This window comes from Mytilus galloprovincialis, chromosome 3, assembly GCF_965363235.1.
Source record: "Mytilus galloprovincialis chromosome 3, xbMytGall1.hap1.1, whole genome shotgun sequence".
Taxonomy (NCBI): domain Eukaryota; kingdom Metazoa; phylum Mollusca; class Bivalvia; order Mytilida; family Mytilidae; genus Mytilus; species Mytilus galloprovincialis.
In genome coordinates, this window is record NC_134840.1 from 6,608,108 (window position 1) to 6,746,390 (window position 138,283).

General features: G+C 33.5%; 2 protein-coding genes across 4 annotated transcripts; both read left to right on the forward strand.

Annotated features, from left to right (window-relative positions):
- Positions 1–43,377: 43,377 nt before the first annotated feature.
- LOC143067057 (uncharacterized) lies at positions 43,378–45,997 on the forward strand. Its single transcript, XM_076240060.1, has one exon. It carries the CDS (start codon positions 43,397–43,399, stop codon positions 45,203–45,205), a length of 1,809 nt encoding a protein of 602 aa, XP_076096175.1. The 5' UTR covers positions 43,378–43,396; the 3' UTR covers positions 45,206–45,997.
- An 11,092-nt stretch (positions 45,998–57,089) lies between these two features.
- On the forward strand, positions 57,090–98,540 carry LOC143067059 (receptor for retinol uptake stra6-like). 3 transcript variants are annotated; one of them, XR_012975837.1, is made up of 19 exons: positions 57,090–57,303; positions 62,188–62,275; positions 62,803–62,863; positions 65,958–66,043; positions 67,280–67,413; positions 69,089–69,255; positions 71,318–71,544; positions 74,706–74,785; positions 77,785–77,846; positions 78,536–78,674; positions 79,586–79,661; positions 80,915–80,993; positions 83,099–83,147; positions 83,827–83,941; positions 84,275–84,376; positions 87,563–87,726; positions 88,673–88,816; positions 90,392–93,565; positions 93,604–98,540. XR_012975837.1 is itself a non-coding variant. In XM_076240061.1 (18 exons), exons 2-18 carry the CDS (start codon positions 62,202–62,204, stop codon positions 90,589–90,591), a joined length of 1,959 nt encoding a protein of 652 aa, XP_076096176.1. In that variant the 5' UTR covers positions 57,090–57,303; positions 62,188–62,201; the 3' UTR covers positions 90,592–98,540. The 3 variants fall into 3 exon arrangements, 2 of the variants coding, with proteins under 2 accessions (XP_076096176.1, XP_076096177.1); XM_076240061.1 differs by having other exon boundaries at positions 90,392–98,540; XM_076240062.1 differs by having other exon boundaries at positions 57,101–57,209; positions 90,392–98,540.
- The last annotated feature ends 39,743 nt before the right edge of the window (positions 98,541–138,283 follow it).

The following is a 138,283-nucleotide window of genomic DNA, read 5'->3' on the forward strand; positions in this document are numbered from 1 at the left end:
AAGTTTCCAATGTTTGGTTTTCTATCAATTTCAATAACCAGGCAGAAGCTAGCGAACAATAGCTAGCGAACAATAAGCCAGCGAACAATAAGGCGATATATCGAGAAACCAAAAAACAGAATAAGACAACAACGGCCGTTAAATAAAAAAATATTCAAAAAGGCAGAAAATCAGTTAAAATATAGCAATTTTAACTCAATTTTGAAATGATTTTTATCCAATCCATTGATTTAACAAGTCGCATAACTTTTTCGGCTAATATTCAGTACCACAATAACTCTGCATCTATCAACGGATTTTTTGTAGGTGTAGGGCCACCTATGCACCTTCTTTAATTTGGAACGTATGTAAAAGTAGTCCTACCCTGTAAAATATAGCACCTTTTATGTCATTGTTTAATCTACAGCTCAAAATTTGAAAAAAAATGTCAAAAAATTAGGGGGGTCGGCCTATTCCAGGGCTTCTAGAGAAAAATAATGAGGGGTGTCACGGGGAATGACTATATAGGTCTTGTAGAAGAGAAACAGGCGCTTCTTTTGCGCTAGGTATCGAAGGGCGCTATGTTCAAAAATCTGAAACTAGAGCTCAAAATTTGAAAAAAATGTCAAAAAATTAGGGGGGTCGGCCTATTCTAGGACTTCTAGAGAAAAATAATGAGGGGTGTCACGGGGTATGACTATATAGGTCTTGTAGAGGAGAAACAGTCGCTTCTTTTGCGCTAGGTATCAAAGGGCGCTATGTTCAAAAATCTGAAACTAGAGCTCAAAATTTGAAAAAAATGTCACAAAAATGGGGGTAGGGTCGGCCTATTCCAGGAGTTCTAGAGAAAAATAATGGGGGGTGTCACGGGATATGGCTATATAGGTCTTGTAGAAGAGAAACAGGCACTTTTTCTGCACTAGGTATCGAAGGGCGCTATGTTCAAAAATCTGAAACTAGAGCTCAAAAATCGAAAAAAAAGTCAAAAAATTAGGAGGGTCGGCTTATTCCAGGGCTTCTAGCGAAAAATAATGAGGGGTGTCACGGGGAATGACTATATAGGTCTTGTAGAGGAGAAACAGGCGCTTCTTTTACGCTAGATATCGAAGGGCGCTATGTTCAAAAATCTGAAACTCAAGCTCAAAATTTGAAAAAAATGTCCAAAAAATGGGGGTAGGGTCGGCCTATTCCAGGAGTTCTAGAGAAAAATAATGGGGGGTGTAAAGGGGTATGACTATATATGTCTTGTAGAGGAGAAACAGGCGCTTCTTTTGCGCTAGGTATCGAAGGGCGCTATGTTCAAAAATCTGAAACTAGAGCTCAAAATTTGAAAAAAATGTCAAAAAATTAGGGGGGTCGGCCTATTCTAGGACTTCTAGAGAAAAATAATGAGGGGTGTCACGGGGTATGACTATATAGGTCTCTTAGAGGAGAAACAGGCGCTTCTTTTGCGCTAGGTATCGAAGGGCGCTATGTTCAAAAATCTGAAACTAGAGCTAAAAATTCGAAAAAAATGTCAAAAAATGGGGGTAGGGTCGGCCTATTCCAGGAGTTCTAGAGAAAAATAATGGGGGGTGTCACGTTATATGACTATATAGGTCTTGTAGAAGAGAAACAGGCGCTTCTTTTGCGCTAGGTATCGAAGGGCGCTCTGTTCAAAAATCTGAAACTAGAGCTCAAAATTCGAAAAAAATGTCAAAAAATGGGGGTAGGGTCGGCCTATTCCAGGAGTTCTAGAGAAAAATAATGAGGGGTGTCACGGGGTATGACTATATAGGTCTTGTAGAGGAGAAACAGGTGCTTCTTTTGCACTAGGTATCAAAGGGCGCTATGTTCAAAAATCTGAAACTAGAGCTCAAAATTTGAAAAAAATGTCAAAAAAATGGGGGTAGGGTCGGCCTATTCCAGGAGTTCTAGAGAAAAATAATGGGGGGTGTCACGGGGTATGACTATATAGGTCTTGTAGAAGAGAAACAGGCGCTTCTTTTGCGCTAGGTATGAAAGGGCGCTATGTTCAAAAATCTGAAACTAGAGCTCAAAATTTGAAAAAAATGTCAAAAAAATGGGGGTAGGGTCGGCCTATTCCAGGAGTTCTAGAGAAAAATAATGGGGGGTGTCACGGGATATGACTATATAGGTCTCGTAGAAGAGAAACATGCACTTCTTCTGCACTAGGTATCGAAGGGCGCTATGTTCAAAAATCTGAAACTAGAGCTCAAAATTCGAAAAAAATGTAAAAAAATGGGGGTAGGGTCGGCCTATTCCAGGAGTTCTAGAGAAAAATAATGAGGGGTGTCACGGAGTTTGACTATATAGGTCTTGTAGAGGAGAAACAGGCGCTTTTTTTGCGCTAGGTATCAAAGGCGCTATGTTCAAAAATCTGAAACTAGAGCTCACAATTTGAAAAAAATGTCAAAAAAATGGGGGTAGGGTCGGCCTATTCCAGGAGTTCTAGAGAAAAATAATGGGGGGTGTCACGGGATATGGCTATATAGGTCTTGTAGAAGAGAAACAGGCGCTTCTTGTGCACTAGGTATCGAAGGGCGCTATGTTCAAAAATCTGAAACTAGAGCTCAAAATTTGAAAAAAATGTCAAAAATTAGGGGGGTCGGCCTATTCTAGGACTTCTAGAGAAAAATAATGAGGGGTGTCACGGGATATGACTATATAGGTCTTGTAGAGGAGAAACAGGCGCTCTTTTTACGCCAGGTATCGAAGGGCGCTATGTTCAAAAATCTGAAACTAGAGCTCAAAATTTGAAAAAAATGTCCAAAAAATGGGGGTAGGGTCGGCCTATTCCAGGAGTTCTAGAGAAAAATAATGAGGGGTGTCACGGGGGATGACTATATAGGTCTTGTAGAAGAGAAACAGGCGCTTCTTCTGCACTAGGTATCGAAGGGCGTTATGTTCAAAAATCTGAAACTAGAGCTCAAAAATCGAAAAAAAAGTCAAAAAATTAGGAGGGTCGGCTTATTCCAGGGCTTCTAGCGAAAAATAATGAGGGGTGTCACGGGGAATGACTATATAGGTCTTGTAGAGGAGAAACAGGCGCTTCTTTTACGCTAGATATCGAAGGGCGCTATGTTCAAAAATCTGAAACTCAAGCTCAAAATTTGAAAAAAATGTCCAAAAAATGGGGGTAGGGTCGGCCTATTCCAGGAGTTCTAGAGAAAAATAATGGGGGGTGTAAAGGGGTATGACTATATATGTCTTGTAGAAGAGAAACAGGCGCTTCTTTTGCGCTAGGTATCGAAGGGCGCTATGTTCAAAAATCTGAAACTAGAGCTCAAAATTTGAAAAAAATTTCAAAAAATTAGGGGGGTCGGCCTATTCTAGGACTTCTAGAGAAAAATAATGAGGGGTGTCACGGGGTATGACTATATAGGTCTCTTAGAGGAGAAACAGGCGCTTCTTTTGCGCTAGGTATCGAAGGGCGCTATGTTCAAAAATCTGAAACTAGAGCTAAAAATTCGAAAAAAATGTCAAAAAATGGGGGTAGGGTCGGCCTATTCCAGGAGTTCTAGAGAAAAATAATGGGGGGTGTCACGTTATATGACTATATAGGTCTTGTAGAAGAGAAACAGGCGCTTCTTTTGCGCTAGGTATCGAAGGGCGCTATGTTCAAAAATCTGAAACTAGAGCTCAAAATTCGAAAAAAATGTCAAAAAATGGGGGTAGGGTCGGCCTATTCCAGGAGTTCTAGAGAAAAATAATGAGGGGTGTCACGGGGTATGACTATATAGGTCTTGTAGAGGAGAAACAGGTGCTTCTTTTGCACTAGGTATCAAAGGGCGCTATGTTCAAAAATCTGAAACTAGAGCTCAAAATTTGAAAAAAATGTCAAAAAAATGGGGGTAGGGTCGGCCTATTCCAGGAGTTCTAGAGAAAAATAATGGGGGGTGTCACGGGGTATGACTATATAGGTCTTGTAGAAGAGAAACAGGCGCTTCTTTTGCGCTAGGTATGAAAGGGCGCTATGTTCAAAAATCTGAAACTAGAGCTCAAAATTTGAAAAAAATGTCAAAAAAATGGGGGTAGGGTCGGCCTATTCCAGGAGTTCTAGAGAAAAATAATGGGGGGTGTCACGGGATATGACTATATAGGTCTCGTAGAAGAGAAACATGCACTTCTTCTGCACTAGGTATCGAAGGGCGCTATGTTCAAAAATCTGAAACTAGAGCTCAAAATTCGAAAAAAATGTAAAAAAATGGGGGTAGGGTCGGCCTATTCCAGGAGTTCTAGAGAAAAATAATGAGGGGTGTCACGGAGTTTGACTATATAGGTCTTGTAGAGGAGAAACAGGCGCTTCTTTTGCGCTAGGTATCAAAGGCGCTATGTTCAAAAATCTGAAACTAGAGCTCACAATTTGAAAAAAATGTCAAAAAAATGGGGGTAGGGTCGGCCTATTCCAGGAGTTCTAGAGAAAAATAATGGGGGGTGTCACGGGATATGGCTATATAGGTCTTGTAGAAGAGAAACAGGCGCTTCTTGTGCACTAGGTATCGAAGGGCGCTATGTTCAAAAATCTGAAACTAGAGCTCAAAATTTGAAAAAAATGTCAAAAATTAGGGGGGTCGGCCTATTCTAGGACTTCTAGAGAAAAATAATGAGGGGTGTCACGGGATATGACTATATAGGTCTTGTAGAGGAGAAACAGGCGCTCTTTTTACGCCAGGTATCGAAGGGCGCTATGTTCAAAAATCTGAAACTAGAGCTCAAAATTTGAAAAAAATGTCAAAAAAATGGGGGTAGGGTCGGCCTATTCCAGGAGTTCTAGAGAAAAATAATGAGGGGTGTCACGGGGTATGACTATATAGGTCTTGTAGAAGAGAAACAGGCGCTTCTTCTGCACTAGGTATCGAAGGGCGTTATGTTCAAAAATCTGAAACTAGAGCTCAAAATTTGAAAAAAATGTCAAAAAAAATGGGGGTAGGGTCGGCCTATTCTAGGACTTCTAGAGAAAAATAATGAGGGGTGTCACGGGATATGACTATATAGGTCTTGTAGAGGAGAAACAAGCGCTCTTTTTACGTTAGGTATCGAAGGGCGCTATGTTCAAAAATCTGAAACTAGAGCTCAAAATTTGAAAAAAATGTCAAAAAATTAGGGGGGTCGGCCTATTCTAGGACTTCTAGAGAAAAATAATGAGGGGTGTCACGGGGTATGACCATATAGGTCTCGTAGAGGAGAAACAGGCGCTTCTTTTGCGCTAGGTATCGAAGGGCGCTATGTTCAAAAATCTGAAACTAGAGCTCAAAATTTGAAAAAAATGTCAAAAAATGGGGGTAGGGTCGGCCTATTCCAGGAGTTCTAGAGAAAATTAATGTGGAGTGTCACGGGATATGACTATATAGTTCTTGTAGAAGAGAAACAGGCGCTTCTTTTGCACTAGGTATCGAAGGGCGCTATGTTCAAAAATCTGAAACTAGAGCTCAAAATTTGAAAAAAATGTCAAAAAATGGGGGTAGGGTCGGCCTATTCCAGGAGTTCTAGAGAAAAATAATGAGGAGTGTCACGGGGTATGACTATATAGGTCTTGTAGAGGAGAAACAGGCGCTTCTTTTGCGCTAGGTATCAGAGGGCGCTATGTTCAAAAATCTGAAACTAGAGCTCAAAATTTGAAAAAAATGTCAAAAAAATGGGGGTAGGGTCGGCCTATTCCAGGAGTTCTAGAGAAAAATAATGGGGAGTGTCAGGGGATATGGCTATATAGGTCTTGTAGAAGAGAAACAGGCGCTTCTTCTGCACTAGGTATCGAAGGGCGCTATGTTCAAAAATCTGAAACTAGAGCTCAAAAATCGAAAAAAAAGTCAAAAAATTAGGGGGTTCGGCCTATTCCAGGGCTTCTAGAGAAAAATAATGAGGGGTGTCACGGGGTATGACTATATAGGTCTTGTAGAAGAGAAACAAGCGCTTCTTTGGCGCTAGGTATCGAAGGGCGCTATGTTCAAAAATCTGAAACTAGAGCTAAAAATTTGAAAAAAAGGTCAAAAAATTAGGGGGGTCGGTCTATTCTAGGACTTCTAGAGAAAAATAATGAGGGGTGTCACGGGGTATGACTATATAGGTCTTGTAGAAGAGAAACAGGCGCTTCTTTTGCACTAGGTATCGAAGGGCGCTATGTTCAAAAATCTGAAACTAGAGCTCAAAATTCGAAAAAAATGTCAAAAAATGGGGGTAGGGTGGGCCTATTCCAGGAGTTCTAGAGAAAAATAATGAGGGGTGTCACGGGGTATGATTATATAGGTCTTGTAGAGGAGAAACAGGCGCTTCTTTTGCGCTAGGTATCAGAGGGCGCTATGTTCAAAAATCTGAAACTAGAGCTCAAAATTTGAAAAAAATGTCAAAAAAATGGGGGTAGGGTCGGCCTATTCCAGGAGTTCTAGAGAAAAATAATGGGGGATGTCACGGGATATGGTTATATAGGTCTTGTAAAAGAGAAACAGGCGCTTCTTGTGCACTAGGTATCGAAGGGCGCTATGTTCAAAAATCTGAAACTAGAGCTCAAAATTCGAAAAAAATGTCAAAAAATGGGGGTAGGGTGGGCCTATTCCAGGAGTTCTAGAGAAAAATAATGAGGGGTGTCACGGGGTATGATTATATAGGTCTTGTAGAGGAGAAACAGGCGCTTCTTTTGCGCTAGGTATCAGAGGGCGCTATGTCCAAAAATCTGAAACTAGAGCTCAAAATTTGAAAAAAATGTCAAAAAAATGGGGGTAGGGTCGGCCTATTCCAGGAGTTCTAGAGAAAAATAATGGGGGTGTCACGGGATATGGTTATATAGGTCTTGTAGAAGAGAAACAGGCGCTTCTTGTGCACTAGGTATCGAAGGGCGCTATGTTCAAAAATCTGAAACTAGAGCTCAAAAATCGAAAAAAAAGTAAAAAAATAAGGGGGGTCGGCCTATTCCAGGGCTTCTAGAGAAAAATAATGAGTTTATAGCAACTACACTATCTTTAAAATATAAGTTTATAGCAAATACACTATCTTTATCATATAAGTTTATAGCAAATACACTATCTTTATAATATAAGTTTATGGCAAATATACTATCCTTTTTATATAAGTTTATAGCAAACACACTATCTTTATAATATAAGTTTATAGCAAATACACTATCTTTATAATATAAGTTTATAGCAAATATACTATCCTTTTTATATAAGTTTATAGCAAATACACTATCTTTAAAATATAAGTTTATAGCAAATACACTATCTTTATCATATACGTTTATAGCAAATACACTATCTTTATAATATAAGTTTATAGCAAATATACTATCCTTTTTATATAAGTTTATAGCAAATACACTATCTTTATCATATACGTTTATAGCAAATACACTATCTTTATAATATAAGTTTATAGCAAATATACTATCCTTTTTATATAAGTTTATAGCAAATACACTATCTTTATATTATAAGTTTATAGCAAATACACTATCTTTATAATATAGGTATGTTGTTAGTTCACAGAAAAGCGAAAATCACGGAATTTACAAAAAAAAAAGAGAACGGACTTTGGAAATAGTGTCACTTCGGCTAAAAATGATTCCATTTTTGATACCTTTTCTGAAAATTCTCTAGACATAAAATCTTGTACAAAAATTCATCCTACAAAAGTTTACATACTGTCTGACAAGCTCCAAGTTGCCGCGTTTCGCTGGTTGGTTCTAGTAATTGACCAGTATACAGCATAATAACTTAGATAAAGAAATAAAACGATAATTCACTTCCTGTTTTCCCTCTTTCTGTATACATTTTTTATTTCATTTAAATATACACATATTAACACTGGTCTTTCTCGATGTTTGCAGTATAATGTATTCATAAAATATCAACCAAATAACAAACAATCTCTTCAATACATAGTTTCTGCAGATACACACTTGGTGGCGTAGATTTTACTATATTTTTCCATGTAAAATAGAAATCATGAAATCCAGATCATTCCACTGATCAATGTGTCGTTGCGACATTATCTTCACTTCTCTACCTAATGGCTATAAAATGAACAAAAACATGAAACTATAAAACGTCATTCGATAAAGATTGAACTTTACCCGCATTATATATTATTTTAAAGCAGATGCAAATTTTAAGTATGAAATGTTGTTCAGCATAAAAGTCTGATCTCCAATACTGTTATTCACATCTGTCTGATTTAACGTCATATTTTGATCTTTACATATATATTTAAGCTTCCATCACCTTACCTTCAGAAGCTAGAAATAAGTGTGATATTTGGATAAATGATCTTGTTAATAAGATTGATATCTCATTGTGGTACTTTACTTTCTATGGAAAATCCATGTTCCAAGTAAGGAATTATATAACAGATATTTTCCCTCGTTCCATTGATTATTAAAGTGCGATTTCGTCAGTTTTAACTTGGACTTTTCCTTTTTGTATTTCCCTTTCAGTTTCTTAGGTTTTGTTAATTATATACAATGATCACCTGAAATAAAAAAAAGACTACACCTGTTGGTGACCTGCTGTTTTCTTGTTTCTATTGTCGGTTTGTTGTCTCTTTGCCATATTCCCCATTTCCATTCTCAATTTCACATTTACGAAATACACATAGTTTAATGTGTTCAGTCTGTACAATGTGTAACGTCAGTTTTCAGTGTAGAATTTTCGGCACGTTTTACTTTTTTTTTCTTCTCTTTTATGTACTTTTTATTAGCTCACATGGCTCGAAGGACCAAGTGAGCTTTTCTCACCACTTGGCGTCCGTCGTCCGTCGTCGTCGTTAACTTTTTACATTTTGAACTTCTTTTAGAGAACCACTGAATGGAATGAAGCCAAACATGGCATTAATGTTCCTTATGAGGTGCTAATTAAGTGTTGTTACTTTGTAGCCGATCCATCATCCAAAATGGCTGCCAGCGGGGGACTTAGTTTATCATAGGACCCTATGGGAAATATATACAAATGTCTTCTTTTAGAGAACCACTGAATAGAATGAAACCTAAAATTGGCATGAATGTTCCTTATGAGGTGCGGATCAAGTGTTGTTACTTTGTAGCCAAGCCATCATCCAAGATGGCTGCCAGCGGGGGACTTAGTTTAACATTGGACCCCATGGAAAATATTTACAAATGTCTTCTTTCAGAAAATCACTGAATGAATGAAACCAAAAATAGCAATAATGTTCCTTATGAGGTGTTGATCAAGTGTTGTTACTTTGTAGCCGATCCATCATCCAAGATGGCTGCCAGCGGGGGACTTAGTTTAACATAGGACCCTATGGGAATATATACAAATGTCTTCTTTAAAGAGAACCACTAAATGGAATGAAACCAAACATGGCATGAATGTTCCTTATGAGGTGCTGACCAAGTGTTGTTACTTTGTAGCCGATCCATCATCCAAGATGGCCGCCAGTGGGGGACTTTTGAATGAAATCAAACATTGCCTGAATGTTCCTTTCCTTATGAGGTTGTGTATTTACTTTAAGCCAAATCTTATATTTGTTTATATGACTTCAAAAACCCAAGTAAAATCAGGTGAGCGATACAGGCTCTTGAAAGCCTCTAGTTAACTTTTTGGTATGTGAAAATATAGAAGGTTGTTAATGTCAATTTAGGTACAAACCGAATGAGTTCACATTCAAAATAGAAAATAAAAAGTAAACGTGATCATCATGGCTTTTAAAAGTGGTGTGGGAGAGGCACTTACTGGCCTAAATAAAGGGGACGCTCCAGCGATTTCATATAAAAACAACCAAATTTTCCCCTGAAAGGTAAAGGGTTGACCTTTTATTAGCAGTGGTCATGTCTCCGATTAAAATGGTAATTTAGCAAGATAAGTTTCTCACTCTCATGTGTTACGCGAATCTTCTTCTTTGCATAGTTAGTTCGAATACATCAGAGAAAAGTTCAACTATCTAAAAAGAACTATCAATAAAAAAAAAACCTGACAATGCAGTTTTGGGTTAAACTTTGAAATAGACCAGTATCGACTATGTCCTTGACCAGCAACGTTTCTTAATAGACAACTTTCGAGTTCGTTGAAAATCCGTCAAAAAACTTTGGTTTCAGTGAACATCATTCGTGCGTTTACGTGCGTCGTCCCCTACGTTCCTTTATTTGGCGATTGGTAGACAAAAAGATAATGCTATATTGCACGTAAACACTACTAGATTGGGTACCCACGAAACAAATATTTTTTTCTAGTCTAACCTGCACAATGGCGATCATTAAGACGCTTGATGAACTCTAAACATGCAGGGATACAGGCGTTTCATGCTATCTGGTAAATGACGCCTTTAAGGGGGCATTTATGACGATTTTCACCGTTGACGAATAAACTCGAGTGGTCTTGTATGCACTCTGTATGATGTCATTTACCAATGAGAGGGGATCACCTGCCTCGTTCATCGCAGGTCTTCGTTATTGTGCCATAGTATGGCACGCCGTTTTTATATTTATTTAAATTTAAGATATCTTATTTATTTAACAAGATATCTTATTAAGTATTAAGATATCTTTAATTTTTATAAGATATCTTATTTAATTTGAAAGTAAATAAGATATCTCTATAAGTTTATAAGATATCTGTATTAGTTTATAAGATATCTCTATAAGTTAGTAAGATATCTCTATAAATTAATAAGATACATACTTTATAAGATATCTTATTAATTAATAGAGATATCTCATAAACTAACAGATATATCTTATTAACTTATGGAGATATCTTATATATTAAATAAGATATCTTTATAACCAATTAAATAAGATATCTTTATAACCAATTAAATAAGATATCTCTATAAGTTAATAAAATATCTCTAAAAATTGATAAGATATCTATTAGTTTATAAGATATCTATATAAGTTTATAAGATATCTCTATAAGTTTATAAGATATCTCTATTAATTAACAAGATCTCTTCTTAAGTATTAAGATATCTTTAATTTTTATAAGATATCTTATTTAATTTGAAAGTAAATAAGATATCTCTATTAGTTTATAAGATATATCTATTATTTTTTAAGATATCTTATTAAGTAAATAAGATATCTCTATTAGTTTTTAAGATATCTCTATTTCTTAAAGATATCTTATTAAGTAAATAAGATATATCTATTATTAACTATATAAAAGATAGTTTATATAGTTAATAAGATATCTTATATAGTTAATAAGATATCTTATATAGTTTATATGATATCTTAAAAATTAATAGAGATATCTTATATTTTAAATAAGATATCTTATATATTTAATTAGATATCTTTATAAACATTTTAATAAGATATCTTATTTAATATATAAGATATCTTATTTAATAACATTGTATCCCTATGTTCTATTTTTAGCCATGACGGTCATCTTCGTTGGTTTCCTTGTTCACCGGACACATTTTTAAACTAGATACCCCAATGATGATTGTGGCCAAGTTTGGTTAAATTTGGCCGAGTTGTTTCAGAGTAGACGATTTATGTAAAAGTTAACGACAGACGATGGACGCCAAGTGATGTGAAAATCTCAGTTGGCACTTTGGGTCAGGTGAGCTAAAAATGGGAAAAGTATCCAAATCATAAATTTAAAAAATGTTAATACAATCTCCTTACTACATGTTTATTGTATACATCGTGAACGGTATCTAAGAGATTTAACAATATCAACGATGTTGACACACTATGGTGCAAACATAGTTAAAATCGTGATGGTACCATGATATCGTTATTTCATTGTAAAGATCGCGATTGTACCAAGATATCTTAAATTTCGCGGATGTTATTTAAATTTTAATTTTACACATTTTCGAAGCTTTATTGCATTTTTTTTTTTTTTGGAGGGGTATATATGCATTACAATAAACACAACTGTTATGCATTAGTTTTTTATCTGAATTTGCTGAAAATCCCGGGATCCCCTCAAACTTGTGTACATCGCATAAATAAATTACGAAAGTAGTTTCGGAAACACGTTCTATCAAAGTGTAAAGTAAGAGAAAAATTCTTATTGACCATAGATTTGCCAAATCATATAAGAATTATAACAGTGTATATGTTGTGTACACGTTGTAATGTTGTACAAATTATAATTTGTACAGATTTTTTGTACAAGTTATCAGTGTTTATGACCTGCTGAACAAAAATGGATGATGCAAACACAGATTCTTTTGCTTCGCATATTTCTGTCATATTTTCACATCTTCATGATATAGTCTAATACTGAGCATTGATACAAAAACATTATAAGACCACACAAAGATTTTGTATGGATATGAATAAAGTATAAGGAAAATAATAAAATTAGAATTTAAACCATTCATGTATCCTCATTTACAGTTTGGAAACAAGGAGAATACAACTTAATGTTTGGTTGAAGTATATTTATTTGAATTTAAAACATTACACAAGAATAACCTGTATCACCTGTTGCAAGAAGGTAGGTGTAAAAAAACTTATAACTTGTACAAAAACCCTGTACAAATTATATTTTGTACAAACTTACATCTTGTACACAACATATACATTGTGATGTTAACGATGTAGACAATATATGACATACGTCTTACAATGTATACGATGTTGACACAATATCGTGATAACATCGAAAATATTGCAAGGTCGACATTTTTACATTGTGCACTGGACATGAATGAGTTTTACAGTCGGGCATTAGCGTGTTAAACGATTTTTGAACAACAAAAATCAGCGTTCGGACTTATGAGAACTGTCCTATAGTATCTATAAATACAGGGAAATAAGAAAAATTTAAAACGTATAGCATAGAATTTATTAGGATCTTGGTACAAATATAACATTTTTTAATATATATATTCAGTGTGTATAACACCGACTTTTCTTTAACTTAAACATATAAAAATGAAGGTTAATTTGACATAAAACATTCTGAACTTCTCAACTTGTTATTATGTTGGCTGGATGCGGCCATTTCGCTCTTTCGTGTTTTCTCTTTCACTTTGCAAATGCGAAATCGGGAAATCGGGAAATCGAGAAAGCGAAATCGAGTAATTGAGAAATCGGGAAATAGGGAAATCGAGAAATCGGGAAATGGAGAAATCGAGAAAGCATAAACGCAAAATGACTTTTTTTTATATCTCGTTTTTGCTTTCTCGATTTCCCTATTTCCCGATTTCTCGATTTCGAGTGAAAGTGAAAGGAGAAAACGCGAAAACGCGAAAAAGGAGAAATGGCCGCATCCGGCCACCATATGTTATAGATGCAAATGGTAGAAATTTGTATTTAAAATCCCTAAAACCATCCATGTTATTATGTAAGGTAAACTGATGTCGTCTTTATTTTTAATCAATTGGTTTTAAGACTTTCCAAATTGAACAAAACACCGGGAGAAATATGAACATTGCATAACAGCCGTAACTACTGCCAGTTTATTTAAGTGTCATTGAACTGCATGAACCGTTTTCCTTTATGGATCGTCAGCAGTTATGGAGGTTCGTCATAAACAATTAAACTTGTATATCCCGGAGAACTTTTGAATAAATAAATTTATGAATATCATTTTTTGGATTTTTACCTGCAGTGGACCAGGATTAGTCTCCACATCTCCACAAACCAGCAGAAAACCCAAAGCACCATCATGGTCTTTTTCACCTGGACAAAGAAATTGAAAACATATTTAAAATAAACACATGTTTATATTCGTCATTCATATTGTAATTTGTTACATGTAAACACATTTTTTGGTCTGTTCAGTCAAACCCCAAGTATATTTAAAACGTAAAGCCTTTATATCATAACACTAGGAATGCATGCATTTATTTAACTCATTAATCTCATTCAAAACAAAATAATAATTCACATTTAGAAAATCATAATAATAACCACTAATTCAGTGCTTGTCGTTCAAGTGTTACATTTTTGTTTTTAGTTCTTTTTCTTTATATAAATAAGACCGTGAGTTTTCTCGTTTGAATTGCTAAATACATGGTCATTTCGGGGACTTATATAGCTGAATATGCGGTATGGGCTTTATTCATTGTTTAAGGCCGTACGGTGACCTTGTTTAAGTCTGTGTCAATTTGGTCTCTTTTTGTCTTATTGGCAATCATACCACATCTCCTTTTTATATACTTTTATTTCATAATCATAAACTACTGAGTATATACTTACAATGTCCATACACCTGTGTCGTCATGCAGTATCCGTATCTGAAACAAATAATGATCTACATGAATACATTTGTAAAACAACATTCTGGAAAAGTCATCTCATATCCATCAGTGTGTGCGTTTGTATCTTACCTGCGTGACAACAACATTATAATATCTTACCGTACAAAGTTATATCGAGAAACAGGCAGAAGATGTTACTAATACAACTGGATGCAGAACTTTATTATACTGCTTGAGATAAATGTGTCGGCGAGTCAACTTTATTATCTAAGCAACTCGACTTCACTAGGGCAGGCATAACTACATATCATTTAGATTGGAGCCTTTTCCGTGGGCCACCATGTGAATAGCGTGTGGTAAAACATGTGTAGCATTACCATATAGGACATTGAAATTGAAACCAGTTTGGGAACTTGACCTTTGACCTGGGAAGTTGAAAATACATTACGACACACCCTCTGGGGTTCGTTGATATACATGGCAAGTATGAACTTTGAAGTCATAATGGTTCCTAAAATATAGAGCTGACACGATCTTTACCATAGGACATGGGGTTGTCAACTAAGACAATTTTTTTACCTTGACCTTTGACCTATAAAGTTGTACAAACATGGCACAAGGTCTGGCATTGGTTGTACACACATGATACACCTTCTGGTATTGTCAAGTATAAAGTTTTAAATCATAGCGGTTCTCAAGTTAAAGAGTGGACACGATCTTTACCAAAGGCCATTGGTTTGTCAACTGAAACCATTTTGACCTTGACTTCTCACTTAGGAAGTTGAATCTAAACTTTGACACCAACTTTGGGTTTGGTTAATATACATGTCAAGTACAAACTTTGAAATTATACTGGTTTTTAAGATATAGAGCGGACACGATCTCCTCCATATGACATGGAGTTGTCAACTGAAACCAAAGTTCATGACCTCTACCTTTGAACAAGTTGTACAAACATTATGACAAGCTGTGATATTGGTTAATATATATTTCAAGTATAAACTTTGAAATGATAACGGTTCAACTGAACCAAAGTTTTTGTATTTTTGACCTTAGAAATAGTACATACATTATGAAACCCTCTTGTAAACTGAGCCATACAAATTTAGCAACACATTTTTTTTCAAATTTGTTTTTGTCGTTTCTCAAATTAAGTAATTAAACGGTAAAAAAGGATAATGGGGTGTCAACCAGGCCTAAAAAGGAATGAGTGTTGCCGACGTCGTTACGTGTCCGTATTACTATCTGCAACGGACTCCTAACACTGCAGTGTAATTGATTCACATTTGGTCGACGGAAAACTTCGTTTTCATCCGTTCGGCGTTTGTTCGAAATATCCAGTAAGGTATGACCCCAGCTTTACATATCCGTCTAATGTCCGTTTTATCCGTCATTGTCCATTCTCTTCGGTCGAAAATTTAGAGCATGTTCAAAACTTTGAGCGTACGTTCAAAGTGTGAACTGTCCGTTGTCCATCCGGTTGGCGTTCGTTTTTTTAACGATTAAATGGATGTAAAACGGAAAAAATACTGGACGTATAACGGATAAAATGGACGACGAACAGATGTGAAACAGATAACTGCAAATTGAAAATTTCCAGTTAAAGGTTAATTATTGGTTTGCCAGATTTCTTGAGTGCTTATTATTCATTATTGATACTAGAGTAAGAACACGTCTTCACTACCAAACAGTTGTTATTCAGGCTTGACCCTGACATCTGGTGGCATTTTGAAGAACAAACCTAAACCAGTTACACTGATTTTGTTTTAATATTTATGAAATCTACTAGTGCATGTATTATTTTTGTCGCCTTTAATTTTTCTCCATACTAGAACACACCCGTGATATCCCGGGTCCGTGACTGAATAAAAGTATATAACTATGCGTATGCCTTATTTTAGTATTGGTATTGTCATCTGATAAAGTCAGGCCGATTATAAGATGCACAGTTTTCTCTGCTTTCAAAATCTTTCTGTTTGAACCCGTCGACCTTGAACCTATCAATTATTGGTATTATTAATAATTTGGAAAACAAAAGGGCCTGGAATGGAGTATTATTTACTCAACAGTATACAGCAAAATTACAAATACACCGTTTGGTGGTGCGCCTGTCAGATGCGGAACGAACAGATAAGGTAATAGGTAACAGGTGAATATACTATTGATATCGGTGTCGGATTAGATTCGAAGCTTTATAATTATTGGCAAAATTAATTACGTGGGAAACAAATGGGCCTGGAGTGGTGTTACTTTCGATCAACACTATTGTACTATATTAGTTATATATAAAGTTGAATTCTTTGATTCATCGTTTTTACGTGATGACGGCTGACAAATTGGACCTCGTAATTTTAGTATTATAGATATTGTTCATCCATTTTATCCGGTACGCTCCCGTTAGAAATCCGTTTTATGTTGTGCTCGTCCGTTGGATGTACGGGTGTGATCCAACTATATGTCCCCATTCAAATGCATTGATCGGCCAAAAAGGGGGGTTCAACCCCCGGTCCCCCCCCCCTTTGGATCCGCCATTGGGGTCTCGATATTTTCAAACTGAAAACAGAACTTTAATCATTTCTATGAACTTTTCAAACCTCAGCCCAGGAACTCTATTAAACAGAGAAAAGCTTTCTTAGTATACAAGACGTCTCAATACACAAATAGTAAAAGTTTTTGCTTAAATATTCAACGCAAATTCCGGCCAAAAATAAGCAAGTTTTAGTCAAACAAAATATAAAGAAAATTGTAGGAGGGTTTCTTTATTGCAAAATGTCGAAACACAATTTTTGTTTCTCAATATACTAGGGAAAACACTAAATATCACGAGATTTTACCGCGACTTCTTAAATAAAATAAATAAACTCGCACATGGCGGAATTATCCCTCTTAACATACACATCTACTTACCTGAGACTCTGAACTTGTAATGATGTCCCAGAGACAATCGCTGCACGAGCTCACTTTCTGCGGGAACACAATTGAGGTCTCTGATTGGTTTAGAGTGGAAAACATATTTTGAATACAAATGCGAGGTTTGTTTCGTCACTAAAATGTATGAAAATTAAAGTCAGGAAATAATAGAATAATAAGTTTAAGCTTTTTAAAAAGCTGAGGACTGCTTCCGAATTTAAGGTACATTGTAATATGTGTGCATGTGGTTTTTGATTTAGTACTGGAAATGTGGTATTTTTAGATAGATTGATATAAATTGGATTTACCTTAAGAGTGTCCGGTATACATCCATACTTAAAAAAACGTTCGCTTTACTTGTTGAAAACATTCACAAATTGATACTTTTCTGGAGGTATGCTTCTCTGGAGGTGAGTCTTGATTGGCGGAAGTTATGAAATACAGATAGTGCATTTTTTTTAAACTGTGCATAGGAAAATTGCTCAGCAGAACGAATGGTGCATATTGTAGATGAACAAAGCAAGTAAACACGCATTAATAATTGATATTTCAATAATTGAATATTTTAATTCAGTGTGTAATATATGTGTTGTGTACAAGTTGTAATGTTGTACAAATTATAACTTTTTAACATTGGTATATGAAATTAACGTCCAGAAAATATATCAAGTTAATAAATGATCAACCTGAAATGATAACCACCAAATGGTTATAATTCTGACTTTCATCCTAGCAAATCATCTACATGTCAAGTGATATCAGCCCTTAGGTGAAATCGAGCAGGTATAGCCAAAAATTATAAAAAAACACCCCTCATTATTTTTTTCTAGAAGTCCTGGAATAAGCCGACCCCCTACCCCCATTTTTTAGACATTTTTTTCGAATTTTGAGCTCTAGTTTCAGATTTTTGAACATAGTGCCCTTCAATACCTAATGCAAAGAAGCGCCTGTTTCTCCTCTGCAAGACCCATATAGTCATATCCCGTGACACCCCCCATTATTTTTCTCTAGAACTCCTGGAATAGGCCGACCCTACCCCCATTTTTTTGACATTTTTTTCGAATTTTGAGCTCTAGTTTCAGATTTTTGAACATAGCGCCCTTCGGTACCTAACGCAAAAGAAGCGCCTGTTTCTCCTCTACAAGACCTATATAGTCATACCCCGTGACACCCCTCATTATTTTTCTCTAGAACTCCTGGAATAGGCCGACCCTACCCCCATTTTTTGACATTTTTTTCGAATTTTGAGCTCTAGTTTCAGATTTTTGAACATAGCACCCTTCGGTACCTAACGCAAAAGAAGCGCCTGTTTCTCCTCTACAAGACCTATATAGTCATACCCCGTGACACCCCTCATTATTTTTCTCTAGAAGTCCTAGAATAGGCCGACCCCCCTAATTTTTTGACATTTTTTTCAAATTTTGAGCTCTAGTTTCAGATTTTTGAACATAGCGCCCTTCGATACCTAGCGCAAAAGAAGCACCTGTTTCTCCTCTACAAGACCTATATAGTCATTCCCCGTGACACCCCTCATTATTTTCTATAGAAGCCCTGGAATAGGCCGACCCCCCTAATTTTTTGACTTTTTTTTCGATTTTTGAGCTCTAGTTTCAGATTTTTGAACATAGCGCCCTTCGATACCTAGTGCAGAAGAAGCGCCTGTTTCTCTTCTACAAGACCTATATAGCCATATCCCGTGACACCCCCTATTATTTTTCTCTAGAACTCCTGGAATAGGCCGACCCTACCCCCATTTTTTGATATTTTTTTCAAATTTTGAGCTCTAGTTTCAGATTTTTGAACATAGCGCCCTCTGATACCTAGCGCAAAAGAAGCGCCTGTTTCTCCTCTACAAGACCTATATAGTCATTTCCCGTGACACCCCTCATTATTTTTCTCTAGAAGTCCTAGAAAAGGCCGACCCCCCTAATTTTTTGACATTTTTTTCAAATTTTGAGCTCTAGTTTCAGATTTTTGAACATAGCGCCCTTCGATACCTAGCGCAAAAGAAGCGCCTGTTTCTCCTCTACAAGACCTATATAGTCATACTCCGTGACACCCACCATTATTTTTCTCTAGAACTCCTGGAATAGGCCGACCCTACCCCCATTTTTTGGACATTTTTTTCAAATTTTGAGCTCTAGTTTCAGATTTTTGAACATAGCGCCCTTCGATACCTAGCGTAAAAAGAGCGCCTGTTTCTTCTCTACAAGACCTATATAGTCATATCCCGTGACACCCCTCATTATTTTTCTCTAGAAGTCCTAGAATAGGCCGACCCCCCTAATTTTTGGACATTTTTTTCAAATTTTGAGCTCTAGTTTCAGATTTTTGAACATAGCGCCCTTCGATACCTAGCGCAAAAGAAGCGTCTGTTTCTCCTCTACGAGACCTATATAGTCATACTCCGTGACACCCCTCATTATTTTTCTCTAGAAGTCCTAGAATAGGCCGACCCCCCCCTAATTTTTTGACTTTTTTTTTCGATTTTTGAGCTCTAGTTTCAGATTTTTGAACATAGCGCCCTTCGATACCTAGTGAAGAAGAAGCGCCTGTTTCTCTATTACAAGACCTATATAGCCATATCCCGTGACACCCCCCATTATTTTTCTCTAGAAGTCCCAGAATAGGCTGACCCCCCTAATTTTTTGACATTTTTTTCAAATTTTGAGCTCTAGTTTCAGATTTTTGAACATAGCGCCCTTCGATACCTAGCGCAAAAGAAGCGCCGGTTTCTCCTCTACAAGACCTATATAGTCATTTCCCGTGACACCCCTCATTATTTTTCTCTAGAAGCCCTGGAATAGGCCGACCCCCCTAATTTTTGGACATTTTTTTCAAATTTTGAGCTCTAGTTTCAGATTTTTGAACATAGCGCCCTTTGATACCTAGTGCAAAAGAAGCGCCTGTTTCTCCTCTACGAGACCTGTATAGTCATACCCCGTGACACCCCTCATTATTTTTCTCTAGAACTCCTGGAATAGGCCGATCCTACCCCTATTTTTTGACATTTTTTTCGAATTTTGAGCTCTAGTTTCAGATTTTTGAACATAGCACCCTTCGATACCTAGCGCAAAAGAAGCGCCTGTTTCTCTTCTACAAGACCTATATAGTCATATCCCGTGACACCCCCCCATTATTTTTCTCTAGAACTCCTGGAATAGGCCGACCCTACCCCCATTTGTTTGATATTTTTTTCGAATTTTGAGCTCTAGTTACAGATTTTTGAACATAGCGCCCTTCGATACCTAGCGGAAAAGAAGCGCCTGTTTCTGCTCTACGAGACCTATATATTCATACGCCGTGACACCCCTCATTATTTTTCTCTAGAAGTCCTAGAATAGGCCGACCCCCTAATTTTTTGACATTTTTTTCAAATTTTGAGCTCTAGTTTCAGATTTTTGAACATAGCGCCCTTCGATACCTAGCGCAAAAGAAGCGCCTGTTTCTCCTCTACAAGACCTATATAGTCATACCCCGTGACACCCCCATTATTTTTCTCTAGAACTCCTGGAATAGGCCGACCCTACCCCCATTTTTTGGACATTTTTTTCAAATTTTGAGCTTTAGTTTCAGATTTTTGAACATAGCGCCCTTCGATATCTAGCGTAAAAAGAGCGCCTGTTTCTCCTCTACAAGACCTATATAGTCATATCCCGTGACACTCCTCATTATTTTTCTCTAGAAGTCCTAGAATAGGCCGACCCCCCTAATTTTTGGACATTTTTTTCAAATTTTGAGCTCTAGTTTCAGATTTTTGAACATAGCGCCCTTCGATACCTAGCGCAAAAGAAGCGCCTGTTTCTCCTCTACAAGACCTATATAGTCATTCCCCGTGACACCCCCCATTATTTTTCTCTAGAAGCCCTGGAATAGGCCGACCCCCCCTAATTGTTTGACTTTTTTTTTCGATTTTTGAGCTCTAGTTTCAGATTTTTGAACATAGCGCCCTTCGATACCTAGTGCAGAAGAAGCGCCAGTTTCTCTATTACAAGACCTATATAGCCATATCCCGTGACACCCCCCATTATTTTTCTCTAGAAGTCCTAGAATAGGCCGACCCCCCTAATTTTTGGACTTTTTTTTCAAATTCTGAGCTCTAGTTTCAGATTTTTGAACATAGCGCCCTTCGATACCTAGCGCAAAAGAAGCGCCTGTTTCTCCTCTACAAGACCTATATAGTCATTTTCCGTGACACCCCTTATTACTTTTCTCTAGAAGCCCTGGAATAGGCCGACCCCCCTAATTTTTGGACATTTTTTTCAAATTTTGAGCTCTAGTTTCAGATTTTTGAACATAGCGCCCTTCGATACCTAGCGCAAAAGAAGCGCCTGTTTCTCCTCTACAAGACCTATATAGTCATTCCCCGTGACACCCCCCATTATTTTTCTCTAGAAGCCCTGGAATAGGCCGACCCCCCCCTAATTGTTTGACTTTTTTTTTCGATTTTTGAGCTCTAGTTTCAGATTTTTGAACATAGCGCCCTTCGATACCTAGTGCAGAAGAAGCGCCAGTTTCTCTATTACAAGACCTATATAGCCATATCCCGTGACACCCCCCATTATTTTTCTCTAGAAGTCCTAGAATAGGCCGACCCCCCTAATTTTTTGACATTTTTTTCAAATTCTGAGCTCTAGTTTCAGATTTTTGAACATAGCGCCCTTCGATACCTAGTGCACAAGAAGCGCCTGTTTCTCTTCTACAAGACCTATATAGCCATATCCCGTAACACCCCCCATTATTTTTCTCTAGAACTCCTGGAATAGGCCAACCCTACCCCCATTTTTTGGACATTTTTTTCAAATTTTGAGCTCTAGTTTCAGGTTTTTGAACATAGCGCCCTTTGATACCTAGCGCAAAAGAAGCGCCTGTTTCTCCTCTACGAGACCTGTATAGTCATACCCCGTGACACCCCTCATTATTTTTCTCTAGAACTCCTGGAATAGGCCGACCCTACCCCTATTTTTTGACATTTTTTTCGAATTTTGAGCTCTAGTTTCAGATTGAACATAGCGCCCTTCGATACCTAGCGCAAAAGAAGCGCCTGTTTCTCTTCTACAAGACCTATATAGTCATATCCCGTGACACCCCCCATTATTTTTCTCTAGAACTCCTGGAATAGGCCGACCCTACCCCCATTTTTTGACATTTTTTTCGAATTTTGAGCTCTAGTTTCAGATTTTTGAACATAGCGCCCTTCGATACCTAGCGCAAAAGAAGAGCCTGTTTCTCCTCTACGAGACCTATATAGTCATACCCCGTGACACCCTTCATTATTTTTCTCTAGAAGTCCTAGAATAGGCCGACCCCCTAATTTTTGGACATTTTTTTCAAATTTTGAGCTCTAGTTTCAGATTTTTGAACATAGCGCTCTTCGATACCTAGCGCAAAAGAAGCGCCTGTTTCTCCTCTACAAGACCTATATAGTCATACCCCGTGACACCCCTCATTATTTTTCTCTAGAAGCCCTGGAATAGGCCGACCCTACCCCCATTTTTTGGACATTTTTTTCAAATTTTGAGCTTTAGTTTCAGATTTTTGAACATATCGCCCTTCGATATCTAGCGTAAAAAGAGCGCCTGTTTCTCCTCTACAAGACCTATATAGTCATATTCCGTGACACCCCTCATTATTTTTCTCTAGAAGTCTTAGAATAGGCCGACCCCCCTAATTTTTTGACATTTTTTTCAAATTTTGAGCTCTAGTTTCAGATTTTTGAACATAGCGCCCTTCGATACCTAGCGCAAAAGAAGCGCCTGTTTCTCCTCTACAAGACCTATATAGTCATTCCCCGTGACACCCCTCATTATTTTTCTCTAGAAGCCCTGGAATAGGCCGACCCCCCTAATTTTTTGACTTTTTTTTCGATTTTTGAGCTCTAGTTTCAGATTTTTGAACATAGCGCCCTTCGATACCTAGTGCAGAAGAAGGGCCTGTTTCTCTTCTACAAGACCTATATAGCCATATCCCGTGACACCCTCCATTATTTTTCTCTAGAACTCCTGGAATAGGCCGACCCTACCCCCATTTTTTTGACATTTTTTTCAAACTTTGAGCTCTAGTTTCAGATTTTTGAACATAGCGCCCTTTGATACCTAGCGCAAAAGAAGCGCCTGTTTCTCCTCTACAAGACCTATATAGTCATACCCCGTGACACCCCTCATTATCTTTCTCTAGAAGTCCTAGAATAGGCCGACCCCCCTAATTTTATGACATTTTTTTCAAATTTTGAGCTCTAGTTTCAGATTTTTGAACATAGCGCCCTTCGATACCTAGCGCAAAAGAAGCGCCTGTTTCTCCTCTACAAGACCTATATAGTCATTCCCCGTGACACCCCTCATTATTTTTCTCTAGAAGCCCTGGAATAGGCCGACCCCCCTAATTTTTTGACTTTTTTTTCGATTTTTGAGCTCTAGTTTCAGATTTTTGAACATAGCGCCCTTCGATACCTAGTGCACAAGAAGCGCCTGTTTCTCTTCTACAAGACCTATATAGCCATATCCCGTGACACCCCCCATTATTTTTCTCTAGAACTCCTGGAATAGGCCGACCCTACCCCCATTTTTTTGACATTTTTTTCAAATTTTGAGCTCTAGTTTCAGATTTTTTAACATAGCGCCCTTTGATACCTAGCGCAAAAGAAGCGCCTGTTTCTCTTCTACAAGACCTATATAGTCATACCCCGTGACACCCCTGTTTATTTTTCTCTAGAAGTCCTAGAATAGGCCGACCCCCCTAATTTTTTGACATTTTTTTCAAATTTTGAGCTCTAGTTTCAGATTTTTGAACATAGCGCCCTTTGATACCTAGCGCAAAAGAAGCGCCTGTTTCTCTTCTACAAGACCTATATAGTCATTCCCCGTGACACCCCTCATTATTTTTCTCTAGAAGCCCTGGAATAGGCCGACCCCCCTAATTTTTTGACATTTTTTTCAAATTTTGAGCTGTAGATTAAACAATGACATAAAAGGTGCTATATTTTACAGGGTAGGACTACTTTTACATACGTTCCAAATTAAAGAAGGTGCATAGGTGGCCCTACACCTACAAAAAATCCGTTGATAGATGCAGAGTTATTGTGGTACTGAATATTAGCCGAAAAAGTTATGCGACTTGTTAAATCAATGGATTGGATAAAAATCATTTCAAAATTGAGTTAAAATTGCTATATTTTAACTGATTTTCTGCCTTTTTGAATATTTTTTTATTTAACGGCCGTTGTTGTCTTATTCTGTTTTTTGGTTTCTCGATATATCGCCTTATTGTTCGCTGGCTTATTGTTCGCTAGCTATTGTTCGCTAGCTTCTGCCTTGTATTTCAATATGAACATACATTTAGTAGGTTATGAACATTTATTTAAGTAAGGAGCCTGTAATTCAGTGGTTGTCGTTTGTTTAGGCAGCAACCATTTGATTTTCTGGGGGGGCTATGGTTTTTTTTTCTGTGCAAACTTTTTTTTTCGCCTTCGGCGAAGAACAATCTATTTTTTTAGCGACAAACCGAAGACAATTTTTTTCTTTCAATTTTAGCATTACATATAGTGGCAGCTGAGGGTGAAACAAACAATTTTTTTTACTCAGGGTCCAAAACAAATTATTTTTTTCACCAAAACCTGGAAACAAACTTTTTTTTCCAAAAAAAACCATAGCCCCCCCAGAAAATCAAATGGTTGCTGCCTTATGTGTTATATATTTGTTTTTCGTTCATTTTTTGTACATAAATAAGGCCGCTAGTTTTCTCGTTTGCATTGTTTTACGTTGTCATTTCGGGCCTTTTGAAGCTGAGTATGCGGTATGGGCTTTGCTCTTTGTTGAAGGCCGTACGGTGACCTATAGTTGTTAATTTCTGTGTCATTTTGGTCTCTTGTGGAGAGTTGTCTCAACATGGCAATCATACTACATCTTCTTTTTTTTTTATGTAATCAATGAATTTTGTAAAAGATTTAATGACTGGAGAATTTCAAAAAAAGTATCAAAAGTTCACATGAATAATTTTAGCGCTTATCTGTATAGTATGAACATCCATTACTATATAAATAAAGCGTATTTACTTTCAATTCTAAGTTTACTAATCGATCAATGGTGATCATTGATATAGTATACAGACCCTCTCTATTTAATAAACTCTGTGTTCGCCGCGGATAGTAAACTTGAAAATGATAGCAGATAAAATTCCGAAAATACACTTTATTCGTAGTATATGTATGTTCAAAGTATACAGAAAAACGCAAACCGGAAGTCTAATCTGACTTAAAATTTCGTACAATGACGGGACAATATCCGGATGCCTTTTTTCTCGTTTTTCTCCTAAAACAACTCAATCTGAATAATCATATGAATGGATGACAAATGCGACTATGCACTGTACCTATAGGACACAGAGGCGTGTTGATTAATTTATTCTGGAAAGAAGAGAAGCGACACCAAAAATGAGGTCTTCTCGTTTAATAGTATAGATAGATACGATAAATTCCAATAAGGTGTATTACTCTGAATTGATTGATAGTTATTCAAAATTTTATATACGCCGTTCTCTCACCAAATTTCTGGTATGGCTTGCTAAAAGTTCAATTTACTGAACGTTTATTGTTCTTTAAAACGACATACAGTTATACAGGGAGGTAATAACATTTCTAACGAAAAATATTTGCGACGAAAAAAAAAAAAAAAACCGAAAAAAACAATAATACCTAACTCCGAGGAAAACCCAACAAGAAAAATCCATAATCAAATGACAAAATCATATGTGCAAGTACATTTACAGCTTTTACATTAATGCTAGCAAGACAAATCTTTGTTTGGCTTGCTTGCTTTGTTTGTATCAATGTTTGCTCAAGCATGGCAATTAAGATAGGCGGGGCTTCAGCTTGAATACATCATACTTAGATTCTATTGGACGTTATGTCTGAGGTTAAGGACACTTAATTTTAAAACATCACATGACAAATATTCTCACATGTTTTCTCACCTGTAAAAATACAATAATTTGTCAATGAAAGAAAAATATAAACTTTTTTCTTGTATGAGGCTGAGAAACTGGCCTTCAACATTAATTGACCTATAGTGCCTAACAAGATTGTGTGAGTTTGACGAAATCGACCTTAAAACGATCGTATTGTCTTTTGATGTCCAAAAATAGGCAGATCGTACATATAAAGACTTTATCCAATGACTACATAAATTTGGGATTTATTATTATTATAATATTCGAATGAAACTGAAAAATGTATTTTTTTGTTAAGATAAACAATAATTTTACCTGGCGTAGCCGTGCGTAAAATGTTTTTCTGTATTTATCTCCGAAAAATGGCGTTTTTAATGGAATAGAACGTAGAAACAGTAAACTTTCCCTTTTTTCTCCGTAATAGGCTATCAAAAATATTTTATCTAATGTGAATTCGGAAAATTATGTGAAAATATAAAAAAGTGGCAATTGTTACCTTTCACACCTTAAGTTTCATTGATAAAACGTAATATGGACTGGTCCAGTGTCCAGTATGCGGGTCATTTAATTTACTTTACACATTCACGCACGGTCTGATTTAATCAATATACTCGTACGAAAAGCATGAACAGTTTGAAGGTAATCAAAAAAACTTAATCCAATCAAATTGCATAAGATTCAATAACAATGTCTAGTCCAAATTATTATAAGTAATAGGGGTAAACTGGGTAGGGAGAAAATGACAGATATTTCAAGTTGATATTTATGCAATAACGAATTAAAATTTGTCGACCAAAAGTTTTGCTACAATTTCAAAAATATATCGATCTGTATTGGTATAGTTTTTGGACATTTCATTGGCGTATTCAAAGCTATAAAAAGTTTGAGCTTCAAAAGTTCACACAATTATTGACTTTATACAGAAAATTCGTCCTTGTAAAACATTTAATAGTTCACAATTGGTACGTGATTTTAAAGTAAAATTATTTCTTAAAACACTGCAAAAATTTCATTCATATTGATAAAGTGGTATCGTCATAAAGTGCGTTGAAATGAACAGTGGTATAGCAAACATCGAATTCCCTCACAAAATGTTATCACACACTATAATATTGTTTTTATAACATATTAATCTATTAGTTCAGTCAGTTATTTCCATGTCTGTCCTTCGATTATGTAACTCAAGAAAATATTCCAAAAAATGGGAAACAATTGTATCGAAAAGAGAAAATCGAGTGCACCTTTTTTTTTATGTTAGGGTGTGTTTGAGATGAATATTTTGTCTTGAAAATGTACAAAGCAAGAGTATTTGATACATCATCTCGCTTCAAACTCATTTTATATAGCAAAGCTACAGGTTGACTTTATAACATAAAAAAACACAATACTAAAAGATGAAATATAGGGGTCAAGTGAAATACCTATCCAATGGATCACAAAATCAGAGTAGGTGTGTTCGAATAGCTATTTTACTAAGAGTGCTTGACGACAGTCTTTAAGTTGGATCTTTGAAAAAAAATTGTCTTCCGTTTCTACGATTGTGAATATGAACTGGCGTGATAGGAAGATAATTTCGACGAAGTAGAATCCTGTCTGTATTGTATATTTACAGGTAAGGAAACATGTGAGAATATGTGTCCGATGTGATGTTTTAAAATTTAGTGTTCTTAACCTCCAACATAACGTCCAATAAAATTTAAGTATGATGTATACAAGCTGAAGCCCCGCCTATCTTAATTACCATGCTTGAGCAAACACTGATACAAACAAAGCAAGCAAGCCAAACAAAGATTTGTCTTGCTAGCATTAATGGAAAAGCTGTAACGAATGGATATGAACTGTCATATTTCTGACTTGGTACAGGTATTTTCTTAGGTAGAAATTGGTGGATTAAACCTAGTCTTATAGCTAGCTAAACCTCTCACTTATATGACAGTCGCATCGCATCTAATACCATTATATTGACAAAGATGTGTGAACAAAACAAACAGACAAAAAATGTAAAAAAGTTAAAAATCGGGGTACAGCAGTCAATATTGTGACATATAGGGGATAGTCAGACAGACATAATGTTTTATTATAGTGTCACATACTAATACAGAACAATATCATACATCATAATACAAGTATAAAAAAAATATCGGTATCCAGCCATAACTGACTTATGAGATACTTTTGCTTTAAACATTCATTTACAAATGAACTAATAAAACTTTTACAATAAAAGAACACTATAGACAATATTGTTTGCGATTTAACATAAAATATAAAGATTTTGCTAAAAAGGGTTGTATACAGTCATGTGACATCAGAAAAATAAATTTGTCATCATGGTTAAAATCGTAAAATTTGGGTTAATTGCACATGCTTTCAAAAATAGACCATATCGCAGATCTGAATAAAATTCACAGTGCATTAAAAATGTTTTTCGTTTTCTACACAATCAATTATACAATATTTACATTTTCGGTCGTAAGATGAGTTTTTGGCTTTGTGTAACGACCTATCTCTATAGATAAAGGTATAGACATCTATCATTTACATTTTTTAGATATAAACTTGTTTCTTATTCATTTTTTTAAAGTCTATAGGTACGTAACTTATTTCCATTTGGTTTATTTCTATCTTGATACAATTTTTCAACCCATTCTTGTTTTTTTCAATTTCACACAATTTTGTTTTAATATCATAAATTTTATATCTGTTGGATCATTGGCTATCAATAATATCCTGTATACCAAGTTTATGTGCTATTTCATAACATTTCTTGTCCTTTGATCGAGAAATATTCATACCCTACATATGGGCCTTGTGTGTAATTCTATAGTCATACGTATATCGCAATCTCAAAAAATAGACGATTTTGTTGTTTTAAAACCCATATCACCTAAAACCGCTATATTCGCAGCATTTGACGAACTTCCCATAAAAATTCTACTGTACATGCCTTGTTCTGAATTGTTTGAACTTGTCTCCAGTTGTTGTTAAGAAACCAACATTTTGAATAGATATCGTAGCATTCAATATTATAAATTGTATATAACACTTGATTTAAAGGGGTATGTAGCAGATTGTTAACCTCGAACATTGTCAGTCTTGTCTATGCCTCGTATGACAATGTTTCTCCGGGTAAAACTCTAGTGATTCCTCTTGCAACAAAAAATAATAATCAGTTTTTGTATAAAATAAACAATTACTGTACATTTATACAACTACAGGGTATGATTATGCTCATCTAAAAGAAAACCTCAGTTGGAAAAAGTGTGACGAAATTTCATCTTTCAAATTGACAATGTTTGGCACGTTCACCATAAGAGCGGCATTGATTCTGTGTTCATTAGAAAACGTTCTGGTAAATAGGAAATGAAACAAATAATAAATAATCAAATGACGAATACAGAATCAAGTATAGTTTGCTGTATTCCAACAATGAGAAAGTCGGCTATAAAAGACCACAATATGAAAAATGTGAAACAATTCAAAACGAGAAGACTGACAGCCTTTTTGATAATTCCTTAAACTTTCTTCCTTTGTAAAAATACAATTTACTGAAAACAGAATGTACCAACGACAAATTATTTTTTAATGGATTTACATGTCACAAAAAAAAAACACAAGTACTCGTACGTGTACGTACCCGAGGTACAAAGAAATACCTGCATAGTTAAAATCTATACTATTAAACGAGAAGACCTCATTTTGTGTGTCGCTTCTCTTCCTTCCACAATAAATCAATCATCATGCCTCTGTGTCCTATAGGTAACATGCATAGTCGCATTTGTCATCCATTCTTATGATTATTCAGATTGAGTTATTTTGGGAGAAAAACGACAAAAAAGGAGTCCGGATATGATTCCGTCATCAGACTGAATTGTAGTCATAGATAAGACTTCCGGTTTGAAACATGCACAAATACAACCAATCGTATGATAGATAAAAAAAAATGAAAAAATAAATAAGCCATTCAGAGCGTTCTCCATATCATGGTGTTTAAATCGCAAGAATCACAACTATATTATACCGCCTTAGCGAGGACAATTATTTTTCGCGTTTCATATCATGTTGTTTAGATCGCAAGAACCACAATTGTTATACCTCCTTCGAGAGGAGAATTTTTTCGGCGTTTATCTAAATGTAAACTACGATTATACTATTTTAAAATATAGAGACTCTATGTATTCTGGAGGGACTTTCTATGTTAGTATAAAAAGTCCCTGATTCTGTCTACTGTTTTCTTTGAAATGTTTACTATTTAAGGGGTCATACCACTTGCATATATATTAATAAGTAAAACATGCTCAACTTCATCTAAAACTACCTCGACCAAAAACTTTAACCTAAAGCGGGGGCAAACGGACGGACGGACGCACGCACGGATGCACAGACTAGAAAAACATAATGTCCATAAATGGGGCATAAAAATTTATGGTTGAAAGGGAAAATAGTGATTTGGCAAAAATGAAAGTAAGGTAGAGATTAGAAGGAGGCAGGACCTTTTTCGGGGCGACGGATCGGGTGTTTTTAAGCTTGGGATTTGGGGATTGATCCTTACGGATTCCGGGAATATAATTTTCGATTTCGGGATTTCGGGATAGGAATTTCTTTAAATTCTGCATCTCGGGATTTCATGATTTTAAACCCGGGATTTGGGGATCAGGACCCATCCGACCACCCCTAAAATTAGCCTAAGTCGGTCTTAGTCATTTATACATGATTCATATCCTACCATTGGTATGTTAATAAGGCTCTCAAACGAAAAGGCACTGATGGATTGTCCTAGAAGCATATTTTATTAGAATAATAATGGTCTATATATAAGCAGTTACATTTATTTCATGTTTGAAACGGTGCAAATTTTTAATTTGATTTGACTTTTACCAAAAGAAGCATTGTAGCAAAGGAGAAGAATAATTGTGGTCTGAGGCTAGAAACACGAAAATAATTGAATTTAACAGAAATGAAACAAATATTGGACATGGAAAAAGGGAGAGGGCTTTTGATACCTTTTATGAAATTCTCCATACATAATATCTTTTACAAAAAATCATCCTACAACAGTTCACAAGCTGTATATGCCCGCGATTTCGCGGGTGTGTTCTAGTAACATATTATAATACTGTAATACCAAGATAATCGAATAATATAAGGCAAATATTTAAACACTTTCGAAATTTGGTCACCGAGGCAAATTCAAGGGTATGTTACTAGTATTCTGAATTTTAATTATCAAAGAAAAATGAGAAATAACAATCTTCTTTAAGTGGTGAAATAACATCTCAGATAATATTATTTCCATTATGTTTGTTTGATATCCTACGGGAACTAATCATGCTCCTTGTTAACATTTTTCTTTGTTCTTTAGAGGCAAACCTCATACAGGAGCTACTCAAGCTAGCATTACTCTTTAACTTGACAATAAGGTTTGGTTGATATCAAAGTTATCTAAAAAGGGATGATTTCAGCTTTTGCTTATTGTGAACTTCCTATTTCTATGTGGCAGATTTCCAGGATCGCCTGCATATGGATTAGGTACATTGTATTTCACGATTGAAACAAAATTACAGAGCTTGCATTTCTTTCATGATTTCCTAAAGGGGATGCTGCTTAAGAAAGTAAATGGACGCCATCACTACCTGGTGACTATGGATATATACCAACTATCCATTCCATAATTACTTCCTATTAATCTCAATTGTGAAATAACCCAGAGAGACTCATCATCGAATGTGTACGTACCATGTGAATCAGGATCTGTTTACCCTTTCAAAATAAACCTGTTTGAGATTACCTGGTGTTTAGGTAGCATTCATGTTGCTATGTCTTTAGTGTTATGTGTAGGTATTTTTATTTGTCTGTCTTTTCGTTGCATAATTGACAATAATTTTAAATATTTTTTTACATTTAGCTTTTCTATGATAATACGATATGTTTACCAATTAAACGATTGATGAACTAAAGTTTCGCCGGTTGTTGAATTAATAGTATGCTGTCTCGTTCAAGTGGTTTTATACGTTGTAATGCTGGGCCTTTAACGTATAGCTTATACATGGCACGAGATTTGCTCATTGTTGAAGGCCGTACAACGGTAACTTCTAGTTACTGTTATCGACGTCACTTGGTCTCTGGTAAATCATTGTCTCATTGACAATCATACCACTTCTTCATATTCTTACAAAAGATCAACTGTCAGTGAACTCAGATACTTTAAAAATTGCGGTTTAACAAATCACGTTTAGTATGATACCAAACAAATTATTGACTGTTGTCTTTATCAGAAAAGTTTTGAAACGAATATCCATATTCCTCTTGTCAGAATGATGAAAGAAAAGTGTTTGCATATAGTTTTATCATTCAGTGTATTATCTAGGAATATTTGACCGACATTAATAACAATTTGGAATATGTTATCAGGACTAAACGGAAATCAAGATTGGTAGTAATTCGCTTTATTCATCCCTGAATTGAAAAAGTGTGTCTGGAAATCGTTATTGAATCCTTCTGATATAATAAGATATTCGACCTTTCCATTCTAACTCACAACAAAATCTAAATTTTATCTAGCAATCCAATTTACAAGCGATAACTAAGGAACGCTTTTCTAAACAACCTAATTATTGCACAAATTCTGGATTTCCGCCGCATCTCTCTAGAGGAATACCACTTCTATAAATTCTGTCTATCAAATACATTCGATACGTCTTCTTAGAATCAACAGACGCCATTTACGACATTTATTTCATATCTTGACATATCAGTACAATATTTATTTATTTTCTCCAATTAAAAATATAATCTAAGCTATTTCAGATTTGCCGTCTTTATTGAAAATATGTTTCAATAATAAATTGAAAATCTACTTAGCACTGATGGTTTCTCTATTATCATCTTCAAATAAAAACATTTTCTTTAAAAACTTCTACATTAGGCAGCATGAGAATATAATCAAAAATATGATAGATATATCAATACTTACACCATAATACATATATTTGTATTTGTATTTTCTGTATTGGTTATGCTTAACCATGAAATAAGGTAGAAATGACAACCAAATCTATGAATTTGCGTTAACCATATTAATATCATAGTGTCAGTTAGGTTTAACATTCAAGATAACGCTCTGTGAGTGTTTTTTAATACTTGAATTCCGTGTCTTTTAAAGTAGGATAGACTAAAAAAAAGAATGCTTTGAAATAATAGGCTTTATGTATCTTTGTCGTAATTTGTGTTAAAGAAATCCCCCACTTAATAGTATACCAGAGATACACATATTGCGAGTATTGAAATAAAATACATCACTACAGACAAGTCATAACAAACGAGTAGGAGAAAGACAGATCAATTTTATTTGTTCAGTGTATGTTAGCTTGCTTTTGTTGATATGTCTTTTAATTGTGTTAAACTTTGTCAATAGTTATTTTAGAGTGTATCATTTTATGTTGTGATGTTACACTATTGTTTCAGGTTAGGGTGAAGGTTGGTGACTATTTAAACGTTTAAACCCACTGCATTTGTTTGCATCGGGTGGGAGCCAGGAATCGGTTTCGCAAAAAAACTTACTACTAAGATTGGTCTTAAGTCATGAACAAATCAGTATACTTACGATCAATCTTACTCGTAAGTTTTTTGGTGAAATCGACTCCTGATTTTCAATGGTAATGGTTTGTCGATGTGGTTCTTTATGTTTCCGGTTTCTCGTTTTTTTATATAGAGTGGACCGTTGAATTCCCTGTTGAAAGAAAATGGTTTTACACTAGTCATTTTTGAGTCCAAGTCACACTGTGTAAAAGTAAACTATTATGGATCAAAGTCCGGTCTTCAACAAGGAGTCTAGAAACATCGAACAGCAAGCTATAAAAGTCCCAAATATGACTAGTGTAAAAAGAGACAGACAAAAAACACACTTATGAACCACATCAACAAACGACAACCGCTTAACAACAGGTTCCTGCCAGGTGCAAAGAAATGCAGCGGGTATGAGACATCAAGCGCAACTTTATATTATTTTAATGGAAAAGCAACGACTAAGACAATCCCCACCAAAGGATTCACAAATGTCATATGTTGCCATAAATAAAAGAGTTTACAGTAAATGAGCCTAAGTTCATGAAGTTAACAAGCATAATATAATGAGCTTTTTTAATATGATGCAATTTTTAACCGAGTTGGGCGTTTTGTATTTTTTCTGTTTACAATAGTGTATCTTGTGAATACATTTTTTTCAGATCAAAAATGCATATTGACGATATTTACAAAAGACTACATTACCTAATCTTCGAAGCCTTTTGAAATCTATAGGTATGTCTTATTGGTTTTGTTTTTTTTCCGTTGCTGTCCGATCTTGGAGTGTTCGTTTAAGCGAGTCACTCATGAGACTAAAATCGAAGTATTTTAAGAATTAAGCTCGAGTAGTTATAAATTGTTTAATCCAAATTTACTGCGTAATTACAGTATTGCTGCCACCACATGTGTAGACCCCTTAAAAAGATGCTTGGAAAAAGAGTTTTATAAAATGTACCTCTTCTTCATATTTTTCCAGCTTCAAATTTCAAAAGATATATCAATATCCCTAGTGCTTTTATCATAGATTTTGTTATTAAGTGTGCAATAATTCTTTAAAGAGTAATGAACGATGAAACCATGTGTACTATACAGGGATTATGCAGCCTGGACCGGTTCTTCTCTTGATGCAAAATAATTGCAGTCTTCTACTATCGCAGATCTAAGTAAACAATTGCTTACCTATTTAATATACACTCCCAAACAGCAAGATTGAAATGCTGATCATAGGATAATATATTTACTGCGCATTTTTTAAAAACCCTGACCAAATATAAAAACTAGTAACTTTCGTCATTCATTTTTTTTTTAATTTGAGACACTAACAGAGACCCAATCTTATTCAAGATCTATCTAGTCATATGATAAAAAAGAATATATTATCCAAGCTTTGGACATTGGGCTTGTATCCCAATGTTTCGTATGCGCAAAACAGCATCAACATGACTTTGTTGTACCATTCATGTTATTATTAATAAATAGCCGAAACTCTTATATGATTACTTGTTAAACAAATCTTTCGAAATCTTTTCTTCAGTTTTCATGAACATTGATAGAATTATTTGAGTATGATTTGCATCAACTATAAAAAGAAATTGATTTTTGTATCTCTTCAGACAGACAATATCTGTGTTGAGTCAGTTCTCTTATTATTTGATGTTTAGTTTTGACAGTTTTTCCTCTATGAAACATAGAAAATTAGTTGAGCATGCGTATTGTTGGTCGTCTGATTGGTAGAATTATGAAGGGTGTTCCAGACTGTATCTGAAGAAAGTTTAGGAATTTGATTATTTTAATTCGGTAAGTAAGTAATATGTATTACATTTTTTGGGGTTACATTATCGTTGAAATCTTGTTTGTTTTTATTCACATTTAGACATCCAAATATGGATATTTTTTTCATGCATTTCTAATTTATAAATATAATGAGTAATTAAAAGAGTTATTGTAATTTTTAATATTGAAATAATTGATTAGTAATTACATCACATCAAATAATAAAAACAGAGCCTTTTGTCAGCTCTGAGAAAGTTATTGGTAAGATTTTTCAAATTGACAGTACAGATGGTTCTTATATGCTATCACAGACTCGAGCAAGAACTTTCAAGGAGTAGCCCAAATAAATTTTAAATTGTATCGGTAATATTTATTGAAAATCTGTTTCACAGATGACGACAGATATATTCTAATAGTCGTCACTACAAGTCCATCTTACATGAACAACACGACGGGTTCCACTGATATGTAGAGCAGGATCTGTTTGCCCCTTCCAGAGCACCTGAGACAACCCCCAGTTAATGTTTGGGTTCGTGTTGCTCAGTCTTTATTTTTCAATGTTGCGTTTTGTGTACTGTTTGTTTCATGGCAAAGAAAGCTTTTTTGTGTTGTATGAGTTTGAATTGGCCTTTGACATCTTACTCTGTCTTGGAAGTTACTTATAACTACAGCACAAAACTTGCAAAGAGCAAAGAAAAGAATAAAACTATAAATTCGTCTACGATAGAATGTATTGTCAATATGTGTGCATTTGTAAGGCGTTACTAAATCAAAAGAAATGTTGATTATGAACCAACGAGACAACAGCATGGCTTGTTTTTTACGTGTATTTTTGTAATAAAAGGTGAATGCCAATTATATTTTTCATGTACGGCTTTGACATATGAATATTTTCTATTTAAATTTTTTCCTTATATATGTTTATTTTATGGTAAACTTAAATGATTCCTGTTTTTTTTTTGTTTATTTGATATATGGTTATTTTCTAGTGTATTTTAATGATTTACGCTTTTCTTTGATATACAAATGTACGGTTATTTTCTAGTGTATTTTAATGTTTCACGATTGTCTTTGATATATGGTTATTTTCTAGTGTATTTTAATGTTTCGCGTATGGCTTTGATATATGGTTATTTTCTTGTGTATTTTATGTTTCATGTTTTTCTTTGATGTGTGGTTATTTCCTTCTGGATCTTCCTGTCTTAACACTCATCCTTCACATCAAGTTGAGATCTCAAAATGAAATCATCACTTACTACTGTTATTTTTTTTTTTTGATAAATGATTCAATAAATAAGTGAATGAATCATTACTGGTTATGTGCACATATATAGACTGACAGACTGATGAAACAACTATTTAAAATACAAATATGTTTCAAAACAAAGTTCATTTTACGGATATGTTATATTTATCTAAAATCATGAAAAATGATGATCTGGTCGTATTGACGATTGAAAGCATGCAATAAAGTGTTCTCCAAATCTAATTGTTTAGCTGGATATTGAAAAGTTACTATAATAAACGTTAAGCTGAATGTCAAATATTTTATCGACCTGCTTGGTTTTTGAGATATCAATTTTGGAGACCACTTCAAAAACAAATAACACAGTCCATATCGAACAATATTGACAAAAAGGGATTTACGTTCAATTTGCACTGTTTTATAACAACCAGCGCATATTATACATTTCACGTTATATAAAAAAAAAAAACGTTGAATAGAGAACAAATTAACGTGTGGATGGAAAATACGGACCGGAACTGTGAAGTATGATGGCCATTTTAATATTGCTATTTAACATGCTATAATCTTTTAACTTTGGTGACTAAATGATTAAATAATAAAAATGGATGGATGGCTGTTGGCACTTAAAACTTTATGTCTTTTTCAATTCACACAAATCGCTTTGATATTATAAATGATAAACTCCCGGATTTCCTGAGGTTACAGTTCTCTTTAATCTTAAACAGTAGTGTCAAGTTTTGTGTACATTTATTCAGAACCAATTATCATTAATGCCTGGTGGATGTTTAACAAATAGCGTTTTGTGCGACAACTTTAACATTAGACAAACGGTCAACTCGATTCATCAATAAAAGGGTCACGTATTTACCCAAAGTTAATTATTCATAGTCTCTCTCTTGATTTCATTTGAGAAAACAATTCCCAAACCAATAAATCGTAAATTAATAGCGATACCGACGTGAACAGAATCGATTTGAAAATGTCACCGGCATCGCAGGACACTAAATCGGTCACAAGATAATAGGAATAAAAGGTGCAACAGCTGGTGACGGAAACAAAACCTTTCCTGCAGACTACAGTTGTAGACACATCTGTTATACAGTTTTCTAAAAAAAAACAAAAAAAAAACGGAATAATATTATGAATAATATGCTCAAAGAAATTTATTGTGTCTCTAATGACAATTTGTTTTAAAACTTATCGAATGTTATTGATATGCAGATCACCGCGTTGGACGCCATATATGCGGTGTTGGCCATGTGTATGTGTGAAAAGGGTTGTCTGCTTTAATGAGAACCAACAAACAAACAAAAAACCACAACATACCATCAAATTAATATAAATGTTAAATTTTCTGTTTTGAGATTTAATTGCAAATACTATAATACTAAAAAACTAACGAAAAGAAGACGTTCTCTGAAACACTCCAGAGTTTTTGTTTATAGCAGATTCTGAGACTCTGGGTTCAAGTTTAGTAATACAAATAACAAAGTCCGTGTATAGATGTACAAATAAACGCGTTTTATAGTATGTTATCTACCGTCATCCCAGTAAAAAAAAACATCCCAAAACACAAACAACAATGTGTGGCAGATTTTGTATCTCATTAGCTAGTAACAGCTGATTTTGCCTGTAAGGGTGTGTTTGTCACTAAAACAACTGATTTTATTTCACCAAAATGATCAGGAAAGAGACGTGGCCTTGGTGGCCGAGTGGTCTAAGTAGTCAATCTTCTATATCACTCGATTGTCGAAACTGAGGTAGTGATCGGTAGTGAGTCCCAACCCCGCACGTTGCAGGTGTGCTCGACTCTAATCTTATTGAATAGGATTGTCAGATTTCCTACCAAAGGTCAGTGTTGCTCTCCTGGTACTCTGCATGCCTTCATCAATAAAGACTGACCACGAACAAATATCACAAAAGTGCTGAAGATGGTGTCAAACACCACCCAATAAATCAATCAATCAATCAATCAATCAATCAATCAATCAATCAATCAGTCAATCAATCTTGTGTATAATATCAGACTCAACCTGATAAACGGACACGATTACTCATGTTAAGACAACACTAGTCTATACTATTAAACGAGAAGACCTCATTTTGTGTGTCGCTTCTCCTCCTTCCACAATAAAGTAATCATCATGCCTCTGTGTCCTATAGGTAACATGTATAGTCGCATTTGTCATCCATTCTTAAACTGAATGATCATAAGAATGGATGACAAATGCGACTATACATGTTACCTATAGGACACAGAGGCATGATGATTAATTTATTGTGGAAGGAGGAGAAGCGACACACAAAATGAGGTCTTCTCGTTTAATAGTATAGATGATCATTCAGTTTGGGTTATTTTGGGATAAAAACGAAAAAGAATGCGTCCAGATATTTTCCCGTCATTGGACAAAACTTTAAGTCAGATTAGACTTCCGGTTTGTGTTTTTCTGTACTTTGAACATACAAAGACTATGAATAAAGTATATGATTCAATTTGCTTTCTGCTGTCATTTTGAGTTCTAGCATATATCATCCTTGCTTAACGTGTTTCAGTTTGGGTTATTTTGGGAGGAAAACGAAAATCAATAATATTTGCTATTTATTTTGGGAGGAAAACGAAAATGAATAATATTTGCTATTTACTATCAATTAGTTTACAGTGGCGGATCCAGAACTTTTCATATAAAGGGAGGGGGGCACTGACTGACCTAAAAGGGAGGGGGGGGGTCCTCTCATGCTTCAGTGATTCCCCATATAATCAACAATTTTTTTCAACGCAATGGGGGGCAGAGCCCCCAGCCCCCCCTGGGATCCGCCTATGGTTTATAATCAACGGCGGTCACTGCGGATATATTTCTGTACATACTTACATACATTTACTATGAATAACTGTATTTGCTATAATTTACTATAAATTCCTTTTCTGTACCTTGAACATACAAAGACTATGAATAAAGTATATAAATTTGCTTTCTGCTATCATTTTGAGTTCTAGCATTTATCATACTTGATACTTGCTTAACGTGTTTCAGTTTGGGTTATTTTGGGAGGAAAACGAAAATGAATAATATTTGTTATTTACTATCATTTAGTTCACAGTGGCGGATCCAGAACTTTTCATAAGGGAGGGGGGGGGGGCACTGACTGACCTAAAAAGGGGGAGGCGTTCCTCTCATACTTCAGTGATTCCCCATATAATCAACAATTTTTTTTCAACGGGTCTCCCCCCCCTGGGATCCGCCTATGGTTTATTATCAACGGCGGTCACTGCAGATATATTTCTGTATACATACATTTACTATGAATAACTGTATTTGTTATAATTTACTATAAATTCCAATGGTTATCTTGGAAAGGGGGGGGGGGCTCTTTACTATTCATGACGTTCACTGATGTATATATATACATATGCAAAAAAATGTGCCCAGTCCCTAAGTACCCTTGACTTTTGATACCTCTCCTGAAATTCTCTGTATAGTAATTAAAGTATATATGCATGTTCATAGAGTACAGAAAACAGAAGGTATAAAAATCGGTATTTGGAAAATAGGGGGAGGGCAAAAAAATGTGCCCAGTCCCTAACTACCTTTGACTTTTGATATCACTCCTGAAATTCTCCAGTCAGTATATTTTTTTTACAGTTTACATACGCTCTATTTCCCCGCGATTTCGCGGGTGTGTTCTAGTACTGTATTATACTTGTATTATTCATTTTTAAAACAGTTTACATTTTTTGTCATATTTACAATAAAAGATTCGAGAAGATCTTCTAAAATATGAAAACAACACATTATATATGTCATGCGTCCGAAGCTCTTCAGGTTTGAATAATTTAAGCAATTAGCAAAACATTAACGCTTACGTTATATATAATACTGTGAAAAAATAGAATATAAATTCATAATTTTTGCTATTGATATACTTTGCAAGTCTAGAAAATATGTAGAAAGACTTCTAACATGAATAAATGTAAACAATTAGGGTTCGATAATTCCTGCAAAGAAAAATGAGAAGCATTTCTTCAAGCTCGAAATAAATTCAATGTATCTGTTGGAGTAAAATGTGACGAATGCTAAAATCTTCAAAGACCCACTTGAATAACGGATATCATAAATTTTATGCCAAAAGTGTTCTGAAGAGCTACGAAATTCATTAAAACAGATATTGAAAAGTTTTGGAAAACTATGAATAAATGGGATTAAACAAAGAAAGACAACCAAAAACGACCAATATGTCTTCTTTTAGTTTGTAAAAAAATTACACATTGCTTTTAATCAAGAATTAAAAATACAAACATATATTAACAAAATTGATGATCTTAGAAAACGACCCTTTACAAGTATGATTATTCATGTTATGTTTGTTTTTGTTCAATGGAAGATATAGAATTCAGATCGGTTTGGAAATGTTTGACTCATAGCTGATTCTGTCATGCTGCATACACATAAAATCATTGATAGAAAATCAGAATAGCCGCATATGGGCATATCAAACATTGTAGTCTTCTGTAGAAAATGAAAGAGAACTAATTCCCCTGTCAAGAAATTAATCATTCTATATAATTTATCCTGACACTAGTTGGAATCCTACCAAAGAAATGCACCGATTAAATCCATGCTTAATTGAGATGCATTAGAGAATGATTGGAACGGCTGGACAATCTAATGACCCTTACTGGCTATTTAGATGAAAGTTCATATAATAATGAAGAAGGAATTTATTAGTGGGATCGATATGGAAAAGGCTATTAACCGTTTAATAATTATGAGTTTTATTGTTTATCGTCTCGTTGTGTATCATTTCGTATTTCTTATTACTACGTTATGGATTTTGTTTATTTTTTAATTGTTCACACTATATATGAATTATGATTTATTATTTATAAAAATTGGAAGATGTGGTATAATTGGTAATGAGACAACTCCTCACCAGATACCAAATATATACAATATAACTGTATACCAAATTACACAGAATTTAACAACTATACGTCACCACAAGGCCTTCAACAATGAACAAAACCCATGCCGCAAAGTCAGTTATAAAAGGCCCCAAAATTACAAAAACAATTCAAACGAGAAAACTAACGGCCTAATTTATGTAAAATGCAATTCACGAAAAATGAATATAACGACCACTGAATTACAGGCTCCTTCCTGACAAAACAGACACACAAATGTGGTGAGGTTAAACATGTAAGCGGGTGTCCGCTTCTAATCTGGGACAGTGGTGCGACAGTCCAACATATTCATGAGCAAACTATAAATTTTTTTAAAGGGTCTTAGCTTATTCGACCGATACACAGCAAAAAAAAAAAGAAACAAAAACACAAACCAGGGCCGTAACTAGGGTTCGAATTCAGGGGAGGCAGGGGTTTGGGGCAGCCGAATGAGGCCCCTTAAAGAGGGGGTTGTGGGTGCAGCCCCCGCCGATTTTCCCCTCTCATTAAAATGGCTAAACAACACGTTTAATAAGTTATTGCGTCCGAAGCGCTTTTCTGGATTTTCTCTTCATCACGACCCCTTTTCATTCGATTTCCTTACTTTAAGAAACATTAGTATTGCTTGAACCTGGAAGCAATTTTTATGCAAAAACAAGCTGAGATTGCTGTTCGGTGTGAGCCAATGCTCCGTCTTGAAGGCCGTACTTTGACCTTTAATTATTAACATTAAATACATTGTGACCGCGGATGTTTTTCTCAATAAAATCTAGCTAAAATGACCCGTTTTCCTTCGTTTTCCTTTCTTTAAGAAACATCAGTATTGCTGGATCCTGGAAGCAATTTTTATGCAAACAATTATTATTTGTATTTAAAAATCTTTTTGTTAGAAATCAAACTGGTAAGTTAAAAAAACATATAAAGCAAGATCATAGAACGCAAGATATATTTTTTTTTATCGAGGACCTTGAATTTCAATATTTTTGAAAGCTGAACAAAGATGTATATAACTACAACCAGGGACTTTCTATACTAGTATATATACTTAGTATAGAAAGTCCCTGCTACAACGAATGGGAGTGTTTAACTACTAAGGCATTGACCATAATGTTCTCGTACGATCGGGAAACGTTAAAAAAAAATGATCCAACTGCTGATTCAGCTGGTAACCAATTTCCAATATTATTTAAGATTCACAATACAAAGGGAACTTCCTATGCTTAATTGAGTCCCTAAATAAATGTGAACAATTATGTTTTATTTAAAATTATCGAAAAGTAAAGTTTAATATGTGTTCTCGTACGAATACTGAATAACAGACAGACGAACAAAAAATACCAAACAAATACTGAAACGTTTCATTATCGATCAAAAATCCGGAAAATGACATCTATCACGTATCATGATAACACTGTAAATTTGTGTTGTTTATACTATAAATTCAAATTCTTCGCGGACATATTTTCAATATTTCATTTTAATACTTCAAAAAAAAAATTTTGGTGTAGAAAATTCAGGGGAGGCAACTCCCTCCCCTGCCTCATAGGTAGTTACGGCCCTGCAAACCAGACGTGGCAGGATAGTTATACATTCCTACAGCTATTTAAAACGACGCTAGGATGCGATTTTAGAGTACTCGCTGTTACTGACAACAAGTTCAAAGACAATTACAACTAATAATAAAGCAGACTAAAGTAACAATTATAGTTCACATTCAACAAACTTTATTTTAAATTGTTCCCATTATATATCAATCGAATTACTCCTATTCAACGAATATACGATTTATCGATATTTTAATTAGATTGTAGTATATGTGTATCATAATATACTATATCGTTCCTACAACAGATGTAAGACTACGTAGCGTAATTATGTTAATGGTGTTTTTTTTTTTAATTTCTTTCAGATAGAAGACCATGTTAATGTTTCAATGCATCTTGTTGTGTTCCGTTGTTTTTGCTAGAAACTGGAGTTGTCCTGACCTGGATCCGTGTTCATGTAACTCTGAACCTGTATTAACAATAGACTGTTCAGACAGACAAATGTTCATCCAAGGACAAGACAATTATAATAATTTTAGTAAATTACAAGGATTATATATTCATGAATTGAATTTACGAAACACAAATTCAATACTACCACTTCATATTTTTGTCGACTTACACATTCACAAGTTAGATATAAGTGAAAACAAAAATATCAAAAATTATAAAAAGATTCTTGAAAAAATTGACGATTCTTTAGAGGAATTAAATCTTAAAAAGGCTTCTTTCTTGAGTCATAGCGTCTTGAAGAACTTGGGTCGCTTTAAAAACTTAACGTTCTTATCATTAGAGGGAAACATGCTTAACATGAATATTTTAGGAGATACATTTTCAAACTTCCATTATCTTCAAAATCTTGATTTAAGTGATAATTCACTCAATTATCGAATGAATTCAAATCCTTTTGATGGACTAGAAAGTTTACAGGTTCTTCACCTAGAATCTACAAAAATAAGTTTAGATAACACCAAAAGTTTATGTTTTCTTAGAAATCTGACTTCCTTGAAGGTGTTAAACCTGGATCGTAATAACGGTGCCGCCGAGATTAAAGTTGTTCCACTCTTTAAAGACAATAATATGTTCTCGCTCACACGACTTAGTCTATGTTCTAATAAGATAGCGTTGTTCCAGAACACCGCATTTCAAGGAATAGAACAGCTGGAGGTTTTAGATTTATCTGATAATTTATTAAGGACGGTACCACTATCAGTAACTTCAATACTATTTAATCTTACTCATCTGAATGTATCGTCGAACAAAATTCAGTACCTATCAGAAAGAACGTTTACTAACTTGACAAAACTACTGTATTTAAATCTTCAAAGGAACCAGATAAACAGCTTCCCCAGGTATGCATTCCGAGGATTAGGTAACAGTTTACAGACGCTTGACTTAAGCTCTAATAAGTTGATAGGAGGACATTTCTGGGTTATCGGACTAATGGATCTCCCCTCGTTATTAAATCTGAATGTGTCACATAATTTCATCAAACATATACAAAATGATTCGTTTGATAGCACAGCTTACCTACAAGTTTTAGATATAAGTGGAAACCCGTTGATATTTACTGACACAATGTTCAGTGGGATAGAGGCTAGTCTGAAAAAGTTGTTTGTTAAAAGTGTTGGTATGGAACACGTGCCTTTAATTCCATTACAAACAATAAGTGAACTAGACGATTTAGATTTATCTAATAACAGACTCAAATCCCTTCATAGTATGTTTTTAACTGGAGTAAAAGCAAAGCATATCTATCTGCAAAACATGAATATTTCTGAGATTTCAAAACTGGCATTTACTGGAATACAAGGTCCGATTTCAATCTTTCTTGATAATAATAAAATTTCGTCTCTTAGATTTTTAGCGGAGTCCGTGCCATGTTTTTTCTCCGAAATATCATTAAGAAATAATCCATTAATTTGTGATTGCACTGCATTTTCCGTCTCCAGTTCTGGTCGATATGGACATGTGATTGGAAAATGCATCAATGATGATTTTGTAGGTAAATCGATAAATATGATTAGTTCTTTGGATGCACATCTTTGTAAAGATCTGAAAACTAAAAGTGGGTGGTGCAGCAAAACAGGGAAATATATCAGTAACATTGCGGCCAGTTTACACCTTGGACACCACGTGGTGTTGTATCTTTTGATGTTTTCAACAATCATTTTAATCAGTTGAAGCAGTTAAAGATGACAAATATGTGATAAGTTGTCTTCGTGTGCTAAGCGTTTAATAAAGTTATTTATCTGTAAATATCAAGACTACGAAAAAGTTACTAATGCAGTATTCTTTTCTTAGAATCTAGTGACGCACAATCACCTTAAGTGGCTTGGACATGTCCCATGTTTACAACGCCTGATGATGTGTATGTACCCTGCCTTTTGATGTTTAACATATAGTTCTCCAGGAAAACATTTCATAACGACACACACTCATATTTTGATTTCAGAAGTGACAAGTCTTTGTTTGAACTTCTAAATGAACCATGCTTGGCAAAAAAGTAGGATATGTCAATTTTAAAGTGTTTAATCTCACGCAGTCGACGACCAAACAACCTCCCGCATTCGAAACGAACAAACTATGACGAGACAACAGAGTCTGTGAACACTGAGGTTACTTGTTGGTAAAAATCCTTCATGATTTCATGGTTAAATCCTCAGAGACCCACGTTCATGAAAGAGTGTGAATTTACTAAGGTTTTAAAATAACAGTAGAATATTTGTGTTTAGTCGTAATATTTTTCAAATTTCTAATTGAACAATGAGTTTTGTGATTAAAACCATGTATCTTGCAAACAGCTTTTTACCATAAAAATACTGGATTGTACAACAGGTGTTATAGAAACGCCATTTCAAGTCATAGTATCCAATATTATATTTTTAATTAACGTGTAATCTAGTAATTTGTACTGCTTTATTTACATGATGCTCAATTTGCTTCAGCTTGAAAATTCAATAAAAATTACATACATGTAAATCAGTTTTTTTTTTTAAATTCGTATACAGTACTGGCATGCACATTTTCGCCAAATCACGATGCTTTCACTATATAATATATATATATATATATATATCAAAAGCTTTGTATTTATTCCATGTTTGTTTTATTTACGAGGTATTTGTAAATAAACATGTAGGGTCTGGAGGTCACACCTCGAAACAAATTTAAAGTGTTTATTATAAACATGAAATAAAGCACGATCAATATAGTGCATGGAACATTCCTGAAAAGCTTCTGGGCCCGTATGCATAAAGCTACTTAAGTTAAGATATTTTCCTTAGTAAACACTTAAGTTAAGGAAACTTCGCCCTTTTTATCTAAGTGGTATGCATAAAAAATCTTAAACTAAGTATTTTTTAAGTAAAATCTTAGTTGTTTTAAGTCACGCCCACAAAACTTAAGTGGTATGCATAAAACTCCTTATACTAAGGAAACGCCTAAGATAACACTTAAGTCTAAGGTATACCTATAGAGCTACCTTAAATTTTCAAAAATAGTTAAAAATCAGTCGAAAGTATGTTTTTTTGGCAGAACATCAATTGTCTAACCGTTAGCTAAAACCGAATTAAGGAATGAAGAGAGAGCATGCAAAACTACATTTTCTATTTGAGTGCGTAGGTTTTTTTGTTGTTTTTCTTTTTTCTTTTCTTGATCATTTGATTTTTCAATTTAGTTTTATTCTTAAGATGTAGGGCATACCCTAATTTTGTTCACTTACAGGAACAAAATCGAAAAGTTTTAAGACCTACCCATGGCAGAGGTGGATTTCTTTCTTCTTTCATAAGGGGGAGCATGAACCTAAATAAAGTAAAGATTGTAGGACTTTTGAAAAATGTCCTAGTTTGTATATGGATTTCTCGAGAAAAAAATCTACCCTCCCCTTTTTTGTTGTAAAAGGGAAGTGATAAAAATGCTAATTTCACAATAAAATAGATTTTTTTAAACCATAAGCAAATATAAGCAAGGGGTCTGGAAAGGGAGATGGTAGCGCACAATAAGCTTAACGATTATTAAACATTTTAATGAAAAAAAAATGTTTTGTAAATTATTTGTTAGCACATGCTTGCAATGCTTCACTCAGTATTGTGCTACGCAACTGCAATCTTGATCATGCTTTGTAAGAGTTTAAAACATAGTGTTGTCTCCAGAAAATATTACGTCAATGAAAGATAATTAAAGATCAAGTAGAGGAAAGTTTTGGATTACCGAAATATTTTTCTTCCAATGCTCATCCGTCAAAACATCAACCTTAAAAAGCGTTGTCTTATATGCGCCAATTGTTCATCGTTTTTCTTTGTTACGTTCTACTGAATTGTTGTACATACCAATATCAATTTAACCCCAGCTCTTTAAAATAAAAGCATACATTGATCAATAAATTTAAATAATCATAACACACTTTCACACGGATGAGTACATGTGATGAGCTAATATGTCATACGGTAGCTATCTAGAGAAAGGTTCCAATTTAAGTATTCCTTAGTTAAGTGAAGACTTAGGTAAGTTTATGCATACCACTTAAGAATTTTACTTAACTAAGGAAATTCTTAGTGAAATCTAAGTTTAAGGAATACTTAAGTTAAGATGTTTTATGCATACGGCCCCTGTATGTATCGAGCAGCCAATGAAATAATAGTAGAACTTGAGAATGGAATGTTCCTCCGACGTATCGTCCAATTATGTGTGACAAGCATGTATTATAATTAGTCCTATAATATAAGACGCTGCAGGTTCATATCATTTACATTCAACGTTTTTATCGGATATTTTTTTTTTACTATCAATGTTGAACCGCAACGTCTTATAACAACCATCCATTTTCTCGTAGCGGATTCCCAACGAATTTTTGTGGGAACTTTGAACGACAATTTGACTATGTTTTCGACAGTTTTAAGTTTACTTATATCATTATCCTTACAAATGAACATCTCAAATAATAAATAAAATGTCTTAGCTTATCATATGATGGATTTATATCCTTTTTTGAACCACTTTTCAAACTGTCCCCCCCTCATTTCAAATTGTCAAGCGGGTCAATAACGAGAAGTTCCGCAGGCCTTTCCGAATGTTTAATCAGGTGTACATATTTCAGAATATTCCTTGGAGAACGAATTTTGTTTGACTTTCAGATGATAATAAATGATGAAATGATGTAAATTAATTATAATTTCCTCATCAATAGAAAAGGAAGCGTATCATCAAATGTTTCTTAACTCTTAAGAGGCGACCATTTAGTATTCCTAAAAAGGTAAATGATGATTGTATAAATGAATATTATGTCCCAATAATAACAGGAATTATACACGGTGACAATTTCTCCAAAGAGTTATTAAAAATAACTTTGCTGTGTCATGAAAATAATGGTGAAAGCTGGAAATGGTGACAATCATTACATACATGAGCAAGGTAGTTGGCTTTCTCGATTTATTTGCTTTACAGATTTTTTTTTCATGTTAGTGCTTTGCCATTACAGCGGGGTTTTTCATGATGGCCATAACGGCGTTTTTTTCCTCTCGCGGAAGGCCATGTGGTATAAACTGCTTACATCAACTTCATTTAAACTCTTGTTAATGTAACATTATTTTGTCTCGTTGGCTTCCCACATCTCCTTACAATTTTGATTAGGGCTAATTTCATAATGCTTGTAAAGTAAAGCTTTGTTCGGCTCGCTTGCTTTGTTTGTATAAACTTCTACCCAAGCTTTGTAAAAAGATTATCTTAATACAATATACATCTATTATATAAAATGACTGAATAAATAGTCAACGATCAATCTTACAGGGCGATGGATCATGTTATATGATTCTGTACACTACAAAATATAATATATAACAAGTCAAAAAGGGTACAACATCACCATTATATAACTATAAAATGAACAAATACTAGATATTTCGGATAACAGATATCTTCTTCAATAATAGCACGATGTCAAATGAATCATGTCAATATATTCAAACTGAGAAACTTTTTCTGAATCTTGAAATTTATACAATTTAAGCGAACACCACAGACGCTGATACACAATTTTAAAATTTCCAAACACGGCGCAAAGATTACAAAGATATTGCCAAATGAAAATAGTTATTTTCGATGTGAACTGGCACAACTCTAAATTTCCAAAGGTTGTGACAGTTTAGATGTTATAACTACACATTGAGGGCAGTCCTCAAACAAAAAAATCAAAAATGTCCTAACCGATCCAAGCTGGTATAATGTTTCAAATTTGACAACGGTAGGGCAATTGCAACACAAACTACATATTTAAGCCTCCCAAACGAATAGCAGTCTAATAATGGTTAGAAAAATAAGTATTATCTAATGAGGTAAAATAATTGAACGTGGCTACGTACTTATACATCCATACCGAATGAATGGAGCCCTGTAATTTAAACTGGTATTTAAAAAAAATTTCGAACTGTAAAGCCAGTACTAAAGCCGGAGTTACTGGAAGCAAGTGATGACAGGAAAATGAGGGACTCATTCTATGTTTTTTCATTTATGCCCTCTGAGGAAACTGTCCGTAACTTTCTTATCCAAAATCTTTCCCGAGCGACTTTTATATAATATATAGTTATACAGTTAATGCATAGCTCACCGGTCATATGCAGAGTCTGGTGTTAAATGTAAATCAATAAACGGTAAAATGTGATTCTATAAGTATTTTGTAATTAAAAAGTAATTCAAATGTTATGAATTATACACGAATTACGCAAACCAATATAAATTGAATTTATGCATTACAATATTTTTCATGTTTCTTGTGCTGTTAAGCTGGCGGCCGCTTTTCCCTTTCTTTTTCTTATTTTAAACGACTTTATGTACTATTTAAAAAAAAAACTTATTTTCTTTAAACAATATTAATATGTTAAGTCCTTCAATGAGAAATCTCATAACGCACAACAAAACAATGGTAAAATTGCGACAACAACATATGTATGAAAAGTTTAATAATTAAATGTCCAAAATCAGTATTGTCCTATTGGCAAGAAACTGAAAAATGTACTAGGGATGGCACAGATGGATTCAGTTTTATCTTACTATGATAGCTTTACTTTGTCGCTCAAAACCACCGGCAAATGTATACGCGATATCATAAAAAACACCAGCACTTGTATCAGACGTCAAATTGTAAATTCATTGACCGTAGACAACTTCAAAGAAGATACATCAGATACAAAGAAATGCAAAGAGATGCGATTTGCAGCACTGTCGTTGTCTTTCCTGTAAATATTGTGCAGAGTGTTGAAAAAACCCGTGTTCTTGTCAAGAAAGGAGCAAATTTAGTGTTGAAGAGTTTCTACAAACACCGAGAGATTAAAATTGCATTCTTTCTTGAACTTTCTTCTCTAACAACTGGCTATTATTCTTTGTAACAACTAGAATTTTGCAATACAAATATTGCCTCGCCCGGTATTATTTATTTCTATCTATACATACAAGAAAACGTTTGGTGAATGAGAATTGGCTCGCTCACCCCCGTTGTATGAACTCGTATTTTGAAAGATATGTATCCACTCATCCGCTCTCACAACTAGAACTTCATTACTGCTGATGCTTAACAATTTGGACAAGAGAACTTTTGGTGAATGAGAATTGGCTCGCTCACTTTTGTATGAACTCGTATTTTGAAGGATCATCGCCTCGCCCGCTCTCACAACTCGCAATTGATTCATGTTCATTCTTAAAAGCTTGGACAAGATAACTGACTTGCTCACTCCGTTGTATGAACTCGTATTTTGAAGGACATGTATCGCCCCTCACAACTGGAAATTAATATCTTGTTATACTTAACAACTTACAAAAGAACATTTGGTGAATGAGAATAGCTCACCTCTGTTTTATGAACCTGTACTTGGAAATCATGAATTGCCACGCTCGCTCTCACATTGATGCACTCTCATGGAACATTACAACTTTATTACCCTTTCATGAATGTGACCTACCGAAATAGACTATTTACCGGATTTGTTATAACATAAGCAAAACTACGGGTGCCACATGTGGAGCAGGAGACTATTTACCGGATTTGTTATAACATAAGCAACACGACGGGTGCCACATGTGGAGCAGGATCTGCTTACCCTTCCGGAGCACCTGAGATCACCACTAGTTTTTGGTGGGGTTCGTGTTGCTTATTCTTTAGTTTTCTATGTTGTGCCATATGTTCTATTGTTTATCTGTTTTTCTTCTTTCATTTTTAGCCAGGCGTTGTCAGTTTTATTTTCGATTTATGAGTTTGACTGTTCCTCTGGTATCTTTCGTCCCTCTTTCATACCGTTAGCAGCTAGCAGATTTCATGAACGTTCGAAATCGTATTTCGAAAGACATTCATCGCATCGCCCGTTCTATTGACTAGTGAACATTCATTTGGTGAATTTGGCTCGCACGCCCCCGTTACATGAACTCATATTTCCAAAGACATTTATAACTTCGCCTGCTCTTAGAACTCGCTCATGATTTCTGTTGATGCTCAATTAACACTTTGGAGTAGAGAACTTTTTGTGAAGGATAATTAGTTTGTCCCCCCCCCCCCCCCGCCCGTTATGTGAACTCGCGAAATCGCATTTGAAAATCAAAATTTGACAGTACTGTTATGGAAGTGTAGCGACATGCTAGATTTCACCGAATATCGATTGACTAGCCCACAAGAATTATTGGGTAGGAACTGACTCGCTTAATGAATAAGTTATACTTATAATTTATGTTTAACATATTTTTAATAATCTGTTGATACATTATAACTGTATTTTGGACATTATTCTTTTCAACTGTAAACAATATACATATACCGTTTGTTTTCTGGGAGGTGTGTGTGTGTGTGTGGGGGGGGGGGGGGTGCATATCATCAAATTAAAAAAAAAAATAGAACCCATATTTTTCTATTCTTTATGTTTTTTGCCTATTGTTCTCTATTCTGTAAACGTGTAAACCCCATTCGTATTTTTCGTACGTTGTACAATACTGATTATAAATATTATCGTCAAATTCGTTTCGTTCACTCAATCCTTAAAATAAAGGATCGGCACATATATTTTGAAACACAATGGCGTGAAAAAATTGTTTGTCAACTGACGATAAAAGTGATGGATTAGGAACATTATTTTAAACTATTAATGCAGTAAGAAGTTACTTTCATTCATATTTAGGTTGTTCCTAATAGTTTTATTTGTTTTGGCAGTGGATTATTAATTTATTTTTTTGCTACGAGAAAATGGATGGTTGTTATACGACGTTGCGGTTCAACATTGATAGGGAAAAAAAAATATCCGATAAAAAACGTTGAATGTAAATGCTATGAACCTGCAGCGTCTTATATTATAGGAATAGTATTATGATTATATATTATATCTTGAAAAAAATCAGAACTTCTAAGTTGTAATGTTCACTCATGATATTTCACATAATTTTATAATCCATTATCACCAAGTAAACTCAACCTTTAATTTGAATGTGAAAAAGCTTAACAATTTTTCGTTTCTTGTATCATTTTTTATGTAAATTTCAAACATGCCTCATGTCAAAAGTGTGCTCAACTTTCGCAATCTTTGAATGAATGCATGTTTGAGTTTAATGTTGTCTATATAGACTCAATACATAGTCGTGTTTAACGAAATATTAATTTCTCATTTGGCGTTGTATACTTAAAATAGTGTATTCCATTTAAGTTTCCGGAAAACACATCAGACACTATACAAATTGCTGAAAAAATACATAAAGAACACATTATATCCGCTTGATTAGCACGACAAATAAAATGGAACATTCCTGTGAAGCTTCAAACGTATCAAACAGCCAATGAAAAAACCGCTTCAGAAATGGAATGCTCCTCCAACGTATCCGATGTATCAATACAAATACAAATACAAATACAAATATTTTATTGGCACAAACTCAATTACAATAATTGGCAACGGCCCATACAACTAGTATACTAATAGTAATGAAGCAGCAATTAAACAATAAATACTACATAGCATATCATTGGGCACATTTCGAACAATGAAATGTGCAGTTATAAATATCAATGTATATAGGTTAATTTGTAAGAATAGACTACTGACATAAGTGTATTGTATGTTATAGCTTCAAATTGTTCATATTACTCATTTATAAGGAAATTTTTCCTTAATTCAAATGATTGATTAATAAAAGATGATATTAATCTAAGTGTTTTTCTACACTTGTTATTAAGTAATAGTTTGATATATTCATCCTCAGTTTTAGATTGTTTGTCATAATTTTTAAAATAGGACAATTTTGATATAAGAACATTTCTTTGTGATTCATATTTTGTGCAGTGGAAGATTATACGGTTAACTGTTTACCACAACCAATCAAATTGTGTGCAATATTCTAAGAACGTATTTGACGTATAATTAAATCTTTAAATTGTGTGTAGCAGTTTAATAGTATCAATACATTTTATACCGCTTTGAATAGGACGCTGAATTTATTTTTGTTACATGAAAAAAACAATCACAAATCTATCACGTGTCATAAAAAACAATGATTGAATATACATGTATTGGTTGATCCAGAAATTTTCGTAAAGGGGTGGGGGGGGGGGGGGGGGCACCGACTGCCAAAGATTGGCGCGCCCCACTCATTTTTCAGTGATTCCCTATATAATCAATAAGATGTTTCCCACAAAAGAGGGCCGGGCACCCTGAGATACCACTGAACCGCCTCTGTACATATGAATCAGATAAAGAGTACATCGAAGCCGATCAAGGTCCGCTTGATTAGCATGACAAATAAAATGGAACCTTCTTGTGAATCTTCTGTACGTATCGTACAGCCAATGAAATAACAGCATCATGAATGGAATGTTCCCCCAACGTATCTTATGTATCAAAAAGGTTTACTTTTGAGCTCAACCAATCAAACTTTGCAATTAGCACGTTAGGTAAATTAAAATACTGCCAGAACCTTTTTGACGTGTGATAAAATCTTCGAAGTTTTTGTAGAAGGGGAGCTGTTTAAATTAATATGAACCACTTTGATGGGAGTACGATATTTAAATAGACATGTATACATATAAAAAAAAAACAATACAATAGCTAGATCTTGAAAGGTAGGGGGATGGGATAAAGATATTATTTTACTTTTGAATTGTAGAGCTCAAAATAAAATCTCTTGACGCCTTGAAATAAAACGATTGGCAATATTCGGTTTTGCCTTGTAAAATACATGCAAAAATGTCATGGGAAAAGTATGTTACATTGGGATGGTGGCTTGCGTATTTCATCTACATTTCTAAAATACTAGTAAATGAAACAACAGTAGAGACTCTCAGATCTGTACTTTGTTTCTTTTTTTAATTTCCAAGTACCTAGCCACCTCTACTCTGTGCCATGGAGGATACAAAATTTGTTCATAAGAGGGGGCCGTTCCAGTCATGCTTCAGTGAATCCACATATAATCAATCAAATTTTTCCCTCAAAAAGGGGAGTGGGGCCTCTCCCTTAATCTACCTCTGTTGTGTTTTGTTAAATCGAGGGTTTGTATATAACTATACTATACAAATCCTTTGAAAGGGGGCTACCATTTGATTTTAACGGAAGGGGGGGGGGGGGGGGCTAGGATAAAAGATTTTGTCCTGCATTTTTTTAGTTGTAATCTCTGTCCTATATTTTTTATTTTTCACTCTAATCGGATCTGCCTTTTTTATAAGTTTATCCTGACTTTGACATAAATTTTCATCCTGTCTTTGTGTTTTATGTTGTTTTTTTTGGCAAAAAGTGTCTCTTACTGACTTTTTTTTCAAAGTTCATCATAGCCCCACCCCCCACCCCCCCCTAATTAGTATACTAGTAGTTTAAAAGAAATAAACTATCTGCATAAAAAAATAAATAATTGGTCAAAAAGATTAAATTCATAACGAGTGCGAAGTTCAACAATTTAGCCGAAGGTTATTTCTATAACCAAACACGCATATGAATACTTTGATACGTATACGTATCTAAATACTTCAGTTCTGCAACACCTCGCGTTTTAAGTTTGCCTGCATAATGTTAGAAAATCATTAGAGAAACAGATTCTACCACCAAATCTCGTGTAATACGATATTTATCCACTCTCGGCAGTTAAATTTTAAATATTTAAAACGCTCGGCGAGCCTTGCGTTTTAAATTTGAAAATTTAACTGTCTCGAGTGGATAAATATCGTATCACACTCGATGCAGTGGTAGAATCTATATATATATATATGTAAAAAAAAAAAGATAAAAAAAAAAGATATGGTATGATTGCCAATGAGACAACACTCCACAAGAGACCAAAATGACACAGAAATTAACAGCTGCAAGTCACCGTACGGCCTTCAACAACGAACAAAACCCATACCGCATAGTCAGCTATAAAAGGCCCCGAAATGACAATGCAAAACAATTCAAACGAGAAAACTAACGGCCTTATTTATATACGAAAACTCGAAAAAAAAAAAAAAAAAAAAAAGTAACACATAAACAAACGACAACCACTGAATTACAGGCTCCTGACTTGGGACAGGCACATACATATAAAATGTGGCGGTGTTAAACATGTTAGAGGTATCCCAACTCTCCCACTAACCTGGGACAGTGGTATAACAGTACAACATAAGAACGAACTATAAAAATCAGTTGAAAAAGGCTTATATAGTAATCGAGAAAAGGGAAAAGAGAGGGGGAAAGGAAAGGGCAATTTTTGTTCTATTCATTTTTAATATATAAATTGTTCTTTTATGATATTGAATAATTGTTTAATTTATGTATTATTTGTGCTTACATACTTGCTTCTTATATTTATTGTCCTAAAAGTGACGTTTCTGATCCTATAATACAATTATGAAAACATTGCACGGACGACATCAGAAGCGTACATTTACACACATTTAACAATCAGGTGCAGTCAGGATTCTACTTCGTCAAAATTATCTCCTCATTACGCCATTTAATTTTCACAATCGTCAAAACAGAAGCCATTGTAGGGATGACGCGCTGCCAATTTGTGCTCTTGAAAACCGATAAATTTATTAGCATAGTATTATTACGATCCTTATATGTCAGTTGTATTTTAAAAGACAAATGTATCTTCTAGCTAATGAGCATCAGTTAATGATCTTGTCTGCATTGATTCAACTTAAAACTATTGTCTAATCGGTTGTCCGGTAGAATTTTTGAAAATTCATAAACATTTAAAAAAATTCTAATTAAATATTTCGTGGAAGGGCAGACTAGATTTTTTTAATGGTTGAAGACTATAAACCTTTAGTTATCACACACACAAAAATATTTTTTGTTCGAAGATATGCATTTTCATCATCCAACTTGAAAGACTGTCGTCAAGTACTTTTAGTGAAAAATAGATATTCTAACACACCTACTCTGTTTTTATGATTCATTGGATAGGTATTTCACTTGACCCATATATTTCGTCTTTTAGTACTCTGATTTTTTTATGTTATAAAGTCAACCTGTAGGTTTAATATATAAAAATGATAGAATCTGAAGCGATGTATCAAATATTCTTGCTTTGTACGTTTTCAAGACAAAATATTCAACTCAAACACGCCCTAACATAAAAAGGTGCACTCGATTTTCTCTTTTCGGTACAATTGTTACCAATTTTTTAGAATGTTTTCTTGAGTCACATAATGGAAGGGCAGACACGAAAATTTCTGAACTAATAGATTGATATGTTCTCCGTCGTGGTAATTTTTTTCAAAAAAATCGGAAGTTATGCATTTTCTACATCCAACTTGATAGATACCCATGTCGTCGACTTGATGTCTAATTTTTCTGCTTAACTATGTAATAGATAAATTGAAACCCTATGCAAATGGTGTTTTTATAATAGAACACTTCGTAATTGAGAAGAAAATCGTCATTTTATTTGTTTCTATTAACTTTTAAATTTTTTGTTACTATAGTAAACATTGATCAACATTACAGTAAGTATTTATCGCCTTCTCTAACAAAGAGCTTCGATTCTTTTGTTCTATTTCAACCGGGTTTCCGCATGGGTGATTTTCTGTTCAATTGAAAATAGACAGAGGGAATTTGTCCCTCGATCTGAACTTGTTGTCCCTTTAATTTTCTTTACGTCCATAAGCTTCATTATGCACCAAAGTAGAGACTTAAAGTGAAATCCTACACAATTATTTAAACACATATTTCCTACTCTATTATCTATACAGGTAAACTATGTGCTATTAAAGGAGTGTAATAAAATAGGTATACATTGATATTTCAAAATTGGTATGGAATAAGTTTGTATGGAGCAAAAACAAGGTTAGTAAATAATTATAGTATTTGACCCTTTCAAAAAATCTATATTCACGTCTGATTAAATAAAACCTTATCTTATAATGTTTAGAATAATTTTGAATGATCACTAAAGGTGAATGTATTAACGTTTTCTTACATACAAAACAGTTTGCTCGTGTAAACATTATTTGATATACAATGATGAATACATACAAGTTTTCGATCGTTCAATTGATCTTTTCATCACTAGATACTATACGCATTGTAATCTTTATTTAAAGTCGGGTTGCATATATACATAATAACAAAGAACATGAGCTCTTAAGAGCTCTTTAACCGACTGAACTGTATATAATAGATATTTTCATTCATTCAGTTTAAAGACAACGTGTGCAATATCTACAACATTTCGTTTATTTTCATGTATTTTGGAACTTCTAAAGCAATACTTTAATGGCTTCAATATATTATTGAAATTCTAATCTAATGTGTTAGATGAATTTTCCACCCTAATTGTATACACTCAACATATATGTGATATTTTTGGCAGTGAATACACAATTTGTCCAATGGGTTTCTTAAATAAATATGTAATGGACAAGCCTATCCATTCATAGAGAGGAAAGTACAGTTAATGACCCCACCATCCATTCAACTGACGCAGTAGCATCCCGGCTTGACCAATATAATATCCATCTAAAATAAAAGAATATCGTCACGGTAGATTATCATTCCGACCTATTAGTATGACCTATTATGGACAACTCTTTAATTACATAAGCAAAAATCAATTGCCGGTTTGTGTACTACATAGGTAAATATACACAGCAAAATAAACAATAGAATTAAAATTATGTCAGATTCTTTGTTTAGTACATGCTGTTTTTAAAGTGTATAGAACTCAAACCGATATATAGAAATGGCGAGGTGCATGATTTAAAACGTGGTGTGTGGGGTTTGTGTGCGGGGGACAAACAATACCTATATTATGAACTCAATTATGAATCACTGTATATGGTCAAAATCAGTAAAGGTCCGTCTAAATTACATTTCATTAATAAAAGTAAAAACACTTACCGTTACCTAGATATGTATTTGCTTTATATAATTAAGATTCGAAAGAACCAAACATATATATAATACAGACAGCAGTTAATTTTTCTAAATAAAGATATTTCAGTTTCACACAGGAAACTTTTTTTTAATTATTTTTGTGATCGTTTTTTATATATATTATTTTTAGTTTTATGACCATTTGTAATTAACTTATTTTTTAATTTCACTAAACGTTTCTAAATCTCTATCAATATATTAGAATTGTTATGTCCTATTTTCGGTCTTTCTTTTTTTTTTTAAGAAATGCAATATTATTAAACCTCTCTCATGTGGTCATTGGTTTCAAATATTTAACCTGCATTATTATACTAGACGTGCTACGCAATGGTATAAAAGCGACGCTGAGGTTGACAAATTAGACTTAAAAAGCGTGTATCGTATCAAAACACAAGATTTAAAATACCTGTGTATCAGATGAATTTTTGGTTTAAACTGCATAACATCATAACGATATCCACGTATATTTGTTTTTCTTATAACAAACGTCCCTTCATTGCCCTTTGAATCATATAAAATTTCATTATAAATATTCCTTATATTTGGTCAGAAATTTCGGATGGGTTATTATACACCATTCAGAACCGACTTATCATACAATATTATGAAATTCAGCTGTTAGGCTGATGAACTTACATGTTTAACACCGCCACATTATTTATGTATGTGCCTGTCCCAAGTCAGGAGCCTGTAATTCAGTGGTTTTCGTTTGTTTATGTGTTACATATTTGTTTTTCGTTCATTTTTTTACACAAATAAGGCCGTTAGATTTCTCGTTTGAATTGTTTTACGTTGTCTTATCGGGGCCTATTATAGCTGACTATGCGGTATGGGCTTTGCTCATTGTTGAAGGCCGTACGGTGACCTATAGTTGTTAATGTCTGTGTCATTTTGGTCTTTTGTGGATAGTTGTCTCATTGGCAATCATACCACATCTTCTTTTTTATATTACAGGCGAGCGGGAGAAGAGTGTACCCGTTTTGAGTAATAAACTCCCAACCTAGTCGCCTTTTATCTTTTGCACGATGTATGTATATACCTAGGAAATGTGCAACTCTTTATGAATTCATTCTAGATACAGTTTGCCGTTGTTTGTTGTTTTTTTGGAGATTGTAATTTCGTAATTTTTTGGCAGTTGAACATATGACCAACATGAAATTTCTAAAAGTGCCTCACTAGTCCTTATTAGATGTTGGGAATTATTTTACATAGAACAATCTGTTAATACATACTCCGGAAAAAATTAATTTCCCTTATATTATTTTCATTTACATGATTTAATTTGGTGGAGCAAATTTGTTTAATTCGTATGGCCTGGCTATAGGGAATGCTCTTTGTGCATTGTTTAGGATTGCAAATTAAAGGAGGAGGAGACTGCTGGTTGCCTGTAACCTTGCATTACATTAATTACAGATCTGTAAATATGATTCAACACTTCACTTGCGTAGCAGTGTTAAGAAATGGGATCTTATAGTCAGAGATTTCATAAGAGAATTACATTGCGGAGTGGGCATCGTCGACATGTTGAATCAACACATTGAGTTCTTGTTCAGAGAGAGAACAAAGAGAGAGGTTTATTAAGATAATAATTGAGAATTTGAAGTTCTAATTTACTCGCAAAAATATTGGCAGAAGACGGGGTCATCTTTGTTCCCATTTCTGTTCCATTAATCTAAAGAAAATAGTCATCGTTGAGTGTGAACATCCACAAGACGATGATATTGAAGCCTGTATGAAGTCTGGAACTGTCGCAACACCTTATGCCCACCAACTGAATGTCTAGTCCAGCTTCTAACTTTGGTATTGAAATGCAATAACTGCACGTTCAATGGTGAACACTTTCTCCGGATTAATTGATGAATTCGTCAATTCTTACCGTTATCTTGATGATTGTGTTCGTTAAATAATCATTCCTAAATATACTGCCGAAAATTTGCATAAAGGAATCTGCATAAACTTTCCATAAAAAAAAAAAATACGAAAAGGGAACCTTTTAAAGCTTTTAGGACCTACAAATAGACTGTGAGTACAAAGATATACGGATATTGGTTAATGTCATATTTTCATGAAATGATCTATTCGAGTTGTCATACAAATAACGTAGCGACAAATTACAGAAAAACTATAGCAATTATTTATAAATCGTATTTTTCCAACAACACCTATTTCAAACTAAATACACGTGACCACGATAAGGTATTATTATAGTATTAATGAATGGGTGTTTTTATAATGGCCCTTTTATATGTCCAAGGTCTGTAATAATGGTCGAGGAAGTCTGTAATGGCCCGAGGCAACGCCGAGGGCCATTACAGACATCCGAGGCCATTATTACTGACCGAGGACATATAACAGGGCCATTATAAAAACACCCATTTCTAAATACATTTATTAACCAACTGAACAAAAGTATATGTGTTGCTACCAACTTGATGTACTCTCTTACTCTTTTAATGACAGTTTAGTTTGAAAAAAATAATTTGTACTTCATCATGATAAAGCTTTAAATATACCAAATATCCAAATAAAGTTGAAAGAAGTTATGTGTTGAAAAACAGGATGAACAGTGATCCCTTTATATGGTTCTTTAATGTTAGTTGCTGGTTACTAAATAAAATAAAATACAAAAAGGTATTATACTCTTTACAACTTAATTTTATTAACTTTATTAAAAAAAAACTAACTGGGCTTAATACAGACAAACTGGGCATTAATACAGGGCCATTACAAAAAAACAGAGCCATTACAGAAAAACAGGGCCATTACAGAAAAAAACAGGGCCATTACAGAAAAACAGGGCTATTACAGAAAATATGTAATTTTTTAATAAATAGTCATTTTTGGTAATAATGTACTTAGTTGGTTAATAAATACATATAACTTAATATTTCAAAATAAATTCATTGCAAAATACTTCTAACAATGTGAAGATTTTATCGTTCATTGGGATCATTTATACGAAGCAGTTCAACTGTTTAAATTATCGTTCATTGGGATCATTTATACGAAGCAGTTCAACTGTTTAAATTATCGTTCATTGGGATCATTAATACGAAGCAGTTCAACTGTTTAAATTATCGTTCATTGGGATCATTAATACGAAGCAGTTCAACTGTTTAAATTATCGTTCATTGGGATCATTTATACGAAGCAGTTCAACTGTTTAAATTATCGTTCATTGGGATCAATTATACGAAGCAGTTCAACTGTTTAAATTATCGTTCATTGGGATCATTAATACGAAGCAGTTCAACTGTTTAAATTATCGTTCATTGGGATCATTTATACGAAACAGTTCAACTGTTTAAATTATCGTTCATTGGGATCATTTATACGAAACAGTTCAACTGTTTAAATTATCGTTCATTGGGATCATTTATACGAAACAGTTCAACTGTTTAAATTATCGTTCATTGGGATCATTTATACGAAACAGTTCAACTGTTTAAATTATCGTTCATTGGGATCATTTATACGAAGCAGTTCAACTGTTTAAATTATCGTTCATTGAGATCATTTATACGAAACAGTTCAACTGTTTAAATTATCGTTCATTGGGATCATTTATACGAAGCAGTTCAACTGTTTAAATTATCGTTCATTGGGATCATTTATACGAAACAGTTCAACTGTTTAAATTATCGTTCATTGGGATCATTTATACGAAACAGTTCAACTGTTTAAATTATCGTTCATTGGGATCATTTATACAAAGCAGTTCAACTGTTAAAAAGTGTCGTTATTCTGCTCAAACAATTATAATTCATTAAATTAATTGATGTTTATATGTTTCAGATAAATAATTTCCGATGTCTTTGGAATTCCTTTCACCTCTCGAGTCAGTATACAATAGCTTTCAAGATAGCAACTCATCACAAAGCGAGTATGTATATTACCATCATTATAAAATGAACAAATATTTAAGACTCTCTTTTGTGAGCCATCTTGTTTTTTAAAATTTATATATTATAGTTTGCCGGTTGAATGTTAGTTCCCGAGAGAATCACCTGCCCATTCCTGGCATGAAAATATTGTTAGATTGCAATTTGATGTTATACAGTTTTTGAATTAATTTTAAATTTAGGAGATAACTGTATTGTATTTTAAGCTACGTCATCATCAATTGGCGAATTGATGGTCGCAAATTAATTTAACTGGCGACGCATTACCGCCACCGTCAATTAATGTACCAAAAAATGAACAAAAAGCAAACATGTAACACAGCAACAAACTACACTGAATTACATACTCCTGACTTAGGGCAGGCACGCACATACAGAATGTGGCGGGGCTAAAGATTTGTTTTCTGTTGTATTATCTTCTTCTGGTTGCTTTATTTAAAGCTATGAATTTTTGTCAGAATTTTAATTTAAGTGTAACATGATAAAAGTTTAACTATTTTGTTTTCAGTGCCGTTTGTACAGAAGTAATACCACATAAACAACTATACCAGTTTCTTCTGATACCAGCGGTAAGAAATTTAATTTAAAACTGAAGCAAGACACAAATATTCTACAAAAATACTAAAAGAGGCTTTGGAAAAACCTACTCCCTCGCACCAAACGTACAAAATGTATCCTCTCCTGTATTATTATCCATTGACACTGCAGTATTATATATGCTCTCTATATCTGTCGAACTTTGAACGGGAAGTGATGGAAGTAATATTTCTGTTCTTATTTGGCTTTGAAGGATTGTTTATGCACGCCCATATAGATTGTCTAGAGTGTATTGAAAGATACCAGGAACGACATAGCAAATATCTAGACAGCAATCCATTTGTTTCCATTTTTTAGGCATTCTCTCTAATGTAGAGGAATTTTCATGGTGATGTAATGTTTATTGGTCGTTAAGGTTACTAATAAGTAGGATCTTATTGTATCAATGCATGGTTTACGCTAGATAAAGAGTTAGACAAGTTTAGACGTTTGGCGGGAAAGTCAGTGGTTGGGTCCAAGGGTATGGGGTGTTTGGGAGGCATTGTTGTGTTCGGTATCGGGAACATTTAGAGAACACCCCTATTCAGAAAATAGTATATTCTCCCTGGGGTAGATAAGAGGGTGAGGAACAGCCTTCGGCTTCTGTCGATATTCTTACAGAGGAAGACCAGTGTACAAGAGTAGGCACGTTACATAGCTGTAAGTGATACCGTCAAGGACAACTTGTACTGACGACAACTTGTACTGGGTACAAGTTGGTCTTACATAGGAAGTTGACAGAGCAGACTGTCCCGTTCGGATGACAGGCTGTACCCATACGAACTGTCTGGTAGTGACCGACTGTCCCACTCGGAGGACAAGTTGTACCACTGTTGTGCTGATTGTAGGGGGTTTTTCTTTTCTGTATTGCAAGTTACTAAAATAGACAGAAGTTCTGTAAAATGATGTTTTATTTTCAGGTTCCAAAGATCAAGTGACGCTAAAACATAATTTTGGATATTCGATATTTCAGTCACATGACCTTTGGCTTTAAGAACTTCTTCTATTTCTCCAATGAAATGCCAAATAGTAATTAAAACGACTTCCCATAATTAATTTCATTGGTCATCAATTACCTGCTGACCATTTAAGCTTTTGTCAATCATTTTGACTTAATTCTTAGCGTCCCTAGTAAACGGATTATCGAACTTTTACCTATAAACAAAGAAGATAAATAATTCCCTTTGTTCTTTTAAATTAAAATACTTCCCAAATACAATTGACATTTTTTACTAGGATTTATCTATTTACTTTATAAAAGTCTTTATTAGCTAAAAGTATTTGACATCTAGTACTTACAAAAGAGACTTAATTAACATGCTCTTTGATATAAACTTTACGTAATACTATGTACAAAATATCTGTGAAATGATATAATTAACTTTTAATTCTATTTACAAGTTTCTAACTTCCTTTAATATTTAAAATTATATTCTTCATCATCAATCCATTTTAAAGGGTTACATTAATTTTATTCAATTCTTCTAATAAGAATTTTCTTTATATTTTAAGCATTATAATTTAACTTTCTTATAAAATCTATATTTCCTTTTATTCGAATTAAGCATTCTTTCTCTTTCTTTTAATGGAAATATAAAATTTCCATATTTTGTCTATTTTTTTCTTCACTATACCAGCCCGCACTGTCTGGAAGTGATAGACTGTCCCATCTGGAGGACAGGTTGTATCGGCATACACTGTCGGATTAAGACAGACTGTACCAGCCATACTGACTTTTAGTGACAGACCGTCCCATCTTGAGGACAGACTGTTTTATTGTATTATAGTTGTATATATAGTTGTCTGTTGTTACTTTATATCGGCAAAGAGCCCGTGCATATTTTAGTTCATTGTGTATAAAATAGATAGTTGTAGTGTTTAGTATTACCGTATTGTTTGGACAACTGGATCCAAGTATTTACTGGAACGGACGTTTGTGATATATATAAACGCCTGGTTACACGTTACAGTGATTTATCATTGTGTTACCAAGTATAACATACGCGCGACCAGACTCCTATTCACAGAAGGCATTTGAACATTGTTCTTGTTTTTTATTTCTAGAACGATAAAAACAAATTACCATCAAGACGAACAGTAAATTAAAATTTTAGGATGTATTTTTTGTTACAAAACACCAGCTTAACATACACTATATGTATGAAGGTCAAAATCCAATATGCCAGACTTGGGACAGGCACATGCATATAGAATATGGCGGGGTTAAACATGATAGCGGTATCCCAACCCTCCCTTAACCTGGGACAGTGGTGTAACAGTACAACAAAAGAACGAACTACAAAAATCAGTTGAAAAAGGCTCAACTCATCAGATGGATACAAGTATACACCACTTTTAACTCGCGCAAAATTCAACCAGTAGAAAAATGTACACTCCATACAATGTAGTCGATCCAAGTATCATAATCTTGGACAGAAAATAAGCAAAGGGAGTCATATTTACAAGAGCACATTTTAAAAGCAAGGTATATGACGATCATTGGTCACTGATAATGTAATTTTAGTAAGAATAAGACAAGCTATTTGACAAGCTATTACTTGCTTGGAGATACGCGAATCTTTCCTTTATTCATTTACCATTAAATGATGACTTAGGTAGAACGATTGCCAAAGATACAACTCCTCACTAAATATCAAATGACGTAACACAAATACTAAGTAACCGTACAGCCTTCAATAATGAGCAAAGGCCATAGCGCATAGTAATATTTAAAATGCTAATGAATGACAAATTTAGAACAATGCAAACGTGAAAATTAACGGCCTGATTTATGCACCAAACAATAAACGAAATACAAATATAATAAACAGTAACATATACAACCACTTACCAGTTCCTGAAACATTACTCACAACGCCATTTTAGAAATTAAACTGTCATCCATGATTGTAAGAAATGTCTCTTTTCTCACTAAACGACATGGTAAACGGTTAAAAGCTGTTTGTTGACCCCTCTGTGCCTTTTCCAGTTTACAAATAAACGAATGACTGCATAGTTAACGTTTACAACATATAAGTATGGACATAAGATAAATGAAATCTGTAATAGATTCTTCTAATTCTTTAGGTTGTGTTTACATTACTCCTGGCTTTTGCTGATAAGCGTGTGCATAAGTGTCTGCAATGTCTGTCTGGGAGACCTGGTGTTGTATAGTAAGTAAGATTTATGTTATAACCCGTTATACATGAATTAAAAGTAATTTAGACGAGATGAATTAAATTTATTGAAATAAAAAATAAAGGAATACGGATTTATTGTAAAATCACAAAAAGCGAAAACCGATGAAGATTCAAAACGGAAAGTCCCTAATAATCAAATTGGAAAACCAAAAGCTCAAACATCTAAAACAAATGGATAACAACTGTCACATTCCTAACTTGGTACAGGCTTTTCTTATGTAGATAATAGTGGATTTGACCTGGTTTTATAGCTAGCTAAACCTCTCACTTGTATTACAGTCGCATAACATTCCATAATATTGACAACGATGTGGGAACAAAACGAACAGACATACCCCATTGTCTCATTAGCACTCATACCACATGTTCTTATATCTACATGTATATGATAGGTAAAAATGTCTTTCAAAAGATAATAAGTTCTCATACCACATGTTCTTATATCTATATAATAGGTAAACATGTCTTTCAAAAGATAATTAGTACTCATACCACATGTTCTTATATCTATATAATAGGTAAAATGTCTTTCAAAGATAATTAGTACTCATACCACATGTTCTTATATCTATATAATAGGTAAAATGTCTTTCAAAGATAATTAGTACTCATACCACATGTTCTTATACAGTTTGTATCTATATAATATGTAAAATGTCTTTCAAAGATAATTAGTACTCATACCACATGTTCTTATATCTTTCAAAGATAATTAGTACTCATACCACATGTTCTTATACAGTTTGTATCTATATAATATGTAAAATGTCTTTCAAAGATAATTAGTACTCATACCACATGTTCTTATATCTATATAATAGGTAAAATGTCTTTCAAAGATAATTAGTACTCAAACCACATGTTCTTAATATCTATATAATAGGTAAAATGTCTTTCAAAGATAATTAGTACTCATACCACATGTTGTTATATCTATATAATAGGTAAAATGTCTTTCAAAAGATAATTAGTACTCATACCACATGTTCTTATATCTATATAATAGGTAAAAATGTCTTTCAAAAGATGTTAGTAAGGACGGGTCATTGAAAACACGTTGCTGAGAAAAATGTATGATGGCCTCTTGGTGTTTTTCAGTTTTATTTAACTTGTTAGAATGTCTTACCCATATGTTTTTTAGACTATCCTTGGTAAGGTCCAGTACATGTTTGTTTTTTTATGATATATTGATGTTTTACTCTGTTTCAGTCCAATGGATATCATGGGTAGATCTAGTAGAGTGTCGTATGCAGCAGCGTTTGGGGCCACAGCGACTTTGTGTTCAAGTGTTATTTTCGAACAAAAATATGCAGTGGAGTTGGGTGGTGCTGCATATATTAAAGGTACTCAAAGAAATGATTTAGACTTAATACTATTAGTCACATCTAAAACTGACAACTAATATCAAAGAAATCATTGAATATACAGTAAAAGGTACATATACATAAAAATGTTACGTGGACAGTCGATGCACCAAATTAAAAAACATCTTTAATACCCATTTAAAGCACCTTTGTACTTTAAATACATGCAACAGTAGTATACTGCTGTTTAAAAGGCAGAAATCGATTAAGAGAAAACAAATCCAGGTTACAAAATAAAACCGAGGGAAACACATCTGCTATAAGAGGAAAACAACACTGAACTGCAACAAAAACAAACGCAAACATACATAGAAACGAACTATTGATAAAATCTGGCATACTCCTTGGTAGATGTCATTTTAAGTAAAAAATGGTGGGTTGAACTTAGTTTTATGGCTAGCCAAACCTCCCGTTTATATGGCAATGTTGAAAATACCACTAAAATGACAACAATACGTGACAGGAATACAATACAATCGAATGCAATCACAGTCAAAACAGAAAAATACATAAATAAATAATATAAATATACATTACAACATGTCAACCTGAGAATAACAACAAACATCTAACATGGAGTAAAATCAGCACAGGACACAATAAAATGTGCGTCAATTAAATGGATCAACGCCACAAAAAGTGATGTATATATTATCACAGGTAATCTTGAAATTCATACTATGATAAGATCCAAAAATTAACAATTATTTTCACAATACTAGTGCAAATTATTATCATGATTATGACGGTCTTGAAATTCTATTTTAAATTATTGCTGTGACGATGTTATAATTATTTAGACTAAAACAATACTTAACCCATGAAAAATGGAAATTATCTCGACTGTACTGACAAAGAAGACCTACTTGAAATGTACCGAAAATTCTGAATTCCAACCACAAACAATAAGACATAACACAATTTCCAATCGTACTTACACCTTCGCCAATGAGTACAACCCATCCCATGGGTAACTATAAAAGACCAAATTATAAAAAAAACGTGAAACTAATCAAACGAAAAAAACCCCAATGACCTGATTTATGAATGTGGTGGAATTAAACCTTTTTGTGAATGATAAACCCTCTAATAACACAGGACAGTGGTGTTATATTACAACATACATACACATTGTAAGAGTCAATTAAAATTTTTTTAAACACCGGTATTACTACTGTTGCCTTTATTTGACTCGTCAGATCGACACATAACACAAAATCTAAAACACATAGACAAAAGATAAAAAACTAAGTATCCAAATAAGAGCTAGTTCATAGCCGATCATGTTTAATTATTCAATTAATCCTGTTTGTCCGTCTATTCATTTTTAATACTTGTATTATTTTCTTGGCTTATCATAATGATATGTTGTCGACTGTCTCTAGTATATTATGATCAGACACTGCGTATGGCTGTAACTATGAATTCAAACGAAACCACTTAGTCATAAATTTATTAAAAACAGGCTAGATCATACTAAAAAATCTTCTTGGTAACAACTTTTTCATTTCAGGAAATATGGGTTAGATTATTTAAAATGACCAATTCTGTGTAAAAGAACACTTTTTTGATATAAACAAAAATTCTCGATCATTTGCTGTGTAATGTAAGGTTATTATCTGATAATGTTAGTTAAAGTTCATTTTATTTCCAGTGTTTGCTGTACTGTTATCAATGGTGATTTATGGATTGGATTTTATGCCCTTGTTTACCGCAATTACTGCCAACTCAACCCTTGGATTTGCAGTAGGCACTCTATATGCCTGGGCTTTTACACTCATCGTTTTCTTCAGGAATTTTTACTGTGATAATTTGTCTGTGGTAAGTTTTTATACGAACGCAAAAAAAAAATTTGCGTCGTATAATGGTGTGATGTCGTCGTCGTCGTCGTCGTCCGAAGACACATTTGGTTTCCGGACAATAATTTGAGTTTAAGTCAATTGATCTCTATGAAATTCAATAAGTAGGTTCAATACCACAAAAGAGCGGTCGGGATTGATTATGGGGATGATGGTTCTGTTTAGGAATTAGGGGCCAAAAAGGGGCCAAAACAAGCATTTTTCTACTTTCATGACAATAACTTGTATATTAGTGTTTCAATTGCTCTGAAATTATACCACAATGTTTAATACCACAAAAAGAAGGTTCTGATAAATATGAGGGTTATGGTGCCAACAGTTTAGGAATAAAGGGCCAACAAGGGGCCAATATTAAGATTTTTTGTTGTTTCTTAACAATAACTTGTGTGTAAGTTATGGATCTCTCTTATATTGTACTACAAGGTTCCATATCAGAATTTTAAGGAAGGCTGGGATTGAATTTTTGGGGTAATTGCTCAATTTATGCAGTATTTAGGGGCCAAAAAAGGGCCAAAATCAAGCTTTTTTCTAGTTTCGAGACGATAACTTGTGTTTAAGAGAATCGATCTCTCTGACATTGTACCACACGGTTCCATATACCGAAGGGAAGTCTTGGATTCAGTTTGGGGTTTATATCTCTGAACATTAAGTAAAGAAGGACCAAAAAAGTACCAAAAAGAAGCATTTTTCTAGTTTACAGACAATAACTTGTGTTTAAGTGTATGGATCTCTCTGAAATTATACTACAAGGTTTCTTACTAGAAAGGAAAGGATGGAATTGAGCCTTGGGTTTATTGCTTCAGGGGGGGGGGGGCAGGGGGTTTCTATAAGTGAGGGGCCAAAAAAGGGACTCAAATAATCATTTTTGTAGTTTTCAGTCAATTACTTGTGTTTAGGTGTATAAATCTCTCTGAAATTTTACCACAAGTTTCCATACTACAGAGGGATGGTTATGGGGGGTTATGGCTCAAATCATTAAGCAATTAGGGGAAACAAGGTTTGTTCTGGTTAAAGGACAATATAGACACTTTAAAAGCAATGAAGGGGAGGTAATCCAATTGAAATTTAAAGAACACTATTATACATATGTTTGATAACTTTATTACCTCCCGTACACTGCTTGAAAATTATATGTATTAAGAAATAATTGTCTTGAGATGCGAAGATTGTAGTAGTAAATTTATTGTTAGAAGTTACTGTTAATTGATATTAATTTTAACCATGACTGTATATCATTTTATATTTCGATATTTTATGATGTATATTTAAATGAGAAGTTATTGTTGCCAGCTCGATTAGAAATTTGAATTGAGATATCTTTGGGAATAAGAAAACGGGGAAGGTGAAAAAAAATTTGGGAGGGGGTAAAATTTTTCTCATTTCAGATTGAAGAAATTAAAAAGAATTTTTCTTCAAAATTTTTTTCAGGGGATTTATATTCAACAGCATAGTGTATTGCTCAAAAGGAAAAAAAAAAACATTTTTTAAAGTTCATTAGACAACATTCATTCTGTGTCAGAAACCTTTGCTGTGTCAACTATTTAATCACAATCCAAATTCAGAGCTGTATCAAGCTTGAATGTTGTGTCCATACTTGCCCCAACTGTTCAGGGTTCGACCTCTGCGGTCGTATAAAGCTGCGCCCGCGGAGCATCTGGTTGTGAAACTGTGGCAAAATTGGCGAATTCGCGTGTAAGAAGCGTTTTGATGGATAAACCACCATCGGGAACACTGAAAACTAAATATTTGAAAGCTTAGAATTTATAAATACATAAAAGGAATAGACAGGTTTGTTAAATGTAAATTTTACCTGAGGGAGCTGAAATCTTTATTTTTTCATTAATTTTTGATTAACATTGAAAATTGTATGGAAGTATGTTATAAATCATTTCTTCAACGAAGTACTGACTACTTATACGATGGTACACTCAGTGACAATATCAGTCCACGACTAGAAGTATCAACATAGTGCTAGTAAGCGAAAATAATACTATATAATACTGTTATAATAATTTATGTTTCAGACATCCGTGCTCCTTATAATAGCTCGAAGTCTACCCGAGCTGCTTTGTCATTTGTACCTTTCTATAAGCTTACCTGTCAGATTTGTCCGATCACTTTGGAGAAAGAGACACCACCAGGACCTAGCAGTTGACTTTGAAGATGAAGACGATATATTTGATTCAATAAAGCGATCGTACCAAGGTGTACATGTGATGAAGTTGTTTAAACCACCCAAAGATGAACCACAGTAGGTAGCTTCATATTATTGGACCCGTGCAGAACTTTTTTTATTCTAAAACTTGATTAATTGATCGCCTTTTTGAAATTCCTTCATCATAAATTTCCAAAGCCAAGGACTTATAAGTACTGAATAATTGACGAGATTGATGAGCAAGCAGATTTAAAAATAATAGCTTAATCCATGCAAATTTGACTTGTTCATTTGCTAGCTTTAGACATGTTCTCGGTGTTATTATTCACTCATCGCAGTTTGATAACTTGTATAACAATGTTATTCATTCATCACAGTTTGATAGCTTGTATAACAATGTTATTATTCACTCATCGCAGTTTGATAACTTGTATAACAATGTTATTATTCATTCATCACAGTTTGATAACTTGTATAACAATGTTATTATTCATTCATCACAGTTTGATAGCTTGTATAACAATGTTATTATTCACTCATCGCAGTTTGATAACTTGTATAACAATGTTATTATTCATTCATCTCATCGCAGTTTGATAGCTTGTATAACAATGTTATTATTCACTCATCGCAGTTTGATAGCTTGTATAACAATGTTATTATTCACTCATCACAGTTTGATAACTTGTATAACAATGTTATTATTCATTCATCACAGTTTGATAGCTTGTATAACCAATGTTATTATTCACTCATCGCAGTTTGATAACTTGTATAACCAATGTTATTATTCACTCATCGCAGTTTGATAACTTATATACACAGCTACTTTTGCACAGGTACTATATCTGTATCAAAAATCTGTAGTACTGGAAATCTACTTTTAATATTCAGTACTATTTTGTTACTTAAGAATAACAGTTATATTTAGGTACCTGTTTTTTACAGTACTTGATTTGTACTTGATATTTAAGTAATACAGATTTTTGGTTGTACGGTTACATTTGTAGTATTTTGAAAGTTTGTCTTTTTCAAATCTCATAAAGTTAACATGGAATACTGTGATCATTCTTGGTATTATTTTTGTACCAATATTTTAAGTACAAATCAAGTACTGGAAAATACAAGTACCTAAATATTACATTAATTCTAAAGTAAAGAAATAGTACTAAATATTAAAAGTAAATGTCCAGTACTACGGAATTTAAGTACAGAAATAGTACATATGCAAAAGTAACTGTGTAACCAATGTTATTATTCACTCATCGCAGTTTGATAACTTGTATAACCAATGTTATTATTCACTCATCGCAGTTTGATAACTTGTATAACCAAGATGAATCGTTATGCTGAGATTATAAAATATTTATGATTCAAACAAATGAATTAAATTTTTACTGAAACAGCATTCAAAAATAGGAGCCTGTAATACAATGGTTAGTGTATTTATTTACTTTTTAGTATTATGTTTTAACGATTATGAGGCCGTTGGTTTTCTCGTTCTATAAGTTTATCATTTTGTCATCTACTAAAGTACTTTTGTTTGTCTCTGGTGGATTGTTTTTACATTGGCAGTCATGTCACAACCTCTTATATTCATTACCATGTTTTCTTGTTGTTTCACAGTCATATCACAACCTCTTATATTCATTAGCTTGTTTTCTTTCATTGGCAGTCATGTCACAACCTCTTATATTCATTAGCTATGAAACTTAAGACTTAAACACAATTAGCAAAAGCAACAAGAAGTGTATACAGGATTTCTCACTCTACCTAGCATCTATAAGTTGCACACCTCTTTTTCAAGTTTTGTCTCGTGTTTATCGATTACTGTGAGTTTTTAGTGTCTTAGTCTTTTCTAACACTCATGGCTAATTCTCTCCTTTGACTTCAAACATTTTGTATACATTTCACCGAATTGTTTTTTTTTAATTTTCCACATTATATAAAACTCTTTATTTAATACCACTATACATAATAAATATTACATTTTGTAATACATTTATCCATAGTCCTCTTATATTTGTTCTCTAATGATTTAGTTTAGGTACGATATATTATGGCAAGCCGTTCTCGTCAAAACTATGTTTAAACCCTTTTTTCGAAAAAGAATACACACTGAGATTTAAAAACCTAAAATAACACACTGAGAAATCGAAATTACACACTGAGATTTAAAAAAACAAAAAACACACACTGAGAATTCAAAATTACACACTGAGATTTAAAAAGACACACTGAGATGAAATAAATTGAAAAACACACACTGAAAATTGTTAATTACACACTGAGATTTCAAAAATACACACTGAGATTAATATGCAAATTATTAATGAATATTCATGAGATGAATAATTCAACAGATTAATATCTTGATCTCAAGATTTCTTGTCACTAACGAAATGCTATTCCTTCAACCAACATTCGTAATAAATTTCAAGACTTAACATCGCTCATATTCATAAGTTTGTTGCCTATAATTCAGATCATTACTACCAGTGTATCGGGATTTTTTTTTAACTTAAAATCGTTTAAGCATGGGTCCCTTTTCAAAAGTCTTCCAACTGTGTTACCCTGATTTCGCAAGGTTTTGTTACGTTTAAATGCTATAATAGACACTTGATTTAAAATTTCACTGCATTCTTTGTTTTTTTTTTTGCAGATTGTTCCAATGTTTTCTTATAATTTTAATAAAGTTTTTCACCATTTGGTAATATTTTGTAATAAGAGTAAGTGTGTATTTTTCTTGTTCTTGTATTTCTAAAGTTTTTGTTATAAATAATTTGGAACCAAATCGAAGGACTAACGAGTTCTGTCCCCTAGTTGTGTTAAGCTTGTAATAGATTCAGATTAAGTATGCTAATTAGATATGTGCGCATAAAAAATGCGCACAAATCTCAGTGTGTAATTTTAAATTCTCAGTGTGTAATTTCAAATTCTCAGTGTGTGTTTTCAGTTTATTTATTCTCAGTGTGTCTTTTTGAAATCTCAGTGTGTAATTTTCAATTCTCAGTGTGTGTTTTTCATTTTTGTAATCTCAGTGCTCTTTATGAAATCTCAGTGTGTAATTTTTAATTCTCAGTGTGTAATTTTTAATTCTCAGTGTGTGTTTTAAAGTTTTTAAATCTCGGTGTGTTTTGTTGTAATTCTCAGTGTGTAAATTTTTGGAAAAATGGTTTAAGCATAGTTTTGACGAGAACGGCTTGCCATAATATATATGTATTATTTATAACAGAATTGATACCTTTATTAAACAGGCAACCACATGGTTTGAAAGTCAAAATAATCTCGATTTTTAAAGGAATTTACCATAAGGTAGTCTATTCGAGACTAGAAGGTGAGTAATCTATTATTAACATATTTTTCATGAAATTTGTTTTTCAAATAGACGAACGTGTTCATTATCACGGTTAGTACCTGTTATATATAGATTCTTTCATTGGTACCAGTGGATCATCGGCTTTATCCAATCAAAATTGTTTTTACTTTTGAGATTGGATAAATCTGATATTCCACGAGTAACTAAGTAAAAATCTTTTTCGCTACAACTTGGGTCAACATAGCGTTAAATAAATAGCATACACTGGTAACTATATATATAGTAATTTTGTTGTTTGGAGTACGGAAGTTGTTCATAGGACGAGAACAGAAGGGAAAATTAATCGTAATACTAAACACTTATCAAAGGTGGTACATATAAAAAATAGTGAGACGATATATAACACAAAAACAAGCAAACATTAAATATCAAAAATGCATAACAAATTGTGTTGACAGGTCGAATCAACACGAAAGTACGATTTCAGAGTACTCGCAGTTACTGAAAGCTAGTAGCTAAAATACAATTCATAATAATAAGTCATGCAGCAGAGACTAAAATCAATCAAAACACAGCCCAGGGATTTAGTGTTATAACGCCAAGGACAGTCAAAGAAGACATGACTTGTGCAAAACTAAAATAAAAGTTTCAACAGACAGAAGGATAGTTCGAATTTAACCTTATTATAATATGTATAATGTTATATATGTAAGACTCTAAAGTGCGATGGGGACGCTTAAGTACGATGATCTACGCTAAAGTGCGATGCTTCCATATGCTTAAGTGCGATGTTTCCATACGATAAAGTCCGATGGTCCGCGAAAATATAGACGTTAGAAACGTAGTTTGATAATGACGGTAACAGTCGTACATACAAACAAAAAATGAACTTGCCGGAAGATAGATTAGGAATATTTGATTAATAACTTTTACACCAAATGTTCATGACTTACTAGTAATTGATTTAAACTTAACCGTTCTTTGTCGGCTGAAGCACACTGTTTATTTTTTTTCGAGTGCTGGAAGAAGGACTTGTATCTTAAAGTCCATCATTTTACTATATAAATACAAAAAAGTATACGCATACTTTTCCTGCTTCTATTTGAAGCAAACGGAAACATTTAAATCATTGTTTATGTAGCAGTCTACTTTGCGATCCCCGTAAAAATGCTGTCGACTTTAATGAAAGTAACGTCGGTAAAATAGTGATGCATGTTTTCATGCGTGAATTGTAAATTATTTGCTTTTGGTGCTAAAACATTAGTTTGTTATGTACATTGTAGGAAAATAAAACATGTATTTGTACTCGTTACGAAAAAGGAGAAAGCTCTGTGAACATTGCCTTTCTCTCACATTCAAATTAAATCGTATACTAATAAATGTTGCATATTACAACAATTAACGAATTTTGTATTTGTTATTTACAATGACGGCTGTAAGGGAGGTTGTAACATGAGTGTGAACGGCAATCTACACTAATTATCCAAATATGCAATAAGCTCCGAATTGTTAAAAATTCATTTTACATGAAATATAATATTTTGCAAAACACAAATTACCCTTTTAGCAATTATTACGTGGTCGGTCTCCTAAATTTAGAAACAATTACTTGAGCCTACCGGTTAATTATAGGGCCTAATACATATGTTATACCTTAGCATATTAGCTTTTGCAAAAAGACTATTTCTTAACATCGATGTTTTCTTTCCTCGAATCTTACCCTTTTGGTCCATCGCACTTTAGCGTGATATACCATCGTACTTTAGCGTATGACACCACCGTACTTTAGCATAGACACTTTAGTGTGACCATCGCACTTTATAGAGTACCATCGCACTTTAGAGTCCTATATATATATATACGAGTCTAAATTGAAAACTACGTTCAAACCTATGATTGCGTTGGATAAAAACCGCAATTTTTATACATGTGCATGTAAAACAAATATATATATATACAACTCGTCTAAACATCAACCCAACAATGTTAGATCTGTAAATTTGCTTTTGCAAATTTTTGTTCTTCCCTCGCCGGGATTCGAACCCATGCTACTGAGATATCGTGACACCAAATCACCTGCACTGTAGCCGTCCCGCTAGACCACACGACCACCTGGACTACATAAAAAATGAAGCTTTCATATATATATATATATATATATATAAATAAAGCAATCTCTGTATAGAAAATCAACTACATGTGTGTTCATTCATCCTAAAAAATAATCGAAAAAAATAGGTGTGTTTTATTTATTGATGAAAAAAATCGATATTTGTGCCAATGTAAACAATATTCAGATATCTTGTGACAACATTAATAAGATAACCATTACTTATAAGTTTGTTTAATGGTTAGGTGAGTATACACGAATCACATGGTGATATCCGCGCTTTGATTTCAATATTACCGTATAATTTGGAGTGTAAACTATCGTTTTTAATAAGTTTTCACAAGTAGAGCTTAATTTACTAATGTTTCAAGTAATTGTTGTTATGAAACCCCTGACTTAATAATTTACCAGTGATGCATTGATTAAGTTCGCGTAATCAATGTCAAATTCTAAATCTTAGTATAGTTTCCTACAAATACCATTCCTATTGGGAACATTCTGAAAAGGATGAATAGCTGACCAATTATGAGATATACATGTATTTCAACAGCTTAGAGTTCAATAGGATATACTGCTAAGGACCTTTTCTTTAAACATTGCACTAGTACAATTACCCGTTTATGATAAAATTACAAATATTCACTTCATTTTAGCTGCTGTTATACCGCAATTAGTATTACCGCCACTTTGTTTTTTTTCACTCCTTTGCATTCGTGCAAATATCGGTTTTCTCGGAAACTCTCTTGTGCGTACTAAACTTTTAGAGAATGTAATGCAATAATTTTGAACATTTAATCTCGTTATCAATATTATATTAATCAAAAAGATCTGCATGAAATATTTGATTTTTGATTTTGATATAACTATATTTATAAAGCGTGAAGATGTAATATTGTGTTTGTTGCAGGTTTCAGATATTCCACCAGAATGTTGTCAGTTTCAGTTGTATCATTTATACTTATATATCAGGTAGGTGTCAGATAAAACATGTCATTAGCAATACACTGTCTATTACAGTAAGTCATTTCTAAATAATATTATGCTTTTTATAGTTTGACAGATCAACAGATTGGTCACTATCCAAAATGTGTATTGAACGGTTTAGCTACTGCAGTCAGAATAATTTAGTTTTATATTATCTATAATTATAGCATCTACTTGCCATAAAATGGACTAATAACGTTTTGAATTTAGATAGATTAACTTCAATGTAGTCATTTTGTAAGTGCAAGTCATTTTTATAGATTTTTTGTGTCACTTATACCCAAACATTTAACTAAGTAAATAAAAAAAAATATATTTCACTTCTATATACAAAACCGATGTCTGGAGTGATTTTTCATTAAATTTTATTAATTCTATAATGTTTTTTTTTTATTGTTCACCATTTGTGTCCCCCATTTTCCCCTATTTTGTATATTGTTTTACATCCTATTTTTCGTTATTCTTATTTTGCTCCATTTTTATCCATTTTATATTTCCCAATTTTGTCAAGTATTCTATATTCTTTAAACTCCATCCAGGCTCTCATACCGTACACGTAGCTTTGACTTAACATTGAGTAGCTAAAGTTAAAATGTGTTTTCCAGTTAGTATCTCTGGAAACTTGTGCTATAATGTACTCAGAATGATAATTTTGTTTATTGAATATTTTTCAGGTATACGTTGTATTTCTAGTTGCTATTCTCGCCTTGGTAGATATCCTTTTCGAACTTTTAGCTGTTGTTGCAGACACGACTGAAGATGACTTACAATGGGTTGTAGGATTATTATTTTATGTTGTTTATTCAGTTTATAGTAAGTATATTGTATACAGTCCGCCAAAAGTTAAGCACCAACTAAATATAAATCACAATATTTTTTTCACTATTGTAAAAAAAAAATTATGTTTGGTGTTAAGAATTGCCTATAACATACACTAAGAAAATTCATTACGACCAAAAAAAATAGACGCCGATAAATACACCAAGAACTTTATATTAAAGGTCATCTGCACTTTTTTCAAATACACTGTTTCGATACTGTCGTGCGTACATGTGAAATTAAACCTTCACCAAGTCACTGTGAAATATGGCAAGGCGTAAGTTATCTGTGACTGAACGTTGAAAAGCAATTGACATGTCAAATGCGGTAGGAGCACTAGGAGCATAAGTTACCATTTCAATGTTAATCACATCGTCATAGTTAGAATTTTACAACGTCATGTTGACACAGGAACACAAATAAAAGGGTGGATAAAAAATATTTGGGAGGGAGAAGGGGGGGGGGGTCAAATCGCAACATCATGGTTTATTGAACAAAAGCAAAAAATGAATATCAATTCAAATCACATAACCAATTCAACACAGAAACCTATTACATGTATGTGTCAAATATTTGATTACAATTCAAATTCAGACCTGCATCAAGTGAGAATATCGTGTCCATTTTTGGCCGAACTGTTGGACCTCTGCGGTCGTGTCCAGCTACGCTTGGCTAAGCAATTTATTATTTTCAAAGTTTTAAGTTTTTAAGACTGAATTGTACCTATGAACGTTGGTATTTGGGATACGTGATGAACAATATTCTAGTCCAGAAACCTGTTTTATGTGATCTACATTGCTATAATAAAGTTGTTTTTGCTCACATTTTGTGAAAGAATCTGATCTATACGCCAAAATAAATGTCGTACTGTTTTAGTTGCCAAAAATATTTTTTTTGTATTTCAGTCAGTTTAGTTGTATCCTTGACTGTTAGCTTTCTCGTGAATGTAATAATGATTGTTCATACCCTAGCATCTTACAGGTAAGAGGAAAATACTTTTCTTAATCTTAACCATTTTGACTAAATTAAAAATAAATTTAACAGTATTTCTACGAGAAATATATGATTCCTGACCAAACATTTTGAATATACTGATTAAAATATAAACATCACTACGAATGATGGTGTCTGAAACTCTTTCCTGGATTTTTAGATAATTAATAATTGTTTAGGGAAAGTTTAAAATTGGTATGGAAAGTTTAATTTAACGACTGTGTCAAAATATGCGAAATTAATTACTTAACCAATATCTGCATACAGTACTTATTATATATGATATCTATGCACATAGTCCGTTGGATATGTTTTGATTGATATTGTTGGAGAAACATGATTTATTTTTAGCTGATATTTGACCTTGAAATAGCTTGCAATAAATAAGAACCAGAATTGAAATTGTTTAAGCTAGACGCACGTTTTGTGTACAAAAGACTCATCACTGAAAAGTTAAACGGGCCAAAAAGAGTACCAAGTTAAAGAGCATCGAGGACCAAACATTCCGAAAGGTTTTGCCAAATACTGTAACTGCGAGTACTCCCAAACCAGTACTATGTGTCTTAATTTAAGTTGTTAATTTGTCAAGCCATTTCCAACTCAAATCTTATAGTGTGTTCTTATCTTGTGCTATGACACCATAGTTTTAGGTTAGTGGAATGTTGGGCGCTAATCAACAACTCGTCACAATCTGTATTTGCCGGTCCCAAATCACGAGTCAGTTATTCGGTTGTTGTCGTTGGATGTTGGATGTTATCTGTTATATTTGTATTTTTTCTTTTCGTTTTGTTAAGAATCAGTGCAGTGGTTTTCGTAATTGTTTCACATTTTGTCATGTTGGGGCATTTTGTAGCTGAGTAAACGATATGAAAATTGCTTATGATAAAATGCCATATAGAGACCTATATAGCATAGCCATAATCCACGACATTTTGTCATTATTGGAAAGTTGCGTCATTGTCATTCAAACCACATCTCTTTCTTATATATTTAGCTTATTTGATGTATTCAAAGCGCTTTTAGAAAAGTAATTTTCATCATAAATTGTCGAAACAAAACACTGGAACTCCCGAATATTTTAAACGTTAAAGGTTCTTAATCAACTAGAGAAATGGGGGAGGGAGCAAAATCTAAATAACGGGCGTATTTTGGCAATAAGTTTTCTGTTTTTCCTATTTAAGGCTGTCATACAACTTTGACTGGCACATATATATCAATGAATAAAATATTGATTATTATAGGACTTTGCTGTTGGGATTATATAAAGGTGACAACGGTCATTTGACTCCGAAAGAAGAAAAATCGAACTCAACTTTGCTAGTAAGTAAAATCTGTACAAGTTTACTTCTTTCAGTTATATGATAAGTTCGGAAGAATTTTCATTTAATGAATCTCATATTATATTGAATAGTCCAATCCGCTTGTTATGCACTCTTACGTCAACAATATGTTTCGTGATTAAATCAAAATCTCATTTACAATGAGAACAATTAGGGGGGCGATTAGGTTATGTTTTTTGTTAAAAAATGTCCAGTACCAAATCAGGAATTTTGCAGTTTTGATTAAATAGTTCTTTCCTATGTATGTTAGTTTTTGTTGCAGCTCAGCCTGTTTATTCTTGCGTTGTTTTCCTCTTATAGTTGATGTGTTTCCCTCGGTTTTGGTTTGTACCCCGGTTTCGCTCAACCGATTAATGATCATTGAACTACGGTATACTACTGTTGCTTTTATTTGTTTCAAAGTATTATAAAACTCTTATAAGGTGTACGCGCTTCTTTTATTCATACTTATGTAATAATTCTTAACATATACACTTTTAAAGAGCACTGTAAAACCGCTTTCAACAACTGAATTATGTTTGCACATGGGATCATTATGAAATCAAGTTAGCTTTGTTTCAGAAACATCCGGACTTTTTAGATTTTTTTTTATCCCAATCGATGTATTGCTTATTGATATAAAAATTACATTTTACTCTTGTATACACGAATGAGCTTTAGCTAGCCTTTATGTTTAATCCACACATCGTTGTCATCATAATAGTTTTTTTTGGCGACTGTCATACAAGTGAGAGGTTTAGCTAGCTATAAAACCAGGTTAAATGCACCAATTTCTACATAAAAATATGCCTGTACCAAGTCAGAAATGTGACTTGTTATCCGTTCGTTTGATGTGTTTTGACCTTTGGTTTTGCCATTAGATTAGGGACTTTCCAATTTCAATTTTCCTCGGCTTTCGGTATTTTTGTAATTTTACTTTTTTTTAATACATTAGGAAAAACCTGTACTAAGTCAGGATGAGAAAGTAGTTTTCCATTCGGTAGATACGTTTTAGCTTTTGATTTTTACCATTTTATGAAGGGCTTTCTTATTTGAATTTTTCTTGAATATTTCTCTTGTAGTTCGGTATTTTTTTGTTATTTGCTTTTTACTATTGGAAGCTACACAGAACAACGTTCAAATAGTTCCTTCGTTAAGAGTAAAAGATAGTTAATATTTAAACACATTCTACATAAATGATACCCTAGGGGACATTTAGTATTGGATTCAGCCAATTTGTAGTATATCAAAGTATACTTACCAGGTTTACTGTATTAATTAAATTTTTCCTGATTAACTGTCATAAAAAACGATCAAAGGTAAACTGTTTGACAGTTAAAGATATATATTCTGCACATATACATTAAGCTGTATAGCCCCACAATGTCATCTTAACCTGAAATAGTTGTAATCTTTGAAGTTGGAAAATAAACAGAACAGGAATGTGTCCATAGTACACGGATGCTCCACTCGCACTATAATTTTCTATGTTTAGTGGACCGTGAAATTGAAGTAAAAACTCTAATTTGGCATTTAAATTAGAACGATTATATCTTAGGGAACATGTATACTAAGTGTCAAGTTGATTGGACTTCAATTTCATCAAAAACTACCTTGACCAAAAACTTTAACCTGAAATATGCACTATCATTTTCTATGTTCAGTGAACCGTGAAATTAGGGTCAAAACTATTATTTGGCATAAAACTTGGAAAGATCATATCATAGGGCACATGTGTGCTTAGTTTCAAGTTGAGTGGACTTCAACTTCATCAAAAACTACCTTGACCAAAAACTTTAACCTGAAGCGGGATAGACGGACGAACAGACGGACGGACGGACGGTACGACGGACGAATAGACCCACAGACCAGAAAAACATAATGCCCCTCTTCTTTCGTAGGTGGGACATAATTGCTAATTTGTGAATTTATTGTACCTAATAATTCACTAGTAATGATAAACGAATGAACATCTGGTGGGTACAACCATACAATTATGCAGAATAAAAGTTGGTGTTTATCAAAGTAAAAATAATGATTCACTAATAAGCATTTACTTAAAAGAAATATTCTTTAGATTATTTTGTCCTTATTTGCTATTTCTAGGTTGGTAGTATGCGGTATGCTGGCTACCAGGTAGCTTATGTAGCTTGGGGTATGATTTACTGAGTTATCATTCTATATGATTTCTACAAATATTGCTTTCTTTTAATTATTGTTTTAAGTGAATATTTAAACGTTCTCAGATTGGTTGGAATCTTTCCCCCTTACTTATTGCATATTAATTATCACGTTATATGGTTTATAAACATCAATACAGCTTTGTAAAATTTAACTCCGGTTCATGATATTTATTTTGAGCGATCGGCTCTTTTTTGTGATATATTGTTGACAACAGATTATTTCGTATTTAATATTGTTAGGAAAAAAGAAGGTGCGGAATGATTGATAACGAGCCATCTCTCTATTAGATACCAAATGACGTAGAAGTAGTCAAACGTATGAATAATAAAAACTCAAACTGCATAACATGCTCTATAGGCAAAGTGACAAATTCAATTTTGGAAAAATAACAGTTGGATTTATTTTCAAAATCAAGATACCAGAGAAACAGTCAAACTCATAAATCGAAAATAAACTGACAATGCCATGGCTAAAAATGAAAAAGACAAACAGATAAATAAAAGTGCACAAAAAACAACAAAGAAAACAAGAACTTTTCGAAGTTTTGACTTACTTTGTACTGCTTATATGATGTTAGCTGTATACAAATGGAAAGTCAGAAGTATGTCCATTTATATAATGACAATATTTATCTCTATTTATACAAATAGGTTATTTCATCCAGTTCCTTATACTTTTTATTGTGGCTATAATACTAGCAGTTATAATTATTCTGGTGATAAATGGTTTTCATGGTTGGCTAGTTACTATCCTGCATAATCTTTGGTAAGTTAACTCTGAAAGATCATTCTGCTATACTTCTTTAAAATTGACATATGCAACATTTCATTCTCTACATATCAAGTAAATCAGGTTGTGAGCTCCACCTTTACACAAATAATCACAAGTTATATGAGAATTTTAGATGATAGCTTTGGTCTTTTGTTCTCATAGAAAGGTATTTGTTGGTCCATTTTTAAACTGGTATTCCCCAAATTATAAATTTGGAAGTCATTCTTATCAAGAGTAATTGTGCAAGCTTTAACATAGTTTAGAAAAAAATACATTAATATTGTGCAAATTATAAATTATGTTTGTTTTATTTTTTTTTTATTTCAGGCCAGTTCTATTATCCTCGTTGGTGGTTAATATAACACAAAAAATTGTATGTACCTTTGCCTTTTTACAACAAAATGGAAAGGTTCTAGCAATAGATAATAGGTAGGTTGCGTTTGTGTTATGAATTATTTACTCGATTTTAAATACCATAAACGGTTAATTTTCCTGAACCATTTACGTACTCCGAAAATTAATGCATTTTCAGTTATGTTCGAGGCCAAACCATTTGCGAATCCAAAATATAATACAAACATGTAATAGCTGATCAGGCACAATAAAACCAAATTGAAGTAAAGCAAAACCCAGAAACAAGCATTCAGATATGTTCGTGAGGGAGATTCCTTCATTTGAAATGATTCGCGATAAATAAACTCCTCATAGATAACAGGATTGAAATTTGTTTTATAATCACAGGAATTACATATCAAATAGAATCGATATTTAAACATCTAAAATTACGTTATTTTGACCGTTTTTTTAATCTGCAAGTATGAAAATGTCAATTACTCAAGTTGAATAATTTTGTAAAAATGATCAAATGCATTATTTTATTAATTACTGAAAAAAACAGTTAATGAATTTTCACTTCGGTAACAAACAAAACAAGTTGCTTTCTTTAAAAAAAGAAAAGCAATACATGAACCTAAGACCGCTGACTGCCGGGTCACCAAAAGATTGTTGCTGAATTTGTGTTTGCATTTGAATTGAAATAATTGACTGTGAAAAGAAGAAGCCAGTTGAAAGTATATATTTACAGCTTCTATTTGAATAGCTATTTTGAAGCTCGACTATTATATTTATCACTTGGGAATGCACATATTTTTTTTCGATTATAACCCTTTGGCAATCCTACTAACCAGATGACTTATGCAAATTGCACAAATCTATCGCAATATTTTATGCACTCAGTTTGCTTTATAATCTGGAATTCAGGATGTATTTATTTTATCTATCATATCCGACTCGTATTTGAAGCTGTCTTTACTCATGTTAGATGTTGTATGCGGTGAAACCTGTGGCATGCAATTGATTGGGACCTCTTATGAAGAGACTTATTTTGGTCTCATAAAACATCTCAAACTTTAAGGATTTCCTGATTTTACTTAAATCAATTCAAACATTCTACAGGGAAACTTAGTTTCGCCAAAGAATTTCTTAATTCAGAAGTTTATAAACCTGTGCACACTTTAAAAAAAAATATATAAAAAAGTATGTAGATATAAAAAGATACCAGAATTAAAATGATGTACGCCAGACACGAGTTAAGTCTACAAACAAAAGCATCAGTGACGCTCGAATGAAAAAAGTTAAAAGGCTAAATACATTACAAAGTTAAGGAATCTATTCCTTGGGTAGACAATCCTTAGCTTTTCGAAAAGGTCAAAGTTTATAATAGGACAGTGACTCAAAAAAGAAACAAAAGAGAAACAACTCGAGGTTAGAATACCGTTAGTAATGATCGTGCTTGAAAGTCATATGTAAAGCTCTTTCTGCCGTGTCCTGAATTTAGATAACAAAAACGGAAATAAGCTTTCACGAGTGAATTTAATAGTATTGCATGCAAGTAGTATTTTAGCGCACGAAATAGTAAATAGAAAGTTCAGGAAAAGAATACACATTTGCGCCATCACATATCTTAATCTAATAGTTGAATTCGAATGTCAAACGGCCTACACTAAATGTTTTGACTCAGGATTCATTGACATTTTATCCGGAATTTGTGAGAACGCAAACCGATAGTGTGCTTTTGAAATGTGATCTATAATGTGAATAAATCAAGACGTGTAGGATAGTTGGTCAACACAATGAATACAATTTTCAAAACCGTACCATAGTACAAATATGTAGATGCTTTAAGGTTAAACTATTAAAACAAACAAACAAAAATTGAATTAAAATTTTATAATAAACTAACGTTCCGGTCAGTAAATTCTTTTTCAAATTCTTTTGAATATATATAATATCAATAAACACGAACGTCAAGTATTTACGGATGGACATTTTATTTATCGAATGAATCTACTTTTAAATTTTAACATTCCACTATGTGAATATATTACTATACAAAATAAAAGCAAAGACTTCTAAATCCATACTAAAACAGTATAAAATAATCAACATTATGGTTGTAATTAAATTTTATTGTGATATTGTAAATTATTTTTGCGGTTGTTGTGAGCTGCAAGGATTTAAAATCATGCTTTATGAATTGAAAACACACAAGTATTTTTGTTCACGACCGTTTAAAATTTAAATATTTAATAAATTTATTTTACTTTCCGTTTTATGGATATATTATAATACAAAAAAATAAATAATAATTACTCATAAAACCCGGCTAAATACTAAAATGGGATGAAATAATTAACGTAGAAATATAATGATTATTGTTTATAAACATTTTTTGTAGAATGCAAGAATTTATTTGGATTTAATTTTTATGTTTCCTTTACAAATGAATATTTAAAAATACCAAAGCAGAGTATCTTGTCATATAAAATACTTATTTCTTAATTGAAACTCTGAAAATATTCTGATTTCAATCATTGTTAGTTTCTTCAGAAACATAAATAAAGTATTATATATTTTTTATATATTTCTTTGATTCCGATTGAATTAAATTCTTTTGATAAGAATATTATCTTTCTGTTTTCCGATCTAAAATTAACATTTTAAACAGAATGTTCTATCCCGTAAGTCTATGATGAAATACACAGTATCCCGTGGTTAAATCTTTAAACATAATTTGTTTACATGTTATCGAGACTACAGACAATACCACATTATAATTGACCCAGATACACACAGTGTACAGTGGTCGTTTTAAAACAAATATAATTGCGTCGTCAAGGGCCATCAAGGGACCATATCAAAGACGTAGATAACAACTTGTGAAGACCTGTATAGATGACCGAAAACTTTCGAGACGTTCCGAGAATTTTATTCTGACTTCCGGCCGAGAGATATCGAGTGGCCCATAGACGCATCCAAAACTCGCCAATATATAAGCATGAACCCCTCAGGGGGTTCATGCAAAAAAGATTCATACGAGTAACATATTTTCTAAAATTATCTGTCTTCTAAATACATTTTGATTCTAATATTTTTAGAATAACAACATGTTGAAATCATCTCACAGAGATTTATTCAATTATTTATATATATATGTACTATCAAAGAAATGAACTCGGGTCTTACATTATCTTTTTAAATGAAAAAGACTTCCTTTTTTTGTATTTTTATTTTTCCCATTATTATTAAATGTGAGTAATTAATTATTTTTTCCAGACGAGTGTTTTTCGTAGTAGTTTACTTCATGTTTTTCTACAACATATTTCTTGGTTTGGTGTCTTGTTTATTGAGAATTATAAAAGCCATGGTATTGGGTGCTTTATTTCTGCCTCGGCTGGATCATAGCACACTTCCTAGAAAGTTTCAGTGGTTTGACCCAGGTATAATATATTAGTAATTTAAATTAATCACAATGAAACCTAGTTAATACTTTTAAATTATAAAATTTCAAGCGTTAGTATAAAAGTGTATTATTTCCTTAAGTGAAACTGAAGTACATATAAACTTAACTGTCATTTATGTTGGCATGATAAATAGTTGTGGTTCCTGTTGACAAAGCTTTATAACTATGTAAATCTTAATACTATGAGTGCCCCTGTTATAGAATTAGGAGTACAAGAACACTTAGGTAATCCTACAAACCAAAACAAATCATTAGACAAGGAATCGATTTTGGCGAAGCTGAGGACTTGCCTTGTTTATATTGGAAACCTAACTTTCACAAAATTCCGTACAAAGAAGAAATGTCCATTGGTTTCATCCAACTATTTTTTGTCAGTGTAAGCAGGTCACCAGAAATACTGTGAAACGTTTAACGTGCATAGTGGTATAAACAATAATAGTATGTGGATTCTTAAAACATTTTTTAAAGAACTTCTTGTTATTTTAAATTTTGTTCTAATTTAAAAACTAATTTTATCAACCCCTTTTATTTTTCAACCCATTTAACCACCATAAATTTCGTCTACCTTAGCAGCAATATACCAACTTCCGTCTGTGTATGAGATATTACATTTACCAACTCGTTATCAAGAGTTTGTTCAATATTGTTCAAATTGAATATAGTTATCGTCATCTTGATATAACATAGATAGTAATGTGCTTCTTGACATCTGAAAAAAGATTTGCCATTAAAAAAAAGGTTGTCATTCAAATGCAAGTCAGTATCTGATCGTGCAATATCATGATCAACTTTTCAAAAAATCTTTAATGACAGAACAATAACCTTATTGTGCCGTAGTATAGTATGAGGGTAAATTCTTAATACATCTCAATGTATGTAATGATGTGAGAATTTGGAATTAATGTACCTTTTTCTTGCTCCAGGTTTTGATTCTTTTTGTGGTTTCATGCATGTCGAGAATGCACACACTCACCCAGTGGTGTTAACATTTATAAGTCTTGTACAGGCTGAAATAATAGAAAAGAAGAGATTAGTACGAAATAATTCATTAGAAGGAGTAGAAAATGGTAAGATGTTTTACTGTATAATTATACTATATAGTCTTGAATAGAAAATAATAAATTGTCAAGCTAAAGTTACATAATAGAGAATGTTTTATGTATTTACACATTCTGTCGTCATATCCTATGTTAAGTCATAAAATCTACGAACCAATTAATGCAAAGATATAAAATGTCGTTTTAGGGGGTACAGAACACATAAGGGAGTTAACTCATTGAAATTGACTGAACGTTTCAATCACATACTAATTCTAAAGAGAATTTACTCTTCTCGATTATCAAAATTAGTCTTTGTCAAATCGCTATGTTGAGCGCTCTGTCTCCAATGAAATTAGTACTGTAATAAAGTGGTTTGAATTTCTTGATTGTTTTATAATATTTTTCTGAATATTAAACTAGCTTGTCTGTTTTGGTCAGAGTGTTATCAGGTACTCCCTTAATTAACACATATTATATTGATCGATATTCAAAAGGAACGCAGATTATTCTATTCATAATTTGGTTATGAATACATCCAAACATATGTGTTTTGTTATTGTTATTTCTGTGCATATATGAATACCATCTGCAAATTTAAAACCCAGCTCTGAAATTTTAATTGTAATGTATATTCCTTAATCTACCTGTGTAATAAAATTGAGAATGTAAAGGGGAATATGTCAAAGAGACAACAACCTGATCAAAGAGAAGATAATAGTCGAAAGCCACCAATGGGTCTTCACCTCAGCGAGAAAATCACACATCCGGAGGCCGGAGGTGGTCTTTGTCTTTGCCCAAAATAAAATTGCATATTAGTTTAGTGAGAATGGACGTCACACTAAACTCCAAAACATATAAATGATATAGAATAATAAATAAATAAAAAAAAAAAAAAAAACATACAAGACTAACAAAGGCCAGAGGCTCCTGACTGAGACCTCAATTAAAGTGATTTAAAGATTATGTCTTCATCATATGAAAATCAAGTACAAATCTTGTTGTGGTATTTTCAAATATACGTGCGAATGTTTTAATTTTTTAATAAATAAAACAGTGTTCTATTTTGATTTTATTACCGTTGGTTGTAAACATAATTTTGACGAGAACAGAGTACAATGTTATTATAAATATTTCATATCGCGATTCCAGGGAATGGATGTCTTGTGTTATCCCTGTCTCACTTTTTGTTCATTGAACTGTTTTTCTCATTGTGCTCGATAACTACCAATTAGAGCTTCTTGAAATTCGTTATCAGGCTTCATATACATACTGTTCAATTTCCTGTTTACCTAATACTTCAGGTAGGATATAATAAGAGCACAAAAGTTCGCAGTTTAACATATTTTCTGTGATATTAATTGATGGGTGAATACATTGAAACAATGCAGTTTTCCAAATGCGTGTCAAAAGCATGTGACTGAAATTTATTTCATGTATTATGTATTATGTCTATAGTGAATCCTATATAATATATATAATTATAGTTTTATTAAAGAAACCATGTGCATGTCTAAACTAAATTTATCACTGCATGGAAGAATATATTAATGTCATTTTTCATGTTATTTATTAACAAATTAATAAGTTTTAATTTCTATGTAGGTACAATGATGATCAAACCAAAGCGACCAATTAATACAGTCGCCAGGTTTCAATGGAAACTGGCCTATACCTTAATAAAAAATCCTCAGCTATTTATACAACGAAAAGATGCAATGATGCAGATATTTAAACAGAGAGAAATCGAAGCAGATGTGGATGATAGGAATATACGTATTGAAATATTAGGTGCTAAGATGTAAATTTTGGAAATGTTATAGAGTGTCAGGTTTCAAAATTAATGCATAGAACATAACATTACTTTCAATTCCGTTTATTTTTTACTGTTGAGCAATTATATATTACAAAGTTTGGTATTGTTCACAATTAGAAACCTATCCTACATTGAACAAGTAACAGGATATATAGATTCGCAACCAATGTTAATATCAAATTAAATTTATGTTGATTATTTGAAATTTACAACCGCATATAATCTTATAGAATATACTAGTACTGTGATTTCAAAAACAATACATCATGACGATGTTGCAGTATACATGTGTTGTTGATTAATGTTAGGTGTGTAATGGTTTTAAAAGAAAGAAGGAAGAGAATGGTGTTAACGGGGTTATTATCTTTGTATTATATCTCCCGAAGAGTATATTATAGTTCACGAGCTTTCGAGTTCAATATTGTACGCTGAGAGAAACATTATTCGTTTACATTATGCAATAACCTTTTTATAAATTGTATAGTATCCAACATTTCAATTCATTATATAACATTACAGTATAATTGATCGCCGCGATTATGCTTGTATGTAATGATGCGAATCAATCACCAATCAACCATTCAATCAGTGATATTGTAAAAATAACCTAAAGGTACTTCGTTAAAATACTTTAAAATTAAGTAGGAGCAATAGAAGTTGGGGTACCCGTTCTGCCATGACTTTCTCTTGTGTTTATGTGTAATAGTGTTTATATTTTCTTAAAACGTTTAAGATCTTGTTGACCGTTAAAGGCAAGGTATTAAGAGTAGTCATACAGTTTACTGATTAGTAGTTTTGTCGTATAGAAACCGCTCATTCATTTTGATATTATAACCAATAATAACGATTATTAAAATAATCGCCAAATATTACATCTACATTGTATAAAGAAATATGTGTTATCATATTGTAGTATTGTATTAATTTTTACTGTTTCGTATTTTTATACATAAATTGACTTTACGAATAGTTTTACACGATTATTTGTATTAGCTTTTTACATCATTACATTACTTTTGTTTTGGATTGTCTCCTTGATCAAATGAAATCTTTTATGACTTAAGTATTTTGTTTATACAACTAGCAGTGTATATTACAATTTACAATGAGTATACAATGAAGCACGACTGTATCGATAGTTAATACGGACGTGCTAAATAATATAGATGATTTATGCATGCTATCGATAGTGAATACGGACGTGCTAAGTAATATAGATGATTTATGTATGCTATCGATAGTGAATACGGACGTGCTAAGTAATATAGATAATTTATGTATGCTATCGATAGTGAATACGGACGTGCTAAGTAATATAGATGATTTATGTATGCTATCGATAGTGAATACGGACGTGCTAAGTAATATAGATGATTTATGTATGCTATCGATAGTGAATACGGACGTGCTAAGTAATATAGATAATTTATGTATGCTATCGATAGTGAATACGGACGTGCTAAGTAATATAGATGATTTATGTATGCTATCGATAGTGAATACGGACGTGCTAAGTAATATAGATGATTTATGAATACGGACGTGCTAAGTAATATAGATTATTTATGTATACGGACGTGCTAAGTAATATAGATTATTTATGTATACGGACGTGCTAAGTAATATAGATTATTTATGAATACGGACGTGCTAAGTAATTTAGATTATTTATGTATACGGACGTGCTAAGTAATATAGATGATTTATGAATACGGACGTGCTAAATAATATAGATGATTTATGAATACGGACGTGCTAAGTAATATAGATGATTTATGTATGCTATCAATAGTGAATACGGACGTGCTAAGTAATATAGATGATTTATGAATACGGACGTGCTAAGTAATATAGATTATTCATGTATACGGACGTGCTAAGTAATATAGATTATGTATGTATACAGACGTGCTAAGTAATATAGATGATTTATGAATACGGACGTGCTAAGTAATATAGATGATTTATGTATGCTATCGATAGTGAATACGGACGTGCTAAGTAATATAAATGATTTATGTAGTATATCGATAATGAATACGGACGTGCTAAGTAATATAGATGATTTATGAATACGGACGTGCTAAGTAATATATATAGAATAATACATGGCAAAATCCGTATCGCATGCTGTATCACCACTCGACCAATATCAGCCCTCGGGCCGAAGGCTGATATTGGTCGAGTGGTGATACAGCATGCGATACGGATTTTGCCATGTATTATTCTGTTTATCATATATTCTAATAGAATCAGATTCATGGGATATAGTCTGAAATTATAAGCTAGAAAAGAACATTATGATTTTCTTGTATTTTTCCAGCTGACTTTATTTTTATTGACTTCCTTATTTGCTTAATATCCACATCGTAATGTCCTCTTTAACCTATTACATTTTCAATATACGTTTAAAACCATACTTATGTATTAAAATGCATCCTCTAACAATACTGTCCTATTATTTCAACTAAAATTAATATTTTTCAAAGATGTAGAAATGTTTAAAGTTTTATTGTTTATTTGACGATGATATTATTCATAATCATTTTAATGTTAATTTTAATTTTTTGACGAGGTGAACGAACAGCAAGAAAAATATTCCTTGAAAAGTTTGCTATCTATTCTAACCAAATAAAAATAAAATTTGCATTTGTGTTTAATCCATCAGGTAATGAAAATTCACGAAAATTATGACCAAACAAAAAATAAAACTTCAGATATTTCTACATCTTATTGTGTCTTTTATATATGTATATATAAAGGTCCCTCATAAAGTTACTGGGAAATAATTTTTGGAAAAATATCGATTTAAGTTGAAATGATAGGACATTTGTTTTAGTGGGAACTCATTTCTTTCCTATGCAAGGATTGCAAATAGAGCAACTGGACGTCATAGGTCAAACGATGACGTCATTCGAATTATGACGTAACGCTAGGTATGCGATACGGGGTATGCGATACGGGTTTAGCCATGCAATACGGGTTTAGCCATGCGATACAGGGTAGTTGATACAGACTGGAAAAAAGAACCTTTATTAGATATACAAAAAAGCTGTATTTTGTACTAAATATATGTTAAAGATGATTTATGTATGCTATCGATAGTGAATACGGACGTGCTAAGTAATATAGATGACTTATGTAGTATATCGATAGTGAATACGGACGTGCTAAGTAATATAGATGATTTATGTATACGTACGTGCTAAGTAATATAGATGATCTATGTATACGTACGTGCTAAGTAATATAGATGATCTATGTATACGTACGTGCTAAGTAATATAGATTATCTATGTATACGGACGTGCTAAGTGATATAGATTATTTATGTATACGGACGTGCTTAGTAATATAGATGTTTTATGTATGCTGGAATTGATAAACACGCTCAATATCTTTTTTAAACTTTTATAATATTTATTTTTTTAATTTTTAAACATATATTACCTCACAATTGTTACTTAAATTGTTGCGATGTGTATATGATGTAGTATTAATTTTTTTTATAAAGAATCTTTATCCAATTTATTATGTCAAGTTACTTAAATAAAATAACAAAACTAATGTGTAGAAAAAATCAGTTTTGAAATCTGAAGAAAATTATTTTCTGCAGTAATCGGTTACAGGGTATTGAGATAATGTAAGTGAATGTTTCACAACACCAGCTTGACAATCATCACAAGCAGATTTTTAACGGTTAGTCAGACAACTTCACACTGTGTTGACACTTAAAATTACAAGTGTTCTTAACACCATATCGCGTACAATTTTGTAAAAGTTTTTGAATAGTTCAGTTGAAGAAGCACCAATGATAAGTCGGTGATGTTTTGAAATTTGAAATGCATGTGCATTACCATTTATAAATCTCATTTTTCGTTAAAATTTAATACGTTGACATTTTATATGCAGTAGTATAAACAATAATTTGAATTTTCTCATGCCAATTGATATTATTTGGTCAGCCCCTCAGTCATAGTCGATTGACTTTATTTTTTTTTTTTGCATATTTAACATAGTTGAAGGGATTCGTGTTGCTTAGCGTTTAGTTTTCTATGATGTGTTTTTGAACTATTGTGGGTGTGTCTGTTTGTCCTTTTCCTTTTTTTTAACCATGGTGTTGTCAGTTTGTTTTGGACTTATGATTTTGAATGTCCCTCTGATATATTTCGCCTCTCTTTTTGACACGTAGCAGTTTGTCATTAGGCTAAAAAAGGGGGTAAGGTTATAACTTGATGGTTATAAAGGAATTTTATAAGAAATTGAGGGTATCACCAGCCCAGTAGTCAGCACTCCGGTGTTGACATGAATATCAATTATATGGTCTTTTTTCTAAATTTCCTGTTACAAAATTTTGAATTTTTCGAAAACCAAGGATTTTCTTATCCCAGGAATAGATTACCTTAGCTGTATTTGTCACAACTTTTTGTGCAATTTTGGGTCCTCAATGCTCTTCAACTTTGTACTTGTTTGGCTTTTATAACTATTTTGATCAGAGCGTCACTGATGAGTCTTATGTTGACGAAACGCGCGTCTGACGTATGAAATTATAATCCTGGTACCTTTGATAACAATCAAGTATGATTTTCGTATGATTTTGTGTTTGTTTGTTGTAACATAATTATTTTCCCTTGTATTATATTGTTTTGTACATATAGTCTACCATTGTTACTGTTTAGAAGTCAGCACTTGCATTTAACTATCGAAATAAATTATACACAGCTGTCACCAATTTATTAAAATTTATATCATATTTTCCTGTATACATTATAAATAAAACTCCTAAGGAATGTTGATAAGGGACTTTCCGATTGAATTTTCCTCGGTGTTCGGTATATTTGTGCTTTTACTTTTTTGATAAGATATATGTTTTACAAAATTAATGACTTTTTAGTTGTGCACATAAATTGGCTAACCTTTGCTTTTCTCTGACTATTTCTCTCTTGGGAAAATATATCTTTGCATCAATAAATAGAGAAATGGTCAAACTTTGATGAAGATAATGAAGTATATCAACTAGATTTTAGCAAGGGCTATAAGTCAAGTAAAGTCTTTACTTTCAATATTATTTTAGAATTTTTGATTATTATGTTTTTTACAATGATCATAAATTAATGACTTATTGCTACCTTATTTGTATTGTTATGTTTCTTCGTGTAATCTATGAACATAATGTACGTATGTATTAAGTTCAATTGTATTGATATGTTTCTTCATTTCATCTATGAACATAATGTACGTATGTATTAAGTTCAATTGTATTGATATGTTTCTTCGTGTAATCTATGAACATAATGTACGTATGTATTAAGTTCAATTGTATTGATATGTTTCTTCGTGTAATCTATGAACATAATGTACGTATGTATTAAGTTCAATTGTATTGATATGTTTCTTCATTTCATCTATGAACATAATGTACGTATGTATTAAGTTCAATTGTATTGATATGTTTCTTCGTGTAATCTATGAACATAATGTACGTATGTATTAAGTTCAATTGTATTGATATGTTTCTTCGTGTAATCTATGAACATAATGTACGTATGTATTAAGTTCAATTGTATTGTTATGTTTCTTCGTGTAATCTATGAACATAATGTACGTATGTATTAAGTTCAATTGTATTGATATGTTTCTTCGTGTAATCTATGAACATAATGTACGTATGTATTAAGTTCAATTGTATTGTTATGTTTCTTCGTGTAATCTATGAACATAATGTACGTATGTATTAAGTTCAATTGTATTGATATGTTTCTTCGTGTAATCTATGAACATAATGTACGTATGTATTAAGTTCAATTGTATTGATATGTTTCTTCGTGTAATCTATGAACATAATGTACGTATGTATTAAGTTCAATTGTATTGATATGTTTCTTCGTGTAATCTATGAACATAATGTACGTATGTATTAAGTTCAATTGTATTGATATGTTTCTTCGTGTAATCTATGAACATAATGTACGTATGTATTAAGTTCAATTGTATTGATATGTTTCTTCGTGTAATCTATGAACATAATGTACGTATGTATTAAGTTCAATTGTATTGATATGTTTCTTCGTGTAATCTATGAACATAATGTACGTATGTATTAAGTTCAATTGTATTGATATGTTTCTTCGTGTAATCTATGAACATAATGTACGTATGTATTAAGTTCAATTGTATTGATATGTTTCTTCATTTCATCTATGAACATAATGTACGTATTTAATAAGTTCAATTGACAAAAGCTGTTTGTATGTCTCCCGGTGAATGCTGTATTTAATGTTTGCCTTATATTCTTGTTGTTTTATACATGACTAACTTTATTAGCACTAACACATTGACAATAAATGGTTATGGCAACAAATTAAAGACAAACTACAATAACATATATACAATGAAAGAGTGACAGTGTATAAGTATGAGAGAAATATATAAAAATAAAAGAGAAACATATACATTATTACAGAAATCAAGTACCTTTTATTAATGAGTTTCTCACCAACAAGCATTCATTCAAATAGTTGACAACAATTTTTAATATTGTTTGAGAATTACTATTTAGAATTGATATAAGCAAGTTATATGATAAAGAAGGTAATTTGTTGTTAAATAGGACATTATTTATTTTTTTAAATGAGGTTATCTCTCACATAGTTATAAGAGGAACATTTTAAAAGAAAATGTAGTTCATCTTCAATGTCTCCATTGTTGCAGCAAAGACATACCCTACTCTGCTGTGGTATATTAAGTTATCGCCCTCTTTCAATAGAGAAAGTATGAGCACTTAACCTCAATCTACATAATGTTGATCTATCACATTTGGATTTGCATAGATCAACATACGAGGGTCTTTTATTTGGTTTATATAGTATATTAAAAAAGTTTAATTTTTTATTTTGATTGATGTCAGTCTCTTGCTTCTTGAAGGCTATATCGTTGATTCTCTCTTGAATGGGTTTTAAATATATTTTAATATCAGTAGGATTTATATTAATAAAATATATGATAACCTTTCATAAATAAAGACAAATGATATGAAGTAACTGTTTACTACTCAAGTACCTAAAATTGGTTTGCAATTAGAATTAAATAGATTTTGAAATGAAAGGGTACTCATGGTATGAATATGTCCAAAGAATTATGGAAGACATTATCTATTATGACAGTCAATTCGGCATTGCTTATACACGTCACTTGCAGTCAATGCAGATTACTTAACATTTAACTTGCAGTCTTTTCGCCACCAACTTGTGATAACAGACAATTTAAACAAAAACCAACGACAAATGACTTGTGTTCAGGCGCAAGATTTGGTCGGTCAAACTTGTTGTACGTGCAACTAAAACAAAAGGCAAATGGTCCAGATAGTCTGACTTGTGTTCAGGCGTAAAATGTCGTTGGTAAACGCCGTTTGATATGAGCAGAAACTCTGTCTTTATCTATCTAGACTATGTACCCAGTATCTAGCTGTAAAAGTCAAAGACACAAAAAATAATCTGTACAGTAATTAACAGGATTGCTACTATAGTAGTTAGAACAAGGAAATAATTTTCTTCGTCTTCTTCATTTCCATTCCTCTATATCTGAACTTTATATTTACGAATAAGACGACAAAGGTAACAACTGTACACTCAAAGCATCTGTATTTACAACCTAGAAGCCATTTGTATCTTATCCGCAGTCGAGTTCTCCTCTTTAAATGCATCAAGCTTGAGAACAACAACTGGTATATCTGGAAGTGTAATCCAAATTTGAATAGCTAATGGGAAGAAGGATAACTGATTTCCAAAAGTCCTAAAGTCCTAAAGTCAAGAGTATTAAACATCATCGTACGTACTCTGTTTGTAGTTTTCTTAACTTACGTTACGTATTATTATAGTTAAGGAATGACTCCTAAGTGGTACATTATCAAGTACATCATTAAAGATTGCTTGAAGACTCGTCGTTGTTGTAGTTTTTGAGTTCAGAGATAATTTTTTAAAACACTGATGTAGTCAACATATACAAATCGAGCAGCGTTCACTGAATCTGTTGAAGTCTGTCTATTCAGTTTTTGGTATGAGTCCCATATTGTTGTTGCATTTTCTTTTAAATATTTTTGAAATAATTGATCTTAGAGGGAGTTGGGTACGGTAGCCCTATCTGTAGGTTCAAGATTATCGCTCAAGAAAGGATATTCAGAAATAACATTCCTATCGTGTTTTCTGAAGTCTTCTTACTGTATTCCAGCGAGTAGAGAGTTCTTTACACTCGTATGCTATTCTACGGGTAATGATACCTGAGGGAAAATTAATCCGTTGTGCATTTTTTACATCGTGCATATCTCCCTATTGATACAATATTCCCGGGCCTTGTATTTCCTATAATGATTTCCTTCATACAGGGTTGCTGCTCAAAAGGAAACTATTAAACCAAGAGTTCCAAATAGTGATGTTGAAATTATCCTTTCATCCATTTTACGGACGCCATCTCAAGTTGGTTGGCCGATATAGAATATCCGTTTCACAGATGATAGCGGATATGTTCCTAACTATAATCCCGTCCCCTTTTCACGAAATGTGGCCTACTTTTCAATTCAAAGTTTATTTTTTAGAGTCGATATTCAATAAACTACATAACACAAGCTCTAGTGAGCTTTTTAAATCGACTTAATAACAAAATACAATACACACACACACAATACAATACACACATACAAAAGTCATGAAAACAACACAATTTTAAACATATAATGCATAGTAAGATACCATAATGACATATATAAGTTAAAAGCATATAGTACACTTAAAACATAGCACAAGTTAATAATAAGATTGCACAAATCAAATAGTCACACAGAAAATAAAAGTAAAATAAAACAGGCATAAACACTATATGCATGCACTGCACTGGCATGAGCTGTTACTTGGATCCCATGTTTGTACCAATTTTATGAATTGGTCGAAAGATGTTTCCGCCTACTGAATTAGACTTGTGTATAGGTTTGTACTAAAATGTGCAACAAGATATGTGCCACATTGTGGAGTAGGATCTGCTTACCATTCTGTTACATCTTAGATCAGCCCCAGTTATTGGTGGGGTTCATGTTGTTCAGTCTTCAGCTTTCTATGTTGTGTTTTGTGTTCTATCGTTTGTCTGGGTTTTTTTTGTCTTTTTAAGCAATGAAGTTGTCTTTTCGACATATAAGTTTATATATACCTCTGACATCTTTTGCTTCTCTTTTGACATATAGGCACCAAAATTCATCTAATAGAAATATCAAATGGAGTACTTTGTATGTAAATCGATATGAAATCACTGACAGAATTATGTTCACTTGGATACAAACACGTTGTGAAATAGCTATGATTATGACGCAAGTAAATCCTGTTGTGAACAACGCGGTCATGATGGACGTCAAGTTGGTTACTTATTCCCTATTCCCTATTCGTTACCTATTCCCTATTCGTTACCTATTCCCTATTCGTTACCTATTCCTTATTCCCTATTCGTTACCTATTCCCTATTCCCTATTCGTTACCTATTCGTTACCTATTCCCTATTTGTTACCTATTCGTTACTTATTCCCTATTCCCTATTCATTACCTATTCGTTACTAATTCCCTATTCCCTATTCGTTACCTATTCCCTATTCCCTATTCGTTACCTATTCGTTACCTATTCCCTATTCGTTACCTATTCGTTACTAATTCCCTATTCCCTATTCGTTACATATTCGTTACCTATTCCATATTCCCTATTTCCTATTCGTTACCTATTCCCTATTCCCTATTATTTACATATTCCCTATTCGTTACCTATTCGTTACTACCTCCCTATTCCCTATTCGTTATCTATTCCCTATTCCCTATTCGTTACCTATTCGTTACTAAGTCCCTATTCCCTATTCGTTACCTATTCGTTACTAATTCCCTATTCCCTATTCGTTACCTATTCCCTATTCCCTATTCGTTACCTTTTCCCTATTCCCTATTCGTTACCTATTCGTTACTAATTCCCTATTCCCTATTCGTTACTAATTCCCTATTCCCTATTCGTTACCTATTCCATATTCTCTATTCGTTACCTATTCCCTATTCGTTACTAATTCCCTATTCCCTATTCGTTACCTATTCCATATTCCCTATTCGTCACCTATTCCCTATTCCGTATTCGTTACCTATTCCCTATTCCCTATTCTTTACATATTCCCTATTCCATATTCGTTACCTGTTCGTTACTAACTCCCTATTCCCTATTCGTTACCTACAGTGGCGGATCCAGGGGGGGGGGGGGTTCCGGGGGTGCGCACCCCCCTTTATTTTTGCCGATCAATGCATTTGTATCGGGACATATGTTTTGCACCCCCCTGCACCCCCCCCTTTGCCCTGGGTTAGCACCCCCCCCTTTCGAAAATTCCTGCATCCGCCCCTGACCTATTCCCTATTCCCTATTCGTTACCTATTCCCTATTCCCTATTCGTTACCTATTCGTTACTAACTCCCTATTCCCTATTCGTTACCTATTCCCTATTCCCTATTCGTTACCTATTTCCTATTCCCTATTCTTTACATATTCCCTATTCCCTATTCGTTACATATTCGTTACTAATTCCCTATTCCCTATTCGTTACTAATTTCCTATTCCCTATTCGTTACCTATTCGTTACCTATTCCCTATTCCCTATTCGTTACCTATATTCGTTACCTATTCCCTATTCCCTATTCGTTACCTATTCGTTACTAACTCCCTATTCCCTATTCGTTACCTATTCCATATTCCCTATTCGTTACCTATATTGGTTACCTATTCCCTATTCGTTACCTATTCGTTACTAACTCCCTATTCCCTATTCGTTACTTATTCGTTACCTATTCCCTATTCCCTATTCGGTACCTATTCCCTATTCGTTACCTATTCGTTACTTATTCCCTATTCCCTATTCGTTACCTATTCGTTACCTATTCCCTATTCCCTATTCGTTACCTATATTGGTTACCTATTCCCTATTCGTTACCTATTCGTTAATAACTCCCTATTCCCTATTCGTTACTTATTCCCTATTCCCTATTCGTTACTTATTCCCTATTCCCTATTCGTTACCTATTTCCTATTCGTTACTTATTCCCTATTCCCTATTCGTTACCTATTCCCTATTCGTTACTTATTCCCTATTCCCTATTCGTTACCTATTCCCTATTCGTAACCTATTCGTATCAACTCCCTTTTCCCTATTTGATGCCTATTCGTTACTTATTCCCTATTCCCTATTCGTTACCTATTCCCTATTCCCTATTCGTTACCTATTTTTTGCCTATTCCCTATTCCCTATTCGTTACCTATTCCATATTCCCTATTCGTTACCTATTCGTTTCTAACTCCCTATTCCCTATTCGTTGCCTATTCGTTACTTATTCCCTATTCCCTATTCGTTACCTATTCCATATTCCCTATTCGTTACCTATATTGGTTACCTATTCCCTATTCCCTATTCGTTACCTATTCGTTACTAACTCCCTATTCCCTATTCGTTACTTATTCCCTATTCCCTATTCTTTACATATTCCCTATTCCCTATTCGTTACCTGTTCGTTACTAACTCCCTATTCCCTATTCGTTTCCTATTCGTTACCTATTCCCTATTCCCTATTCCCTATTCGTTACCTATTCGTTACTAACTCCCTATTCCCTATTCGTTACCTATTCCCTATTCGTTACCTATTTCCTATTTCCTATTCTCTACATATTCTCTATTCCCTATTCGTTACATATTCGTTTCTAATTCCCTATTCGTTAATAATTTCCTATTCCCTATTCCCTATTCCCTATTCGTTACCTATATTCGTTACCTATTCCCTATTCGTTACCTATTCGTTACTAACTCCTTATTCCCTATTCGTTACCTATTCCATATTCCCTATTCGTTACCTATATTGGTTACCTATTCCCTATTCGTTACCTATTCGTTACTAACTCCCTATTCCCTATTCGTTACTTATTCGTTACCTATTCCCTATTCCCTATTCGGTACCTATTCCCTATTCGTTACCTATTCCCTATTCGTTACTTATTCCCTATTCCCTATTCGTTACCTATTCCCTATTCGTTACCTATATTGGTCACCTTTTCCCTATTCGTTACCTATTCGTTAATAACTCCCTATTCCCTATTCGTTACTTATTCCCTATTCCCTATTCGTTACTTATTCTCTATTCCCTATTCGTTACCTATTCCCTATTCGTTACTTATTCCCTATTCCCTATTCGTATCAACTCTCTTTTCCCTATTTGATGCCTATTCGTTACTTATTCCCTATTCCCTATGCGTTACCTATTTCCTATTCCCTATTCGTTACCTATTTGTTGCCTATTCCCTATTCCCTATTCGTTACCTATTCGTTTCTAACTCCCTATTCCCTATTCGTTGCCTATTCGTTACTTATTCCCTATTCCCTATTCGTTACCTATTCCATATTCCCTATTCGTTACCTATATTGGTTACCTATTCCCTATTCCCTATTCGTTACCTATTCGTTACTAACTCCCTATTCCCTATTCGTTACTTATTCCCTATTCCCTTTTCGTTACCTATTCCCTATTCGTTACTTATTCCCTATTCCCTATTCGTTACCTATTCCCTATTCCCTATTCGTTACCTATTCGTTACTAACTCCCTATTCCCTATTCGATGCCTATTCGTTACTTATTCCCTATTCCCTATTCGTTACCTATTCCCTTTTCCCTATTCGTTACCTATTCATTGTCTATTCCCTATTCCGTATTCGTTACCTATTCCCTATTCCCTATTCGTTACCTATTCGTTACTAACTCCCTATTCCCTATTCGTTGCCTATTCGTTACTTATTCCCTATTCCCTATTCGTGACCTATTCGTTACTTATTCCTTATTACCTATTCGTTACTTATTACTTATTCCTTAGTCGTTACTTATTCGATTTTTGATATCCTTCCCCGTTTTTAATTGTTTATATTCTTATCTCTGGTTATAGTTCTAAAATGAACTTTTTATGACCTATTTATATGTGTTTGTGCTCAACCGATCCTGTTGATTTATGTTCGATACTTATTTGTTTCTTTTTTGATTTTTATACGTCCTACCTTTTAAATGTTTTATATTCGTATGTTTGAAGATCTGGTTCTTGGTTCGAAGAGGTGAAATCACCTTTTAGCGCTTGTATAAAAATGAAGATGTGGTATGATCGCCAATGAGACAACTCACCACAATAGACCAAAATGACACAGACATTAACTACAGGTCACGATATGGCCTTCAACAATAAGCAAAGCCCATACCGCATGGTCAGCTATAAAACATGTTAGCGGGCTGTACATCGTTTCGGAGCTTGACTAATACCTTGTTTATAACACGCGTATTATACGTTGCACCTTTTAGAAAATGATTTTCAATTGTGTTCTTGTCTCTGGCGGTAACTATGTGTTCTAAGAGATGAAATAACACTATTAGCGTGTATGTACCCGTTCCAGAGCTCGGTTTATACCCTGTTACTTATTCGTTCCTTAATCGCTTTTAATACGCGTGGTATACGTTGCACCTTTTAAAAAAACGATTTAAATTGTTTTCTTGTTTCTAGTGGTAGATTTCGTTTCTAAGAGGTGATATACCTCTATCAGCGCGTATGTAGCAGTTTCAGCGCTCGACTGATACCCTGTTACTTATTCGTTCATTATTCGCGTATAATACGCGTGTTATACGTTGCACATTACAAAAAATGATTTTCAATTGTTTTCTTGTCACTGGTGGTAAATTTAGGTTCTAAGGGGTGATTTAATTCTATAAGCGCGTATGTACCCGTTTCAGCGCTCGACTGTTACCCTGTTACTTATTCGTTTCTTATTCGCGTCTCATACGTTTGTTATACGTTGCACCTTTTAGAAAATGATTTTCAATTGTTTTCTTGTCTCTTGTGGTACCTATGTGTTCTAAGAGGGGGAAAAAACCTATTAGCGCCTATGTACCCGTTTCAGCGCTACACTGTTATCCTGTTACTTATTCGTTCCTTATTCGCTTCCAATTTTAAAAAGAAATATTTTCTTGTCTTTGGTGGTTACTGACGATTCTTAGAGGTGAATTAACCCTTATAGAACATATGTACCCGTTTTAGCGCTAGACTGATACCCTGTTACTTATTCGTTCCTTATTCGCTTTTAATACGCGTGGTATACGTTGCACCTTGAAATAAATCAATTTTCGATTGCTTTCATGTCTCTGGCGGTAATTATGTGTTCTCTGAGGTGAAAAAAAACCATTAGCGCATATGTACCCGTTTCAGAGCTACACTGATAGCCTGTTACTTATTCGTTCCTTATTCGCTTATAAAACGTGTGTTATGCGTTGCACCTTGAAATAAATCGATTTTCAATAATCCTATTAGCGCGTATGTATCCATTCCAGCACTTTAGAAAAAGATTTTCAATTGTGTGCATAATTCTGGTGGTAACAATGTGTCCTTAGAGATGAAATAACCCTATTAGTGCGTATGTACCTGTTCCAGAGCTCGGATAATATCCTGTTACTTATTCGTTCCTTATTCGCTTATAATACATTTGTTATACGTTACACCTTGAAATAAATCGTTTTTCAATTGTCTTGATGTCTCTGGTGGTAATAATGTGTTCTAAGAGATGAAATAACACTATAAGCGCGTATGTACCCGTTCCAGCGCTCGGTTAATACCCTGTTACATATTCGCTTATAATACGTTTGTTATATGTTGCACCTTTTAGAAAAGGATTTTCAATTGTGTTCATGTCTCTGGTGGTAATAATGAGTTCTTAGAGATGAAATAACCCTATTAGCGCGCATGTACCCGTTCCAGTGCTCGGATGATACCCTGTTACTTATTCGTTACTTATTCGCTTTAAATACGCGGGGTATACGTTGCACCTTGAAATAAATAGTTCTTCAATTGTGTTCATGTCTCTGGTGGTAACAATTTGTTCTTAGAGATTAAATAATCCTATTAGCGCGTATGTATCCATTCCAGCGCTCGGATAATACCCTGTTTCTTATTCGCTTATAATACGTTTGTAATACGTTGCACCTTTTAGAAAATGATTTTCAATTGTGTTCATGTCTCTGGTGATAAAAATGTGTTCTTAGAGATGAAATAACCCTATTAGCGCGTATGTACCCGTTCCAGAGCTCGGTTAATACCCTGTTACTTATTCGCTTATAATACGTTTGTTATCCGTTGCACCTTTTAGAAAATGATTTTCAATTGTGTTCATGTCTCTGGTGGTAATAATGTGTTCTTAGAGATGAAATAACCCTATTAGCGCGTGTGTACCCGTTCCAGCGCTCGGTTAATACCCTGTTACTTATTCGTTACTTATTCGCTTATAATACGTTTGTTATCCGTTGCACCTTTTAGAAAATGATTTTCAATTGTGTCCATGTCTCTGGTGGTAATAATGTGTTCTTATAGACGAAATAACCCTATTACCGCGTATGAAACTGTTCATACGCTCGATTAGTACCCTGTTACTTATTCGTTACTTATTCGCTTATTATACGTTTGTTATACGTTGCACCTTTAAGAAAAGGATTTTCAATTGTGTGCATGTCTGGTGGTAACAATGTGTTCTTAGAGATGAAATAATCCTATTAGCGCGTATGTATCCATTCCAGCGCTCGGATAATACCCTGTTACTTATTCGCTTATAATACGTTTGTAATACGTTGCACCTTTTAGAAAAGGATTTTCAATTACAAATGTATGTTCATGTCTCTGGTGATAACAATGTGTTCTTAGAGATGAAATAACCCTATTAACGTGTATGTACCCGTTTCAGCGCTACACTGATACCCTGTTACTTATTCGTTCCTTATTCGCTTATAAAACGTGTGTTATGCGTTGCACTTTAAAAAGAAATAATTTTGTGTCTCTGGTGGTAACTGTCGGTTCTTAGAGGTGAAATAACTCTAATAGAACATTTGTACCCGTTTCAGCGATCGACTGATACCCTGTTACTTATTCGTTCCTTATTCTCTTTTAATACGCGTGGTATGCGTTGCACCTTGAAATAAATCAATTATCGATTGCTTTCATGTTTTTGGCGACAATTATGTTGTCTCTGAGGAGAAAAAAACCTATTAGCGCATATTTACCCGTTTCACCGCTACACTGATACCCTGTTACTTATTCGTTCCTTATTCGCTTATAAAACGTGTGTTATGCGTTGCACTTCAAAAAAGAATTATTTTTTGTCTGTGGTGGTAACTGTCGGTTCTTAGAGGTGAAATCCCTAAGAATACATTATAACCGCCAGAGACATGAACACAATTGAAAATCCTTTTCTAAAAGGTGCAACGTATAACAAACGTATTATAAGCGAATAAGTAACGAATAAGTAACAGGGTATTAACCGAACGCTGGAACGCCGGGGTAAATACGCGCTAATAGGGTTATTTCATCTCTAAGAAGACATTGTTACCACCAGAGACATGAATACAATTGAAAATCCATTTCTAAAAGATGCAACGTAAACTATAACAAACATATTATAAGCAAATAAGGAACGAATAAGTAACAGGGTATTTACCAAGCGCTGAAACGGATACATACGCGCTAACAGGGTTATTTCATCTCTAAGAGCACATTGTTACCACTAGAGACATGAACACAATTGAAAAAGGATTTATTTCAAAGTGCAACGTATACCCCACGTATTAAAAGCGAATAAGTAACGAATAAGTAACAGGCTATTATCCGAGCGCTGGAACGGGTACATATGCGCTAATAGGGTTTTTTCACCTCGGAGAACACATAATGACCGCCAGAGACATGAAAGCAATCGAAAATTGATTTATTTCAAGGTGCAACGTATAACAAACGTATTATAAGCGAATAAGTAACAGGGTATTAACCGAACGCTGGAACGCCGGGGTACATACGCGCTAATAGGGTTATTTCATCTCTAAGAAGACATTGTTACCACCAGAGACATGAATACAATTGAAAATCCATTTCTAAAAGATGCAACGTAAACTATAACAAACATATTATAAGCAAATAAGGAACGAATAAGTAACAGGGTATTTACCAAGCGCTGAAACGGATACATACGCGCTAACAGGGTTATTTCATCTCTAAGAGCACATTGTTACCACTAGAGACATGAACACAATTGAAAAAGGATTTATTTCAAAGTGCAACGTATACCCCACGTATTAAAAGCGAATAAGTAACGAATAAGTAACAGGCTATTATCCGAGCGCTGGAACGGGTACATATGCGCTAATAGGGTTTTTTCACCTCGGAGAACACATAATTACCGCCAGAGACATGAAAAAAATTGATAATCGATTTATTTCAAGGTGCAACGTATACCACGCGTATAAAAAGCAAATGAGGAACAAATAAGTAACAAGGTATCAGTTTAGCGGTGAAACGGGTACATATGACTAATAGTTTTTTTTCACCTCAGAGAACACATAATTACCGCCAGAGACATGAAAACACTCGATAGTCGATTTTTTTCAAGGTGCAACGTATACCACGCGTATTAAAAGCGAATAAGGAACGAAAAAGTAACAGGGTATCAGTCGAGCGCTGAAACGGGTACATATGTTCTATTACGGTTATTTCACGTCTAAGAACCGGCAGTAACCACCAGAGACACAAAAATATTTCTTTTTAAAATTGGAACGTATAACACACGTTTTATAAGCGAATGAGGAACGAATAAGTAACAGTATAACAGTGTAGCACTGAAACGGGTACATAGGCGCTAATAGGGTTTTTTCCCCTCTTAGAACACATAGGTACCACCAGAGACAAGACAACAATTGAAAATCATTTTTTAAAAGGTGCAACGTATAACAAACGTATGAGACGTGAATAAGAAACGAATAAGTAACAGGGTAACAGTCGAGCGCTGAAACGGGTACATACGCGCTTATAGGGTTAATCACCCCTTAGAACCCAAATTTACCACCAGTGACAAAAAACAATTGAAAATCATTTTTTTTAAATGTGCAACGTATAACACACGTATTATACGCGAATAAGGAACGAATAAGTAACAGGGTATCAGTCGAGCGCTGAAACTGCTGCATACGCGCTGATAGGGTTATATCACCTCTTAGAAACGAAATCTACCACTAGAAACAAGAAAACAATTTAAAATCCTTTTTTTTTAAAGGTGCAACGTATACCACGCGTATTAAAAGCGATTTAGGAACGAATAAGAAACAGGGTATAAACCGAACGATGGAACGTGTACATACGTGCTAATAGGGTGATTTCATCTCTTCGAACACATAGTTACAGCCAGAGACAAGAACACAATTGAAAATCATTTTCTAAAAGGTGCAACGTATAATACGCGTGTTATAAACAAGGTATTAGTCAAGCTCCGAAACGATGTACACCCCGCTAACATGTTTTATAGCTGACCATGCGGTATGGGCTTTGTTTATTGTTGAAGGCCATATCGTGACCTGTAGTTAATGTCTGTGTCATTTTGGTCTATTGTGGTGAGTTGTCTCATTGGCGATCATACCACATCTTCATTTTTATACAAGCGCTAAAAGGTGATTTCACCTCTTCGAACCAAGAACCAGATCTTCAAACATACGAATATAAAACATTTAAAAGGTAGAACGTATAAAAATCAAATAAGAAACAAATAAGTATCGAACATAAATCAACAGGATCGGTTGAGCACAAACACATATAAATAGGTCATAAAAAGTTCATTTTAGAACTATAACCAGAGATAAGAATATAAACAATTAAAAAGGGGGAAGGATATCAAAAATCGAATAAGTAACGACTAAGGAATAAGTAATAAGTAACGAACAGGTAATAAGGAATAAGTAACGAATAGGTAACGAATAGGGAATAGGGAATAAGTAACGAATAGGGAATAGGGAGTTAGTAACGAATAGGTAACGAATAGGTAACGAATAGGGAATAGGCAACGAATAAGTAACGAATAGGGAATAGGGAATAGGTAACGAATAGGTAACGAATAGGGAATAGGGAATAAGTAACGAATAGGCATCGAATAGGGAATAGGGAGTTAGTAACGAATAGGTAACGAATAGGGAATAGGGAAAAGGTAACGAATAGGTAACGAATAGGGAATAGGAAATAAGTAACGAAAAGGTAACGAATAGGGAATAGGGAATAGGTAACGAATAGGGAATAGGGAATAAGTAACGAATAGGGAATAGGGAGTTAGTAACGAATAGGTAACGAATAGGGAATAAGGAATAGGTAACGAATAGGTAACGAATAGGGAATAGGGAATAAGTAACGAATAGGCATCAAATAGGGAATAGGGAGTTGATACGAATAGGTAACGAATAGGGAATAGGGAATAGGTAACGAATAGGGAATAGGTAACGAATAGGGAATAGGTAACGAATAGGTAACGAATAGGGAATTGGGAATAAGTAACGAATAGGGAATAGGGAGTTAGTAACGAATAGGGAATATGGAATGGTAACGAATAGGTAACGAACAGGGAATAGTAAATAGGCAACGAATAGGTAACGAATAGGGAATAGGGAATAGGTAACGAATAGGTAACGAATAGGGAATAGGGAATAAGTAACGAATAGGCACCAAATAGGGAATAAGTAACGAATAGGCATCAAATAGGGAATAGGGAGTTGATACGAATAGGTAACGAATAGGGAATAGGGAATAGGTAACGAATAGGTAACGAATAGGGAATAAGTAACGAATAGGTAACGAATAGGGAATAGGGAATAAGTAACGAATAGGGAATAGGGAGTTAGTAACGAATATAGGTAACGAATAGGGAATATGGAATAGGTAACGAATAGGGAATAGGGAATAGGTAACGAATATAGGTAACGAATAGGGAATAGGGAATAGGTAACGAATAGGGAATAGGGAATAGGTAACGAATAGGTAACGAATAGGTAACGAATAGGGAATAGGGAATTAGTAACGAATAGGTAACGAATAGGGAATAGGAAATTAGTAACGAATAGGGAATAGGAAATTAGTAACGAATAGGTAACGAATAGGGAATAGGGAATTAGTAACGAATAGGTAACGAATAGGTAAAGAATAGGGAATAGGGAATATGTAGAGAATAGGGAATAGGAAAAAGGTAACGAATAGGGAATAGGGAATAGGTAACGAATAGGTAACGAATAGGTAACGAATAGATAACGAATAGGTAACGAATAGGGAATAGGGAATTAGTAACGAATAGGTAACGAATAGGGAATAGGGAATTAGTAACGAATAGGTAACGAATAGGTAACGAATAGGGAATAGGGAATTAGTAACGAATAGGTAACGAATAGGGAATAGGGAATTAGTAACGAATAGGGAATAGGGAATAGGGAATTAGTAACGAATATGTAACGAATAGGGAATAGGGAATATGTAAAGAATAGGGAATAGGGAATAGGTAACGAATAGGGAATAGGGAATAGGTAACGAATAGGGAATAGGGAATAGGTAACGAATAGGTAACGAATAGGGAATAGGGAATTAGTAACGAATAGGTAACGAATAGGGAATTAGTAACGAATAGGTAACGAATAGGGAATAGGGAATATGTAAAGAATAGGGAATAGGTAACGTATAGGTAACGAATAGGAAATAGGGAATAGGTAACGAATAGGGAATAGGTAACGAATAGGTAACGAATAGGGAATAGGGAATAGGGAATTAGTAACGAATAGGTAACGAATAGGGAATAGGGAATAGGTAACGAATAGGTAACGAATAGGGAATAGGGCATAGGTAACGAATCGGTAACGAATAGGGAATAGGGAATAGGTAACGAATAGGTAACGAATAGGGAATAGGGAATAAGTAACCAACTTGACATCCATGCGGTCATGGAGGAATCATTAGACTTCTGACATGCGGCTTAAAATCCACAAAGCGTCTGGACCAGATGAGATAAAAACCAAATTACCCCAAAAAGTTGCTACATATTTTTTTTTTATCCCTGTATCGAAAAAAGTAAAACCAAAAAACTACCGAACTCCGAGGAAAATTCTAAACGGAAAGTCTATAAGCAGACACAGCAAACGAATGGATAACAACTGTCATACTCCTAACTTGGAACAGACATTTTCTTATGTAGAAAATGGTGGATTAAACCTAGTTTGATACCTAGCTAATTTGTATAGCCTCTCTTTTGCAAGGCACTCGCATACAATTCAATTATCTTGACAACGATGCGTGAACAAAACAAACAGACATGATAGGCTTAAAAATAGGGTTACAGCTGTATTAACTGCGCATGTGCAAAAAAGTGAAACGTTGAGGTTTTTCATCTCGGATATGTTTTTGCTATAAGTATAGAATTATTGACATTCAATTTTTGCAACCTGATTGCTGAAACAGTTTTAGTTGGTGTCTTGGTGCTTAATTCGAGTGTTTTTTGTGAGATTTTAGAGTTAGACCAGTGAAATCAACAACGATACCTCAAATATGAGTAATTCTCAGATGTTAGGAGAAAGAACTCCAATCGGTGTACAAATAAAACAGTGGTAACAGCGGAAATTCACGATGATGAGATAGAAACGAGCAATGTGAGTACCAGTATAAATGACTCTTGTAATAATAGTGACATAAGAAAACGCCCAGCTTTTGGAAATTCTGATAAATATGATAATAAAAGATCTAGAAATCAAACACCTGTGAGTGAAGCTGAGAAAAGCAAACCAAAACCTAAACCAAAAGCTAAAAGTGAAAAGAAAGAGCTAAAAGATATGATGCTAGAACTAACAGATAGTATTTAACAATATGTGTATTTCGTTAACTCAACGCATAGACTCTTTAGAGAAAAATATGTCAATAGAGATAACATGTATGAGCCCTGGAGAACCAAAAGCAACTTCATCTCCGAAAAAGAAAAGCTATAAACCAGGTAGAAAAACACCCAAACATACACCACTTAGAGTACTTAACACAAATTTTAAATCAATAAAAAACAAAAAACCTGAACTAGAAGAGATCTTAGACTCTGTTAAGCCAAATATAATATTTGAAACTGAAACTTGGCTAGATAAAGAAACATCCTCCTATGATTACTTTCCAATATCAGACTACAATGTATACAGAAAAGACCGTCCACCAAATGAAAAAAATCAAAGTCATGGTGGTGTCCTAATTGCCATATCAAAAGACATCATATCGGATGAAATCTCAGAGCTACAAACAAACTGTGAGAATGTATGGGCTGAAGTGAATATAGCCAACTCCAGAAAATTAATTCTTGGTTACTACTACAGACCACCTTCAGACACAGGTTCTTCACTTGAAGATCTTAATGCATCTCTAAGCCGTACAAATTGGAACTCAAAAGCAACTATAATCTTAGGGGGGATTTCAAACTTGGTCATATAGACTGGCAAATACCATCAGTAATTCCTGGAAAACCAGATAACAAACAACACCAAATTTTAATTGACATAATAAATGACCACTCCTTTGAGCAAATAGTAGACAAACCAACAAGAGGTGAAAGAATACTCGATCTAATCTTAACAAATGCACCATACATAAAAAATAAACTGGAATTAATGCCACCTATTGGTAATGCAGATCATGACATCGTATTCACTGAATGTACAATATCACTGAAAAGGAACAAAAAACCAGCAAGACAAATCTATCAATTCAAAAAAGCAAACTGGGAAAACATTAAATTAGACATACAAGTACTAGAAGAAAAGATAAAAACTATAATACAAGTAACACCAATGAACTTTGGCAAACGTTCAAAGAAGACCTTATAAAGACCATCAGTACTAACATACCACAAAAACAAATAACACATAAAATGAAATTGCCTTGGATAACAGACCAACTAAGAATCAAGATTAATAAAACAAAACGTCTGCATAAAAAATCTAAGACAAATCATCATCTGCAAATTAGATACAAACATATGAAAAAAAAACATTGCAGGCAGACATGCGCTCAGCTTATTGGCATTTTATTGAAAACATGGTCCTAGACCTCCCAATTGAAGAACTTGGAAGCACCAACAAAAAGCACACACCAAAAAACCTGTTCTCATATATCAAGAGCATGAGAAATGATAATTCAGGTGCAGCTGCACTAAAAAAGGATGGATTGCTCGTAACAAACACCAAAGATAAGGCAAACATACTCAACCAGCAATTTCAAAAGGCATTCACTACTGAATCATCCGCAGATCAAATACCAGTAAAAAACTTATCATCACATTCACAAATGAATCAAATTAAAATATCAGAAAAGGGCGTCAACAAACTACTTCACAACATTAATCCGAATAAAGCCACAGGCCCTGATAAACTATGTGGAAAGGTATTAAAGAAAATGAAAGATCATCTTAGTCCTATCATCACACTCATCTTTCAAAAATCAATTAACACTCATAAAATACCTACAGACTGGAAACATGCAAATGTCTGTCCTGCATAAAAAAAAGGCGACAAAAACAATGCCATAAATTACAGGCCAATTTCACTAACATGTATACTTTGCAAAATAATGGAGCATATCATAGCTAGTCAAGTAATGGAACATCTCGAAAAAAACAATATCTTATATGATTTACAACATGGTTTCCGATCAAAACGCTCTTGTGAGACACAATTACTATCTTTCATTCAAGACCCTGCAAGAGACAACAATATCAACATACAAACTGATGTCGTTGTGATTGACTTTGCGAAAGCTTTTGACAAGGTCCCTCACAAAAGGTTACTTTACAAATTAAAATACTACGGCATAGACAATAATACCTTGGAATGGATTGGTGACTTTTTACACAATCGTACACAAACAGTCATGCTAGATGGAGAACAATCAGAAAAAATTGGGGTAACATCTGGGGTGCCACAGGACACTGTCCTTGGTCCAATTTTATTCCTCATTTACATAAATGATTTCCCAGATTATTTAAAACACAGCACCTTAAGATTATTTGCCGATGACAGCATCATCTATAGAAACATCAAAAACATAGAGGATGCTGTCAAACTACAACAGTATTTAAATTCAGCGGCACAATGGGAAAAAGACTGGTTTAATAATGTCATTTCACCCAGACAAATGCTCCATACTTAGAATTACACAAAAAAGAAAAGAAACCAGTCAACCATGACTACATCCTTCATGGTCACATCCTCCAAACTGAAACAGCTACAAAATATTTAGACATAACCATACAATCTGATCTAAAATGGAATAAACACATAAATAATGTAACAGCTAATGCAAATAGACAACTTATTTTTCTAAAACATAACCTTAACGTTTCATCCCAAAAAATCAAAGAAAGGGCATACATGTTACGTAATATTACAGCAAATTTATTTCTTTTAAATTGTAAATAAGCCACGCATGCAACGGCACGTAATAGTCAAAGTTGTGACTGAGTGCGGAAATATGAAGATAGATAGATAACACAACTCATTGAATTATAGGTTAGACAATACTTTGTCATGTTTTATGAAGGCGAAGCCGAGGGCTTAAATCTTCATAAAACATGACCAAGTATTGTCTGACCAATTTAGAACATATTCACACTTTCGAGTGACCTTACAAAACTATCCTTTCCCATTGTAATATTCAAACCTTAATAAGAACTCACTTTTTATAATGAGCTAAATATAAAATATAGGTAATGATCATTTCAATGAATGAAATGAAATAGCACTGACATAGTTTTTGAAGGATAAATTGTTTTTCTTCTGCTTCAGGTAAAATTTAATACTTACATATCTTTAGATTTTTTTTATTTTAAAAAGCACCACAATTTTATATAAATCCCCTTTTTGAAATTTGATTTTTTTGTATAAATATAAAACTCTGTATGAATATTTGAATTCAGACCATTCAACATCAAATGCTTACTTTTTATTGATAAATTTAAATGTATTGTGTTTCTCCAAAAAACAATCCTTTGCTTTATATATCAGCAGTCTGGCATTGTGTTTCTGAAAGAAAAAGAAAATAATTCCCGTAAATTAAGGTAAGGTATATAAATTAAATAAATATCATTTTATTTATCCTTACCAATTTATTTTTGTGTGTATTCTATATATGTGTACCATTAGAAAATGCATGAAATTTTGCAAAATTGAAAATGTTTTTATTTTAATCTTTGCTCTTTCATCTTTAATCAGTAGGCTATTTTCCCACGGAAAATGCCTTAGGGGATTGTACACTTCGGTAGTGCAGCTATTAAGAGTTCACTTTCATAACTGACAATGAAAAGTCATTCATGTATAGCATTTCATAGTGCATGGAAAACCATGAAAATTAGAGGGAAAAAATGACTTTTCATTGGACGTGAGTATGTTCTAAGAAAAGGTAAAAGTAGAAATCGACCAGGTGAGACAAGAATTTAATGATCAATTTGACACCTTTAAAGATCAGATAAAAGGGCTGGAGGCAAAAGTTAGTACTCAAGTCAAATCGTATTCAGATGTAGTAAAACAAAATAACTATAATGTGATAATCCGTAATTTACAAGAGGACCCTAGAGAGGAGTCGAATACAAGTGTTTTGAAAAAAAAACTGTAATTTCGTTAGTGCGGGATGGCTTAAATCTTAAGGATGTTTTTATTGAAGGTGTTTCTAGAAAGAAAAGTCACAATAGTAAGCCGGGTGTAATTGTTGCAGCTGTTAGCAACAGTGACAAAAAAGGGAGCTTATGAAAGCAAAGCGTAATTTGAAGGACGTACATAAATTCAAGGATGTGTACATCGAGAATGGTAAGTCATACTCTGAGAGGAGAAATGAAGCAAACTTCTTAAACAAGAAAACCAGGCCTTTACTATGAACGGTGGCCGAATCGTGAGGGTACAACATAACAACCAATCGTCAGTGGCAAGTGGTAAGAGCGGAGAAGACAAACAGAACGAATCACTCAATGGACGAAATGTTCATCAGAATGAAGGAAACAACGGTGAACGACAAGGATACAGCAATCGTGGAAATAGCAGAGGAGGTGGACGCGGAAGAGGGCGTGGTAAAAAAAATCCAATAGGTTACATGCGGATTTTGGAATGTGAACGGATGGAATTGTGACAGGAACAGTGATAAATTTAAACTTTTATGTGCATGTTTAAATGATAAAAAGCTGCATATTCTGGGTATTACAGAAACACATCTTGTTAAGAACAATACAATCAGTGTTGATGGATATACGTGGTTTGGTCATAACCGAATAGGCATTCATATACGCGCAAAGGCTGGCTCGGAGTGGAATTTTTGTTCGAAATGATCTGATGGAGCTTTCTAACGTCATAGTTGTGGAAGACTCAATAGACGATATATGTTGACTAAAGTTCGAGGATAAGTTAAATTTTGACAATATTTTCTATGCATGTGTAGTATATTTGCCACCAGAAAATTCAACGCGTGCCGTGAATGTATATGAATTTTAAAATCGCTAATGACACAAATGTATACGATTCCAAAGGGTAAAATCAGTTTTATTTATTCGGAGATTTTAATTCAAGGTGTGGTGATTTAAATGACTTTGTTGAAGGTGTAGATACCTTGCTAGAGAGACAAGTAGTTACTAATAAATACGGCAGCATTTTCTGTGAATTTTTAACGGACATTAAGTGTTGTGTGTTGAACAGTAGGAATAATAGTCACAATGACTATACGTGTGTATCGACAAGAGGATTAAGTGTTGTTGACTATTGTATCGTGCCATACGAAATGTTGAAATCTTTTGATAGGTTTGAGATCACCCCTAGTTTTTAGTGGGGTTCGTGTTGTTTATTCTTTAGTTTTCTATGTTGTGTCTGTCATGTGTACTATTGTTTGTCTGTTTGTCCTTTTCATTTTTAGCCATGGCGTTGTCAGTTTATTTTCGATTTATGAGTTTGACTGTCCCTCTGGTATCTTTCGTCCCTCTTTGATGTTAGGCGCGTTTCTGCGCTTATTGAAGATGTGGATATTATCGGTATTGTAGACCCGACACGGTGTATGCCAGACCATTCTTTACTTAGTTGGTCAATGCACTTGAACTTTTCTGTTGATCAAAAAGCCGAACCAAAAGCCACCGCCGATAGCTTTAAAACAAAATATGACCTTGGGAAAATACCCGACGACTGGTTAAATAGTGATTCATTTATATCGGATATAGATCGTATACTAGGTATATTATAAGAGTCTGAAGCTAACCAGTGTGATATTGACAAAACATATGAAAGCTTTGTTAATAGTATCAAAATGTAAACAAAATATATGAAATAATATAATATTTTATTGTTATAAGATTTAATATAATAGTTATATAAAACACATGTTGTGTTAGGCTCTGATCCTGTCCATAACGTTATAGTATGGTTTAGTTTTCTGTTTTGCTTTTTCCAATCATATTGTGTTGTAAAATGATGCCCTTTATGGGTTCTTGATTAGATTAATAAAATTCTAAAAAAAAAAAAAGAAAAAAAAAAATATCAAGTAGGAAATGTCGGGAAAATTCCTAATAAGATCATTCAAATAAGCAACGGTTCCAGTAATAAGCATCGGAGAATCAAGAAAACTAAACCAAAAGTTATCATTCTAAAAAGCAGTTGCGCCATTTATGTAGTCAAAACAGGAAATTATTTGACAAAAATGTACAACAGGTAAAGCGTCGTTATTGGTATAAAATGCAGGATGGTTTGACCAGTTCATGTGATAATCCGAAAGAATTTTGGCGTACAATTGGAAAGATATGCAATGGTGCAGAAAGGCAACGTAACATACCGATGGAAATAAAATTAGAAGATGGTTCGGTATTAACAGATCCAATTTCAGTTTTGAATAAATGGAAAAGATCAAAATAAATGTGATTATTTATTGGATTGCGAAATTACAAGTGAGGAATTATTTAATGTAATAAAAAAGGCTAAAGATGGGAAGGCACCCGGTCTTGATGAGCTACCAGTAGAAGTGTTGAAAAACCAAACTGCTTTATTCTTTTTAGTTCGATTGTTTAATGTGTGTTACAATACGGGAAAGGTCCCTGTTCTATGGGCCAAAGGTGTAATTGTACCAGTACCGAAATGTTCGTCGACTGAACCCAGAGATCCTCTTTCATATCGTGGAATAACTTTAGTTCCAGCTGCTTACAAGTTGTACTTTGGTGTTCTTGACTGTCGGTTGCGGGAAAAGTTTGATGCATCGGATATTATCCATGATGAGCAGAATGGTTTCCGAAAAGATCGTAACACCATTGATCACCGTTTGTCTATAACAAGCATAAAAGAGTCTAGAAAACTACGTAAACAGCCTACATTTGCTGCTTTTATTGACTTCAAAAAGGCATACGATACTATAAATAGAGCACTGTTATTTAGCAAATTAGAGTTATTTGGTGTTAGTTCTAAAATGATAAAGGCATTAAGATCTTTGTATAATAATGTTCAGTCTTGTATTAAGTTTAATGGTATTTTATCTGACTGGTTCCCAGTTAATACTGGTTTGAAACAAGGGTGTATAATTCACCATTATTGTTTAATATTTTCATTAATAATTTAATTGATGAAGTCAAAAGGTTAAATGTTGGTATTAGCATAGGTGAAGAAAAAGAGTGTATAATATTATATGCAGACGATGTAGTTTTCTTAACAGAAAGTGAAAGTGAATTACAAATCATTTTGAATACTTTAGAATGTTGGTGTGATAAAAAATATGATAAAGGTATTTTAGAACACCTTCTGTGCCATGTACAATTTTCCTTTTGTTTTTAATGGAAAATGTGTTGATAAAGTATCAAGTTATAAATATTTAGGTTTATTATTAACCGAACATTTGAGTTATGAGGATATGGCAAAAGCAGTTGCCAAATCTGCCAGTAGGGCATTATGGTTATTAATAGCAAAATGTAAAGCTCATGGTGGTTTTCAATATGATGTATTTACAAAACTTTTCAATTCAATTTTATGGTCAGTGATTGACTATGATGCCTCTAGTTGGGGTACTAAGGAATTTTCATGTATAAACGCTGTTAAACACGAGGCTATGAGATTTTTTATGGGAGTGGGTAGATATACCCCTTACTTAGCACTTAATGGAGATATGGGATGGAAACCATGTATTGTTAAACAATGGTCTTCCATATTTAGGACATGGTCACCATTTAATAAGATGTCTGATTGTAGACTTAATAAGAAAAAAATTCTTTGGAGTAATAATATCAGTTTTAATAAAGTAAAATATTGGAACTGTATAGAGTGAATACAAAGTTTATAAAGAACTTGATCTCAATCAGTATTTTCATATTGAATGTATTTTGAGCAAGTCTGTTATTAAAGATATTGAAAACAAACTATTCATTATGTACCAAAATTAATGGCATTCAAATTTACTAGCTAATGAAAGCAGTAAATTGCGTACTTACAGGTTATTTAAATCAAAGTATTGTACAGAAACATATTTACGTATTACTATGTAATATAGAAAGTATTTTTAGTAATTTAAGTAACGAGGAAAAGTTTTCATTTATGTTTCATGATGAGAGTTTGCTATTTTACAGCCACAATCTGCCATGAAGTACCTTTTTTTTTAGAGAAAGTGTATTTTATACTCGTAATAGGTGTATATAATGTTGTTTGTTTTCTTTTGTATTGTAGCGGAATCGGTTTTTATATATTTAAAATTATATGTAGGATGGCTTATTTCAATTTACAATTCATTTTCATTGTTATTATTTTGCTTACATGTTCGTATCCAGAATAAACTAAAAAGTGTAGTTGATTTCTATTGGTTAATCAGTAAGGATCTTTTCTTCTCGGTAGTAATCAATAGTTGTTTAGATTAAAATATTTTCGAGTGCACCTTTATATACAAGTTTGTATCGAAGTACGCGGTTGGTTAAAGTTGTTATTTCTTCACCTGTAATTAGTATCACTGGGGTAAAGCTGATGACCGTAACTGCATTCACGGTCATCCCAAGATGTCGGATGAAAAATTAGGTCAGTTTCTGTATTGTCTGTTAAAGTGTTTCTATATCATTTTCTTTACAAATCATACATTGAAACGATGTAAATTTATAAAAGAATCACTCGGAAATCACTAATTACTTCTGAGAAATGTGCATGAAACGGGAAATTCGATTTGAAAAAATCGCCAAGATGACCGTAAATCACAATCGAGATGACCGTAACAGAATCAGCGATTCATAACAAGGCTGACCGTAACTGCTTTTAAGATGACCGTAATTTGTAAATGATGACCGTAACTTTTAAAGGATGACCCTCAATTCTAAGAAATATCCGTAATTATACAACTATCTTTTTGTATGAAATGATTGCCAAAAGACATGCAAATGAACAGGAAGGGAAAACATGCCACAAAAGCGCGATAAAATGACACCTTACAAGAAAATAAAAAAAAAATGGGGTGCGCAGCCTTCAACTGCTCGACAAAAGATTTTTGTTTGTTTCTGGGATTCCTTTTAATGACATATAATAAATACACATTTTTAAAAATGCCAAGTACGTCAAGTACTTTTAGAAAAAATAGCTATTCGAACACACCTACTCTGTTTTTGTGATTCATTAGATAGGTATCTCACTTGACCCATATATTTCATCTTTTCGTACTGTCATTTTTTTACGTTATAAAGTCAACCTGTAGCTTTGATATATAATAATGATAGAATCTGAAGCGAGATGCTATATAAAATACTCTTTCTTTGTACGTTTTAAAGACAAAATATACACCCCAAACATGCCCTAACATAAAAAGGTGCACTCGATTTTTCTCTTTTCGATACAATCGTTACCTGTTTTGGGGAATTTTTTCTTGATTCACATAATGGAAGGGCAGACACGAAAATTTCTGAACTAAAAGATTGATATGTTCTCCGTCCGTGATAAAAAAAAATCGGAGGTTATGCATTTTCTACATCAAACTTTAGATACTATATATAAAAAAGAAGATGTGGTATTATTACCAATGAGACAACTATCCAGAAAAGACCAAAATGACACAAACATTAACAACTATAGGAAACCGTAAGGCCTTCAACAATGAGCAAAGCCCATACCGCATAGTCAGCTATAAAAGTCCCCGATAAGAACCATGTCGTCGACTTTATATCGTCGACTTTATATCTTATTGTTTTGCATTACTATGTAATAGATACATTGAAAACTTATGCAAATGGTGTTTTCAAAATAAGAAAATTGTCGTTTAATTTGTTTCTATTAACTTTTTAAAATTTTGTTACTATATCAAACATTACAGTTAACATTTATCGCTTTCTCGATAAACACAGAGCTTCGATTCTTTGGTTCTATTTCAAAAGTGTTTCCGCCTGCATATATCAAGACAAATTAAGATTTAAATCTGCTTCATCTGGAACCATACACATGGGCTCGATTACCAAATAAACGTATGTATTATTAATGTTTTTAATGCTCCATTTATTGGCATTGTGTTTTTCTGGTCTGTGCGTACGTTCGTCCGTTCGTCTGTTTGTTTGTCCGTTTGTCCAGCTTCAAGTTAAATAAAATTGAAACTTAGTACACATTTTCCCTATGGTATGATCTTTTTAATTCTAAAGCCAAATTACAGTTTTATCCCATTTTCATAGTCCACTAAACATAGAAAATGATAGTGTAGATGAGGCATCCGTGTACTAGGGACACATTCATGTTTCTTCAAATTTTCGTCGTATCGCTGTCAATTTGTGTTAAAATTTTAACGTCGATATCAATAAATATTTCATTGTTTACGAGAAATATGCAATTTACTATCATTGTTATAAATCCTAAATATGGCCAATTATATTATAGTTCAAAACAAGAGGCTGTCACAACGACAGCAAACCGGATTTATTAATATTTATTTGTGTCCTGGCAATATCACAAGAACCATTACTGATGAATGGTGAAAGTGAAAATCGTCAATATCAAATTTGACCTCCATTTTGTCATCAGTATCAACATCTTAAAATTTGAAAAGCTTAGATTGAATGGTTCATGAGCAAATGCAACAACGTGAATGGAAACGCCATTTCACAATCTTTCAAGAACCATAACTCCTGAACTGTAAAAGTCAAAATCGTCATTATTGAACTTGACCTCCATTTTGTCATCAGTAACAACATATTAAAATTTGGGAAGCTTAGGTAGAACAGTGCATGAGTAAATGCACGGACACGACTGGAAACTCCATTTTTCAATCTTTCAAGAACCATGACTCCTGAACGGTAAAAGTCAAAATCGCCATTATTGAACTTGACCTTCATTTAGTTGTTAGTAACAACATATTAAAATTTTAAAAGCTTTGGTTGAACGGTTCATGAGTTAATGCACGGACAACATTTGATTGCTGCCTGTCCGCCCGCCCGCCCGCCGTACATCCCCAAATCAATAACCGACATTTTTGTCACAAAAATCCGGTTAAAAAGAAATTTATGAAACATATTTATATCCGCTAACCGAGCCCTTATTGAGATCGACAAACTCAACAAAAAAGCTTTGAATACACTACTTAGAATTGATGGTCATCCTTTAAAAGTTACGGTCGTCCTATATAAATTACAGTCAGTCTTTACAAATTACGGTCATCCTTTACAAGTTACGGTCATCTTTTTACCAATCACGGTCATCCTTGTTTTATGTTACGGTCATCTTGAAAATATTTTGATTATGATTTACGGTCATCTTAACGATTTTTTCAAATCGAATTTCCCGTTTCATGCACATTTCTCGGAAGTAATTAGTGATTTTCGAGTGATTCTTTTATAAATTTACATCGTTTCAATGTATGATTTGTAAAGAAAATGATATAGAAACACTTTAACAGACAATACAGAAACTGACCTAATTTTTCATCCGACATCTTGGGATGACCGTGAATGCAGTTACGGTCATCAGCTTTACCCCAGTGAGTATATAAAGTAGATATTTTATTAATTCGGCCGCTTGATCGTATAAAGCCAAGGTCTGTATAAGACATAATCGACATTTGGTTTGAATAAAACCGCCGTTGTTTATCTTTATTATTAAGGGCTTACGGGTGTATTATACCCCGATGTCTGAATAAGACACTGCAACTTGGTTTGAATAAAACCGATATGCTTTATTTCTCAGGGTGATTCTTCACCCCGTATAACCCCGATACAAATGAATCCGGACGTTGACGCGTTCGAAGCGATAATCAGGACAACATTTGGGATGACAACAATTTCGAATGCCTCTCTAGAACTTATTTGAGTATATATTAATATGTCAATGTGCATGTTAGTTTATTTATTCAATTATACAGTTGTTGTAAGTTTTAGATATTGCATAGAACGTTTGATAAAACTGCTAGATGCAAAACGCACAGACATGGTGCAATTTCATACGTTTAATGAGGTAAACAATGCTGAATATCTTTTCGTGCATATACCTTTGCATATTAATACCTTAAGCAATAATAAATAACTATACGTTGAATTACTACGTGCCTTCAAATGTTCCCTAGAACTTACAATAAACGCAATATCATATTAAATAAATTTTCTCTTACTGTATTGTTCGTTCCATCAAATGTGTCGCGTTCGTTAAGCGTTTTTAAATAATCACTGTACAGTTCGTGGACAAAAACTGTCACAAATCACTTTCTTGTCAAGGTATTCGAGACGGTGTCGGCGACCCTTTTCTGTATTTTATTGTAAATGTTTATCTGTTAACTTAGTCAAAGTAGTTTAACTTAAAGTATCTGTCATCCAAAACCAAAATTGCAATATTTAACCAGCGTACATGTACATCTGTAGCAATATTTCTATTGAAAATTGGGATTTTCAACGTTATTCCAGATGAAATAAACAGTTAATAAATATATTCCAGAGGAAATAAAGTTTCAAAAAGTATAGTACAGTCAATAAAACTTTAATGACTTACTTTTCACAATTTGAGGCTCTTCCAAATGCAGATGTTGGTCCAAATTCGCCTTGAAGAAAGCAGACATAGGAGCTCGTTGAACTTAATTTGTCGAATGCCATAAATGGCATTCTAACTGCTTTATTATTTCTTTTTTTATTTTTTTACATATAAATTTTTCAGTGTCAACTGTGAAACGTTTCATTTTTTATTGATAACTATTAAGACATGAAAGAAGAAATACAGCAAATGTCTAAGGTTAGGTTGATGATTGATGCTTTGCTCAACCGCATAATTTACCCATGACGCCAAGGGTAACTGGGGAATATAAATATTGTCCCTTTGGTCTTCTCCGAAATAAGTGAAAATTTAAATGAAATGCATATGGATGGGTATAGACTTTAAGGTGCTTATAATAACAAAGCCCATATCGCATAGTCAGCTATAAAACACACCAAAATGACAAATGTAAAACAATTCATATGAGAAAACTAACGGCCCAATTTATGCACAAAACAGTGAACAAAAAAAAATATATAACCACTGAATTAAACGCTCCTGGCATTGGACTGTAGGCAAATACAGAATATGGCGGGATTAAACATGTTAGCGGGCACCCAACCCACCACCTAACCGTACATTGAATGTCGTATGGTAAACACTTTCAAAAATGCTATCAAATTAGTAATCTAACGTGTGTATCTGTATGGTTAGCCATATTTGCATCTGTCGAGTTATTATTGTATTTTGAATTCCTACCAATTTACACTTTCGTATACATACGGATTTTTTTACATGTACACATTTCCTCCAAGAGTGTTTCGACAATATAACGGAAATTATGGGTTGCTGTCTGCATGTTATGGTGGTAAATTATTATTTTCAAACATGCATATTGGTTATAATCATATCAAAGCATAATTTAATACATGCAAAATTCATTGACAAACGCAATATTGTGTCAACGAAGCGTACAGTATAAAAAGGTGTAATGACAACGAAGCGTACACAACATAAAAATAAAGACACTTTAAAACGTGTATTTTTTTGTTTCTAGATATAACATAAACAAACGATCTTTATAAGTTTGTTAATTTATACTATGAAATTTTCAAAAATGTATGTTTTAAAAACTATGAGGTACGAGAAACACTAAGTTTTGAATATTTAAAAATACCAAGCACGTTTTATCATTGATATCGTCGTGCGTTTTTTGATGTATGTATATAAAAATGTCACATAATTGAAAAACCTTTTAGTAACTAATGAATATTATGGCAAAGAATATATTCGAGCAAAATATCCGAAGAATAGATATTGGATTTTCTTTAAAAGTATTAATTCCTTACAGTCTGAACTCAGTGTTACGCGGTGTGTTCGCTTCGAACGCGTCAACGTCCGGTTTCATCTGTATCGGGGTTATACAGGGTGTTCTTCGTTGCTTTATTTTGTCCTGTTTTAGTTCCACAGCGTGTTCTAGTAATAATTGAGTAAAGTAACTTTTTTATTTCGGGGGTTTGAATTTAATATTTAATGAGATTACGATAAAGTTAAATAGTTTAGGGTATTTACGGTAAAATTCCATTTGTTTAGAAGCAGAAACTTAATATTCATTTTACATTTTTGATAAGAACTTTTACATTATTTTACAATGTAATATTTTATGTGACTTTGATACTTTGTATTGTTATTGCAATTATTTACAACTGTTGATATTTTGAGAGACCTTATTAAATTATACAAACTTACTTATCTCGATCTCTTCAGCCAAGGAGACTCAGGGCCCAGTGGTTCGAACCTTTACACGAGGTTAACTGACGGTTTTATACAATTTTAGTCGGAAATATCAAGTAGGATTGTGTCTCGGGAATCAATTATTTCCGAGCCATAAGATCAATTACGCTTGATTTAATATAATTGTCCGATTACAGGTGTTTCAATCTGTAGTTAACTTAGGGATATTGAGGTCAATGTCAAGTATTGATTTGTCGGTGTACTTATAGGTAAAGGTGGGTTCGAAGAGTAGACTAACGTATTCACGGTATTGTTGATTTATACACACGATAAAGAGGGGGGCAAGGGGGTCCCAATAACAGCAAAACAGCAAATTGATTTGGCTCATAACAGATAACAAGGAATTAAAATGGACAAAAACAGATAATAGTAAATGAAATTTGAAAATAATTCGGTCTTTGACAAATATCAGTATTTCTTATTACGAATATATAATCCTTTGTAATGCATTCCATTTTCTATGACTTTGTTTTTAGTATATTAATTTATGTATCTAGAATGTGTCTAAATTACTACTCAATATATTATAATATTTTTTATACGCTCGTTAACGGAACGTATTATGGTATACTGTTGTCCGTCTGTTGTCAACATGTCTGACATTAACTCAAAAACTCTTTAACCAATTTGCATTAAACTTCTAGAAATTGTTTATATCTATTGACGTGAGCTCCCTTTTTTTTTTTTTTTTTTTTTTTTTTTTTTTATAAATTTTAGAATTTTTAAAGTTTCTGGGTAATGGGTTTTTATTCAATAAAATTGGTGTTTTTTTCTCAGTTTTCTGATAATATCTCAAAAATGCTTTCACAAAACAAGGAATTTTTGTTTATATCTATTAACATGAGGTCACTTTCAATTTTTATAAATTTTAGATTTTACGTTTCCAAGTTAACGGGTTTTATTAATTAAAATGGGGGGATTTTCCAGTTTTCAGACATTAACACAAAAAATGTTTTCAGCAGTTCTCATGAAACTTTGCTGAAATGTTTATATCTATTGTTGTAAACTCCCTTTCGATTTTTATTAATTTTCGATTTTATGTTATTGCGTTATTGAAAAAGGTGGTATTTTCTAGTTTTCAAAAATAACTCAAAAATGCTTTCAGCAGTTCTCATGAAACGTTGGTGTATTGTTTATATAAATTGACTGAAGCTCCCTTTGTTGCTTATAAAAAAAATGACCTTAAAGAGTTTGAATATTCTGACTTTTTCTAAATGACCATTTAATGAGGTGTGTGAATTTTTCTTAATAAGACTATGAGGCAAAGTGGTATATAGGGTAGAAAAATCAAAAGCACCAATTATAAGCATGCAATTTATCAAGTACTTCGAACGAATTTTGACACTCAAAAAGCAATTTATTCCACTATTTTCAAAGGCCTTATTTGAACAATTTTTTATCAGCTGAGGTTTTTGATTGTACCAAGTGTACTAGTAAGTAGAATACATAGTTAAGTAGGGAAACAATGGCTTGAAACGAAATAAATCTTTGTTTGTTATGAGTTATGTGCAGCTTCGGACCCAAGTACATGGTTGGAACTTTCATTGTACAATGCATTTGGTTCTGCTTTGAAAAGAATCACAGAGCTGAGTCTATGTACCATGTTATATAAAAGGTTAAGTGGTTGTTAGGACCTAGTCCTTAATTGAGATCCTTGTCAGATATTCCTGGCCATATGTTTTCCTATTTGTCATATTAAGAATTGTTTTAATTTAATATGTTCGTACGGGAAACAAGGAACATTATTCTCATACAAAAAATTAAGATAATTCTAAATACACATTCATAAAAAAAAATGGAATTTATTACAAAGGATAATCATAAGATATACTTGAATTGTCCTGGACCTCACTTCTGAGATGGGTATATGTTAATGGAATCCTTCTCTGAATATCGGACAAACATATTAGTAGTCATAGACCCCCAATGTCCAATGATCTTCAATTTATACCGAATATTGATTTTCAAAAAAAATGCTAACATTCCAATTTTCAATAACAGTTAACAGCAAATACATTATCACAATAAAACTAAAAGCCCAATAACAGCTAACAAAGAATAAGACAATAACAGCTAACAGCAAATGCATTTTCAAAATAACAGATAACAAAGAATTAAATTGCCTCATAACAGCATAACAGTTAAACCCCTTGCCCCCTCGATAAAAAGGAACTCGTCATTACAATGTAGAAATACCTGTAGCTTTAGAGGCTGAGTTAACATTATAGCTGACTTTAACAAATAAACACACAGAAAACAAAAGAAAGATATTTTATACATAGAAAAATACTAAGGTCAAACCGTCTCCTGTTACAGTGTTTTTAATAGTATGGTGTTTTATGCTCAGATATATTGATATATGTTATAGATGTAATATAAATGTATTTTAATCTGTGTTTTTACAGTCTCTCGTAACTCTTTTTAGAGTGGCTCTTTTATAAATTGATCTCACGGTTAATATTATATAGTTTTTTCTTTTATATCAAATGTTTTAAAGAGGTGAGACTCTAATAAATTATTTGTTGTTGTTGTTCTTGTATAACATGTATTATAATGTTAATCACTATAAAAACAAACAAATATGTCAACAAACAAAAACAAAAATGCATATATAGAGAAAGCACATACGCAAAAACCAAAGACATGAATACAAATATGTACAATCGCACAATAACACGATGACGAGATGCATAAGTACCGAGCCACGTTGAATGGATATCAACAAAAATAGACTAAACAGTAAAAGTAATAATTTACAAAGACAAATAAAAAAACACGTTCTTAAGATGATAAACAACGTCACTAACTAGAATTTATACTTCAAGACCTTAGTGTATTATTTGTGAAGTTGATGCGGAACAAAAAAGGGTCTTAGTATCTTCCGATAAACCTTTTTTTTAGGAAATGACAAGACGTTATTGACAAACCCCTGGTTCAATAACTTTCTGCTCAGACACTGGTGACGTTTTACAAAATCTGAGTAGCAGCTGCAAGCTCTTAAATACCGAATAAGTTCGGAAATGTATATCCCATATGCAGGTGAAGTTGGTATATTGCTACTAAAGTAGGGGAAATTGATAATTTCAAAATCAAAATCTTCTTGTCTCTGATAGAGTCTGGTACTGAGATGACCGCTTATGTCTAATTTGGGGTATAAGTTTAAAATGAGGAAGATAAAGAAAGCCGTGTCTGTTGTTTTTTAAATCCTAGTTCTGGAAGATATATTAATGGAACCCAATCAGAAAAGTTTGGATTGTTAATAGAAAGATCATTACCAATATCTGAATGTGAAATTAAATCTGGCTTCTTTGATCTTCTTCTTTTTGACAAGTGTTTGAAAAAGCTACAATTTTTATAAAATTCAGTATTAACAATACGCCGGAAATGGAACAGAAATTCGTTTCATATCCTTATACGAATAAGTCAAAATTATAGTACTAAGGTTTTTAGAAATCAATGTTTGGATATATATTAAAAATAGCTGTGACATATTATTTTATTTATCGGTATATGTAACACTCTCAAGTTGCATATCCCCTAAACGTGTCCACCTCGCTGAAACGTGTTCATTTCACCCAACAAATGTGTTCTCAAAATCGCCCAAACGTTGTTAATTTCAAGTCCCCAAAACATGTCCGTTTATTTTCTTCGCTCAAATGTGTCCAATATTCTTACCCTGCCCAAACGTGTCCAATACTTTCTATCTCTCGAAATGTGTCTATTTTATCAAAATACCGTCTTTAAAAAACCTTTAGCGAGTATGTCCGCTGTGGTTTCAATGACATTAATGACAGTCACGAGGAGCTCTATTGCAAATATCGTGTTTTTGTTCTCCAGAGCTTATTTTTATAATTTTATTGCATTTACCGACGTTTAACATGTTTAAGGGCATACGATACAGTTTTGAACCTGTATTTACAAGTTGATGAAAATTTGCATATAGGCTATTTTTTACCTGATTAAATCAAATATGTCATAAAAAATATACCTTCATGTGCTACTTTTTGAGTAAAATGAGGTCGACATTTTGTATATTTGCTCAAAATTCAGATTTGTGTCCGTATTTTCTTTTTCGAAAGAACGACGTAACTTTTTTGCTTTAAAAGATAAACACAAATTGTTTTTTGTTAAATAATCGGTAATTTCTGTATTTTATAAGTATCATTGAAAATTATGCAATTTTTATTCCGAAATAACTCTATATTTATCAAATGTTCATGAATAGAGGAAAAAACGTCATTTTTTGCTGCATGTTTATCAAAATTAAAAAAAATGCGCTATTTACAGTTTTATAAAATTTGGGTCACATAATCTCCTTGCAAAATGAAACAAATTGCTGTTTTCAAAAGTAGGGGTCCATGCACTCGTTTTCAAATTAAATCAGTTTGAATGATAAAAATCAGTCGAAAAATGCATCTTTTCCCGATATGTCATAGTTTGACGTCGCGAAAATAACGTTTTACGTTAGCAACGTCATTACCTTCCCTGTAACTGTATCGTATGCCCTTAAGACAAAAACGTGAAAATCAAAATCGCTATCCAAGCCAGTAATCAATTACGAAGATTTAAAAAAGAAATCTTAAGTTACAAGAATAATATCCCAAATAGAGATTTTGTAAAATTGCAGAGATTGTCAGCGGACTCACAGAAAGGATAATATGAAGAACAATATACAATTGCTTTTACAAAGCATCCGAACTCATTTAAAATAACTGAGCCAGTCTCAGGAATGCTTGACAATCATGAGAAGAAAATTATGATAGCCCAAATCTTACGAATTGTATCAACTTTTTAGTTTTTCTTTATTATGCATATCTTTCTTTGGTTACATCTTCTGACATCAGACTCTGACTTCTCTTGAACTGAATTTTAATGTGCGTATTGTTATGCGTTTACTTTTCTACATTGGCTAGAGGTATAGGGGAGGGTTGAGATATCATAAACATGTTTAACCCCGCCGCATTTTTGCGCCTTTCCCAAGTCAGGAGCCTCTGGCCTTTGTTAGTCTTGTATTATTTTTAATTTTAGTTTCTTGTGTACAATTTGGAGTTTAGTATGGCGTTCATTATCACTGAACTAGTATAAATATTTGTTTAGGGGCCAGCTAAAGGACGCCTTCGGGTGTGGGAATTTCTCGCTGCATTGAAGACCTGTTTGTGACCTTCTGTTGTTGTCTGTTCTGTGGTCGCCGGGTTGTTGTCTCTTTGACACAGTCCCCATTTCCATTCTCAAATGTATACTGTATCTTTGTTTGGGTTTTATATTTTCAAAAGTAGATAAAATATCTTTTACAGGAACAAGGCAGCTCTATTAATCAATATGATGCCACACAATATTTTTATATGAATTAAAGGTGGTACCCAACACTTTCACTAAAATTTATTTGGCTCGTTTAATTTTCATAAAATTTTGACAAAGTATTTACTTTGACCCTTTGACAAAAATATAAAAATTTCAAAAAATTTGAACCAACCATTTTATCAGAAAAATTACACTGGTTATATAGCAGTTTGACAGACACTAATTTTGATCATTGAGAAGCTTAATATTTCCTTAACAAAACAACGTAATTAAAACGTTTAGCTGATTTTACAGAGTTATCTCCCTGTAGTGTTAGGTACCACCTTAAGTGATTACTTCATTTTTTTTTCATTATCTTAAAAAGAACATAGCACACAGTTTATGCAACGTCTGCATCAAACACTGTTATTCCTTAAATGAAAGACGAGTGAAAGATACCAGAGGGACAGTCAAACTCATAGTTCGAAAATATACTGACAATGCCATGGCTAGAAAAGAAAAAGAAAAAGTTGTATTCCTTATCTCTATTTCGATGGGATAGATGCGTTCTACACAGTCACCAAATTTTGAATTATTTAGTGAGAGAACATCATCTATATAACGGAAAGTAAAGTTAAAGGATATTGCTTACTTCTTATCTTTCTTTCTAAGAAGTTTCTGTATGAATTCAGCCTCATAGTATTAAAGAAACAAGTAGGCAAGAAAAGGGGCACAATTGGTTCCCATTGGAATGCCAACTATCTATCTATCTATCTATCTATCTATCTATCTATCTATCTATATATATCTTCTGTCAATTAAGGCACACCTCCTGGAACCCGGAGTACGGTATATAAGAAATGTTACACTGAATATCCTCCACCAATATTTACAGTAGATCCGTAAGAATTATTTACACTGATAAAAGTTCTTTATCCACACATAAAATACTTGTGTATGATTTAAAATCTAAAATTTATATTGTAAAATTGAATTTTAGATATTTATAAATTGCATAGAGGTGATCTGACAACACTATTGAAATTTCTAATGTTTAATGCCGCATTTTCTATTCTTCTTCTTAGGCATAATGTTCAATAATTCATATCGCTTATGGTGCAATCTGTATATAAGATGTCTACACAGCGGTTCTAAATGAATGTTAATGTCATTAGTAAGCTCTAAATGTGCCGAGGTGATACAGTAGGCATAAGGATTCACTACGACAGTGAGAAGATCTACTTCTACAGCCAGATTATATTTAGCAAATAGCAAGCTACAAGTGTTGGTGATCTTTTCAAGAATAGCTTTACGTATATATTCAAGCCGGGTACAGCCTAGCAGAAAATGAGCAAGTGTCTCTTCACTACATTTGAATAGCATACAGACAACATCTATTTTGTTTTGATTAAAGGTGGCTCTATTTGTTTGGAGAATGTATGTGCCAGTTGCAATTTTTAATCGAACTGGTATCTTTGCAATATCTCTGATGTTTGCATCTACAGTTCTTGCTATAGGATGACATTGTCCTATCTTATAACTCATTTCCAGATATGATAGTGTTGGATATAACTTAGATTCATCGTTAATGCGTTTTTCCCAATAGCTATTAACCTTTGTTGATATGATTTTTTTCCACAAAAATTTGGATAATGGAGTAATAATAAAACTGTAAGGATCATCAATGTCATATTTCATGCAAAGCTTTTTTATCTCAATGAACCAACTATTACTATTCATATTTTAATACTGAGCTGTCTCTCTGCAATTCTCCATTCCATTGATGTATTCCCTGATCTACATATATTGCTAAACAAAGTGAATGCCCTTTTATGAATTTCAGCCTCTGCTGGTAGTTGACCTGATATGATATATACAGCAGGATCTGCTACATTTGTAGTCAAAGATAATATTTGCTTCAGCATCTTTTTGTATTGCTTATTGATTAGATCCAGATTTTTCCCATTAGGAAGTAATGTCTTCCAATCCGTATAGCATAACTGGAATGATATATGTTTTAACTAAACTGATTGCTGTAACTGGATCTAATCCATTTTCGCCATGTAGACCAGATGCCATTAAGCTATATAGAGATCTTCTTGCTTTTTTAAGATTTTCCTCAATTGTGGCAGATACAGAATCTTTAAAAGCTCTCTGAATGCCAATATGTGGGGTTTTGTCAACTACTGGCATCAGCTCACCATTCAAATCGAGATCCATATCGTCAAATAATCTGTTTGATGTTTTAACAGGGAGGATGACACTCTTTGTTGGTTGTAAATGGTACCCTTCACGCTTGCTGTAATCTGATGCGATATTGACCATTGCTTGTAGGTTGTACGGATTATCGCTTACTAAGGCTATATCGTCGGCACAGGTGGGGCACAGCATGATATAGACCCAATTTTTCTGCCAAGGTTAGAATCTTCAAGAAGGTTTAGTAGTTGGTTTATATATATTTTATATAAGTCGGCGCTTAAGGTTCCGCCTTGTCGTACACCTTGTTCAATATTGAAAGATTCTGAAAGCTGTCCATTCCATTTAATTTTGGTAGTTGCATTTGTATATAGACTATCTATAAGTAGTACTGATTGTTCCGATAGTCCGATATGGTATAATTTCCGTATCATGTTGGAGTGACGAACCACATCAAAGGCCGACTTTGCATCAAGCATTCCTAGGATAGTTGTTTTCTTTAGATCCTTGTTCTCTCTTTCGAATTCATCTATCATAAGTGTAGCAATAAGTGGAGCAGAATTTTCGGTAAATCCTCGTTGAAGCGGGTTTTGTTGATCTAAAATTTGAGGATTAATACGGAATTTTAGTATGGTTTCAATAATTTTAGATATGGTTGGAGTGATGGTTATTCCTCTATAGTTTTTAGCGTCTAAAATATTTCCTTTATTTTGAATATAGGGGATAGCGTTCCAACTTTAAGAATGTCTGGTATAATACAGGTTTTAAATGCTGCATTTATAATTTGAAGTAAGGAACTATTTAATTTTAATCCACCATATAAAATACTTTCCACAGTAACACCAAAGATATCTGCCGATTTTTTTCTATTCAGCTTATGAATAGCTTCATCTAGCTCTTTGATTGCAACCGGACTATGCTCTCTCTCATCGGTACAAATCTAAATTATGTGCTTATATTCACTGTCGACAGTATCTAGATATTGTATATCAAATTTTGATTTTTTTTGCTAGATTTGAAAAGTGAATTCGCCAGCCTTCTAAGATGTTTGTTTCGCTGTAACTAGATTGATCTACATGTAGTTCGTCAATAAGTTTGCCTAGTTTGCCTCTTTGTCTACTAATTAGTTTATGGAATAGTTTCTTATCCATGACTCTAGCTTGAATTATTTCTTCTCTGTCATTAATCCGCCTTTGAGCAATTTCATTCCTGCACTGCTTTCTTAATTCATAAGTTGTTTGTTTTTTATTGATAACTAGTTCATTGCAAGGGTCAGCTGGCCTTCCTTGAAATTTCCATAATGCATGTGCTTGTTTCGTTGCTTTAATAGCGTGGTCTATATTCTCATTCATCACTTTCAGCTTCGGTCGTTTCCTGAATGCCTTGTGCGCAGGAGCTACTGATTTGGTAGCAGAATCAATGATGTTATTTATGTTAGAAAATGCATCGCTAATACCATCAGTGGTGTTAAGATCCAATTTTAATGCATCTATTCCTTTTTCTATGGACTCTTGATATTTATCTTTATCCATTTTATCCCAATTAACTTTACAGTAGATTTTGCCTCTTTTTGATGACTTTAATTCATTTGACCCAATTGAAAACTCGAATACGCTCGTTGCCAATATCTAATGTGGTAATTAAGCTATCCATCTCTTTTCTCCATAAAATTCCAACCCCACCATATCCTCGAGGCATTTGCACAGGAGTTATTGGATCTCTATCATCTACAGATTTTCCTATCCCGGTCAAATGTTCATGCAATTCATTTAAGTTATCAATTTGGCAATTAAACAGCCAATGTTCCTGGAGGAGACAAATGTCCATATGATTGTACGCTTCCTCAAAGAATGGACCACATGATAAAACAATTTTTACAGTTAAAAGATAAAATTCTGATGCTGTTCTTCCTCACAATACTATTACTATATACAATATTTACAGATTCTCCAACAGCATTACGGTCTACTGTTAGTGTATCTGGTTTTGAAGGCTTGTTCGGTATAAAAAAATGCCCAGTAGGTACTGCATTAAAACGCGCAGTAGGTTTTGCATTAAAATGTCCAGTCGGTGCTGTATTAAAACGCACAGTAGGTGTTGCATTAAAATGTCCAGTAGGTACTGTATTAAAACTCATAGAAGATGCTGCATTAAAATGTCCAGTAGGTGTTGCATTAAAATGTCCAGTAGGTGCTGAATTAAAACGTATAGAAGGTGCTGCATTAAAATGTCCAGTAGGTGCTGCACTAAAATGTCCAGTAGGTGTTGCATTCAAATACATCGGATGTCCAGATAATAAATTTGGAGGCAAACAATATCCAAGAACTGGTGGCCCTTTAACATTAACTGGTCTTGATATGGGTCGTGTATTTGGTTGTTGGTCTTCTTGTGGATTGGATACTTTTTGATTGCCGATTTCCGTTGTATTAATCTGTACATTCGTGCGAGATTGTCCAATATCACAAGCAATATTATTAGTAACATTTGTTTCTTGTGTCCTTTCATCTATTACTGAATGTGTTGACTGTGTTGAATGTGTTGGAAGCCCATCTAGATTCTCAGCTCTGACATTCTTATCAATATGGTTTGCAGTGACATCTAGCTTATCAAGCTCATTTTCAACTTTACGAAGTACGAAGCGGATAACCTTGTCTCTAACTGCTAAGATTAGGTCATCAGTACTGCTGTTGTTGTTATTAGATGTACTATTATTACTGCTTTGGTTCTCAAGTATTTCTATTCTTTTGCTTAAGGTTTTTGTCGAGCCTGCAACTTTTGTTGCAGAAAGCTCGACATAGGGATAGTGATCCGGCGGCGGCGGCGGCGGCTACGGCGGCGGCGTTAGCTCACTTCTTAAAAGCTTTATATTTTAGAAGGTAGAAGACCTGGATACTTCATACTTTGTATATAGATGCTTCATGTTACGAAGTTTCCGTCAGTCACATGTCCAATGTCCTTGACCTCATTTTCATGGTTCAGTGACCACTTGAAAAAAAAGTTCAAATTTTTTGTAATGTTGAATTCTCTCTTATTATAAGTAATAGGATAACTATATTTGATATGTGCGTACCTTGCAAGGTCCTCATGTCTGTCAGACAGTTTTCACTTGACCTCGACCTCATTTCATGGATCAGTGAACAAGGTTAAGTTTTGGTGGTCAAGTCCATATCTCAGATACTATAAGCAATAGGGCTAGTATATTCGGTGTATGGAAGGACTGTAAGGTGTACATGTCTAACTGGCAGGTGTCATCTGACCTTGACCTCATTTTCATGGTTCAGTGGTTATAGTTAAATTTTTGTGTTTTGGTCTGTTTTTCTCATACTATATGCAATAGGTCTACTATATTTGTTGTATGGAATGATTGTAAGGTGTACATATCTAGCGGGCAGATGTCATGTGACCCTGACCTCATTTTCATGGTTCAGTGGTCAAAGTTAAGTTTTTGAGTTTTGGGCTTTTTATCTAATACTATATGCCATAGGTCAACTATATTTGGTGTATGGAAATATATTATGATCTTTATGTCAGTCACGCAGGTTTTATTTGACCCTGACCTCATGTTCACGGTTCATTGCACAATGTTATGTTTTTGTGTTTTGGTCTATTTTTCTTAAACTATAAGTAATGGGTCAACTATATATGTTGTATAGAAGCATTGTTAGCTGTACATGTCTGCCTGGCATGTTTCGTCTGACCTTGACCTCATTTTCAAGGTTCATTGGTCTTTGTTTAGTTATCTTGGTTAATGTTAAGAATATGTGACAGTTGTAATAAAGCTTAGCTTTCTACCTAGGACTATCAACATAATATCAATCATTAGTATAGAAGGCGAGACATTTCAACGTGTGCACTCTTGTTATTGTTAACTCTAGTTCCAAGTTTCTGCTTTCTGCTTTATGGAGTCTATCTAATAGTCGTGTCTTTTCCTTTGCCTCGTCGTTGATAGCTGCCTCTTTCATTTTAATTTGCTCTTCTTTCTTTTTGAGTTTTAACTCGAGTTGCCTCAGGTCTCGTTGTTTAATATGAGACTGTTCTTCTTTGTTTATGCTTTTAACAGAAGTTTCATGCTCATTAATGCTAGTATTTACTGAGATAATTTTTGCTGGGATAACTGTATCCTGATGTATTCTTGTTGTTGATATAGGTGCTGTTGTTAGTGGGATTTGCGCCTCATCACTACCATGACTGATTACTATATTGGGTTCGGAAGAAGCAGAGACTGCAATATTAGCATTACTTGCTAGTTGATGATTTTTGCCAATACATGCAAAGCAGACATCTGTCTCACTATGATCAATACACCTCTGATGAAATTGCTGACTACACTCAATACACGACATTTTGCTCATGTCTAATGGCTTATCACAGCATGGACAGTTAGTCAAATTTTCTTCAAGCATGATCTGTTGTGCAGATGTTGGAGAGTTGATATGTTGTATTTCATGTATATTAGGTGGTTCATCGTCAAGCTGTAATGATTGATTTGTAATAGTAAGCTGACATTTTTGATCAGAATTGGTTATTATACATTGTTGACAAGAGTATGTAGATGTGGATTCTTTGTTA

What these genes read in the sequence shown, in the direction of transcription:
- LOC143067057 (XM_076240060.1), top strand. Translation starts at nt 43,397, where the DNA reads ATGTTAATGTTTCAATGCATCTTGTTGTGTTCCGTTGTTTTTGCTAGA.
- LOC143067059 (XM_076240061.1), top strand. Translation starts at nt 62,202, where the DNA reads ATGTCTTTGGAATTCCTTTCACCTCTCGAGTCAGTATACAATAGCTTT. An exon ending in TGGTGCTGCATATATTAAAG is followed by an intron (nt 67,414 to 69,088) that starts GTACTCAAAGAA and finishes TTTTATTTCCAG; the next exon opens with TGTTTGCTGTACTGTTATCA. An exon ending in CATTTATACTTATATATCAG is followed by an intron (nt 77,847 to 78,535) that starts GTAGGTGTCAGA and finishes AATATTTTTCAG; the next exon opens with GTATACGTTGTATTTCTAGT.